At 49.0% G+C, this 106558-nt stretch overlaps 7 protein-coding genes across 8 annotated transcripts; 2 read left to right on the top strand and 5 right to left on the bottom strand.

Annotated features, from left to right (window-relative positions):
• Nucleotides 1–6823: 6823 nt before the first annotated feature.
• MICOS13 (mitochondrial contact site and cristae organizing system subunit 13) lies at nt 6824–10350 on the bottom strand (the record flags this gene model as incomplete). Its single annotated transcript, XM_082011003.1, has 4 exons — nt 6824–6921; nt 7991–8042; nt 8910–9066; nt 10322–10350. 4 exons carry the CDS (start codon nt 10348–10350, stop codon nt 6824–6826), a joined length of 336 nt encoding a protein of 111 aa, XP_081867129.1.
• A 2717-nt stretch (nt 10351–13067) lies between these two features.
• HSD11B1L (hydroxysteroid 11-beta dehydrogenase 1 like) lies at nt 13068–21465 on the top strand (the record flags this gene model as incomplete). Its single annotated transcript, XM_082011002.1, has 7 exons — nt 13068–13152; nt 14397–14527; nt 17031–17142; nt 18754–18845; nt 19904–19997; nt 20813–20978; nt 21279–21465. 7 exons carry the CDS (start codon nt 13068–13070, stop codon nt 21463–21465), a joined length of 867 nt encoding a protein of 288 aa, XP_081867128.1.
• A 5388-nt stretch (nt 21466–26853) lies between these two features.
• CELF5 (CUGBP Elav-like family member 5) lies at nt 26854–65785 on the bottom strand (the record flags this gene model as incomplete). Of its 2 annotated transcripts, XM_082010827.1 has the most annotated exons (12): nt 26854–26981; nt 27095–27238; nt 28305–28388; nt 28476–28538; nt 28759–28905; nt 29577–29721; nt 34945–35091; nt 36062–36141; nt 36734–36862; nt 44422–44473; nt 58046–58128; nt 65512–65785. In XM_082010827.1, the coding sequence occupies 12 exons, from the start codon at nt 65783–65785 to the stop codon at nt 26854–26856; spliced, it is 1476 nt and encodes a 491-aa protein (XP_081866953.1). The 2 variants fall into 2 exon arrangements, with proteins under 2 accessions (XP_081866953.1, XP_081866954.1); XM_082010828.1 differs by lacking the exon at nt 26854–26981 and having other exon boundaries at nt 27181–27197; nt 28759–28827.
• Nucleotides 65786–71745: 5960 nt separating this feature from the next.
• Nucleotides 71746–74588, bottom strand: LOC309413640 (activated RNA polymerase II transcriptional coactivator p15-like; the record flags this gene model as incomplete). Its single annotated transcript, XM_082010829.1, has 4 exons — nt 71746–71903; nt 73778–73886; nt 74131–74247; nt 74523–74588. The coding sequence occupies 4 exons, from the start codon at nt 74586–74588 to the stop codon at nt 71824–71826; spliced, it is 372 nt and encodes a 123-aa protein (XP_081866955.1). The 3' UTR covers nt 71746–71823.
• A 5789-nt stretch (nt 74589–80377) lies between these two features.
• On the bottom strand, nt 80378–90486 carry NCLN (nicalin; the record flags this gene model as incomplete). Its single annotated transcript, XM_082010953.1, has 15 exons — nt 80378–80437; nt 82433–82511; nt 82598–82651; nt 83289–83452; nt 83567–83605; nt 83701–83788; nt 84004–84182; nt 84615–84754; nt 84927–85015; nt 85448–85551; nt 85813–85893; nt 86126–86220; nt 86859–87003; nt 87204–87394; nt 90306–90486. The coding sequence occupies 15 exons, from the start codon at nt 90484–90486 to the stop codon at nt 80378–80380; spliced, it is 1689 nt and encodes a 562-aa protein (XP_081867079.1).
• Nucleotides 90487–93620: 3134 nt separating this feature from the next.
• Nucleotides 93621–94847, bottom strand: S1PR4 (sphingosine-1-phosphate receptor 4; the record flags this gene model as incomplete). Its single annotated transcript, XM_082011137.1, has 1 exon — nt 93621–94847. One exon carries the CDS (start codon nt 94845–94847, stop codon nt 93621–93623), a length of 1227 nt encoding a protein of 408 aa, XP_081867263.1.
• Nucleotides 94848–100723: 5876 nt separating this feature from the next.
• LOC309413740 (mast cell protease 1A-like) lies at nt 100724–104440 on the top strand (the record flags this gene model as incomplete). Its single annotated transcript, XM_082010939.1, is given in 7 exon segments — nt 100724–100772; nt 102932–103071; nt 103246–103389; nt 103703–103888; nt 103892–103937; nt 103940–103953; nt 104306–104440. Coding segments are annotated over 7 exon segments (714 nt in total).
• Nucleotides 104441–106558: the final 2118 nt, after the last annotated feature.

Below are 106558 nucleotides of genomic sequence, written 5' to 3'. Positions count from 1 at the left end.
AAGCATCTGGCACACGCATGACAGAAAGAACAGAAGGAAGGGGGCCTACTAGATAAAGGCCTAAAAGTAAAACAAGACTTGTCCATGGGTTTGTAGGGAAGAGCTCGCAACAAAGAGGGAAACAAATGATTTATCATCCCGTAAGAGAGAATACTGACCAAATTCCCAAGCCAACATGTGATGTTGTGCCCATACAGCTGTGGAAATCCTATGGCACTGGAACTGATGGAGGCAAAATGCTACTGCATTGGGCTGTAAGATTACTAGGAGCTAATCCCCCTTCCTCTTTTCCCCTGCGCCTGTCTCTCCCTCTGCCCACTCACTAGTAAAGCAAGCACTACATGGAATGCAGTTTCATGTCATGAGACTGGGAGCTGATCACAGTCCTCCAACTCCCACCCCAACACTACTGCTGTTGGTAACCTTTACTATGTTAGTCTTGCTATTTGCATTGTACCCTGAGATTCTGAGGTACTTGCCAATCCTGCCAGTCCTATCTATCCTACCTAACCCAGACAAAAGTCGAACCGTATCATTCAGCAGTATAGCCACAGCTGGAAAAGAATGTGGGGGTTTTTTTGTCCACTACAATTTTTTTTTTTTTCCCTTATATGTCCACTACAAAACAGGTGAGCCTGGATCGTTCTGCCATGGCTCCATAACAAATCATTCTTTTGAAGGATTTAACAGCACCGAGGATGGTACATACCATGTGGAGTCCACTAGAGAATTCAATAGCAAAGACAATTCTCCAGATTACATTTTTCTTCCACCATGAAAGCGACATAGGTAAGTCTCTGGTTCTTTGACAAGGTGTTGAAATGATTGACTGAAAGAAAACAGTACTTTGACCTGAAGGAACACTTGTTTATCTCTTACAATTCAATAGTGCTGTTTTATACATTGACATCAAGCAACTGTAACTTTGAAAGCTTTAACTAGGACTCTTGTCATTGTTTATTACAATGTAGTTTTATCTTGGGGGAATTTGGCAACAGGGTAATGAAGTGAAATGACCAAAAGATGTGCACAAAGCAGTGGCAGAGCTATGATGGAAGCCAGCAACCTTGCCTTGCATTTTATTCTCTGTCAGAATCTGGAAGTAGAATCTAGAGGACCCAATTCCCTGCTGCTACTGCCCAAAGTATAAGCCTTATACCCTCTTCTGTCTTATGCAGCCAAATCCTGCTATGTCCCTTTGTGACAAATTAAGCCTAGAGACTTTGAGGCTGTCCTGTGCTCCAGAAACAGGAGGTTGTTCTCTGACTGAACCTTAAAATGATTAATCTTAGAATAACAAATTTCAGACTGGGGACCAAGGAAAAAGTCCACTAGAAGCACTGCAAACAAGAGGATCTAGGGTTGAAACGCAGTTAAAAACCTATGCTGGGCTTTGAGGTTAGAGTCACAGGCCACAAGCAACGTTTGTACCTGATGCTTAAGTCACTGGGTCAGGCTGCCTGAGAAATGCTTCGTTCAGTTGCTTTTTCTCAAAAACTGTTCCCTGGGGGCTGCAGCTCCCTCCCAGCAACATCCATTCAAAAAGAACCCGCTAGCTTTTCAGATACTAATCACTGTAACTGTTCTGTGTAATACCTAATTAATTTGTGTTGAAAATAGTTCCAGTTGGTGCCATGCTGCAGGCACGACTGTTTTCAAACCTTAGGGAGAACTCTGCCAAAAGAAGGTAAACTGGGCCTCTGAGAACACTAACTGGTTAAGTTCAAGAAATGCTTTGCACCAGCTCCCAAGGCCAAGTATCCTTTCTGCAGCATGGGGAAACAAATCTGCTTAAATGGGGTTACTAAAAGCTGCTTGCACTTCTTCCCCCCCCCCCTTTTTTTTTCCTTTTTTCTCCCCATGTGCAGCCAGGGGGTTACTAAAAGCTGCTTGCACTTCTTCCCCCCCCCCCTTTTTTTTTCCTTTTTTCTCCCCATGTGCAGCCAGGGCTTGAAAAGATAGCAGTAAGTTTGGAGGTGGGATGGGAGCATCCCATAATCCTGCTTAGTGCCACAATGCTGGCAGATGTAAACCTTTTATCCTTCCGCAGGACAGGTCCGCTAGTGACAGCCATAGTACTTGATAACTGGTGACAGAAAAAGGCAGCCGTGAAAGTCATTATTACGAAACTTCTATGATGCAAAAAGCTAAAAACTGGAAAGGAGGACTGGACATCTATGCAAAAATAGAGTATACACAAAATGCACTGGGGAGTTTTTAGACCTACCCACTAATGCCAACTTTCTTTGTGAGGAAGATACTCCAGAACTGTTTGGTGCAGTGGCACCCCACCACTCTGGCAGTATCCAGTATCACCATGTTCAGAAAGAGAAAAGCTACTGTGTGAGCTGAACAAAAGAAAACACTTTTTTACTGCAAGGGCCATCAAATGCTAGTATAAATCATCCAGACAGGTTGTGGAGTCTGCATCCTTTGAGATGTTCAGAACCTGGCTGGACATGGTCCTGGGCAACCTGGTCTAGCTGATCTTGCTCGAGCATGAACGTTGAACTAGATTATCTTGAGAGGTCCCTTCCAAGCTCAATGAGTCTGTGAGCTGCAGCACAGGTACTATTTTAACAAGTCAACTTCTACACTGCTACTTTGTCTGCTCAGCAAAGAAATCTGATTAGCACCCTGTCTTACCTCCAGTTATTTCTACAGGTCACAAACTAGACTTGGCAAAACATTTGACTTAAATCCAGCAATTGTATGAAAGGATCAGTCCCTTATTGAATATACACATTGTCATTGAGATGTAATAAGAGGAGAATAGATGGACTGGGGCAGATGAAAAAGTTCTTCCCAGCTGGTATTCTTTCTCTTTTAGAGGCAGGTGTGTAAAGAAAACTATGTTGGAACAGGGTGCATGTAGAGCAATCGTTCATCAGGTCATAAACTCCCTGTGTTTGGCACTCCAAGGTTTACTGAGGTGTACCTTCCATCTGGACCATTAGCTTTAAAGGCTGCTGATGGACCCATCCTCCAGGAATTAACTTAAGCGTTTTTTAAAGCTATTTATACCTTAGCCAAATCCTCTGAAATCTCTTGGCAGTAAGTTTCATCATATAATTACCTGTTTAAGAAAGGAAAAAACCCCTGCAAATCTGTCTTCCTTCTTGTGTTTTAAATCTGCTTCCTAATCTGAGTCAGCACTCATTCTGCTCTCCCTGCCTACCCCTGCCTATTTCCTGTCCTGTAGCTGCATCTGCGCTCATTCTGTAACTAGCACAGACTAGAACAATGCGACTGTGTGCACATCAGTGTGGGAGAAATGCCAGCTCTGCTGCCAGCAGCCAGGACAATCTCTGTCCCGAGTTTTGAAAGCACGAGCAGCAGCTCTGGGACAGAGACCCAAGAGCTAAGAGGTTACAAGCTGTGTATTTACAACCCATCTGATATACACACGCATGCTTCCTGTGAAGAAGAAACAGACTCATACTGATGCTAATACCATGTCATAATGAGTTCTGCAACCTCATGCCACAATCCCACTGCACAGGTTTAATTACAGAATAAATCTGTAACTCCATCTTAGGCCATATGCCTTGGCTGTGACTGAAAACTGACCTTGGGAGAGTCTTCATCAACATTAACATTAAAATATGCACAGTCCACAAATGGGAGCATGTTGCAAGCTAGCAAAATGTTTCATGCAGATACACTTTGCTCAGTGACTCACCCTGTGCTTGTATAATTGTCCTAGGCCATGCACGCACATATGCCAGCCCATCCCTCTTTCTACTGGCATGTTACTACAATGCTGTACAGTTCCTGCAGAAAACAGCTTTCTCCTGCAGAGGTAAGATGGCCTACTGTGAAGTTTCACATCTGCCAGCACGTGGATGAAGATGGACCCGGAGCAAGAGTAAGCAACTTCATTTTAGATCTCATTGAGTTGGAAGACACTGCCAGTTTGCAGGTGAGCATCAGTGAAGGATTTTGCTTCTCCACCTCACACTAGCTTCTAAAGTGCCAGTAGGAAGGAGAGACTAAAGTGTGGTGAAGGTGCTGAGATTCACAACTTCTTGTTCAGCTGCCGCTGAACTTCACGAGTTTGGCAAACTATCTGGCTATTGGTATAATTCCTCTTGCTTAAACTTTATCTTAGGTTCAGGAAAAAATGTATTAGATATCTAATCACCCAGACAGGTTCCATCGTCAGCAGGTACATACAAAGGGCAGCTCCAAATGCCTATGACAAAGTACGCACCAATTGAAAGGGATTTGCAGACACGTACCTTCAAGACCCAGTAGGTCCAAGCTATGCAACTCCTAGACATCCTCTGGAGTCCAGCCTGCAGAGAATTGGCCTTTAATGTGTCTTTTTCTTTTTTTTTTTTTTTTTTTTTTGGTCCTCCAGACATGCTGGTGGATTGTGCTTCTGACAATCCTCACTTCGGCAGCAATTGGTACTGACTTCCTTTTTGCAAGAATGCTTTCATAGCAGCAAAGGCAAGAGACAACTGCAGATAACTGATTAGCTGCTTCTGTTTTGTGCCTTTTCATGTCCTGGACATAGCTGGAGAGGTTAAGAAGTAACATGCGCTAACAGCATATGTAGCTTATGGCCTGTTCCTAGGGAAACCAAACCAAACCAAACAGCTCACAATGCAGAGAAGGCCAGCTGCGGTGTTGTAGGAGCTGCGGAAATTGCTTCCCAGCTACTTTGTTAATGCTTTGAGGGTGAGCAGGACACATGACAGGACTGAACGCATGTATCAAAAGCATTTTGGAATGAATTACTGTAGATATCCTGCTAATGAGCTACTTTACTTTGACTTCTAAACCTGCTGTGTTACATCCTTGTCCTCCATCCCGAGAAATACCACTGTGATAAAACACCTCTTCAGCTTTTATAGTAAACCTCATCCATGTGCCCACTCATATTTCCACCGGGAAAACAAGACGTTAGTACCTAACCCATCATGATATGGACATACATTTTTCTCACATAAAAAAAAAAAAAGTCCTCAGAAAACTGATGGCAGGAGCAAGTTCCCAGGAATCCACTTTCTGCCCAGGTCTTAATTTAACTGTATGTTGCACACTGCTGTTCTACCAAAAAAGTGTTGACTGCCTCTTCTACAGATGTCTACCACCAGCGAACAATTTTCTCGCTGCTAACTCTGGTTCTTCTCCATATGTCTCCAATACATGGTTACATGTTCACGATGGTCCCTGCCAGAGTGAAATTTACTCCATTGCTTGCGTTGACTTGATAGCTAGTTGCTACTTCCAGCATCTTCTGGACCTACTTATATTTTGGCAGGGAACTGAGAAGTGCACTGTCATCTTTGCTCCTCCTCTTCACAGGAGCTATCGGTCTCCTGTGGGAAGAAGAGGCGGAGAGCAAGAGAATATTTGTGCTTTCTGGGAACCTCCCATCCCGTCTCCTGTTTTGTACTGCTTCTCATCAGCAAACAAGGCTTCTGGTTAAAAAAAAAAAAAAATCACATTTCTGTTTTTATTCATGCAAAAACTAGGAGAAAGTCTGGTAGGAAAACATAGCTTGAAGTCTCTAAGCATTCAAAAAATAAGGAAATTAAAAAATGTCCATGCAGATTGCAAAGTTATTCAGTGGCCAGCTCTGAGTTTAGCTTATGTTCATGTACTTGTTCATAGCTCAGCCACAGAATAGCACTGCTCCTTTGCAAAGAACTTGCAACACACATAGTTGCAGTCAATGGGCTCTGTTCCTGAGGTACCTCTGCCTAATCCTTCATGGGGGCACTAGGTTTAGATGAAGTAGGAAATCCCTCAGTCTCACTCTCCCTTCCATGGGGACTCTGCTGTGACTGGAGATCCTTCCCATTTCCATTTTCTCTCTCGCTTAGTTGCCAAAAAGCTTTACACACAGAGGTGCCAGTTTCCTAGAAGTACTTCCAGCCCTACTTTACAGGCATTTAAAGAAGCTAGCAGACAGAATACTTTAAGTCAAGAGACAAACTGAACCCACTTAGTTTTAGCCAACAGCTGGTAAAATTTAAAACCTAAACCCTTGCCTCCAAATAACCTATGCTGTGGAGCTGGGAATTCAGATACAGGTGTGAATTTAACAGTGCTACTGGTCATTGACTATGCACCCAAGGGCGTATTTGGATCAGCTGCTGGAAAAGTTACAGTTAAACAGTACTGTCATTTTGCCGTTCAAGCTCATGTACTAGGAACACTGGCAATGCCCATAGGCCAAACAGATCGGGGCGGGGGGGTGTTAAAAGTTTCCTATGACTTCCTAGAGTTTTGCATCACAGACTTATAACCTCCCTTCTATTACACAGTCATCAACAAGTATTGCAACTAGCACTGGCTACTCCCAACTGTGTGACAAGTCACAGACCACTGGGAAGCTGCTTTCACATCAAGAATGTGCTCTTTGTCTGAGAGGCACTCCTTCCTCAGCTACCTTGAAGACAAGTGCTTTGTCTTCAAATGACACCTTTTACTGTTACCTTGGCTTTTTTTTTTTAACTCTTGTTGGCTTGTTTTGAATTAGATGGCATTCACCTTTAAGATTAATTCAGCTTTAGAATAATCTGTTTAGTTAGCAAGCTTGACAGCTTTAGAACAGGGGCTATACCTCAGCATATGGCCATCACTTCATTACAACTGATCCATGATCTCTGCTGAAGCCTTTGATTACCGGTAAGACAGAAAGCAATTATTGCAGTCTGCATGCTAAAACCAACCCAAATACAAATGGAAGTTCCAAAGTCTTTTATTGTAGCCCTTGCATGGCTGAGCTGCCCTCTAGAGGGATGCACTATGCATCACCCCAAAGACAACATAGGATGGAGAGAATCATGAACCCTGGAGAATGTGTTCATTTGACAAGATCCTTCACATACTTCCAGCCTTCCACAGTGTATTCGCAGGCCCTGGTGGGAGCTACAGACAAGGCAGACATAACTGTCTGCACCCCTGCAAGGAAAGCAGAGAAGAATTATCCCAATCATCATCATCATGCAAGCCAAATTTCCTAATGTTATTCTAGCACTGTAGGTCTCTCTAAACACAGAGAGAAAAATCTCTCTCTATCTCAGAAGCTTTCAAACACACTGAGGTCTGAATGATCCGTGGATCAATCACAGCTTTATTGTCTCAGTAGCATTTGTGACACAGAGAAATTCCAACTTCAGGACCAGTATAAGGGATAAACAATTGCAAGACTGAAAGAAAGAACTGAGCCAAGTTCCATTTTATTTCTGGCCTTGCTACAGACTCCATGGGTGATGTTGGACATGTCACGACACTTGCAGACCATGTTTCCCCACAATTACATGAAGACTTTTTGCTACACCATAAAAAATATAAATTAACTTACTAGGTATTTATAACATGCTTTGGCCTTCAAAGATCTCTAAATCTCTAGCAATAATGGGAATACTCATCCCTCTGGAAAAGTCAGAGGCCGAGTTCAGACATACTACCATCTGAAGAGTTTACACACTCCTCAATCTTTACCCAAAGGTTCACCTTGCTTAAGAATAAGTCATCATTTATTTTTATGCTCTAGTTTCTCTGACTGCTACCAGTGCTCATGAACTCACTGGTGCATAAACTCTAACTATTTGTTATGGGGGCCACAGGCCTCCTCAAACACTTCACTGAAACATTCAGTCTTAGATTCTAGGACAGCGTAGGCATGCCTATCTTGGGGCACAGGTGGGCAGCAAGCTTTGTAGGTAAAAGAAACATCAGCTCCTCTGGTTAGAAAAGGCAGGCACGTTTATGGGCACTCATGCTCCTACTTACTTCACAGCTGGAACAAGAAATTAAGTCCAGAGTCACTCAGTGTGCTACTGGTAAAACCTGGAGCACAATACGCTTCCTTAGTCCCAGTCCCAATGCTCCTTCCACCAGACTGTAACATCTATCATCTCCTTTTCTGACATTCAGTTTAGGAGGACAGTATTGAAACAAGACTGCTGTAAGTTACATCACTCTTGGCCCCTTGCTCCTTTCTCAGTTTGTTGAGAAGTTATTTTACCTTTATTCCAGTAATCAGAGGGGGAAAAGTCAAATTTTGGAGCGGGTGGGAGCTAGAAAGAGAAAGACAAAATATCAGCACTTGAGGGGTTTCACTTATAACAGGATTCACACCACCTTGGAGAAGCCTCTTGACCTCAGATCTCAAAGATACTTAAGTGCCTACTCTCCCTAAGTCTCAAAAGGCATCAGACATGAGGCTTAAAGTCTGAACTTTGTTCTTCCCCCCAGTATAAAGTAGGGGCAGAAGGCAGTACTTATCTTTTGGGTGCTCCTGAAAAATCATCTCCATGGCTGTCTCCTTACAGTTATCTATTAGTTTAGAATAGTCTCTAATATGAAAAATGCTTTTCACAGAATCACAGAATCACTAGGTTGGAAAGGACCTTTAAGATCATCAAGTCCAACCATTAATCCAGCGCCACCATGTCCCCTAAACTTTCAGCAAAGGCTTCTGTCGTTCTGAGGATTTTAAAAACTAAGAATTACTCAAAGAGAAGGGCCTCTTCAGGCAATTTAAATTCAACCTGACAAACTGTTAGCAGCTTGAGATATTAGGCGGAGAATATTTTCATTAATTTTTTAAAAGCATGTAGGATCCTTCAAAAGAAACTTAGGAATACCAGTACATAGTGAAATACCTCACAGAGCATGCTTGCAATCTCCTCCTTGACCCTGCATAGGCTAGTTACCCCGTCTCCTTTGGAATAACATCTGTGAGCAATGTCTCTCCCCTAAATTAAAGATTTTATCCTCCTTCCATTTCAATCCTCTTCAAAATATTATCACTGTGAAATCCAGTTCCAACAGCAAAACTCCTGCCAGCGTCACTGGAACCAGAATATCACCCCAATGCTTTCTCCTCCTCAGTCAGAGGATGTGTTTGTTTTGCTGACTGTGTTCATCTGCACAATCTTTACCTCCCAGCCTATGTAATTTGTCCACTCTTGGATAGCTGGAGGCAGCGCTGCTTGAGCTTTTTTGAGGGCTTCAGCACCTTGTGTACCACTGCCCAGCAGTCCCTGATCATATGCCACGTATACAGCAGCTCCAGCCAGGCTTCCTTTGATGACAAACCTGAAAAAAATCAAAAGCAGCAACAGTTCAGTTCACATTATGACTATCAATGCATCTCTCTCGGTAGGTTGTGACCATCAGGGGGAGGGTATTGATAAAGAAATCTGAGGATCACAAATACTCTACTGCACTGTCTTATTACAGACAACCAGCAGCAGAAAAATACCTAGCTACCTTTCCTTTCTTCCTAGGCCAGCTATTCCCTGTCAGCCCCTTGAAAACATAACCATTCGTGTTTTATCAGTGACAGTTTTCAAGAAAAAATGAGAAAGTGTCCAACACCTCAGAGTATGTGCCACTTTTTGAAGTCTGAGAATCACTGGCATATACCTTTGATAAAAGGAACTAAAGGATTTTGCAGTGGGTAAGACATCCATGTTAATGATGTGGCTCTTGCTGTCTTGTTAATAAGTAATCTGATTAATTTGACAGACACCAATATCTTCTTAAGCTCATTACGGTCCAGTTAACACCTGGCCATGCCTGTTCCTGCGTTGCCTAGGCTTTTAGACTTTCCTGGTAGACTGCATGGTGTACAAACACTAATTTTACAGCTGTAGTGGCAACCTGCAAAATGGAAGACAGAAAGAGAACTATTTGACCTTATTTACTTTTTCATTATAGGTGAGATATCTGGGGAGAGTGACTTTTTCAAATTCACAAGGCAGAGTTGTTTCCCGTTTTTAAAAAAAAAACAAGCCACAAAGCTATCATACACCTAAAAAAAAAAAAAACAACCACCAACCAAACAAAAACTTGCCAGATAGCAGTACTGCAGCAGTAGAACGTGACAGATACAGCCGTAGAGAGGCAAGACCGAATCAATATTTAAATCCACATATTCACAACTATTTTGGGGAAAAGGGACTTATCTGTTAAAGATTACTACTCCCTCCCAAAAGCACCTTCCACATCTCCCTTCGAATGGGCTGTATGTCCAGATGTGAAAGTGTTCCCTCAGCAAACAAGTGCCCTTGGGCGTCATTCCCTGGTTTTATTTTACGCTTTCATGCTTTCTACGAGATAACCGCCAGACCCCTGACAGGCATCTGGAGACGTACAAAGAAGCTGCCAGATGGAGGCCAAGCCTGGCACGGGGGCAGACGAGGTCAAGGGCGCAGCGCCGCAAGGCCAGGCGCCGGCAGGCCAGCAGGGCCGGCCGGGGCCCTGGAAACAGGCCGGCCCGGGAAGACTCGGAGGAGACCCTCGGCGCGGGGACGCGGTGAGCCGCGGGGGCGCGGGCGCAGGGACTCACTTGACAGCGGGTAAAAGCCGGGCGGCCATGACTGCGGCAGGGGCAGCGCGCTTGGCCGCGCGCCGCAGGGATCTTCGGGAGCCGGTCACATGGCCAGGGGAGCGCGGCGGCTCCGACCGCCCCGCCTCCTGCTTTGGGCGGAGCGGAGAGCACGGGAAGGCTCGGCCGCCTCGGCGGTTGCTGTGGCAGCCCGGCCGGTGCCACGGAGGTCGCGCGGCGGCTCAAGGAGGCGCCGCCGCCCCCCCGCCCTGCCGCGGTGGGTTGGGGCCAGCCGCGCGCACGGGTAGGTCGGGCCCCGAGAGCGGGGGCCGGGGCGGACGAACGAGCGAGGGGGACGCGCAGGGCCGTCCCGCAGCCCGCGCTCAGCGCCTCCGCGTGCCTCTCCGTGGTGAGCCCTCTGCGATGAGGTCTGCTCTCGAGTCCTGCGGGCACATCTCCCCGCCTTGTGTGGTGATGTCCCTCCTGTCACCAGTGCTTCGTGCTATCGTAACATGCCGGTAGACGGTACCTTGCTGCTCTTCGCATCTCGACGGAAGCTCGGCCAGGGCCTCAGCCCCACGGCTCGTGACACGGCTCCATCCTATCGACTCTCTCTGCTGCTGCGTTTCTGTGTTGTGCAGTCGGAAGTGCCGGTTATCCTGAGGTACGGCTTTTTGCGGTTAATGTTATCGGCTATGAGTTTAGTAATTCTTTAATGAATTAAACGTTCTGAAGATTAGACATGAGGGGTTTTTTTCCCCTGTAGACTAGGGAGAACTCGTGTTGTATAGAGGTTGACTCTGAGTTCAGAGCGCTGTGGGAATTGCCAGTGAAAGATCTCTTTCTTAAAATCAGATGTATTCTCTTTGTCTCTTTCTTTTTCCTTTGTCTCTCTTTATCTTTTTTTTTTTTTTTTTAAATCAGCACTCCTAACCTTTTAGTCACTGTACACGCTTACATAAAATTTGGCCAAAACAAAGCCAGCTCTTGCTCTGGGTGCCTGTCATGTTTGGAAACCATCACAATTCTGATTGCGAGCATCTGTTTCTCACTTTTGTTCTTAATTCTAAGAAAATCTAGATAGGTTCAAAACAGAATGTATTTGTTGTTTTATCTACCTTTAAGCAAACAATAGATGGTTTGAACTGCTGATATTCACCTGACCTGGATCCCTTGTTCGTATTAGGGGAGTAGAATTAGATGCAATGAATAAAAATAGAAAATACCTGTTGTGTTGTCAAATCACATTATGCTTTTAACTTAAAACCCTTGACTTGCAAATCTGCCTGCCAACTTCTCAACTTGAAGAATATATACTATCCTGTCTCAGAACCTTCCAGCTCTGAAGTTCATACTCGTTCCCATTTTTTTCCTTTTATCTTCTCCAGGCCCCAATCCTGCAAAGACTTCTGTCCCTGATCATCTCTGTAGCCTGGGTAAGACTGTTAATTAAATTATCTCACTAAGTATTATCCATATCCTGATATGCTGCCCTCCCCCCCTGCAAAAGCTAGTGTTAAACATCTTTGCAGAACTGTGCAAGTTGGCAAAGTGAATTTTGCAGAAAACAGCTTCTAGAACCGCAAAAGTTCTTTTTTAATTCCTCCTATATTCACTGTATCTAACTGCTTCTGGCTACTAAAGAATTTGTGAAGACAAAAAACTCAGAAAATACAGAGAAATAGTTCTGGCTAATGATGCTTGGCTTGATAACAATGTTTAGTGTCAGTAAGTTTTGATACTGACTTAAGTTTTGAATTTTCCTTTTCCAGGACAAATCCTAAAGAAGGAGAAGTACAGAAATAAATCTCTCACCTTTCTCCCTGCCGCGTACACCATTTAAGATATGGCAGGCATGTATAATTCCCAAAGCATGGAAAAGCACATCTAAATGTAATCTGTCAGCGTGATTTCATATCTGTTTTAAATTTTTGTCAACAGCTGCAGATAATATACTCGTTTGGAAAAGAGATAATCATTTAATTAATTTTGCTTTTCAGATTTTATGTCTTTTTACATCAAATATATCTGTGAGAATCTGAAACAGAATGCAGCAATACAAAATGCAGAGGGCTTTTACTGTAAAATTGGAATTTCAAGTCATGGTTTAAATGAGGAATTGGTGCTGACTCCACAAGTTTCTGTGGAGTGCTCCATTAGGGACAGACATTTAAAAAAAATTCCCCCAGTCCATTTAAGACAGACTCAGTGCCAGACTGGCTGTCCTGGAGCAAATGAAAAGCTGAGAAAACAGTAGTTAAGCAAGGCAGGAAGATAGATTAGATGATTTATTGAGCTTTCTCCAGCTCTCTTTGGATCCCTTCCTCATACAAGAGCAGGGTTTATTGTCTTCAGGCCTGCAGCTTCACGTTTTTCATCCTGCCAGGGTTACTCCCTCTGAACAGGGAGTTGCAGTGCTTGGTACAGCCAAGCCCTAACGTTTGTTGGGCAAATGCAAACCATTTGCAGGACGGTGGTAATCCCTGCCTTCAGCAGGGTAACGGCAACTTCTTTGCAGCTTCTTATCAAGGTGTTGACTGTCCATGTCCTCCCTATCTTTCTTGAAAAGGTGACTTTGGCTTCCAGTGGAGACACTTCTGAGGTGGAGTCTCAGTTCTACACAGCACCTCTTTTATATGCAGGACAGAAAAGGACTTTACATGCCTCTTGCAGGTTGGCTTCCAGCATCAGAGGAAGGAGATTACAGTATTTTGGCTGGAGTGCTCAGCTTCAAGACTTCACTTCGTTCTTCACAACTTGGAGGAATATGAAGCCAGTAGGAAAAGTGCTTTGTGCTACAGGGATCGTAGCTGGATTCCTAGCTTTCTTCTGGAAAGACCCTTTTAACCCAGGTAGGCTCACCAGGGTGGTCATTCCAAACTGGAATATAAGTCACATAAGAGGAGAGGTTGAATTTCCAAACTCTGACTGCTGGTCTCATTCCTGCCCATAGTCCTACCAGAGTTGGTAGGACCAAAGCAATGCTTCATCCCCAGAAACAGAGAGAAGCTTGAAACAAAGAGGAAGACAAAATGGTCTAACAGCACTTACAAGGGATCCTGCTGTCTACGTGGGGAAAAATGATACGTACTTTGCCACTGCCTTTCTCTTTTTTTTGTTTTGATTGCAAACTCCTTGGGGTCAAGAACCATCCCTATAGATGTGCAGTGTCCAGCACAAGAGGGCTGACATGTCTTCAAACTGATGGTAAAGAATAAATGATATGCAGAAGGCAGGAGGTGCAGAGCCTGGTTTATATTGTACAGCTTTTTATAATGTGAAAACCAACTTCATCCTTGAAAGATACTGGTCTAGGGATGCAGGCAAAAGGCACGTTACACAGCTAGCTTGCATAACCATATAATTATTCCCTGGCAGTCATAGCCTAGGCATAATGTCCACAACACACAGTAATAAAACAACGCACCTCTTGGGCAGTTGGGCCTGGGAGTTGTTCCACAGCAACTGAGCCATGCTGGTTGCATGCTTTTATCCAGTATCCAGTTCCAATTCCATGGAAGAATGCTGAGCTGGGGAGGAGGGATGGGAATGGTGAAGCAAGGCGTGGCTGTTTGGTTTCTAGCATGCCAGTGAAGTGGGTCAGACTGAGCTTCCTGCTCCATGACTAAGTATGAACCTGGGTATTGTCAGGGTGGAGGAGGGAACTGGTGGTTACATGTTAGTGGAACATGGGCCAAGCTGACTGCCATGTGCTGGAGCTTGCTGAGCTAGCCAAGCTTTCCTGGGACCCAGGCCAAAACAGATCAATATGGCTGGATACTTGATATGAGGTGGCTGATGACTAATCTTTTTGTTGTAGGCACCTGTCAGAAGGGAAAAATAACTAATTCTTGAGAGAGTAGGTGATTTTTTGATTATTTTCAGTCTAACAAGAATTGGAAGGTATTGTTAATCTGGCTTCATCAGGTCAGTCCTGCCTCTTCTAGTTTTGGAACAGCATCAAGACTTTTGAGCATTTACACACGCCTTTCTACTTCAGAGCTCTGCCAATAGTTAAGGCCATTTCCTCTTATTTCCTCAATTCCTGCTTAATTCACTTAATTCTATATCTTTTATTCTCTTTCCCATAAATAAGAGAGCTTGTCTGGTGCCCGTGTTCTCCTGACTGGAGCCAGTGCTGGGATTGGAGAGCAGATGGCATATCATTATGCCAGATTTGGTGCTGAAATTGTTTTGACTGCTAGGAGGGAAGCTGTGCTGCAGAAGGTAAGAACTTCCTTGTATGAGGGAAGACATAGAAGATTTGGACTTTTATCCAAACAACAACAACAAATTAGTTGTCAGCATGATAAATTTTCCTTCGGAACTGTTGAGCAAAACCAGCTTAGTTATTTCTAAATTCTTCCCACTTGCGTAGAAAGATGGAACATGCCCGTGACATGTTTTGAGCCTGATTTGCTGGCAGAGTCACAGAATCACAGAATGGTAGGGGTTGGAAGGGACCTCTGAAGATCACCTGGTCCAACCCCCCTGCCAAGGCAGAATCACCTAGGGCAGGTTGCACAGGAACACGTCCAGATGGGTTTTGAAGGTCTCCAGAGAAGGAGCCTCCACAACCTCTCTGGGAAGCCTGTTCCAGGGCTCCGTCACCCTCACAGTAAAGAAGTTTTTCCTCATGTTGAGGCAGAACTTCCTGTGCTGCAGTTTGTGCCGATGGCCCCTCGACCTGTCACTGGGCACTGCTGAAAAGAGACTGGCTCCATCCTCCTGACAGCCACCCTTCAGATATTTATAGACATTTATAAGGTCCCCTCTCAGCCTTCTCTTCTCCAGATTAAACAGCCCCAGGTCTCTCAACCTTTCCTCATATGAGAGATGTTCCAGTCCCTTAATCATCCTCGTAGCGCTCCATTGGACTCTCTCCAAAAGTTCCCCGTCTCTCTTGAACTGGGGAGCCCAGAACTGGACGCAATACTCCAGGTGAGGCCTCACCAGCGTAGAGTAGAATGGGAGGATAACCTCTGTCGACCTGCTGGTCACACTCTTCTTAATGCACGCCAGGATACCATTGGCCCTCTTGGCCACCAGGGCACATTGCTGTCCCATGGATAACTTCTTGTCTACCAGGACTCCAGGGTCCTTCTCCGTGGAGCTGCTTTCCAGCAGGTCAGCCCCCAACCTGTACTGGTGCATGGGGTTGTTCCTCCCCAGGTGCAGAACTCTACACTTGTCCTTGTTAAATTTCATGAGGTTCCCCCCGCCCAACTCTCCAGTCTGTCCAGATCCCGTTGAACAGCAGCACAGCCTTCTGGTGTATCAGCTACTCCTCCCAGTTTTGTATCATCAGCAAACTTGCTGAGGGTACATTCCAACCCTTCATCTAGGTCATTGATGAAGATGTTGAACAAAACCGGACCCAGTACTGATCCCTGCGGAACACCATTAACTACAGGCCTCCAAGTGGACTCTGCGCCGCTGACCACAACCCTTTGAGCTCTGTTGCTTAGCCAGTTCTCGATCCATCTCACAGTCCACTTATCCAACCCATACTTCCTGTTACGGGAGGCAGTGTCAAAAGCCTTACTGAAGTCAAGGTAAACCACATCCACTGCCTTCCCTTCATCTACCCAGGTAGTCACTCCATCATCCCTGTGCAATTCTTTGCTGTAACTGATCTCCTGGATGGGCTGCTTTGTGTTGCCATACACCAGTGCCTGCTACAGTATGCCCTGTTTTTCCTACCGGAAGGCAGTAACACTACATGCTGGGGAGGTGTAACCCAGAAGGTTACAGGAGGATGGATATACACTGCCTGAACATTTACATGAGGAAAAGGTATGAAGCTGCATCAGGGGAAGTTCAGATCAGACGTTAGGGAGAAGTGGTTACAGTACCAAGCCTGTCAGAGTTCAAGGAGCATCCAGATGATGCTTTTGGTCGTACGGTTTAGTTTTAGGTAGTCCTGCAAGGAGCAGGAAGTTGGACTCTATGATCCTTATGGGTCCCTTCCAACTTAAGTTATTCTGTGATTCTATGAACTACAATTCCTGTGCAATATTGTGCAGCTTTTCAGAGTCCAAACAGTTCTACTTGTAGCTGGTTTGTTAAAGACTCAAACCTTTTTGTAGGTTAAATAATTTTTTATTGGCTCAAATAGATGAGGCTCCTTTATCTGTAGTTTATAAAATGGGACAATATTTAGAGAAGGTATCTCTTAAACTGTGGGGATAGGTGACTGGCAAGGAAAGTTCTTCACTGTGAAATGGCACAAAAGAAGAGTTGGGGACAGTGAGCATAAGAATAGTTCCTAATGCCTGGAAGGTGTTATTTCAGCAAATAGCTAAACTGCGTATCGTTACTGGGCACCTTCACATACTCAACATAGCAAAGGAACTATGAAAGATGACTACTGCCTTGCCAGGTATTTTGGAACAAAAAGAATTTAATGTAAAGCATAACCCTTATTCCAGAAGAGTTCTCCTGAAGAAGACTGGTTTTTTTGGGTGAATCTTGATCCTTTTCCAGGGTAGATTGAATCTGCGTCCTGCTAAGAGTTACCTCTATTTCTCTGGTTAAACAAAGTCTGGATGCAAAATAAGCAATCCATGGGCTCAATAGCGGTAGATTTGCAATTAAAGTGCATCTCTGTCCAGAACTGACTCTCACTGATAGTGGTACGGGGAAAAAACCAGTGCCTTACAGTGCCCTTATTTCTATTCTTTTCCCCCCACTCCATATTGTTTAATCTTTGGGTGTGTTCTTTTTCGAGGTGGTGGAGAAATGCCTGACACTTGGAGCAAAGAAAATATTTTATATCCCTGCAGATATGTCTTCCCCTTCTGAGCCTGAAAAGGTGGTTCAGTTTGCTGTCCAAAAGCTGGGTAAGCAGAAGGAAAATGGCAGAATCTGAGGAGAGAGAACAAACTTTGCTTCTCACTCCAGTTTATATCATGTTTCTTTTTTCAAGAAAGGTTTAGATCACACCTGGCCTGGTCACCCTTCAGGGATTATGGTTCTCAAGCTATGTCATACTTCATACTGGCATGCAAGTTTTATGCAACTGATCAGAGATAAGCCTGATGGCACAGATCTTATCTTGTCTCCTTTCTGATAACCCTGGAGTTGAAAGATACAGGTTTCTGTAATTTACCTGAGTACAGAAGGCTGTGAAAGGAGAGGTATCTTTGACTTTTCAGATTTTTGCTGCTTGCCTGGTCAGAAGCAGGTGAGCTGAGCAAGGAGGAGGGATTCTGATTCTGATCTCAATTCTGTCTTCATCTTGGGCATTTCTTTGGCTTTCAGGTATATAGACAATTCTCATTCCAGTAGGAGCTTCCTGCTACAGTTTTCCCGTGTTCACTGAGAGGGATGTTTAGAATGGGAGGGTGTGGGGGTTGTAAATACCAATCTGGATGTGGCCATCTTTTTAGCTGCCTTTCATGGGGAGGGTATGTCTTTTGCTAGAGGAGAAAAGTATGCAGAAAGTACTTGCTTGCAGTACTTCACTAAAACCGCACTCCACAGCAACAGTTGCAGTACCTCACCTATCGCAGAGTAACATGTGCACATGCATTTGCCAGATGTGAGCGGCTACCAGCTGCACGCATTCAACCCTGAACATAGTGCCTTGTGTTGAGAGAGACAGAAACTGGGGGGTCTGAAAGCAGTAACCTGCCCTGTATAGAAGGGGAAGGTGGTCTTATTTAACCAGAACTGATTCACACTACTCCCACTCATTCTTTAGTACTCACAAGCAACAAGATGTGTATGACTGAGTACCTTGGCCAAGCTTACTTGTGGTGATACAAAGGACGAGGGATGCCCACTATTGAGTCCCCATTGTGTCTTCTGGGTTCTTGGTTGGTGACCATGTGCTGCTTTTTGATTGTCTTTTGTGCCCTGTAGAGTTCAGTGATTATGATCTTTTGCCTCTCCTTCTTGTCTCATTGGGGTCAGATTGTCATTAGGCAGAATTTTCTGTTATACTCACTATCCTTTTGTGCATTATTTGAGTGTCTTAATTACTTCACTATACTCTTGGTTTTCCTGATGTGGCTGTCTTAAGAAACTGTGTGTAAGTAAGTGTGCTGTGATCTGGACGACCTGCCAGTCCAGCAGCCATCGATTCATACTTTTCTTTCAAGCCTTCTGCTGTTTCTGCAGATGTTTTTGCATATATACATTCGCATACCAATCGTAATTTTTCTGTTACAAATTTGTATACTTATAACTTGGAAAATAGAAACCACCAGAACTAAGTTCGAAGTCTGCATTGCCCTGAAACATCATTTTGGAGAGCTGCAGGCGAAGAACAGCTTTTCTTCCAATTCTACCCTTGAGCTGCTCCCAGATGAACATATTTCATGTATCTTAACGGTAAAGCACTTTCTAGCCTTCTGAGGGAGAGGCTGGTTGGTTCAGCCCTCCTGAGTTCCTTGGTGATTGGTTAGGGTCTGGCTCCTTTGTTTGACTACTTTTTCTCCTATCCACAGGGGGACTGGATTACCTGGTGTTGAACCACATTGGTGTGACCCGTTTCCAGATGTGGGCTGGAGATGTGGAGTATACCCGCTGGCTCATGCAGGTGAGGTTTCCCAGCAGGAAGAGCTCACCTGGAACTGGGTGAGTCTGGCTTCTCCTGGGACAGCTTTGGGAAGCTCAAAGGCAAATTCAAGTCTAAGGCAATGGTTGAGAACAAACCTTTTATTTATTTCATTCATTTTATTTCATTCGTGTTTCAAGTCAAATGGTTTGAAGGCTTTGTTATTGGACAGGTATTTTGCTCAGTTGTTGTATATGTGTGCAGAGGAATGTCTAGGAAGAACTTCTCTCCTTCCTTCTGTCCTTCTTATCTGCCGTTAGGCCAGAACTATTGGGGATTGATGGGAAGTTACAGGCAGTTGTTGAACTTAATGTATCGTTTAGGAAGGCCAATATAATCTATAGCAAGTGCATATGTCATTGCAGAACACAATAAGTTTGTATGAAATAGTGTTTGCCATTTGAATCTCTGCTCACAGATTCAGAGTTTTCTTATAGAATCACCGTGGTACCAGGTTTTTGGACCATGGACATGAAGAGCTGTTTTCTTGATTCAGTCTTCTTAGGTCAGGTGGGTCATATTAGTTCCATTTCATGTTGGAAGGAGCCTGTTTGATGGAGAGTAGGGAGCTTGGGATCACAGGTAAGAAATTTCTTACAAGTTAGAGGGCAGTCAAGCTTAGAAGAAATGCTGAATATTATGCTTCATTGTAGTCTGAGCTCAGTCAAGAGGAACTTAAAAGGGGAGCAAATTGAGACACTACTGGTGTCCTTGTTGTTGGATAGGGATTGCAGAGTAAAGAATGGCATATAGAGAAATCAGCGACAGCTAATTGTCTCTTGTCAGGAAATCTGTATGTTAAAGCCCAGGAAGAACTTTTGCTCTGGCTCTTCTCCATTGCTTTTTCTGGAATCTGAAAGACTCATGGATGCAATGTTTGTACCCATCCTCACACAGCTGACTCTTTTTGCTTGATGTTTGAAAAAGCAAATCCAAGCCTTGTTCCTTTCCATTTCTGACCACTGTATTGGCTTTCTGGCTCATGCTGCCCTACCCTCCAAATCCTCTTGCTTCTTCCATGTCTACTTTTATCATTCCAGGTGAATTTCTTCAGCTATGTGGCACTTGCAACAGCAGCTCTTCCCACTCTGGAGAAGAATAAAGGCACTCTTGTGGTTGTTTCTTCTCTCATAGGTTAGTGTCATTAACTGGCATAACTGCTGGCCTTGTGGAAACAATGGTTCCCAGCACATCATGTTTGTGTCTTTCAACCCCTCAACACATTTTCAAGCTGTGCATTTTATAGCAGCAAGCAGGATGTTGGCTGGCTGGCCACCTTCTTTTCTGGAAGACCTTCTCTGTGTTGTATCATTTTGCATTCCCTTGGAACTTCGCTCTTCACTCACCACGTGCGCAGAGCTGCGGTTTGGCTCCTGTCCCTCACAGCCAGGCCCATCTCTCCTGCATTTCTGACCATCCTGCCACTCTAAGGCCTTCTGGCTTTGGCCAGCCTGAATAGCAGGCTGCTGAGTAGCTGCACCTACTGTATGGGATGAAAAGGCAGGAGAAGGTCTTCAGTCTGTGCTCAAGGAAGCTGCATCACCATACACAAGTTCAGACTACAGCTCATCCATGCCTTGGTGTGGTGTCAGGGAAGTGTCATGGCCGGATGCACCAGCATGTGACCCAGGCCATGTGTGTTTGCATGGGGTGCAGGTAGACCATGACACTGGACTTTTTAGCCCAGCATGTGACCTGGTTACTGTGTAAGTTAAACAAAATTTCCTCCCTTTATCCACATATGTGGAGGCTCTTGTGCTGGGATGTGCTCACACAAAGTGGTGTCATTTTGTGTGTGTGACTAGAAATAGAGGGAGACTCACCTGAACAGAACATGGGTTGATGCAGGATGGCAAAGCCTCTGTCTTTGCCCAGATTCCCTCTCCATAGCACCATCCTCCTTACAGCTGCTTTCCTGGCATTTTCCATTCTCTCTTTTTCCTTTCCAGGGAAAATACCCACTCCCTTCACCACTTCTTATTCTGCCACCAAGTTTGCACTGGATGGATTCTTCAGCTCGCTGCGCCATGAACTTATTATGCAGAAGAGAAACGTCTCTATCACACTGTGCATCCTGGGCCTGATTGATACTGATGCAGCATTAGAGAATATCAGGTGTGTATTTAGAGGCGGATGTAGGGGTCTGGGAGGGAGTGTGTCTGCAGGAACATGTCTCTTCTTGAAAACATGCAAAAAATGCACAACAACTGTGTTTAAAATGCTGTACACATCTGTTTGGATGTGCAAGAAAACTAATGGGAGGAGTGCATCTGCTTGGGTACATCATGGGGGTTGTGCATGCCCATCTCAGCATGGAACATGAGCATGCAGAACTCTGTGGTAGTCAGTCTGCACAGTTAAAACCACACCAAAGATTGACTGGCTTTGAGTGATCCTCTGAATGTTTCCTTCTAGGGGCAAAGTGCACCTAACTGCTTCTCCTGCTCCTGAAGCTGCGCTGGCCATCATCTGGGGGGGTGCCTTGCGGATGCAGGAGGCTTTCTATCCATGGTGGCTGCAGTACACATGCTGCCTCTGGGTTTTGTTCCCCTATAACCGGGACCAGGTTTTACAGAGTTACTATAACTATAGCAGTCCTTAAGGGATACTCAGTCTCCTCTCCCATGCTACATCCCTTCTAATCACATGCCCCCCGTGCCACTAAGCATCCCATTCAACTATTGGTGTCAAGCAGGAGCAGGGCAGCAGTGGTGGCAAAGTAACCTTAGCTCTTTTCGTAAGACTTTTCTTGGGCTCCCTCTCATCTGCTTCAGCCACAGTTGAGATATTTCTACTTGTTAGTCAGAGATCGTTCCCACTGTCAGCTCTGTCTTAGCCCTCCACCCATCTCCCCTCCTTCAGCCTCACCTGTCTGCTTTTACTGCCTCCAGTCTTGTCTCGGCTCCAGCTATAATCTCTGTCTGTACAGGATGTCCTGTAATTCCTGGGACATCCTTCTCCACTGCTTCATTGTTTTGTGGATTCTGTGAACCTTCTTGCTTCCTGTAAATAGAATTCTAATCTCTATTTTAATTAAACTATTTTTTTTACGTGTTGGTATTGCATGTGGATTGCTTGCTCTGTGAAGAAAGGCTGGTGACCTGGCTGCTGTGAGCACAGGCCTGTTGGTAGACTTTTGCTGACTGCATGGGACCTGTTAAATCAGCTTTTCCTTGCTTTAAATGCCAAGATGGGTTGACGATTCCTGCACTGAACAGGAGAAAGAATGTTGAGGGAATTCTTCCCTAACACATTATTCCTATGGATATGTGTCATGGCTTTTAAGTTCTAGCACCTAAGAAAAAGGAGTCTCTGCTTGAATTCTCCTGGGCTGGGGATGGAAAAAAGATCCTATGTATGTGGGCTCCTTGGTGTCTGAGAGAATGGTTATTTAGTGTTGCTCCTGCCCACAATGCATGAATCCTGAAGGAATTTTAAGTAGCTTTGAAAGCTGAACATTTTGTAGAACCTGGTTAACAGGTTTGCAATTTATTGGAACAGCCAGCTATTGCTTAAAAAACAGGCTTGTCTAGGGAACATAGAACTAAAATGGAGTGTGCAGAGCCTTGCCAATCACAATCTTTCTTCAATCATAGCTGGTCTTCTCCAAGAAGAGAAAAGCAGCACGTTGAGGGGTACATTCTAGCTGGTGAGAGGCAGCTTCCTGTGAAAGGGCCACTGCATGCCCCTCTCCTTCTTTGCTCTGTTGACAGCTTGGTGCTAGACTAAGTAAGTGCACTCTTGTTCTGAGCTAAATATAAAAACTGGTGTGCCTGCAAGAGATGTCACTGCAGCTTGAGTTCTTTTTCGTGTTACTGGGAATGGTATGTGCCACTTCCAGTCACAAGTATATTTTATTCACATCACAGAAACAGGCACCAGCTGAGTGTTCTCCTTCCTCTCTCCTTGTCATTGACTGGATTTTGACGTAACAAAGCTTTCTACAGAGCTGTGTGGAAGTAAGAACTCACTGCAGTTCACAAACTCTGGAGTCTGAACTCACACCTTTTAAAACACACAACTGCATGTTTCTCATCACAGTTTGCTATATACACCTTGGCTCAGTCGTTGCTGCAGGGGCAAGGAGGCATCAACAATTGAGGTACTCCTATATTTCATTCTCTGCTCATATTCTGCTTTTCTCCACACCATTAAATAGGGGTTTCAAAGCAGAAGAAAGTCCCAGGGAAACTGGTGCTTTTATAGAAGGGGTTAGAAGACTGAACCATGGGCATGGCCAAACGCAGTTGGTTCTCTACCAACCTCAAGCATGTTCCTCACCTTCAGGGCAGAGATGAGGAGTCTGTGCATTTGCTTTCCCTTTTCCTGGTTCTGTGCATCACACCAGATGGGCTGGGCTCTGGCATCAAGGTGCTGTTGAGAGAACCAGTTTTGTTCTCTCAGGTGTGAGCAGGAGTTCTTAAAAGATGTCTGGTATCTGCACGCAAGAGCTGTGACTGGTTTGTGTTTAGCTCTGCTGGAGCTTGGCTGCTGAACTCATTCGTTGCAACTGTGCTAATACAGCAAACGTGCCTTTTGGGGATCATACGCTGAAGACTGGAATAAAAATCCAGGCAGCTGCCTTAGAGACACAGGGACACTGCATGGTGTTCAGAGTAAAGCACAGTTGTTTTCTATAGGGCTCAGGCTTTGTCATCCATCCCCTGGTGAAATGCTTTTTAACTGACTGCACAGATGATTTGCTGAATGGAAACAGACTTACCTCAGGCCTTTGTTGATAGACTTCAAGTGTAACTATTCTCTAAAAGCAGGTGCAACTAATACAGTAAGTAAGTAAAACCCCAGCTACTTAGCAAGTAAAACTTTTATTAAATAAATTTAAGATTTTTTTTTTTATCAGGAATTTGACATTGACAAAGCTTGTATCACACCTGTAACATTTTACAGTCACATCAGTAATTGTGATGGAAGAAACTGTAAATGCTGGTTTTAAACCAGCTTGACTTAGAATTTCCAAAGTCCTTTTTTTCCCATTTTGCATTTGTTGGCCTTTTTTTTCTTTGTTTGTTTGTTCAAAATTAGATTAAGTTCAAACTTCATGAAATTACTTGTAGCAGAAATAAAGTACATCATTATACAAATCACATACATAATAGATGTTAAGTATAAAAATGGTATTTACAATAAGTAAACATGGACTATAGAAACACACGGACTCGCACAGCTTCATCCATCTCTCTCAAACTCTCAGCATCAGATACAGAAGGGTGGTTGAGGAGATGGGAAGGTACTTAAAAGAACTGTGCCACAAACATCTGAACAAAGGGAAACTGGAGAAGGATGGGAATTGGCCAAGGTTCTCTGAAGTTCCCGTATCTCGCTTCAGTATCAATGGCATCAACCTTTCTCCACTGTTCATGTTTGAACGCAGACACACACACACACATGAATGCTCTTGGTACCTTATCAAACTCTGGAATATTGAAACTAATCATTCAGAAGGTTTGTGGGGTTGGTTGGTTTGTTATAATTTCCTTTCCTTATTTTGGTAGAAACAGAGATGGGAGATGCCTTATCAGTATGACATCTCCCCCACCCCCAGGGGATCTTTGTTAAATCAAGCTCTGAACTATGTTCTGTGCTTATAGGTATGTGTATGTAGCTGTTATCTATATATGCTGCATGATGTATAATCTGTCCCTTCGAGGGGGTGGTGGGGAAAAAACAGAATGATAACCCTCTTTCATCATAGATTCTTTGTGTCTGCTTGTGAAAGCTTTGCAGAGGGTGTAAGAGGTGAGTCCTCTTGCTAAATTCATATGGAGAAAATGTCCCATTTTGTCTGGGAATCAGAACTGCCCATTAACCAGCATTAGGTTAATTCTGACATGGGGAGGCAATCTGTAGCCCCTTGAAGGCTTCTGTCACTCTGTCTTGGAGATTGCATCTGCTCACACTGTCTCATCTTCTCTTGCCTTGATCAAGAAAATGTTGTTACTGTGGAGAGCTATGAAACACAGATCTGTGCGACGTGTGGGGAGGCAGTACAGTTCCTGTAGGTAGAGAGACTGGTTTCCTGTGCTTTCAGCCTAATTCAGGGGTGCTCAGGATAGGCTTTGGCACCAAATTCCAGGAGCTTTGTCTGCAGAAGCCTTTGGAAAGGTAAGACTGAGAGCTCTTGAGATCCTTAACCAGGCTGGTGCTAAGGTCGCTGGACGAGTGACTCGAGCTGAGCAGCTGGCTGTGCCCTAATCCTGGAGGTATGTAGTTCTCTTTCTCCTTGCTTCTTGCTAATGTTCAGTAGAGAGATGTACTCTCTCTCTCCCTCTCTCTTGCTCTCTGTCCATCCAAACATCCTCTCAAAATGTTCAGGCCTATCTGCAGTGCTTGCTGAGAAGACACTGTTGCAAAGGTAAACCCTTAACTTCCAATCCCTCTTGCAAGGAGTCAGTCTCTGAATGGAAAAGTTTGGTCCTGTGAGCCACTTTAAAAAAAAATAGAGACTGTATATATATATATATATATATATTTTTTTTTTAATATTTATCTATGAAAGGGATGGGACATGGGGCAGGAGGGAGGGAGGGACAGAGCTAAGTTTCCATACATCACTGCAGTAACCTAGAGACACACCAGTGTGTTTTCTTGGTCCATATACACCAGGCATACCCCAAAAGGAAGAGCTTCAGGTCCCCAGGGGCTGCTGGTTCTCTGGTCCCTTTGCTATGCACCACATTAGCAGCAAATACAAGAGTCCATCATGGCAAGAATCTTCTTGCTGGGCAGATACTGAGCCTTCTCTTTAATTGCATGTTTTGGGGAAGAGGGCAGAAGGAGGATGGGGTGGGTAGGTGGGGAGAAGAGGAAGGAAAGGGGTGGTGTCAAAAGAGTTGATAAATTTACTGGCCTCTCTGTAAATCAACCTGAAGCAGAAATTCTTCCTCTGGACTTTCCCTTCACCTGAACAGAAAGGGAGGAGGGAGGGAATTGGGAGATTAGGAGGACATCTATGCAAACCTTTGAGTTGCTGTTGCTTAAATGTGGAGGAAGATGACCCCAATTAGAAGGGACCAAGATCAGCCCTCCCTTGCTCCCAGCCTGTTGGCTGGTAGGAGCTAGCCCTTTGACAGGCAGCTCTTCTGTGGCCCTTCACAGTCTCACCTTTTCTCTGCTTTTCTGTGATCCTTGTGAATCATGGGATTGTCCCTTCTTACTCTGGAAAGCATTCTCTGTAGACTAATTTCAGGGCATGTGTAACAATTGAAAGCAAAACTACTGGGTTTTAAAACCTTTTTAGGAAGATGAATGCTTTTTGGGAGCAGTCAGAAAGGAGACCAAGCCTTGCTTAGACCACAGGCAGGTAATCTGAACCCATCTGCTTGTCAGGGCCCTGAGTGTGCTAATGGGCCTTAATGGCCTTGACCAGCCTCACCTGTGGCCTCTGTCCACACTGTCTGCTCATGGGCCCAGGAGTCTCATTACAGCTCAGGCCTGCACCTTCAGTCCTTGTCTATATTGCAAAAGTGCCAGTCTCCACCTGTCCATGGACCTGTCCTGTCCACGGATCTTACTATCTGGACTCCAACCCTTGGATTGTCTTCCCATCTTGATGTCAGATCTGTTTATTATTCTCATTATAGACCTGCCTGGCAATCACTGGTCTATGTCTGACCCCGTTTACCTTCACCAGACCTGATCCTGATCTTGACCTGTGGATTGATTCTCTTGCTTGGCCTTGGGCCTGCCTCATTGCCACAAACTTGTCTGATGATCTAGACTCTTGGTTGAACCTGGCCATCATCTCCAGGCCTGCCTTGGTCGCCTTGCTCAGGTGCTGGGCCTGGGCCCTGGCAGTCGAGGCCTCTGCCCTGCTAGATGTGTTACTGCATTCAGCTCCTGGCTTCCCACCCTGCAGGGAGCAGCCAGACCTTGCTGCCCCCTGACACTGGCCAGCACTGCGTAGAAACTGTGCTGTGATGGTGCCAGCTTTACCTGTGCTGCAGAAGTGACTCCTGCTTGCTCACTGCTGTCAGTAGGGATGGTTGGCATCCTTGGGTCGTTTTAACTGGACCTTCAAGCGTTTCATGCCAATCTGGAAGCCATTCATGGCCTGGATAGCAGTCTGTGCACTGGACGGGTTGTCAAAGCTTACAAAACCTGAAGGACAGGACACAGCCATGGATAATTACGGCACTGTTGATGCCATGCCCAATGCATGAGTGTCCTCATGATCCATCATGCTTCCCTTGCCTGCTGGTGTCAGCACTCACCAAAACACTTGCTCTGGTTGGTGGCACGATCCATGAACACCTTGGAGGAAATGATATTGCCAAAGGGCAGGAACATCTGCATCAACTCATTGTCTCCAAACTCCTGAGGGAGATGGTAGATGAAGAGATTGCAGCCTTCAGGACCTGCAGACATGGAGGCAATGGGGAGAGACAAAACAGAGAGCCCCCAAAGAGAAATGGGCTCAACTCAGAGCACAGCACTGGAGGAGAACCCCAGTACTACCTCCTCTGTCTTGACCTCCTCTTGCTTGTCTCTTGCAGTCACTGGTCCTCAAAGGGTTCTGAGGGCTCTCTAAGAGCAGCTGGGAGGCAATATGCAGAGCTGGAGTTTCTGGAGAGCAGACTTACTTTCACAGTTTGCCCAGTTCCCATATGGGGTGCTGGACACAATAACTTTGTGAGTGTCTGGGTGCCGTTTTGCTGGAAGGAAATTAGCTGAGGTGACAGCTCCTTGTTCATAGCTCTCCCAGTCCCAAGAGAGCAACAAACACTGCTATATGAAAGCTGCTGCTCTAGCATTCCCTCCCCACAGCTATGCAGTGGTTGCCTTGAGCCCATAAGCCACAGCCCCAATTGGAAATCTGCTGGATTGCCACACATCTGATTTATGGGCTGACCTGGTCCTTGCCCACTCCTTCACATGGTCCCTGTGAGCCTGATGAGCACAAGGAGCTGCTCCCTTTCTGACACCTGCTGTATGAAGCAGGAGCAGACAGAGAATGCCTTTGTCTCCTAATTCTGTCCAGGCCAGTTTTGAAATAATCTGAAAAACAAACTCATGAGGCTAGGAAGGGCGAAGTGAGAGGAGAATGCATTGGAGAGGCTGGTTTGACTGGTACCAGTGTGGTTCTGGCATCAGTAAAGATGGGGAGGAAGCGCTCTTTGCCTCTGTAGGGAAGGTCCTGACTCCATACCCTTTGGTGTCAAAGCTTGGTGTTCTAGTGCTTGCTGTCCCCTTTGTACTTGGCAGCATTGGGCCAGGAATAAGCAGCAAGTTTGCATGACAAACATCCTCTGAACCCTTCCAGTCCACTCATGGTTGGTTTCATAACCCAGATCCAATATTAAAGATTAGAGTGGACAAAGATTAGTGCTGTCTCCTCTCCATTGGTTCTGTGGTGCAGAAGACGAGCTACACAAATCCCCCTGCCCTGCTGGACACACACATTCCCACCCTGATCCTCCTCACCTTCTCGTTGCTGCTGCTGCAGGATGGGAGGTGGCTGAGGGATACTCTGAGCAATGGGGGTGATGGTGGTGGTTGGATACACAGCTGTATTCCAAGGAGACAGAACAAACTGTTTACCTGAGGATCTGGTCAGCTATGCAAGGGCCTGAGGGAGACAAGGGAAGCTTGTACCTGCATACTGCTGAACTCCTGTGAAGGCTGGGTGCAAAGTCTCTGCTACTGAAGGGCTCTGGGCTGCAGAGAAGAACACAAATCAGAAGCACAAGAAAGGGAATCACTCATGTGTTCTCTCCGTCTCTCTCACCCCAACCCCCATCCCCCTGCCAAGTGAGTCTCAGTGCCTGGCCCATAGGGAGCTAGAAGAAGTTTTCTGTGTAGGGAATCCAGAAAAGAGGAGCTAATTGCAGTTCCTGAGGCCTCTGGATGTTGAGGGTTTTTTTCCTGTTCTCCGTACCGGAGTATGGTGCAAGGCCATTGGTATAAACTGTTTCCAAGGTTGGATGTCCATTTGGGAATGGTACCACTCCAGTGAATCCATTTGAAATGGGTGCCACCAGTCCCGGCATGGCTGCTGTTCCCAGGAGAGGCGGTGAATGTAGCCCTGTAGAGAAAGAAGAGAGGACATCCTATGAGAGCCAACGTCCTGCAAAGCCCATGCTCCCTCCGTCCATCTGCCTGGCCAGACTGCTGCGTATGAAGCTATTATCTCTTCTAGTTGGCACATGGAGGTGACAGACTAGTGCTGGAGCCTTCACAAAATTAGAGGCAGCACTAGTGAGAAGAGTGTGCGCAGCTTAGTTAGTCCTGGCTGCTGTCAGAGCTTTGGGATGGAACATTTTTAATCCAGGTTTGTACAGCACCTAGCATGACAAAGCCCTGTTCTTGACACGCATTCAAACCCAATACGCATTATTACTCATATTATTACTGTGGGATTATGATAATGAATAACAGCTGTAGAGTCAGGTGCAATCCTGGGAACCTGGCCCTTCCTTATCAAAGGGAAAAACTGCATCAGAAAGGAACAGCTGTAGGGCAAGAGAATGTGTGTTGAACATGTGAGGGTGTCAGGGAGGTTGCAGAAATCTGCGCTCAATTAGGGACTGCTGTTTCTCAGAGGCTGCAGTGTTAGAAGAGTGGCCTAATCCAGATGCTGAGCCTGGAGGGATGTGGGAACTGTTTTACCTGTACAAGCACCATGCTGAGTGCTGAGGCAGGAGTTTCCTTGGTAGTGAAGGACTTGCTGCGTCCTGGCCCACACCAGGCCCTCACCTGATGTTGGTGCAATAGGAGTGGCTGGCAGCCCGTTGAGACTGACGGCACCGATCTGTTGGATGTGGCAAGGGGAAAAGGCGACGCCTGGGCTCAGGTAGCTGCCGTGCGAGGTGGAGAGAACCGTCGTCTGCTGCTGCATCAGCTGCAAGGCAGGACCGTGCAGTCAGGGCCCCATGGTGCCCAGGGCTTTGTGCCACTTAGGGCCTCGCCACCGCCCAGGGGTCTCAACTCCACTCAGGGCCACGTACGGCTTAGTGGCTCGCTCCGCTCGTCCCAGGCCTCGCGCTGCTGGGTGCCTCCCGCCATCAGGGCTCCACTGCTCGGAGCTCGGAGAGGCTGTGCAGGCCAGCTCGGCCTCCGCCTTCCGCCACTGCTGCCGATGGCCGGGGACAGACCGGAGCTGCGGCCTCGCCATCTCCCCCAGCCGCCAGTGGGGGTCGCCGGGCTCCCGCTGCCTGCTCCGGCGCTCCCCGCGACTCAGCGGGACCTGCTGGGGCGGGTGTCGTCGTTGCCGTCCTCTGAAGCCCCGCACCCGTCCCGGCTGACGGTCCCCGCGCCCGGGGACCTCGAGGTGGGCCTGGAGCTCCCTGCGGCCACGTACTCACGCAGGGGCTGCACCTACTGACGCGGGTCGGCGGCCTGGGCCAGGCCATGTGTGGAAGCCCCCCCATAGCTGGGCACAGCTTCCTGCCCTACAGCCGGGGGGACACAGCTAGGCGGGCAGACTCTGCAAAGCCAGGGCCATAGCCAGGCAGCCCTCCACCCACCCTCGCCCTCTCTGCATGCCAGCAGCCCGGAGGGCTCTTCGCTCAGCTACGCACCAGGCCATCGCGATGGGCCCTTCCTGCTCAGAGAGCTCCTGCAGCACCCTCTCACCACAGGCCCTGCTGCTGCCTCAGGCACAGCACACAATCTCCCACCAGCCACAGCCCCTTCTCTGAGCACTGCCACTTCCCCTGGGACACTGCCAGATATTAAATAACACAGCTTTGCCTCGAGGAATGGGGTCCAGATCCCTCTCCTTTTGCCCAGCCTCAACGAGGATGCCCTGCTGCTGAGACATGCAGAGCTCATTATGGTACGTGCACCCTGCCGTACAAACAGGTGTCCAGCCAGGCCCGGCTCTTACGGCACGCTCTACCATCTGAGGTCTGCCCCATGATCCACTGAGCTCAGTCTTGCCTCTGGCAGTGGCCTGCGCCCTGGGGTTGGGAGACGACAGCTCCTTGTGGTCCCATAACGCACCTGACTAGGCAAAAATGCACAATGCAAAAAGCGGGGGTGAAAGGGTGGGGAGGGTAAGACACAAGGTTGGGAGGAAGGTTAGGAGGAAGAAGAAAACAATCCTTCTGGTCCTATCTGGGTATCAGTTGCTGCTCTGGAGCTTAAGATTAAATCAGACTGCACTCAAGAGTGCAATGGCAACAAAGACTTAGTTCTGGATGCAAAATTTACTAGCCCTTTTTATAAGCCTTGCTTTTGCCATCAAGCAAAGAAGAGCAGGGGAGACGCTGGCACAGCTGTTTGGAAACTGTACAACTCCACAGGAGGAGCTGGGGGGGCGTGGAACACGGCAAAAACTACATGGCACAAATCCTCCTTACAGCAACTACAACCGTGTCCCACTATATGCTTTGCAACATACACACCACTCAAGCAACCTGCCTCATCCACAAATGTCTGAGTCAGTAAGCCAGTGTGGCCAGGTCTCAGCTGGAGAATCTGGTGGCTAGCTAAACCTTCTCTTGGATTCTTCCACAGAGAAGCTGATTATTGCTGTTGCGTAAAAAGAACAGGAATTGCCTAATTTCATGGCATTGCTGTCTCCATAAGCTGGCACAAAAGCGAAGCAGCTGGGGTGGAACTGACCCTGCAGGGCAGTGCTGGGATCGGGGAGAGCCCTTTTTGGGGCAGAGGCGGGACACCCCCAGGCACACCACAGAGCAGAGTCTCTGCAGGCAGGCAGGACTGACTGACAGCAAAGGGGTTCACTACTGCTTGACTCCAGAAAGCAAGTGCTCGTCTGTTTGCCGCCGCACTGTCTTTGGAGTGATTCCCCTGAAGCAGGACTCATTCACGTTACCGGGAGCCACTCACCCTGAGCCAGGATTACAGCAAAATGTGGTCTTCCTGAGAGCACAAAACTCTGCTGAGGAAGGTGTCCTTATGGCAGGCAGTCTGCACATATTCCTAGTCCTAACTTCACACTGTCCCCATTTAAGGATGCAGGAACCAATGCATTTCTTATTCACTAGATGAATATCGATTTCCTTTTTTCTCATTAATGCCTGTTCTGTGCCAGGCTCTGGCTGGAACAAGACTTGCATCCGACTGCACACAGGTACCAAACTAGCATTCTGAAATTGTTTTCATTACTTAAATAAAATTTCCATAATGAACCATAAGAGCAGAAAGAAAAGGGGGGTGTGTGAATGAACAATGTTTTGCGTTTAGAACTAACTGATCTATGAAATACAAGAAATATGCAAGCATTATAAGCAGTTAGTAAATTGCACTGGCTGCTTTTTTTGAGACTTCAGGCCTCCTTCATATTGATAGATTATTAATTTTTCAGCTTCCAGTCAGTTCCCTGATTCCACCTGAACTAATCACTGAATTCAACTTCTTGAATAAACTGAAATGAAGGAAATACTGACTTTTCACTTGCAGAAGGGGCACCTGGTTTTAGCACTGAAATAAACTGCTTCCAGACGCTTAGCCAGTCATATTTCCTAGATAAGGATGAGAATTTTTCTTAGAAACTGTATCAGCTAACATGTACTGCTTGACTATTTTTAATATCTTATTTTGTGTATTGGAATAGATCATAATAACTTTAGACCTAACATAGTTTGTGATTATTTCATGTTTAATTTGAGATAGTTTTTAAAGGAAAATGCCAATTAATATAGATTTAAACTATTCAACTGAAGAAAACAAAAAAAAAAAAACCCCAAAACAAACAACCCAGGCTCCAAACTTCCTCTTCCTAGGCCAAAGACTTGAGGGACTGCTTCGGCTTGGCAAGACAGCAAATCCCCTGGGGACAGGGAGAGAAAGTTGTTGGTGTATTAAATGGTGAATGTAAGACCCAATGCCTGTGATGCACCAGTTCACCCCAGCAGCACTTGCTCCTCTTAGTCTGATTCAACCACATACACAATTGTTAGCTGCATCTCCTGAGTCTGTGAGTAACCTTGGGTGCAGCATCTGCTACTCCAAGCCCTGCAACATGCAAGCATGAACTATGTTGGAGTTCCCTTGAGGCCTGGCTTACCAGAGGTCCTAGCTTCCAAGAGCTGCCCATGGCAGGACATTTGGAGGTGGTGTAAGGAGATTCAGCAAGGAAATCACTCCCTTCTGTCCCCACTTCCAGAGATATTAGATGGCATTTCAAAGGGTTGATACGCTCTCCCTCTGACACTGTATGCATATACAAACCAGCTAGGATCTCTCCTGTGGGAGAAGGGAGACCAAAGACTGGGATGACACAACAGAAGAAACAATCAGGTGTGAGGTCAGTGCCTCAGAAAGAAGGAGAGAGAACCAAAACCAGTGGAAAGTAAGGGAAAAGGAGGAAAAAACCTGAAAGAATGGGAGACAGGCTGAGTCTTGAATCAAGGGGAAAGCCAAAATAAAGTCACAGAGCAGGAAGGCCAGTGAAGAATCGGAGACAAAGCAACAAATTTACAGACACAACTGAGGAAAAAGAAGATGCAGATAAGCAAGGAGCACAGCCTAGGCCTGACTGACTTCTTGTCATCAGCAGGAGTTTCTGAAGGATCCTTAAAGACTGAGTCTAAAAGTTCTTGCTGCTCTCCTTCCTTACACATCCTGGACCATAAGCTAATAGTACTTTCTGCCATCATAACCTCACTGTGTGGTCCATTCCTGCCTCCTTCACCGTCATACTGTGCCTAAGTTAGCGCCATCTCTGTGACAGCAGAAGATACACCAGAATCATCATCTCATAGCTGAGCTAAGCTACAACCTTAGACATCAGGTATAGCTGGCTTGTGGATTACAGGTCTGCATAGAAAAGACTGGTCCTGGCAAGAGATACTGGTGTCTGGTCAGAAAGGGTTCTCCCCTCTAAACCATTCTTCTGCTGGAAGCCTTGGTGCTTGGAATGGTATAGCTGTTCTCAGCCTCATTACACAAGAAGAATCAAATAATCCATGCTAGACAAATTCTATGTTTTGTTCCCAAAATTCCCCAATGCTATGGAGCCTCGTATATAATTGCCTCTTTTCTTTTGCTACTCCATGCTCTTGCCACACATTTAAATGGCATTTGGCAGTTTCTGGGGATTCTTTGAGAGGAAATCGCCAACAATTGAGAAACAGTTCCTTCTCTGTCACATAGATAGAAGGGAGACACACCAAGTAGCCACTGAAGCCAGAGGTGAAACAGGTGTCCACGTGTATGAGAAGAACAAGTTTATTTGCACTCTCCCCATGGAAAAGTACTTTCAGTAACAGTATCTACTTTTGAATTCTTTGTTTGACATGAGCATCTCTCATGCCTTAGCAATTTCTGAGCTTCCTTCCATGGGCTTTTTACTTAGTAGCAGAGACCTGAAAGTGACAGTCACCAAGAAGAACCAAAAGATGGTCCACCACAGCTGACCAGGGACTTGTTGAGTTCGGGACTTACCTCAAACATCAATGGCAATCACCACCATTACTCCAAGGCAATGAGGTTCTCTCACTAAGATCCAAAGCACAGCCAGTCTTACCAGAGAAGGTCAGACTGCTGAAACAACTCTGACTCTCTGCTACCGCTGCTCCCTCTCCAGCGTCCTGCAAACCCCACAGTCACACTAGTCAAGAGAGAAAACCCTGGGAGCCAAGGATAGCACTCGGGGAATTAGGGCCCTCCTGAGAATTTCAGCAGAGAAATAAACACATGAAGCTGGGTCCAGGGCTCTCATGGTGCTACAAAAAGAGAGAGACACACACATTTGTGACATAGACCCAGAGGAAGAGTTCACAAGCTGGCAGACTGCCATGTCTGGCAGACATCATCCAGGAATTACAGCTCTGAGCTGTCCTCAAAACAAGGCAGAAAGACACTGGGTCATGCTTGACCTGTTCCCAGACACCTCCGCCAGTCTACACCACATCAGAGAAATCCAGCCTCACTTTGAGAAGGTTCCAGCTCTCTCCTGTCACCCCTTCCCAGAGAGAAATGCACAAAGACTAGGCTGCTGAATGGGGAAACTGAAGCCACAAACAACTCCCAGGTGCCGGGAAGCTTTCACGCTTTTGTACAGAGACCTGTTTGCAGTCTCCCAGCCCAGGTACGGTACTGCCCCATCGCCAAGAGGGCAGCATTTCCCCGCACACACACGCGTGATACTCACAGCCTGCGCATAGGCGCTGTATGGGCTGAACGGCAAGGTGAGAGATGGAGTGAATATCCCCAGCTGCCCCACCATTTGCTGCATACGACGGAGGGTCCTCTCCTTATCTGTGTCAGCAAACTTCACCACTAGACTGGAGGAGGCGCCCTAGGCACAGAGAGAGGAGACAGAAGAGGAGGCGGGGGAGAAGAGGCCGTGGGACAGCCAGAGAGTCAGCAGTCAGGCAGGGCAGAACAGGCAGCAGAGACGAGTGGGAAGAGGAGCAGAAGAGCAAATATTGGCATGAAAGTGCTCGGGAGCTGCCTGAAATCAGGGCTGTGGCCTTCCCCATCCCTCCCTCCCTCCCTTACCTCTCCCGCCCTTCCCCTCACACCCTGGGCCTTGCACAGCTGCACAAGAGGGTACACACACCCCTGTCTGTGTTCACCAGGTGATGGTGCAGCCAGGAACACCCAGGACACTGTCAGCCGCAAACACCATCTTTCCACCACCATGAGCTTGGCTGGACAGGCAAAGCAGTTCCTGGCAGCTGGAAATGCCCCTGCTGCAGCAATGCACTGTCCTGCCCACAGGGTGCCCCAATCCAGGTTAGAGATTGTAAGAGATGGGATCACAGCTGCAGCTCCACTTGCACAAGAAGGCACAGCTGCAGCTCCACAACCCCACACAATGCACAGTGTCCCCATCTACACCTAGCCTCCCCAGAGGCCTCCTCTACTGCCTAAATAAAAGAAGATGCAGAGACTCAGACCCTGGAGTCCTGACTGCTCACATTGCTGAATTGTTAGCTTGCACCCTGCCCAGTTTTGAACTACTCCAGGTAGCTGTCTCCAAGACAAATTCATGGCCTGCTTCTTGGGTCTCTTTTATTTAGCCTTTATAGCTATAAGTGCTGTCACTACCAGTCTGGACAGATATAGATACAGACACCAGCCCAGAAGACAGGAGGGTTCCCAAAGACAAAATGTGCACACACACACCCCCCACCCCCCACAACCACACAAGCTGGAAACTGCAGTTGAACCTGTCATGGTTTTGGACAGTGAGGGGAGATCTGTGCAACAAGGTGATGAGAAAAGGATTAGGGAAAGGGTAGGTACCCTGGCCTTATACTCACGGGCATTGTCTGGCTGCCATGGAGTGCGTGGATTGCTGCCTGAGCCTCTGTGTGAGATGAGAACTTTACAAAAGCACAGCCTGGAAAGGGACAGAAAGAGCACAGGAGATTGCAGTGACAGAACTGCTGTGAAAGTGCCCCTTACATCATCATGCAAGAGACAGTATCTGAACTTCAGGCAGGGCAAAGAAAAGCCACCCCAAGAAAGCAGGGAACAAAAAGGATGATTCATCCCAAGTCCTCTATCCTGGAAAAAAAAGGAAGGGTCTTAAATTGTTACTTCAATGATAGACTCTATAGATGATGTCACCATCTCCACCCTTGCCCCTGCTTACCTCTTCCCCAAATTCTCTATGCACTCCTAACTGTGGTTACAAACATTTCAATTTGCGGACCCAGACTGTGCCAACAGGCTCACCAGTGATCTTGATAACTCAGATACTCATTGTGCTCTGCTTCCCCTCCTTTCACCGAGGTCTCTGCCCATCTTCCCTGATCTTCCTTGCAGCAGACAACTCTTCCTAAGCTCCCTATGCCTGGCTGTGATATGGGTTCCCATAAAGATGGGGTGGGGAATAAGTGCCCCAGTGGAAAGGAGGCACAGGTGGTGAGGCAGGTGAGCGCTACCTAAAGAGCAGGGAGAAAGGGCACAACACGCAGAGGGGTTCACACCTTTGCTGTTACCATCAGGTCCACGGAGCACTGTACATTCATCAATGACCCCAAATGGTTCAAAGAGCCGGAGCACGTCATCCTCAGACTGCTGCTTATTTAACATGCCCACAAAGAGCTTCCTGTCCCCTAGGGGTAAACACAGAAACATCAACCTTCTATGAGGCTTACACTCCAAAGCAGGAGGATAGGACACTTAAGGACAAAAGAGCCTAGTGTTGAAAACATGCCTGGCATGGAAATGATTTGCTGTTGGCTGAAATGCTTCCAGGGGTGAGTACGCAGGGTGCTCCCAAGCTCCTCACACCTGCAAAGGTTTCTGTGGCTTCCCTTGTCCTACCCTTCCCAAAGGAAAATAAAAGATTAATAATTTCCTTCTCTTCAGTAGCCCTTTCCTTTGAATGATCCAACACAAATGGTAATAAGAAAAACTGCCTGGGCAATTATACCTTTCTTGAACAATACGCGAGTCCAAGAGGTACCTTAGGAATACAGCAGACCGACCCAGGCAGGCTGAATAAATTCCAGGCCCCTTGGCTTGTGTTTCCTTTTCCTTCTCTCCAGCACCACTGTTTCCACAGCTGCTACGTAAACAAGCATCTTAGCTTCAGTTTGCCCTTCCCTACACCAGTCTCACCAGTATGTCTACCCAGCTGTCCTCCAAGGCCTGGAATAAACCCTGGCACCCTGGGTCCCTATTTGCCTCACCACACGATCTGCCAAATGCAAGACAGTTGGATGAGGGCCAACAAACAGCTCCATGGTCCCCACTCTTCCCTCTCCAAGGGCATTTTGTACCCATGTCACACTGGCAGGGGCTGTAAGGCTGGCCAACACATCCAGGGCTCTGAGCTCAGGGTCCTTCTGAATTCCTCCATCAGAAGGGAGAAGTGAGGATTATGGTTTTGTTAGGATGGCCAAGTGACCCCTATCAGTACACACAGGGGCCCATCACACAGCCTGATGTCATCCAGTCAAGCACAAACACAGCAGTGATTGGGGCAGCATCCTTCGCAGATTGCTGTGAACCGCTATTAAAATAGCACAACATTAAAATCCCAGTCTAAATGCCAGCCCAATCTCCATATTTGCAAGGACATAGTTGTGCCAACTACAGACTTAACCCCCCCCGCCCAGCCCCAAACATGCACCGGGAAACATGACCCATAGGAGCGAATGTGTCAGGATATGGCTTGGGAGGAGCAGCGAGAGAGGATTCCTTATTGCTTGCGACAGGATCAGAGGGGCTGGCTTCAAACAAAACCAATGTAATGTGACGCACGTCAGCGAAAATAGCAAGGAAGCTGCTATCTGTTTGAGAGTGCAGTGACCTGAAAAACAGCAGGTCTTGGAGCTACAGCAGCAGAGCAGGCTGCAGGGGTGGTGGTGTGTTATGTATGGTAGGAATGGATGACACATTTACACATTCACACTGCCGGCAAAGCCGCCCCGCAGCCCCTTCCTTGCTCCCCTTGGCTCAGAGAATGGTTCGCACGCAGGTGAGTAAGCAGGCTGCCTCCCCCTGGCTGCTCAGCCACATACAGACACGCTTGGGAACGCATGCAGGAAGTATCTACATGTGCCATTGGTCCCTTGCAGAAAAGCAAATGCACGCATACAACGTTAACGGACAAGCTCATGCATGCGCAGGAACATGCTTCCACATTGACCAAGCCCCAGCAGGGGTGTTCAGAAACAAACTTCCTCAGTGAGCAAGAAGGACGTGCAGCCAGATGCGGTCTTCCACCACGCAGTCACCACAGGGAGCCACTTTGCATAGCTGCACAACCCCACAGTTCCCAAGCACACACTCATGCAGGCACGGCTCTCCACTGGGCACTAGATGTACATGCAACACAGATGCCACTTTGATCCACCACACATAAAAGGTTGAAAGTGCTGCATCTAAGGCTCCTACCCAGTCCCAAAGAGAGACTCCTGATTCATATCACTAGAAGTGGCTGAAATATATGGCCTTGTGTATTTTTTAAAGGCCAAATTTCCCAGCTTCCCATTTTCATGATTCCCTGGATAACTAAACCTGTGGGAATTTCACCCCCTTCCATTTCCCTTGCGATTCTTTCTACATTTCTTCCTGCGCCTGCATGACAATGGTTGTATTTTGGATACACTATTTCAGCTGATCGATGCCATCCAAAATTTAGCGCTCCGGCAATGCCCAGTAATCCCCAGCAAAGGCCCAGGAGCTACTAAGCCAGGTGCTGTACAGCTGCCTTAGCAGTAAGACAGCATCCACCCCCACCCAAGGGCCAGCTCAGAAATGCTGGTGGGCAAACCAGCTAAAAGATAGCACAGAGAGGTGGTGAAAAATCTGACTGAGAGTGGAAAAAAAAAGGAACTGGTCAGGAACACATTTACTGGGAGATGGATAGGAGAATGGAAACTAAAGGAGCAGTAGCTCTGTGGTCCCATTAACATCACCTGGTGCCGTATGTGATCCCCATTTGGCTATGGGAGGGGACACGAGCTCTGCAGTGTTCCCCCTTCCTCTACCCTGACTCTATATTGCACCTGCAGCCAGGCCTTATTTCAGGTATGTGGACCATGCTACGGCCTTTGGATTGCAAACACGGCAAGAGTTCCTCAAAAAACACATCAACAAAGAGGAGAAACACACTGGAAAATATTTGTACCGACTTTAGATGCTGTAAAATAATCCTCTGTTCTTTGAACTAACAAGCAAATAATTGCAGACTAAGACTTAACAGCCAGAAATGCACTTGATGGTCTTGCCTTGCTCTTTAGGGATCCCAGCAGGCTGTCTGGCTGTTTGGGGAGGTGGCAGGTGTGGTGTCAAGACAACTGGGAAAGTCAAGTCATATTAGAAATTAAAAAAGCTGGAACTCTAGGCGGGGGCAAGATACAGCTACACGGACGTAATGTTACTTTTGTAACATTGGCCTTTTGCTTCTGGACCTGATTTTGTGTAAAGTGAGCTTTTTGCGGAAGAATAGCAGGTAACCAGTGGAGAGTCAGGTAACTGGTTCCAGTTTTGGCTGATGACTAATTCAGTGCAAAGACTGATGGTTACCACAGCCACCCAAAGCTTAAGTCTCCACCAAGCAACAGTCTAACGGATGCAAGAGGGCACAACTTTGCAATGGAGGCACTGAATGAAAAGGAACCTTGTCAACTTGCAATCAAATCAACATTAAACTATGAGTTACCACTTGTTTCTTCCTTCAGAGGGCCTTCAGATTTCCTGGATAATTCTTCTGGTTTCATCCTCATACCATTTCTGTTGGATCAAAAGCGTTTCTCTTTACCCTGCACTTTGGGAGAGGTCCACTGAAACAGCGGATGCCAGTCTCCGTTCTTGCAGTTTTACTGCACGTCTTTTGTTGTCTGACAGGGCTCGCTAACGGAACATTTTGGAAATCCTGTGTTTATGTGGGAATCTCAGCTTTTCTTTTTTGAATTTGAAAGAAAAAAAATGCCAGCCCTCCTGGCTATGCAGAACAGGTTAAAACCATGATATGTTAGGGTCTCAAGCCATAAAGGCAAATATAAAGAAACACACCTACTGGTTTTGAACCTTTTCTGAATGCCCAGAACGGCAGTATTAGAAGTCACCGACAACATAAGGAAAAGATTTTTTCACAGTTATTTTCATTTCATACAGCATTCCCAAGACTGCGTGTAGCAAAAGGATCCATCCAGGCTTGCTCCCTTAGGATGCCTCTTCACAGCAACTGGGGAGCTGTGAAAGGGCTCCTCTGCTGCCGACCTCTCTCCCTCTCCACGTGCTGGAGCCCAACCCATGATCTGGTGCTCTCACTTCGGGCAGCTTCCAGACAGGGCCGCTCCCCTACCAATAACCACGCCGCCTCATCCCTCCACAGCCGGGCCAAAACCCCACAGGCCCTTTCACCTGACGTCAGCTGCCACCACTCTTAAAGCAGTCAGTCCCAAACCAGCCGGCCTCCTCAAGCCACTGCTGTGGGTCACTGGCTCCTTCGGCTCCCCAGCGGGACTCCTGCAGCACGGGAAGATCTTCTCTCCCCCACTTGTAACAGCACACCCTCTTCCCGCCATTTTTCCTTCACTGTCTCTCCAGCTTTTGTTTCTCACCCTCTGACTGGCAATTTCCCATGCTGGCCAGCAACCAGGAGAATTGTCTCTGGTCTCTGACTCTTGAGTTCCCATGGAAACATGCTCTGGGCACAGTCACCCACCCAGGCAGCAGGAAAAGGGCCCCTGCAGAGCACGTTGCTGATGAAGATACCACAGGAACAGCCAAGGGGTAAGGCTGAATGCTTCAGCCATGAGACAGAGAGGGGAGCACACAAGCACTGGACACTGCTCCTCTTTAAACCCTTTAAATTCTTTAAATTTAGGTCATCCGGCCAGCAGCTGTCAGCAGCAAGGATCAGGGAGAGGGAGGAAGCCCACTCAAGCAGTTGCCTGAGGATGGGATGTAGCAAATCTCCCTGGGTATGCAGAGAGCTTCCTTGTCTCTAAGGCAGCGCTACTGGGCTTGGGCAAGCTGTCCCGTCACATCAGTGCAGCAGAGTGTTCCAGGTCTCGCAAGAAGCACAGACCAGCTCCTCTGCCCCCTCACTCCATCTCCTCCTGGCACTCCCAGGCTCACATCAGGGATGTGAGGGAAAGGAGGAAAGAGCTGCCAAAGCCTACGCCAGAATCACAGGTCCCCCTCTGAACTAACGCAGGCAGCATCTTTTTACTAGTGAATTCCTTCTGCAGGGTGCAGTAACACTGAGCATCCAGACACCACCATACAGCCCCTGCAGGGCTTGGCCAAAACTGCCCCTCTGGCACAAAAATCAGCATCTCTTAGACCGGGAGAAAAATTCTGGTGCTCTAACTTCATGCACTTAATTCAGGGTGCTTAATTTGAGAGATGTCAGTCCCTGGAGAGGATAAAAGAGATTCCCTTCAAGGATAATGGAGAGCAGAGCCTCACTGATGCATGCAGCTGTTCCCTTGATAAATTCCAAGTCCAAGCAGTTCTGCCCTGACCCAAATCTTTCTTTTACCTCCTGCCAGTGTGGGGCTATTACTATAAGGAATGGCTCTTCCCACATCTGCAAACTTGCTCATCCACTTCTCTGACAAGTGGAGCACCATGACAGAAACCTTTGGAAACATCAACCTTACTCAGACAAATACAGGGTGCTGCCCTGATGCTGCTTCTGCCTCAGGAAAATTTCCCATTTGCCATGGATCCTGCAGGAGCTACTCATTTTTGAGCCCTGCAATGAAGCTGGAATGAAGCTAGGCACATGGGCTGGAGGGAGGCAGGTGTTCAGACTCCAAAGGCTGCTTTTCTCTATGACCTTCTCCATGAGAAGCAGAGCTGATGCCATGATGTTTGCAGTCATTGGAGATTGTGGCACTTTTCTTAGTGCTTAAAAATTTCAGAGTCCAGTGCCTTGACCAAAAGCTTGCCTCCAAATCAGCATCCTGTTTTTGAACCTGTTGGCCTGCTTCAGCTCTATTTGACAGAGGAGCTGAGGCATCAGAGATGTTAAGTCCCAACACATTGTGCGATGCTAAGTGGCTGTGTATGGAAGAGAGTCCCTAGTAGTGCCCCACCAGCAAAAGAAAGACTGCAGAAATTACCTCAGCCTAGTATCAGACACCAGAGATTCCAGAGTTGCACTCATCAGAGAGACACAAGCTGTTAAGAAAACAAAACTGCAGTGGTCGGTCTGTTCACAGCCTGAATTGTCTGTATGTCTTATGGTTTTTACCGCTGTTGTGTGAGGGCTTAATGCAGGGGTCAGTTGTGCATGGGTGGTACCTGTGAAGGTAAATGTGCGTTTGCCTATGAATGTGTGTGTCAAGTGGCCACATACATATATTTGCAAAGCAGTTGCACACATGAGGCAATCCATCTGTAGGTGCATCTGCCTGTGTCTCTGTGTTGGCCATGAGGGCTGCTATGCAGCCATGAAAGTGCATGGGGTCTGCCAGTGTACATGTAACGGTTTTGTGATGTTGAGTTATTGGTATGACTGGCAAAGGCTTTCCTAGTCTCCTGTGTTTTTTTTTTTTAATAAAGACTCATTAGAAATAACCTCAGATACAATTACACGATTTCTGAATTAATTAAGAGATTTGGGGTGCAAATTTTTAAAGTCAGCGTGGTCGGGGAAGGATTGACCACCTAATGGTTGTAGCTAGAGGCAATACGAGGTGTCAGTGAGCAGTCAGCTTCCTCTATCCCCACTGCAGGCACCTCTACAGGACAGCTCATCCACTCCTAATATCAGTGTCAAGAGTGACAGAGTGAATCACCCTGAAGGCACTGGTCTCTTTCTACTGTCTACAGGATGGACAAGGACCTTAAACTCAATCCTGAACCAAGGGGCTGAAGTAAGGTGAGATGAATCCAGTCCTATGTGTTTTAGGCATGCTAGTTTCTTGGGAGGCTTAGGCCATGGTTCTTTTCAAAACGAGCAGGTCTATAGGTGGCCTGTCTGGGATTCTCAGTATAGCCCAAGGGAATAAAAATGCCCAGACTTCAGGAAAAGTCAGGTGTCTTATACCTCAAGTAAAAAATGAAAAGTCACAGATTCTATTTGGAAAAATGATCTGACTTAAACAGATAAACTTTTTTTTTAAAGGAGAATCACACAACCATAAATACAAAACATTATAAAATGTATCTCATGTTCCTGCCAGTGCAATAATTGAACGTCACTACAAACCGCTTGAAAGTGACCCCTTAACATTTTAAACAAAAGCCTTCCAAATCTAAACACAGCATGCAGGATACAGCAAACAGTCTCACACAAATTCTCCCCTCCCCACTACTAAACTGCTTTCAGTGGCAGCACCAACAACACAAGTCATGGAGAGGCAGATGCAAGAATGGAGAGAAGAGGAAAATATATGCATCGGTAAGACAAGGAAAAGCAGCAAAATGAGTTCATAAATTTTGAAAGGGCTGGAGTTACAAGCCTTCTCCACCTGGAGGAGGCATCTGAGCTGCTGTGAGCTTGCCGCTAAATTAACAGAGATTCTGTTCCCAATCTTCCAGCTCTGAACTACTCAGTATATGCTGCTCTAACCAAGCTGGTCCCCTGCAGGCTGATAGCACCTCCATCCCACGCCTAAACTCACGTTCCTTTCCCTTCAGACACTATTTCCCCATCACATGCTATTTTCTACAACAGCACTGGGGCCCTGACAGAGTGATGGGCACTGATGCAGAATTGAAAGCGAAGAGGCAGAGGAGTGAGCTGCAGACAGAAGAATCAGCTGCAGAGCAGCAAGCTGAACAACCTGAAAAGCCAGTGCTGCTGCAGGGCTGATCAGGTGTAAGAATGAAGAAACTGCTTCCCAACTGCTTACGCCCTCCAGGACCCCTGGTGCTATACACCAAAGTGCATGCCTGCTTCAGGGACAGGCACTGTCAGGCTGATAGTACCCTCAATGGTCTGGGAAAGAGAGTGGAGTGGGCAGTCACATTATTGCCCTTAGGACTTGGGGTGCTCTCAGCTGCCTGCTGTGCCAAACTGAAGGCTCCCCATTAAAGCCTATCCCTAGATTCTCCTCCTGCCCTGCTAAATCCCTGCCACACACAAACATCCCTTCCTACAGACCACGGGGAGAGGAAGGCCAAGTCAGAACCCTGTCTCTTTGTTTGGTCCCCTTCACAAGCACAAAGCCCCCAAAGGAGAAACAGGAGAGATGACAACTACCTCCACGGCTCTCGCTGTCTGCAGGTTTCACTTGGATCGGGCGCGCCATCTGCAATGAAAGAGAAATGCAGAGGGTTAGAGCTTGGCCCATCTGCCTGGCACACGGTGCTGATGGCAGTGGCACCAGGGTGCCCCTTTCTGCCTGCTGTGCAGAGTAGGAGAGTGGCAGAAGGGAATCAAGACATCATAGTGGCAACCAGAACCCTTAGAGAAGGGACCACATGGATTTCAGACTTCTCAAAAGGAAACCTTATGCTTTTCCCTGATCAGCTGCTTTCCTGCAGGGAAGGCAAGGCATTTTCAGCTCTCTTGGAAATGCCCACCACATATAAACCTCTGCCTCCTCAGACATAGCAAGTGGCAAAGAAAGGACTCCAAGGAAGCAACTCATCACCATGAGACTTGAGCCTGAACAGTGGTCAGGGTGGCCTAAGGTGAGACTATGCCTGCAAGCTCTTCCTGTGTCTGCCCTGATTCAGCACAGGCATGGTCACCTCACCTAACTGAACCACTTACTTTCCTTGCAGGAAGGAGGAAAGACTGCCTCTGAACCTGGCTAGGAGCAGTACAGCAAGCAGGCATGTTATGTTTCCCCTTCCCCAGCTCTCAAGTGGTCAGAGCTCTGTGCACCAGAGTGGCTCTAAAGGACACTGCTGCTCTCCAGGAACATCTCATGTCCACAAGGGAAATGGCTCAGGTTGAAAGGGACAAAATTCTTGCTTTGTTGTGGAGAAGAGTTGTTTACCTCTCTTGCATCCATTAGGGTCATCAGCAATAATCCAACCACAAGCAACAAGCCGGAGGGGTAGCTTAGCTCACATGATATGGGGACTCTCCAGGTAAAACAGAAGAGCACTTCTACCCAGGAACAGCTGCATGAAGTAACCCACAGCTTTTAACTGTCTGATTTGCAAAGCAGGGCAAAACTCTCATCTGCTGGAAGGTATGTGTGTATTATGCCGCCCAGAAAGGCAACTGACAAGCTGTAGCCTCCTTCCCAGGCTGGCAGGATCCAACTGAACCAGACTCTCCTCCAAGGAATGGTGTACAAGGCAGATTTCCACATTCATAGCACATCTCACTCCACGTCTCTCGGTATCATTCATAGAGGCTGACAGTGACTTGAATCAGTGACACTCACAACAAGAAACAATGAGAATATCGCAGGTAAGACCTGCACACAAGTTGCAGGTCCAGGGATAGTCTGCCCCCTCTCTTAGGAAACACCCTCCGGAAAAACAGCAACAACAACAAAACAGAAAAAATGAAATCAAGCCATAAAAGTCACCAACTGAAACGTGCTTAGAAGCCAGCATGCAAAATGTGGTCTGCTGTCAGTCTCCAAGTGGTGGCTGAGCCAGCCGGGCCAGAAAGCAGAGGTAGAGCCCACATTCACAACAGCTGGAGGAAACCCGTGAAGTAACTTTGCAGTTCACAGGACAGAGATGCCAACCAGAAGGTGACAGGCTGCTGTGGCATGGCACACCACTGCTGAAGCCTGGCCACTGGGCACAGGAGAGCTCTTGTGGCAGCTGGGGGCTGTGAGCTGACTTCCATTGACTGGTGGATCTCAGGCAGGATGAGCAGAACCTGGGACCAGCCCCAGATGACACCATCCCTGCCTCAAGGAGCGATATGGGGCTGCTTGGCAGAGCCAGAGACTGGCTGGCAGCTCCCTAAAGGAAGGCCAAGCCGCTGCCATGCTGCACCCTGGTAGGCAGCAGTGCCAACTCCAACTTCATCTCCATCTCCTAGGACTTGCTGTGTCATTTGGGGGAGAGTGAAAGGCCGAAGGTCCCTTTCCCACTCTCGATCAGCTGCGTGGATTTGCACAGCTCCTAACATCCCATTGTGCCGCCACATGGTCCCAGCATGTGCAGCACTGGCACTAGCCAGCCTCTGGGCTGCTGCTCCTCCCAGGAGCATGCCAGGACCAGGCATCTGTTTCAGCCCGTGAGCTGAGTGGGATGTGGGGCAGCGGTTCAAAAGGATGCAGTCAGACATTGCTCCAGAAAGCCTTCAGATTTCCTCGCTGAGAGGCAGTGGCTCCTATCAAGGGTCACAGCCTCTGGCAATATGCCTGTGCAAGCCAAGGCTGGGGGTGTTTCAGCAGCTGGCTGGGTGGGAGAGGGCAGGCAGCCCAGATGTGTGCTCGGAAGAGAGGGCTCGGTGCGGAGCCAAGAGGGGCAGCTGGCCACCTCACTCCCCACTGCTCCCACAGCACTGAGAAATAGCTTTGTTTCTACCCAGAATGCAAAACCAGGATTAAGCTAAACAGATGGGGAGATGGAGGGACAGACTCAGATCTCAGCTTCTATGAGAAGCAAATCCATTTGGGGGAAGGGAGGGAGGAAGGGATGCCGTGGAAGCCAAGAGCATCACACCCCTACGTGAGCACAGACCCACACTGGGATGCTGGGGCTGAGGGTTGGGGCAAGAAGTCGGAAAGGACAGGGGGACGTGAGGGAGGGGGTTAAGTACCTGAACACATCTCCCTGTTCCCTCCCCCAACAAGGCTGTCACTCCAGCTCCCAGCACCTAGGGTGAAGAAGGTGTTGTCATGGAAACAGCTATTCACCACATGGAACCTGACATTTGTGGTTGCCATGGAAACCAGCTCTTGGGGGCATTCCCTCTGCTTTGCACAAAAGAGACATTTTGATATGATCTATGGGGAGGGGGCCCCCTCTACCCATCTGTCCACCCCTTTCCTTCCCCCCATCCCAGGGATTACTACAGAGCCAAGGGTGCACTGCAAGGCCTGTCCCTGAGACGGTGAGCCATGGCTGCCCTACTGAACCTGCCTGCCCTGCAGGAGTGCACCCCACAGGGTCACACACCCACAGCAGGACAGCATGCTCACAGCAGGGCCACGGCACGATGCCTGCAAGACAGCACTGGCGGTAGAGGTGCCAGCACAGTGGTGCGGGTTAGCACTGGTGCAAATCTGGAAGCAGTGTCTGGCTGCGGCGACAAGAGGAAGCAGGGCTGCCTAGGGTGAAATCAAGCATGTGGGCTGCTCTGCAACTCACAGCTGTGGCCACAGCTTCCCTCTTGCCTACCTGACACAGCACCTCGGTAAGGCACAGGAAGACTCACCCTCTGCCAATGTCAAACCAAGCCCTCGGTCAAGGGCTGCCCATTTCCAGAGGCCTCGCCAGCTCCAGTGACCCACCGAACTGAGGTCTGCTCTCTCTGGGCTGGTCTTCATCTGCTCTGGAAGATGTAGGTAAAGAGGAGAAAACAAGATACAAGAAATTTCTGCAGATGCTGAGGCTTGGACAAGACCAGCAGAATTCTCTGCCTGCTGCTTCCCGAAATGGAAGGTCTCCCAACTGAGGCAGAGGCAGGCCTGGTCCTCCTTGCAGAGAACTGGACGCCCAGAGGCTTCCACATCAGGGAAGCACCACCTTAATCCTTTTAAGTCCCATGTTGCCATTAAAGATGAACAAAATATCAAAGGCATCTCAAGCAGAGGTGTGAGCCTACAAATGCAAAGAGAGTCCACAGTTGCTTTAACTCAACAACATAGGTCACAAGGCCTTGAGAAGTGTCCCTGTGGGGTCCTAAACAATGTATACAGGTCTCAGCCAAAAAGCTCTGTCCCCTACAGGAACTCAACACACAGAAAGGACAGTCAAGCTCTACCCCTTCCATCTGAGGAAGAACGAGAGTAACCGGACAGCAGGGAGGACATGCTTCTGGCTTGCACAGCAAACTCTGGAAGTACAAATTCTTTTGGTCTCCGGTCATCATCTCAAGCTGCACAGCAATCAGAGAACACAAGTGACTCTAAGAAAGTTGTATTTGTACATGCCCAGCTGGGCCCAGAATCCAAGAGAGTCAGGATGTGCCTGCCTTAAATTCCAAGTGCCAAGTAGATGCCCATGCACAGACATGCATGCCTTTACCACACAAGAACACAAAGGTGTGAACACACATGTCATATGAAGAACCTGAGCAAATGATTTATGAGCCTGTGCATGCCTCACTAACTGACTTTATTTTCCTCATTAAATTATTCAGCTGAGCGTTATTATTATTCATTTCTGAAGAATATCACATTAACATTTAGCACATGCTGTCAGGCCACCACAGGCCAAATGTCTCCCACCCCAAGTCCCTCACACCGACACTTCATGGTCCTTCCTACCCACTGCTATTGACAGACTAAAAGCGGTCAGCTCCATGACCCACTGGACACAGGAAACCTGGAGCCACATGTAGCAATGGACACCAGAAGCGCAGCACATGGGGCAAACCTCCCACTGCCCCCCTTCAGCTTCTCCCTCACATTTGCCCTCCTGGCTGGATGTGCACATTCCCATTTCAAACACAGACATGCTTATCCTACACAGCCCACTGCTCTCGCAGATGATGCTTCTCTGTCTGCATCGCTTTCCTTCTCAGAAGTACAGAGCCTTTGTTATCTTTCTTTCTTTGAGGTTACTGGTGGGAAGCAACTGGCCAGCCTCATAGAGGCATGAAGCTCTACTGATCACCGGAGCATTACATGCTACAAAGCACAGCATCCACATTTCCGGCATAGCCCTCGGGGAGCAGTGAGGAGATACCCAGTGGTAAAAGGGTCATGGCAGTCCAGAGGAGCCTAGATGTTTCTAGAGAAGAGGCTGAGGTGAGAGGCCTTGCTGGTGACTGTCTAGACTACATCCCACCCCATTCCCAGCATCTGGTCAGCATAGAGAAATGGGGAGCCGTGCTCTGTTCAGGCTTCCTCCCTGCTTTCAAGGAAATGCTCCTCCACCCTTGTAGCACTCTTGGGATTAAGAATCTAAGGAAAATTCTCGGCCCTGCTGAAGTCACAGGAAGCTCTGCTATTGGTTTCACCAAGGCTAAAATACACCATTTCTCTCACCAGGCCCCCCAAAAAACCCTTCTGGAGGTGAACTAGCTCCCCAAATTTACACCAATGCCCAGCATGAGCTGTCATCTCAGCAGTCTGGTAGCCATGTTCTCCAAGGAGGAGCACTGATCCCTCGTTCTCGCTTCCTCAGCTTTCAAACTGCACAAGCAGATAGAGGGAGAAAGCCCCCTGGGACAGCAGGGCAAGCCTCTCTATTAATTAGGAATAAGTGATGTAAAATAGCCCCTCGGGTGCAATGTAGGGGAACCTGATCGTGTTAAATGGGTCAGAGGCAGAGAGCATGAAACACACAAAGCAGGCTGGCTCCCCTGGGACATCAGGAACCAAAAGGCATCCAAGGCCATTGGCAGAATTAGGTCCTGGGCTCTTAGGCTTTGCAAATTGTGGGCTAGTCCTCTTCTGGCCAGTTAAAAATGGCCTGTCTAAACGATCACAACCACTTCTAGCTGTGCAGAGCACAGAAACCTGAACGCCGACTTGCTCATTTGGATTCTGTTTCTGGTCAGGAATGCAAGCAGTGATGGATTGGTGCCAGTTTCAGTGCTCAAGGCTCCTGCTTGCATCTTTCCACTGACATCTCAGTGTACCTCGGTCCTACCCAGAAGGACTATCCTTCCTTGACAAAGGGGAATTGTCTCACACAGGAACATGAGCAACATTAGCACCAAGCACCATTCCAGCACAGCTGTAAAGGCTGCTTATGAATGCACCCCATCCACTCACATTATGAAGGGGACAAGTATAATTATGAGTACTGTGTTCTAGGTAGAAGAATCAAGGCATGTGACAATGAAGGTCATGCAGGAATTCTGCAGCAGAAGCAGGATGCAAAGTCCAGAGTCCAAACCACACAGCTCCTGCCTGCATGGCTAAGGCCACCTCTTTTAGCATGAGCAAGGAAGGTTGTTGGAGGACTTCACCCAACTGCTTTGTGCCACCAAGAAGAGGACTCGTAAACTCCAACTCTTCTCACAAGTTTCTTTGGGAGGTATTTTCCATACCCCCAGCACAGAGGGCAAATCAGGCAGGGCAGAGAAGTTATCACCCATTCCCCATCGAAGCTGAGTGCATGCAGGAATTGGCAAGCAGACATCCAAGCAGCGTGCAGGCCACAACACACACGGACAGGCTGCTTTGCCTCTTGGATTCTCTGCTGCACTGTGTTCCTTCTCCCTTAACACAGTCAGACACCCTTGTCCCCACTGTAGATAGTGCTGCTCTGGGAGGAAGGCAGGCAACTTATTGCCATGATTCAGAAAGCCTTTGGCTCTCCCTGGTTACCTCTGTGGTGACAGCACCATTACTGGGTATTAACATCAGACAACCAGCAGGGAGGCCAGCCCAACATAACAATTACAGCCCCTATCACGTATGTGGCTGGCAGACATATTTAAGTGTGGTGTCTCAGGACTCCATGGTCAGTCTGTCCTCATGGGGCTCCTTCCTTGATGTTTCAGTGCACTGCAGGGCACTGCATCAAGGAGGACATTAGGTGATCTTCCCTGTTGCCCTGATCTCTTCTTGTCACTTGTGATTAGTGCCACTGAAAGTCCAAGGAGCTTTTAGGTGAGAAGAGGAAAGTGCCAGCTTTCTCAAATCCTTTTCTATAGGTGCTAGGACAAAAAGTTTCCCCCAGAGGCAACAGGAAGAAAAATCCTGGGACAAATTCAGGAGAGTACCCTTCTGGTTTCAAGGAGGCTTTTCAGCAGTACAAGGAGTAGGATTTGGCCCCAAACTTCCTCCTGCTCCTCCCCACTCTTGCAAGACAGGGCTGAAGGAACTGAAAACTCCAAAAGCTCCTCTAGCAAGTTCATCAAGACCACCAGAAAGCCATGGGCCTGAGGAGTCAGGCACAGCTTGGTGCTCAGGCCCACAGCCCTGCGTGAGCTGCAACATCTTGCTTCAGAAGAGACAGGGTCTTGCCATCCATGGCTTGCCAAGGAGGCCCTAATCACAGGAGCCACCCCCAGCTCAAAGTAAGGTAGAAAGCGCTTAGCAGCCTACAGAAAGCAGGAATAAGATGCTATGAGCTGGGTCACCAGGCTACTCTGAGCGAGTGCAAGGAAGCTGCACACAGGAAAGCTGGGAGCACTGCCACACTCACCTGGCTTTGATCTTTCTGTCAGGCTGTTTGGAGAAGACATCCAAGACCCATCTTTGCCTGTGCTCACTGGTGCACCACTGACCCTGCTTCACGGGACACCTGGTCCAGTGAATATGCTCAGGTGCTTCCCTGTGCACAAGTGGGAGCCTCCAAGGACCTCAGCAAACTGGCAAAGGGCAGAGCAAGGGGCACAGGAAGCCTGAGCTGACAGACACAGCCAGGACTGCAGAGAGTTGCACAGGCCTCTCGTAGATCTGCCGGAAGGTTCCCACGCCACGGTCGGTCTCTGCCTGACAGCTGGGGATATTGGCAGTTCCTCAATGCAGCCATGTCCCCACCTCTTCCCCGCCATGGTAGGTTAATTATGGTGGCTGGGGAAAGAGGTTTCTGCTAACTTAACAGGCTTTGGTGGCTGTGGACAGGGCAAAGCAGGCGGCAGCAGGGACCCGACGCTCCAGCTGCTGCACACAGACCCGTTCCCGTGGCAACCGTTAACAGTCCAAGCAATGCAAAACCTCCTGCAATAGCAACATACCCATGGTAAAACCCACCGAAAACGAGCCCAAGTCCCGGTGCTACTGTAAGAACCCCCTGAGCCATCCCTTCTCTGGACTGAACAACAAACGCTATGGCTGATATGAGATAAATTATTTCACTTCGGGTATCCTCACAGGCTGGAGGAGAGGCCCAGAGCGATCGTGGGATCTCCTTGGAGATATTCGAAACTCAGATAGAGAAGGTCCTCCGCGATCTGATGTAGAAAACCCTGCTTTGAGCGGGGTTTCACCAGAGGCCCCAGAGGTTTCTTCCAACAGAAATTATTCTGTTATTCTATATCCATATTCACAAACACTTGTGTGCATGCACACATACCAAATGACCCTGGGGAGATGGGAATGCAGAGTCACGCTCAGCAGTGTGGGTGCCTTTGCAAAGACGAAGGTCTGTGTGGGTTGATGCGCAGGCGCACGTGTGTGTTCATGAGCGCAGGTGAGCTCACCAGGAAACACGCCGGCTCTGGGGGACAAAAGGCTAAGCTCTGTGCTACAAGGAGATGCAAGTGCCCGGCTGTGCACAGGGCAGCAATTTCTAGGGAGCAGGGGAGGCCCCTTGTGCACAGGACAGGGCCTGCGTGTGTGCGCTTAGTCAGCATGTGGGAATAGGTGCTGATCTTTAATTTCATTATCCTTCCCATTCCACAGGCAGCAGGAGCCACTGTTTGCCTTGGCAGCTTGCTCTGCCCCTGCCTCTTCAGGGTACGTACTTCATCGGGCTGCTGCCTTGCCTCATTGCTAGTTCTCAGACCCTTATGCCAAACCCCCACCAGCGTATGCATTTGCAATTCTCTCTTGGAGTGAACAGGCACTTCTGTTGCTCCTTGCCCAGGGGCTGCTTTAGCCCAGTAGCTGGTGCTGCCATTTCAGTGAAACAGCCTTGGCATGCTCTCTGTATTGCTACCTACTGATAATGTTGCATGGCGCTCAAGAGTTTGCTGATATTGTCCAACAAACCTGCAGGATGGACACAGGAAAAATGTCTCCATGCTGCCCTGCCCAAAGATTCAAACTGCAGAGGCCACCTCAAACATTAACAGCTGTACTCCAGCTTCAGCTCCCAGGCAAACATTCAGGCTCCCTACTCCACTCCTCACCACGTCTGCCAGCTTTGCCAGCTGCAATATCCTGTAGTGTTCACATGAAGAAACTTTCAGAAATACTGGTCCAGGCTGGCTTCACACCAGCACTTGTACAGAAAAGAGGGGAGAATAAGATGCTTTGACGTCTCTACCAAAACCCCTCCAGTCACTTGTGTTCCCTTATATCATCACGGGCTGTGGATCCTGACAGATGACCCATGGTGAGCCCTTGCTTCTGGCAGCACAGGAGACAGCCTGCCCACAGGAATGCCCTCTGCTCAAGCTCTGCTGGGTCTCTGCATTAATCCTTGTGCCCAACCATCTAAGTTAGTGTTGCTGCATCTCAACCTCTAGTATGTTCCCAGAGTCTCTCTTTGCTCTAATGCTGCTGCTGTCTGTAATTTTCCATTCCCGTGTCCCTGCGTTCCCATGCCCTCACTGCATCCATGAGTTCTCCCCCTGATGTAGCCACATTTCAGTACCCTCATCACTGCTCTTAAACTGCCCATATTCCCAGCTTGGATCAATACCAATTTCTGCCACTTACTTGCCTACCTTTCAGCAAGCCCTTCTTTGTTCTGCATAGAAATAAAACTGTAACTGTACCTTGCCAGAAGAATTACTTTTTTAAACCTCCCCCCCTCCACTTCCTCCCTCTATTCTTCTTCCTCGTCTTCTTCAGGAGCAATTTTATGTAATTTGCAACCGTCTGGCTGCAAATGAAAAGAGACATAAAGTGTTTCTGCGAAATATTGAAAAGCTGGCTGCTTTTCCCTCAAATTTCACTTAGCAAGAGGCTTTAACATGGTGTGTGATCACTGCATGTCATTAATAACCTCTCCAATTCCTTTCAGAACTCAGCAGAGTGAAGGCACAATCACGAATCAAAGGCATGGGTTATTGAGATATAGTATCGTTTCCCTGAGCCAGGGAGGTGTGTGCCAGGGAGTGGGGAGAAGGTGGAACACTGCACTGCTAGGTTGGCTGGCAGCTGGAGAGGACGCTAGATTTAGGAAGAAGCATAAGGGCCTGACTCCCTCCCTATACTTTTCAGATCCAAAGATTTTTGCCTCTGTTCGGCCTCCATGGGTTATGTGTCTTCTTGCCCCAAGCCCTGTGGAATCAGGCCACAAGGGCAGCTGGTTTCTACTTTGTTCCTCAGGCAGATCTGTCTCCATCTCTGTCAAGTCTTTGGAGCCCGTCAAGCTGCTTTACTGAGACAGAGTCAGACTTAACGGTGCAGTTCGCCAGCCTGTCCTCGGGGCGCAAAACTGGGGAACACAAAACAGGATCTTTGCACATGCAGGACGCAGAAAACGTGGCAAAGGGCAGGGAGCAGAAGTGTCAGGCTGGCTGGGAGGTACTGCTGGGCAGAGAACTGGCCACGATGCTGGCGCTGTCTATATGCTGCACAGCACGAGCCACTGTCAAGCAAGGTGTGATGTGCTGTCACACGCAGCGATCAGAGTGACGGGCAAACCTGTCCTGCCACATGCCAGCCCTTCGGCTGTGCTGAGGTTCACAGGTTGCGGTCCACATCTGAGGGCCCACACCACAGTGTGTGAAAACAGGCTCCCTGCCCACACAGCCACAAGGCAGGGCATTCCTCCTGCTTACCACAGCTGACAGCAAGGGCACAGACATTTGGCATCCTTTTAAACTCCTTAGCAAGCCTTGGTGATCAGACACTTCTGCTAACTGATCGACGATGCACTTCACTGTTCTAGGAAGCTCCATCCTTCCTTCCCCAAAGGAAGGTTCACACATTTGTTAGTTCCAGACCGCACTGATAGCAATTCACCAGCTCTGAAGGCAACACAGGTGTTTTAGATAACACAATACACAGCTGACAGTCATCTTGCTTTACACCCTGAGCACGCTAGTCCTTACAAAAGGGGGTAAAAGTCTACCCTCAGAAATCCGTCTACCCTCAGAAAAAGATCCTAAGCCTTACTGTCAAAAAATAAGCTTTTTTTGAGTTTAAATTCCATTTAGCTACCATACATCCAACAGCCCTCAATTTAAAAATAAACAGGAATTTTGATCTCCCAAAAGAACTTGCCAGAAATGCCACAAAAGCAAGCAGAGACCATGGGGATTCCTATTGACTTATGTGGAAAACCTCAATATAGATACAAAACCTCAGGAAAGCTCCATTGCAGGTATAGTCCTGCAGGAACAATGTGGCAGCATTCTTAGACGGGCTGACATCGCCAGCTTCAGACCTGGAGGGCCTAACCAATACCTCTTGTGGGCACAGGCCTACCGAGTGACAGACTTGGAAGAGAACCCAGAAGTCATGCCTGATCACAGCCTAAGGACCTATCAGAAACTGTATCAAAGGAATTCCATAACGCTGCCCATACCAAATCCCCACTATAGGTTAATAAAGCTATTTGTGTCTATTCAGGTTTGTGAATTGTTGAGACCAACCACTGGTCTCTGCACTGAGTCCAACACAGGAAGGTACGTGGGTACTTGTGGCATCTCTGGTTGCTCTGCAGTACAATGGCAAGTGCAGGGTTACCAACAAGATCCTTTCTATGCCAGTTTGACCCCTTTCCTGTCTCTAAACATGCTGGTGCTTGGTCATGCCTTCAGATGACACTGATGTCATACACTCTTAAACTTTCTTCCTGCAATTGCTATGTGCAATAAAGAGAGAGTAAATGGGTAAAATGAACAAGAAAACACTTGTTTACCAGACTACAGCCCATTTACTGAAATCCCGGCAGCGTGGTCCAGTACATTCTGTTCTCTGTCCTATGCTAGGGTCCTCACTATATTTCTGGTGAGAGACTTTCTGACACAGAATTCATCAGAAGATGATCTAGATGTGAACGTACAGAGACAAAATTTCACAGCCTTGTTCCTAAAATAGGGAAACAATCAGTTACCTAGCACTCCTGCCTGTGACTCATTTCCAGAGTCTTCTCTGTGATCAGTTGGGTCAGAGGCATGGATGGTACTATATAGACACAAGAGAACCAGACTAAAACAGGGCTGAAAGCTACCTCAGGTCATGCAGCCCATGTCCACGCCAAGACTAACTCTATGCACATCAGGATGGAGGTCTGTTCCATTCTGGTAGTAGCCATCTCTAAATGACCACTAAAATGAACAAAGAGAGAGAATCATGCCTTCTTGGTCATTGAGGGACTTCCCAAAAGAGAAACTAAATGTGATGAAGTATTGCCAGCCTGAAAATAGCTCATCTTCATCTTAATCCTGAAGCTTAGTTACACCACACTGCTCATGAACTGTCTCCAGACAAACATGTTGGAAAGTACTCAGCTAGGACAGACTTCTTACTGTTCCCAAGCAGTTTCTTACACCTCCCTTAACATAAAAAGCTTCTAGATCACCACATCATAGATAAATTGATGCTTTAAATACTACTCCATGCTGCGCTCCATAACCACTGAGAGAACAAACAGTAGAGAACACAGTGAAACATGCAACAAATTCCCAATGTAGAACTGCAACAAAACCGAGATTGCCTTGAATCTACCAAGCCTCACACGAATCACCTTTCAGAGTCCCTCTACAGGTACTAGGCAGAGACATGCCTGTCTTCTCCATTGTCTGACAGCACTGGACCATGACTCATCACAACTGCTCCTCCATCCTTCAACTTATTCTTATAGACTGTGTCAATTCCACCCTGGACCAACACAGAAGAGTACGTTGCTTTAGTCTGAAAGGCTGACCTTCTCCCTCACACAAAATTAACTCAAACATTATTTGAGCGCCTGGTTATCTGCACACTTCCCCCTTCCTGCCCTGAGATAACCTGAAACAGTAAAGATTCTTTTAAGTGGTAATTAAGTTACATGCATTTTCCAGTCCTCAAATGCCAGCACAGGCCCATGCAAAAGGGGAGGTAACATGTAAACAAATATGGAAAAGGATGTGTCCACGTGGAAGTCTTGAGGGGAGCTGGGAGAGGTAAGGGAAGCTATTTAGACCTGTGTGAGTTAAAGAGGAAATGTTATGGTTAAGAATTCCTAACCTTCTCCAGAGACCCCCGGTTTACGTTAATTATTCTGTAGCCTTGAGCACTCAGGGCCTCCTGTGAGCTTCTGCCTATAAGTACCCAACTCCTCTGCCTACTCACCTCCAGGTGAATCCTTCCAATGTACTTATCAACCCCCTCAGCACAGCAAGGGAACTGCGCAAAGCTCCCAAACCGCACCAAAATGGGAATGGCAACAATTCAGAACTCCTTTCAGCCCACCAGCAGGTCCCAGGGAGGCAGAGGACTTCCCTGCAAGGAGGTACCTGTTCCACGGTGCCTGGTCTCCTGCAGTCCCTACTGCACTTTGCGGCCAGCACCAGCTGTCGAGTGAGCAGGACCCAGAACAGACCACAGCTAGTTCAGCCGTCTTGGTCTCATCTATATAACCCACTTCTCTTCCAAACAACGGGATGTGGCAAGCGTCTTTTTTCTTCTGAGATACTGATCCAACTCAGCCACTGCACTAGAAGGCATTTTGGGCCCTGCACAGAGCTACCCAACAAATTGTCCAGGCACGTTGCAGTGCAACAGCAGACTAGGAGTGGATGCACCAGGAAGTTCTGCACACCTGGAGGAAAAGGGTCTGGTACCTTTGTCTTGTCTGCTGCCAGCTTCCCGGCATGCCCACTGGCTAGGCTGGGCCCACGCACTTCACCCCAAAGCCCACAGCTCCCTAGTGACAGGCACAGAGAGCTGAAGATGCCACATCACACCGCAGAGACCAAAGCACAGCACAGAAATAGGCTTGGCTGGAGTTACGTGGGGCAGCCTTGGCAAGGTGGAGAAAAGAACAGCAGCTCTGTGAAAAGCAGTGCTGTGCTTTGGCTCCCACACCCCTGTTCCAACCCCCAAACCACACCTCTCTTTCACCAGCAAGAAAACTAACCTAAGACGCTTCTCACCCTCATTCCCTCCTCTGACAATCCCTCATTTGCCTGCCCGTGGCATGAGCTGCAGGCACAATTCACCAGGACTTACCCCTGGCAAAGTCTTCTGTTCATGCAATGCTGTCTGGGCTTTGATGGCAGAGTCTCTGGCACAGTATGTGAGGAACGCACAACCTGCAGCAGATACAGCAAGTGTCAAGTTAGACATGCAATTGCAGATGCACATGGACACAACATTCCTCTTTGGTAACAGCAGGTGACCGAAGTACAAGAACCACAGATGCTGGCCTGTTGCAGCAGACCTCTGTCCCAGCATTTCTGCTCAGGTACGGAGGAAGTGCCCAGGACAGCCCTTTTGCAAGACATAACTTTTTTTTTTTTCTTTTTTTTTCTTTTTTTTTTTTGGGGGGGGGGGGGCGGGGCAGCCAGGGCTTGTTAATTAAACGTGCAAGTGTTACATAATTTGGATGTGTCAAAGACTCCAGGGAAAAAGACAAAGAAACAACATGAAAGGACTTGCAGACCCCATGCAATGTCTGTTGAAGTCATGGAAAAGGGTCGCAGGGAATCAACTATGTTTGAAACAGATGTTGAACAAGGTGAGAAACGACAGGAGAGCAAAACGGAAGCTAACGTTGCCTGCAGGAGAAACGGCCCAAAACACAAGAATCAGAGGACGCGCAAGGACCAGTATGGTTATTGATACAAAAAAAACCCCACCAAAAACAAGGAAAGCGGAAAAGCAGCTGGGATTTTAGGCTCACATGAAAGCACCATGATCCGGATTCACAGAATCATGGAAAGCTACAGAAGGAGAAGCCTGGCTTTCTGTGCCATACAATGTGCACAGACACATACAAATGTACAGCAAGGGAAATACAGAGAACAGCAAAGGATAACGCATTCTGCAAGGGCCAACTTAAAAAGCAAGATGAAAAGCACAGGGAAAAGGCCAGATCCTGACATTCTTAGTCAAGATTTGACTCAACATCTTGGCCTAACACTGGAGCCAAGGGAAGAAGGGAGGAATCGTAGCACCTCCAGGAAGAAGAGGGATCATCTTTGGGTGTTCTGACGCTAAGAATAATCAAATGAAACTAAGCAAAGGAAAAACTTGGCTGGTTATCAAGAAACATTTCCTAGCAGAGAGATATTTATTAGACTGTGGAATGATCTCCCCAGGGAAGCTCCCCAGTCTGGAGCTCCATCACTTGCGTTGTTTCACATGAGGATGGGTAAAGTACCGGAGAATAGACTCAAACGCTAGAATGCATCTGACACCCCCACTCACTCCCCTCCTATTTGCAGTAGCATTTCACATCCTAAGCAAAGGTAGAATGTGTCCCTTCAGCTTGTTGCTAAATGTCCACGTCTACATCGTTGGGCTGGGGCTGCAGATTCATTGTTATGGCCCAGGTACAGGCCTGTTCTTTTGCCCCCACCTTCTTGTGCCTGGCTCCGGGTACTCCCAAGCAGGTGGATTCGGGACCGGGGCTGTCTGTATCTCTCCCCTCTGCCCCAGAGGGACTCCATGGTACACAACACTTCTGGGCCATGTGGAAGCCAGCTATTCAGGACAATCCCAACCCATGGCAAAAAGATTATGCTGTTCTTTCATCCCAGCTCCAGTAAGTTGCTCCAGCTAAGCAAATCGCATCTGTCCTCACAGCTACAGCACACAAGTATTAGGTATCTCTAATGGGTAATTAAAGTTCCTTATTGCCCCGGTTTTGAACAGAGAATGCTGCACCAAGACCAGACGTGGGATCACTGGATAATTTAACAAATGCAGTGAGGCCAGGAAGCATGCAGGTAGCCCTCACTTCTCATGGCAAGGGCAGTTAGCTCTATCATGCAGGAGAATAACCCCTTTGCTTGTGGTCTCCCCTTGCAGACTGCTATGATATCAAGCATCAGGAAAAGCCTCAAAAGTACCTGTATAACCACACAGCCCAAACCTTTTCCCTGACAGATTTGGATGCCTGGTCAGCAAAGTCCCAAACGCAGATGCTTGCCTGATCCTACCTGCTGCTCCAGCCTGCTACTTTGCAAGTCACACAAGGTGCATTCTAAGATAATCAGGGTCAGGTTTAGCACACAAAACTCTAAAGTCAGGAATTGGGAATAAGCAATTTATTCCACCGAGACCTTCAATGCATTGATACTATGTCCACATGCAATGAAGACACCATCCTTGCCTCAGGAGAATTAGCCGCCAAACGTAAGAAAACTAAGGATAGGAGAAGCATAAGTCTACATGAAGCTACCTGCTGAGTTAAGCACTCAAACCCAGTCCCAGAGTCCCAGCTCTAGTGCTCAGGAACATCAAAGCTGAGGTAATGCACACTGGCAGGCTCAAAAACCTCAGCCCAGAGGAGGACAAGGATAAAATGAGGATTGGACAAAGGTGCACCATTTAGTGTGGATAAAGGAGAGATGCTCCTCACACAGGGCTAGAGAGTTATTTTGCAAGGTACTGTCATCATGCCAGATCAGGGATTCGTAAAGCCCAGAAACACCTACATCCAGCAGCACCAATCCAAAAAAGTGCTCCAGATCCCCTCCCTAGAGCCCTCTGGTCCTTCTCTTCCCTACAGCAAAGGCAGCCCAAAATACTGTTCATCTTTTAGCTGCTTGGGTATCTGTACCAAGAGGTAGCAGCCTCTGGAGACAGAGGCATCCTGCAGCTATGGAGCCTGAAGATGCCTCACTCAAACCTCCTGCTTCACTCCCGGAGCAATCTTTGCTGCTGCTCTGCTTTCCAAGGATGTGGGTATTTGCTCAGAGCCAGCTTGTGCTCTCTCCCTTCACTCAAGCATGAAACAGCACTTGGGCAGCCTCTAAAAACAGGCTGTGTCTGAGCTGGACTGGGACAAGCAACCCTGCGGGCATAGGACAGCCCTGCCCGCTGCTCCGTCCCCGAGCTCTCCATGTCTCAGCTTTCAGGACGTTCACCTCATTCATTTCATCTCATTCTTGCTTCCCAAATGGCAGAAATCTGGGAGGCTGTACTGTCTGTAGAAAGGAGGGAGCTAAAGAGGTCAGCTACGTCCTTTGGGAAATATGGTTACTGTCCCCCACAGACAGATGTTTTGGAGGGACGATGCAGGAGTCAATTCTGTTCTTTTTGTGAAGTCCTGATCAGAAATACAGAAAGGTTTTTTGCAGAAACACTATACTCTAAGCCTAATTGTGTAAACAAACAGGGGGGAACAACCTTCCTTCCTGAAGCGACATTATCTCTTGCAAACTAACTCTTCAGCTACTTCTTAGGATGCAGCAAGTAAGTGAAGCACCACGCATTTTCCACAGCCTCCCCTTGTCTCCTGCCTTCGCTCAGGTGCCTGAAGCTTACAGAAGTACCACATTTTTTCAGGTAGGAAGGGTTTCCATGCTGTGACAGGACCCTGCTTACCACGTGTTTCATGGGTTCCTCAGGCTCCTAAAACGTTGAGCCCAACAGTCACCCAGGGATCCACTCAACAGTGAGATGTCCACAGAGGCGCAAAGGAGCCCATCACTCTCACTAGGTTTTTTCACTTCCACATTTCCTGCTTTATTTAACAGCAAACTCATGTCAACAGGCTTATGCCCCTTTGGGCACTTCTAACACCAAGTCAGTTACGCCTGCTGAGATATGGGATGTGGTGTTACAAAGTGCTCAGGGTGTTAAGAAGTGCCAGCCTTGAAGGTCCCAGACATCTGGCCAACCAGGTGGTGTTGATGATCCCAGCATAACAGCACCCAGAGCACTGTCTATAAAATAAGCCATTACAAGTCCTAAATGGGGAAACTTGGATGGGAGCTGCTGCTGGACAATGAGACCTGTGATGCCTGGTGGCCAGGGACACCTCCACCACCATCTGCTTCCTCCAAGGAGACAGAGTGACTCATCTTCTTTTATATGATTTTGGAGTCTAGATTATGATTGTTATATTGATACAGCAAACCATGTATTAAGGTCTGACTCGATCTGCAGGGGGTCCAGGTGTTTAGAAATCTTAAGTTGTATTATAAATTCTGTATTATGCTACTTATAGATTGTACTATAGTGATTCTACTTGTAGAAATCTCGTGCCATTCTAATCATAAATTTTGTGATATACTAATCATAAAATTCTGTTAAGAAATAAAGCTTTAAGTGTAACTATGACTTAGTGTCATCATCACTCTGCCAAGCATCCCTACAAGAACCTGTATGTCCCCTTAATGTTGGGTGACACCACTGTACCTCCAACAGGTTCCAGGAGGGTTTCCAGCTCCCTGTAAACAGAACCCAGCCTAGTTCCACTTGCAAGAGACTGCGGGGGGGGGGGGGGGGAAATTAAAAAAAAATTCTGTGCCTGATCTTCCCTACAAACCACACATTGACTCTGGGATTTACAGTCCCTTCAGATCCTAAACATTACTCCAGACATCAGCAGTCTAAAGCCTTGAGCAAGAAAAGGCTGTCAGTTTGCAGAAGAGAGGGGTCTCTAGATTCAGCTTAGCATTAGAAATCGCATCAAATACTTCAGCAGGGGCAGCACGGAGTCAGCGGGGAGCTTATCTACAAGCCTCCAGAGGCTGAGTCAAAACTCTGCTGCCAGTGAGGCATGTTAGGCTGAGGCTGTTACTGCCTCCTCGCCCTTTGGAAATGGCACCCATCTGCCCACAGACTGTACGCTTCTCCACACGCCCTGCAGGACGGCTGCTCCTGTCCCTGCCGTTCCCCTGCAGTTCAGTCTAGTATCCCACATTCCAGAATCTCTCCACTTTCCCTACCACAGGCACTGCTAGGAAACCCGTTCAGGAGAGCATAGTTGACACTCGTGGAGGAACTGCCTTCTGACGAATCCTGGAACACAAGGCCAAAAATTTCCACTTGATTCTCCTTGCTCAACCTCCTCTGACCCCTTCCAAAAGCCTGTGCAAATGCCTCCCTGCTCTTCCCAGGAAAATATTAGCTTTAAGACAAACACTGCCATTATCATGCAAATGTATCTGTGATTAACATAAATAGAAAAACTGCCTAATTAATAATATTAGGAGGCTGGAACAGTATCAACTACCAGTAGTTAGGTTGCTGAGACATGAATAGTCAGTCACTAACAAAATTTCATAACAGTGCTCATGTTTCTAGCAGGCCTGTAAGATCCTCCTCTGCCGCCAGTGAATTCATCAGTTCTCAGCACCTGTACAGGACAGGCCTCTTGGGCTCTCAGACTCTGCAGCCCAATTCTCACCCACCCGCCCCTGGCAGGCCTTTTCTACCATTCCTTCCTTCCTCCCTGAGGGCAGAGCCAGCGGCTCAGCTCATGTCATGTGGCAAGGGATTGCAAAAGGAGCTGCTGGGCTTTATCAGCAGGGCTGGCTTCTCACACAACTGCTTCTCCCCATCTAGGGACAAAGCAGATGGAAGCTGCATGTGACCTGTCAGTTGGATCTCACTGCAGATCAGGGAACAGAGGGAGAGAAAACCGAATCTGCTCTTACAACCGCCCCAGAAAGATTATGACTTCTGTGTGTGAAGCCCTGGCCAGCTCCTGTGACAGGTCTTCAGGTCGCTGCAGCTTCTGGGTCAGGGCCGGCACCCTCCAGGACTGCTGATGCCAACAGGGACAGCAGCTCCTCACCAGGTTGACTTTCTTGCATGGAGCCTAAGCCAATGCAGCCAGACCTGATAAAATGGGAGGGGAAGGCTAGGGTCAGGTTTGGCTGGATTATGGGTCTAATTTCTTCGCTGCACTCTAAATCTCCCCATATCTTTGTTGAGGAATGACTTCTTTGGAGAGGCTTATTGCCTATTCCCAAAGCAGGCTGAGGGTCTACATGTAAATCCATGCCACCAGGAAAGGAATCCCAACCTTTCACTTTGTACAAAACAGGGCTGGGGGGGCAGGCCCAGAGGAAACTGAAGATGTGTGGAAATGACTGTACAATAGCTACTGGAAGAACCTTACACATCTCAACAGCCTTTTCTGGACAGAACAGAGCACCAACAACCCCTGACCAACACCTGTATCCACTCAAAAATGTCAAAACCAAAGGGATATATTTATTTTGCTGCAGGAATCCTGCATTTAGTAGCAAGTTAATGTCACACAGATCTGGCTAATACCAGTGCTGCCCCCTCTAATTTCCGTATCTAAGTGGCAGATCCCTAGAATCTGCCTCCTGCCTGGAACCTGACCTCAGAACACGCAGTCTATATTTAATATGTCAACTGAAATGAAATGTGTAATTGCCTCTTGCCTCGGGACCATTCTCCTCCTCACTGGGTTTGAAACCTGGCAACTCACTATCAGATGGTAGCAGGTTTGGACTCAGTCCTTTGCACGCACAGACCACAAGCACACGGCACTTTTGTTCTGAAATCCCAACCACACATACTTCAGCTAAATTCAAGCCAGTCCAGCTCCCACAGGCTTCAATGAGGAAGTGTCTTCCTTTGCTGCTGGGGTTAGATTTGGCCTTTTGTTTAAAAATAAACTTTGTTTTCTGTTGTCCCCTTCCCTCTCTGTTTAGTCTGGGACAGTTTGAGTTGCCACAGCACCCACAGTTTTTCTTACCTTTGCTCCTAAATCCGAAACCAGAGGCATCAGGACTGAATGCCACTCACACTCCCTCCAGCACGCACCAACACAGGACGCCACAAGAAATCGTTTTAGGGCACAGAGGCCCAGGCTGAGCACTGACAGCTTTCAAGATAACTTGCTGTAGGGTTCCCTGCACACTTGCTCTACATGTGCCACAATGCTGCTGTGCTCGGTCTCCCAGATTTTACTGCAAACGGGCTTTGTGAATTCCCATTCATGGCTGGCTCTGTGGTCATCACAAGATCCCAAACACCTGCTGGGGGTGGGCTAGAATCGCTGCACAGAAGGGAGCTGACATCCTGAATGAGACAGCTTTTCAAAACACAGCTTTGAAATACAACAGTAAGTGCAGCTAAACAAGCCTCCTCAAACTTTTTAGCATCCACTAAGTGAAGAAAGCCCCCTCATCTATCCCAATCTGTCATCAAGCAGGCCCCTCATTTATCCCAAACGCCACTGGCAACAGCAGATTTGTGGACAGCATTCTTTACTACATGGATTTTAAAACGGTGGTGCCGTACTCCTGCCTGGGAGGAGGTCTGAGACCAGAGGGAGGACGGCTGGCCGCTCACCGAGGGCTCCCGCCTCAGCCCTAGCTGCCGCGACCTGCAGCAGCCTCAGCCCGCCCCACGCTGCACACCGGCGCCTTTGTCACAGCACCCCACGCACCGGCGCCAGGAACCGGGCTACCAGCGGGGTGCCGGGACCGGGGCATGGGGGCTGCGCGGGCACGGCCGGGCTCCGCGGGGCTCCGGCGCGGAGACGCCGAACCCCACCCGGGCCACGCCGCCGACCCCCGCCCGTAGGCGCCGGGGATGCAGACTCTTTCCCGGGGGCGAGCCCCCGCCAGGAAGGCAGAGGCAGCACGTCGCGGTGGGTCATGCGTGGACCGACCTGAGGGCGGGCGGGGGACAGTGGGACCCGCCGCCCTTTGTGCGCGCCCCGGGGAGCGGGCCGGGCCGTGCGGGGCCGAGCTCACCCTTGTGCATGCCGGTGTAGCGGTCCTTGAGCACGGTGAGCTCGTAGATCTTGCCGAACTGCTCGAAGAGCGGTTTGAGGTCCTTCTCTTCCAGGTTGCGCGGGATCTGCCCCACGAAGAGCTTGATGGCATCTAGGTCCTTCATGCTGTCGGGCTGCGCGGGGGGCTCCGCGCCGCCGCTGCTGCTCATGGGGGAGGCTCGGCGCGGCGGCTGCGGCGCTGTCGGGAGCGGCGGCGGCTGCCTCCTCGCCTCGCCCTCGGTGAGTCTGGCCATAGCCCGCGCCCGGCGCGGCTGCGGGCGGGCGGACGGGGGAGGCAGCGCGGCTGGGAACGGCCCCGCCGCCAGCGCCGCCGCGGCGCCACAAAGAGCCGCTCCGCAGCGCCCCCTGCAGCCCCGCGGGCGGCGGCGCTGGGCCAAGGCGGGGCGCCAGGGAGGGGCGGGGTGTCCCACGACAGGGGCGCGGGGCCGGGGGGGGGCCCTAAAAGAGCGGCACAGGGCCGGGGCGGACGCCCAAGAGAGCGCCCCCTCGGCGAGGAGCGCCACGAGGGCGCTTGCAGCCGTGGTCGGGGAGGCAAGGCCGCTTTGACTGCATCCTGAAGGCTGAGGTCGGAGACACAACGCCTGCTTTTCTCAGGCAAGAGGAGGCGTATTTTTAGGGCCTAAGTCCCAAAAACAGCGGGACCCTCAGAGCACGGGGGAGAGCTCTAAGCACCCACGAACAGGCTCTGTGTGCTCAGCAGGGGTGGGAGGTATTATTTGTAGGACCTGATACGTATCTCAGAAGGACAAATTGTCATCAGCTGTCAGGAAATTAGGAATCAGAGCTTCTTCCAAAATAAAAGCTTGCTCTTGTACTGCTAACAAAAGACAAGGCAGGCTGTGCCCTTCCACATCCATATCACAAATTAGCGTTTGGCCCCTTTTTCTCAGTGTCTCAGCACCAGGGTCTGGAGGAAAGAAAATTTTCTGCTTTAAATAATTTCTTACCACAGCCCTCCCCCAAAGTAAAGAAACTGCAACAGGGAGAGCAGTGAGCACAGCCGCAAGCACCCATCCTCAAGGGGGCTTAGCTGTGATGGGAAGCAATACATGGCCCAGGTCTACAACCCTGACCACATCTCTCTGCCCGAGGCCCTTGTGGGCAAAGCCCCCTTTCTTTTGAGAAGCTCAGCTGCTTCCTAACTATGGTTTGGCAGAGGTGTTTCCAGCTGTGTCCCTTTCAGACTATGCTAGGTGGTCAGAAGCTGGTCACGGATTCACATTGAAGCAGACAGTATTGCTATCAGGGTCAGATCTGACTCCTCACACAAGGATGACAATTGTTCTCCCACCAGCTTCTCCAGTTCTGACAGATGACATGAGGTAGCAGGGGATGTCAGTGCTCTGAGCAGCAGAGTCCAGGTGACCCAGGCTGTCCCACCTCTCTGCTCCACCTCTGTTATGCCAGGGTGCTGCTGAGGCACAGCACACCCAAAGTTTACGCTCCACAAGGAGCAGCTAACCTCAGCAGCGCAGCTGCAGGGATACAGCCCAACCCAGCTCTGCCGCCCACAGCCACACACTGCCTGCATATCCCACAGGGCATTTCCTCCGCAGCATGCACAGTTCTTGTCATCACGCTATACATTTTAGCCTGTCATCCTGCCCCAGTGTCCCTGAAGATGAATGGACTTCTGCACCCTCGTGTTGGGAGGAGGAAGGGGTATGTTTGCTGGATTGTTTGCAGACATAGCTTTGGTAGAGCCAGGTGCTCACCTCTGATGAGCATGCCAGGCCTGAGGCTTTATAAAAGACTATGGTACAGGCACAGCTCCGCCCTTCCCCGTGCTTAGTCTCTCCGCTAGGAGCTTTCTGCCATCTCCCACTACTCTCGCTGGGTGCTACAGATAGACAGAGGCAGTAAGCAGAGGAGGGGACCCTGCTATCCAACACACATACCCAGTGCAACAACAGCTCCATGCTCCCACATAGCAGCCCAATACAGCAGACTGCCCTCTTGCCTGCTCCCCAAGTCCCATCCTCCTTCCTGCCCTCTCCTCACAATGCCTCACATACTAGCTCACAGAGCTCACCTCCCAGAGCACTGGCTCAGATACTACCCAGATCGGTTATGCTTGATTTTACCCAGGAAGGTAGAGGGCTGACTCCAGGCCCCTGCAACAGGAGAGACTTGCAGCAGGTTTCAGTGCTGCTATTGGTACAGTAAAGATTAGGAAAAATGGGGTGGCTTATCAGGGGAAGAAGGGTCCCAATTCTAGGGAGCAGAGGGAGGAACCGAGAGTACTGTTCACAGTTCATTTATGAGCACCCACCTGGCTCCCAGGCTAAAGTCATGGCAAGAATGACAGATGCCCCTGCAGAACCAGAGGTACATGCTGGCCATCAGTAGGAAAGCACTGTGTATTCATTCCTCTTCTCTCATGCTCAGCAGAGAATCTCAATCCTTCTCAAAGCTACAGTTCTGTACCCTTCTTTCTCCAGACCTGGCTATCATCCCCACCTGTGCATGGAGCTGCCAGAACACCTATTCAGGGCCAGCAGGAATTTGCATCCAGGCTTTTCACGGAAATGGACTCAAAGGCCCTCAGCTTTTTGCAGCCTTGCCTGAACCCAGGAGCCATTGCAAGATGTCTCAAGACTCTTGCTGTAGAGCTGCCTTGCGTTTGAGAGTGGTACCACTCCTAAAATTCACCCTAAAAACAAACGAACTCCCCACACTGGTCAAACTTCCTGTTTACATGTCTTGCAGAGACTGCCAGGGTTCTGCCATCTATTCAGAAGCCACAGATGCATAGGGAAGCCTATGACAAGTTAAGCTGTTCTCATTTTTAACAGTTGCAAACAGATAAGGGAATCTTAAAAACAACAGACCTTTATTACAACAGCAGCAAACCTCACCTTGGATGAATCACAGCTAAGCAAGTAGTATTTTCAAGAACCTTTCCATGCATAGCCTGCTTTTTCATGTCGGCTGCTGCAGCACAAGTTGCTCTAGGCTTATGTTACAGCTCAAGGAACCCAGTGCCTCAGTTAGAAAATGTCTATTTACAGGGAAGGATATATCCAGTAACTTTTGGATTCCATGAATGGACATATTATAATCACCCCAACTGCAGTAGAGAAAAACAGACATGAAATACTGCTGGTGAATGAAAAAAGAGAACAGCTGTAGATCGGCACCTGGAAAGAGTTTACAGAGTCAGAGAATTATATACCACAGTAACAGGATTAAGGGATAGATAAAAGACAGTCATAGCACTAAGAGAATGAAAAAGGGAAGTGACAGGTCACCTTTGCAGATGAAAAAGAAACATGTTGCATCTGTCACTGAGGAGGCTGCAAGGGAGCTAGAAGGGGCACAGCAGAGCACAGATGCGTGATTCCCAGAAGATAAAGGAACAGATTCTGCCTAAATCTGAGATGCTGCTTCAAAAAAAGAACTGTTAAAAGAAAAACACATAGTGTGCCCAGGATGTTTCCCTCTGTCAGAAATACATTTGCTAGTGGGGGGGGGGGGGGGGGGAAGTGTTCTCTTTAAACACATCTATACTTTCCTGGCTTCTTGTGGCATATGAGTGTTTGGATTTAGACAGGGGCAACTTAAAGATAAAAGGTGAAGAGGTCCAGTCCAGTGGCTCAAATTCGAGAAGGGCTCAAACAAAGGACACAAGAACAGCAAGATACACTTTGCATTAGGAGTGCCTGCCCTTTCCTTCCAGCTCCTAAAGGCATCGAGGAATGGAGAAAATACAAGCTGGAGCTCTGAATTTCCACATCACCTAGGAGACAGCACTTGAGGCAGGAAAACTTCACAGCAGCCCAGAAAAAAAGAGGGGAGGAGGGGAATCTTTCAAGGATCCTTCAAAACAATCTGCCTTCCCTTACCTATTTGCCCCCCAGGCAGAAAAACCAAAGGACTAGTTAAGACAGTCCTGGCAGAAAATATTCAAGCAACAATACAGTACCTCAAGAAGATAAAAGTTCATTCCTGTAATGTGATTGTTTCTGGTCTGGAGCAAAAGGTTCTGCAGAGAAAACTGCTCCAAAACAGACAGATTAACAGTTTAAGAGAAAAACACCCTCTCTTGTGTAAAAGAGTACAACTCGCTATGAGCTTTCATCCTCTCTTGTTTACAAGACTTTGCTGTTTACCTTTCATAGGGTATCTGTTATCCCAACTGATTTAAGGTGTTTTTTTAAAATATTTTAACTTTGCAACAAACCAAAAATTAACTAAGTTTTAAGGCTTGTGGATTTTATGACCGGAAGTTGTCTATAACAGTGGGCAGATTGGAAATGAACATCAAAAGATTCCAGACATCTTTCTGATCACAAGCAGCTGTTCTTCGTGTATTTCATCGGTTGTTTACAAACTGTTTCTTCCAACACTTGAAAGTGAGCAAGTCAGAAAACAATGGAACATAGACTTCCTTTCCCAATTAAGGGAACACCACTCGTCAGCTCTAGAACCACACGATATTCAATTGAGCCGATCAAGTTCAGTTTGGACCTGTTTTTAAATCGGCCAAGATACTAAGCTCTGCTGATTTGATGGGGCATCTCCCTCTACCCCCCAAACACTCCTGGAGTGTGCATCATGCACAGAGATGGTTGTTTCTGTCACAAGCTTTAATCTAGGTACCACAGGGCTGGGACAAAATAAAAGGACTGAGCACCCCTAGCAACTTGGGTTCATACCTACACCATCTGCTTCTCTTGCATCTCTGTGTTTTTTCTAAGTTCTTTATCTTCCCATTACCTTTAGTCTTTAAACAGTGTATTAAGACATTATTTTATAAATAATCCATGGGAATAAGTTTACAGCATGAGCAACCTGCCTTTGGGACACAGTCTAGTACCCTCATGATCTCTTACTTGAGAGAAAAATGTGACACTTGAATAGAGAATAACTGAACACAGGATTAGACAAGAATGCCTCAGTCATCAAGTCTACCCATCTCCACCCCTGCTCCAAGCAGCTATAGCACAGAGTCCTTCAAAATTTTTTTAAGAGACAGTTTTATGAAGAAAGATTTTTGAAGCTCCTGCTATCCCTAGTGAAAGGTTAAACCAGCAGTTACAAATTCAGCATTTAGGAAAGCCTAGTTTCAATTCACTGCTCCACCCCGTATCTTCCACACAACCCTGAGCTGTTACAGCTCCAGCACCTCTACAGAGCAAGGGCCTTAGTACCTCCTACTTCACCAAGGTGTTGCAAGTGTCAGATATATTTAAGAGCATGAAGCATTCAGATACTATGGAAACCAGGGCAAGAGAAAAACCAAAAATAGATGGAAGACGCAAGCTGTTGAAAAGTCTGGAAAAGTGGTTGTGTTGCTGCAGCTGATCCCAGAATGGGACCCATTTAGAGCTCAAGCATAAAATATCCTCTCTCCACTCGTTCTGTAGTTTGTCATTTTTCTCTGCCACAGGGAAAGGAGTATTCTTTTTCCTCCTTAGACCTTTAATTTCTCCTCTATTTAATAGCCCTCCTAATTACCAGTTCCTTTGAATCATTCACATTCTAGCTCGCTCTTCCCATGACCTGGCGTAGACCGCTGACTACTTCTGTATAACAGGATTATTGGGAACATATCATGACAATAAACACTAAAGACCATTCTCCTTCTGAAAGGGAAATCCAACAGCAACCTACAAAGAAGGATGCCCGAAACAAAGAATCGAGGTGCCAGTCTGTGAAGCACTATGCCTCTCCTTTTTATAATGAAAACACATTTACGGTGCGTATTCACCCTCTACAGACAAAACAGTTGCTAAAGTATAATAATTCCTTTCTTCACTAACAAAAACCCAAAAAACAACCAACCCAACCAAAAAACCACCAAACAACCCTCACCAATGCAGAAAGTACTTGAAATAGCCAGAATGACATGTGGAGGAAACACAGAGGATGCCAACGTGAGGTATACAAACCATCTTACTCAACAGTCAACCAAGTGGAAGACAGTAACAGATGTAGAGCAGTTAAAGCACTCCACAAGGTAGACTGAAGCCATCTACCCCTGGAAAGCCAGGTCAGGGTCACATCCCTCACCAGCACAGACCTGAAGTCTGCTTGAGACCAGAGGTGCTGAAGTCTCACTTCACAGCACTGGCTCTAGTTCCAGGTGCTCATTAGAAGATATCTCTTGAAAACAGAAGAGTCTCTGGTCTTTACAGCATGGCCATCACCTCAGTGAGGAAAGCCCAGCAAGGTGAGGGTAAGGCTTCAGATGAGAATCCTTGGCTTTACAGTTGTCAGTGCACTTAAGGGAAAGTAAGCAGGTTGAAGGTGTCCAAGATTCTTCACCTTATAATTTATTTACTGCACCATCGATCTCAGGAATTATATCCTTCAGCTGGTTCCACTGTTCTGCAGACAGGGCAATCCCTAGAAACAGCAGAAGGAGAGGTTTCAGAGGAAGCAAGGGGTAAGCATCAAGTAGCACACCAGAGTGGCTCCTTCAGACTAGCTAGAGAAGGGAAAGTTTGAATCGGAAGCAGAGACACAGACCAGAAACAGAAGCAGACTTCTAAGCATGGCAGTTGTGCCAGCACTTCAGCATCCATATCAAGAAGTACTCAATGCCATCTACCATATGAAAATATATGCCCAAATTGCCTTTCAAGAGTCCCACAGTCCCTTACAACTGATTTCCAAGTAACAATTCTTACCCACATGAGCTGGCAAGAAATTCTGAGAACCTTACTCCACATAGCAGTTAGGACACCATCCTTTCAACCACCCAAAGGAAATAATGACAGCTCTAGCTCTATTTAAAAAAAACTGATGCTAACAAGAAATCACTAATGTGACTTAAACACTAGAGAAGAACTGGCTTCTTTTTAGATCCAGCAGAGGCAAAGTCTTCATGTCCTGTCCCTCTCCCTTACAAAACAAACACGGTGATGGAATTGCTGTGTGGGTTCCAACCAGATGTTGTCAACTTGTTCCTTTTGGCTTTGTTAAGAATCACATTAAAGAACCAGAGCCCAAGCTTTATTAAATTCTCTAGATAAAGATCGGGGGCCAAGAACTCTTGAGAAAAACAGCAGAGGCAGTATTTAAATTAAATTCTTCATAAGCTCTGTTTTAACTGACAGATATTCTGTCTTACATTGTGGGTGTGCTTTTTCCAGCCTGAAAGGAGTCCACAACACTCCTTTCCCTCTCTGCCCTCAATGGCACAGAAAAGCTTGAGAGCTTTGCTTCCCATTTTCATTACAGGGTACACAGTTCCCTTTAAGTGAGTAATTTATACCTGTAACTTCTCTGAAGGAAATTAATTTCTGGAAGGAAAACCACGCTTAGTGATTATGAAGTAAACCAAGCTGAAACAAATTTGTCTGCCCTGACATAAAAATCTACAGCAAGGACCAAAAGGTTCCTCAAGAAACCCCACATTAACTGAATCTTTGCTGGGCACAACACACAGGACAGGTGAAAAGAGTCTAGGGCCTGTGAACTACAAAGCAAGCGGGTAAGTCACTGTCAAAGTTCCAAAGCGGAAGACCTAAGTTGAGTGTTGACTCATCAGTTGAAGAGGTCTGGAGAAAAATGTGTCTTCCCTTCCTCAGATGCCTTTACTACCATCACCTACTCAGGTGTGCCACTGTATCACATCATCAGATACCTTGTCAAAAGAATAAGGAACAGCTAACACAGCAGCATTGGAATGTCTTGGTAGGGATCCAGAAGGGTCTTAACCCTCCTGCCCCCATCTACATAGGGAAGGATGGATTTACTTCTGGGAGGCTCTCCCTGCCAAGCACAGCTCCACCATTACAGATTACAGGCATACACACAAAATGCCACCATTTTGCCCTAGGCATCATCAGTACCAAAACACAAGTTTGTCAGCTAGCAGTAAGACACAAGGCAGCAACATCAGAGCCAGTGCTTTCAGCCTACTCTCCTCCACCTTGCAGCTCTGCCCCTGCCAACCATCAGAGAAAGGACTGGTGACCAAAGATGGAACCAGAATCCTTCACAGCAGCTTCCTGCACAGCTTCTCAGAGGTCCTGCCAAGCTCCAGATCTCACAAGAGGCTCACAATCACTCATTCTTTGTGCTTTTCTTCAGTTGTTGCCACCCCGACTGAAAAAGTGCAAAACCCTCCCGTGTGGTTTGCTCAGCTCCCCAGTGTGGCACGCACTGGTGGGCCTACCACCCAGGGAGACCGGCTGAGCCGGAGCTGGAGAGCCAGAGGCCGGGGCGGGGCGGCCGGGGCGGCCCCGTCTGCCACCTAGCGAACGCGGTTGTACCTTTCCTCCCCGGTTTCGTGCCGCCCTCCTTGTCAACGTAGAACTCCCTGATGTCCACGAGGGCCTTCCCCTTGAAGCAGGACACTCTGACATAACGCATCTTCCCAATCTGCGGCGACACAGAGCCGGCGTTAAACTCACCCTTGCAACAAGCTGCTCCTAAGTCCATAGGGCCTGTTGGGTCACTCAACATGCCAGAGGACTAGTGAAGGAACAGCAGGCACCCCAGGCAGTCAGCTCAGCTACATAAATGCTCTGCTACAAGTAGAGCAGAGACCTGCATGAAGAGAAGGAGCAAGATATGCTCCTAGAGCAGATCCCTGCCCTCCATACCTGGAACATGCCCTCCATACCTGGAATATGCCCTCCTCTTCACTGCCTTGTCCTGGAGGTTTTTCTGTCACCTTTGAAGGTTTGGCCTCTGTTTTCAGCCTTTTCTCTGACTTAGAAGACGTTTCTTTCTTTCTTTTCTAGAAAGAAAAATCACCAGTTTAAACAGCCTGGTCCGAGGAGCCACAGCCCTTCTCCTGGGCCGTACCTGAGCCTCCACAGCACACCAATTTCACAGTCCGCAAACAAGGCACACATGCTACTGGGTGCACTGCGACTACCAGGCGCCTCTGCTGCCAGTGCAGGGGAGAAGGGGCACCGCGGGGCCCCTGCCCTGCCTGCCGCGCGGTGCGGGCAGGAAAGGTGTGTCACCTGCCCTCAGGACCGAGGCACGGCCAGGAAGGGCTGCTGGCGGCTCTCCCTCCTCCTCCGGGCCGCTCTCCGAGCTGCTCGTCCCCGCTAGCTCCTTGGCCTTTGGCATCCTACGGGTAAAGCAGCGCATTACCGCCAGTCATCCCAGAAGCGGACGGGGAACACTAGAGCCGCCGGGCCCGTGCGAGGGGAAGAGGCGAGGCGGGACGGGGCGGGGCGGGGCTGGGCCCTACCCGGCCCGGCGCGGCGCTGCTCGTACCTGACGGGGCGCGGCGCACGCAGCAAGCAGCCGGCCCGCGGCCTTCTCGAAGAGCCAAGCCCCGCCCCCCCGCCAATCCCGCGGCTCCCTGCTCTTCCCCCAGTGTCCGCGCCCCCACCATCCGGCCAATCGCTGCGGACTTGCCCGCGTGCCCCGCCTCGTCCGCCAGGGCCGGGCCGGACCGCGCCGAGGGCGGACGCTGCCGGCGGCCCGGCCGCGCCATCCGCCGTGCGGCAGCGCCGGCTGCCTCGGTTTGGGCTTACGAGAGCGCCGTTCTCTCTGTTCCCCGGCGCCTGAACCGGGCAGGGGGCCTGGAAGCCCGCGCGGCGCCGGAGGGCAGGCAACCGCCGCCGGGCTGAGACACAGCGAGCAGGCGCCGGCCCGGCACGCCTGTGGCCCTGCTGCCGGCGGGCAGCGCAAGCGTCTTCCAGTCGCCTCGGAACCAGCCCAGCAGCGGGCTGCGCTCCCCCATCCTGTCCCACATCACTGTCACGGAACACCGGGGACACAGCAGAGAAAGGCATTGCCGGGATTTGGCAGATTCACCCAGTGGCTTCAGGGCTCCAGCAGCAAAAGGCCTGGCCTCCTTCAGACACACCCCAGGAGGGGATAAACATCCCGGCTGGGCTTTACGCCTGACTTTGTACATCCTTACAACACATGGGGGAAGGCGGGGCAGCAGGTGCTTGAAAGAAAGGTCTTACCACGCTGAACCCCTTAGCTACTCAGCCATTATGAGGCAGCAGAATGAAAGTACAACCTCTGTCTTTCCCCTTCTGGTGTGTTTAGGTCAGTTTCCCACTCTACGACTACTACTGCTGTGGTTTGTCAGCCTTGGACTGACTCATGCTCAGGGAACAGACCTCTGGAAGTGTTTGTAATTTGAATAAATAGTTTATAAGTATTCAAAGAGTCATTTGGTAATGACAGAGGCACAACAATCTACCACTAGCATACACTGTGTCCCCTTCTCAGGTAGCCAGTTTTTCACAATATTAAAGCTGCTTGCAGAGAAACTTTAATTGCTTCAAATCAGCATGAACCCTTCAAATAAATGGGAATTTGCTCACCTCAAGGTGCTGGAATCTTGCTCAGGTTCTATAAATGTTTTCTATCATACTATTTTACTTTTGACTGCACAGAAGGGATGATGTAAGCCCTTAAACACATGCATTTTCTCCCATTTTGCAGGGGGTCTATTCCTTCAAATAATGCAAGGAGACTCCATTTTTTTGAGCTGCCAGCAGCAAATAGTTCTCCAGGAAATCTCTTCATCAAACCTACTCACTCAGTTTATTTTTCCAACGGAAAAAGGGACAAACAAATAAGGAAATTAAAAATGTTAAAATACTTAAATATTATTACATTTATAGTCAGAAAAAATAGGTAAACCAACTGCACTGAATTTTCTATTAGCTTTTAAATATTCACCTCAATATACATTTGTTCTTTAGGACACACAAGAGATAAATAATTGAGTTAACATTGCTAGATAAATCAACTCTTTTTCCTGAGCTGCAAATATTCCAGATTATAACCTTGAAGTTGCTATCCAATAACTACAAATGGAAACTAAACAGATCAAAGTGAGCAAGCAGGAGCCCACACTTGAGTACCCAGAGGCCAAATTTACTGACACATATAGTAGCACTCCCATCATTTCAGATCAGTAAGTCAAGACTGAATGGCTCTTAAATGTAAAACCCAGCTTGGCCACAAGGCGCAGGAGAAGCTCCGTATTTTGGCTTGTGTTATGAACAACATGAGAGCACATGATTTAAAACAAACCACCCCAAAACCAAGCCCCACAACAATTTTGGGGTACCTGGGGTTTTAACCATGTAAATAGATTGTGGTGACTCCCCCAGCCACAGATAGTGGGGTACCTAGTTCCATTTTGGCTTCAGGGCCTGTCCTCTTAAGCACTGAGGATGGAGTGCATATTGCACAGTACTACTTATTTCCTAACAATGAACCTCTTATTTGGGACATCAACTGCAATAGTCCAAACTACTCACATACAATCCCCATTAGTGCCCGCGTGGGTGGGAGTGGACAGAAGAAATCAAGAGCTTCAGTGCTTAAATCCATTGGAAAACCAGATTTCTGTGAGCTGCAGACTTTGACAGCACCCGGACAACAGGTAAATTCAGACAGACAGCAAAGAAATTTGTTTTATGGCTAGAAGCATCAACTGCTATCCATTTGTGTATGTGTGGACATATGCTTTCCATGCTTCTCCCTTCCAGGCCAGGAAAACTCCTGAAAAAAATGACAGGTAAAAACAGGGGCAACAAGAATCAGCTACACAGAGCAATTCTGCAATGTTTTGAAACACTGAAGAAAAAATTGGAGAACTTTTATTTTACCAGAACAGCTGTTGGATTTCTGCCTTTGCATGTCGTGTTGGTGACAGAATTGACCAGGTATGCTGCAGTATGGATCAGCACCATTTTTCTTGTTTTTTCAAAGCCTAGCAGAATAGCAGGGTCTATTTACAAGCTTCTCTGTCAGCTTCCCAAGGGAAACAGCAATGTGGGAGCTAAGTTCAGTCCCAGGATGGGCACTCTGTTCCAGCTATGAGAAAGTTGGAATTTGACTATCTCAGATTTGAGTATATAATGTTCAAGTGCACATGCACTTTGAACAAAAGCATAAACCCTTATCTGTAGTAAGAACTACTTTCTATGGCAGCCAGCTAGAGATACACAAAACGCATCTGATCAGCTTATAGGACAAATTACCCTTGCGTGGGAGAGCGATGTACTGTCCCAACTGCCCTTCAGGTTTATGAACTCTCCTCATTTACCTCTATCCACCTTTCTTTTAGATAGCTGCCACTGGCCTCTGGCACTGCATCAGGAGTGTTAGCAGTTTATTGGTGAGACCGCAAGGAGTTAAAGTGTTTGCTTTAATGCTACAACCTTGACAGACACATAGCTGCAACCACATCAGGTTGCCTCGGTGGAAGTTTTTGACTCTTAAGTTTAAGCTTCTGATCTGGAAGACCAAAGGTTGACAGTCTCCACTGCAAGGAAGAATGCTCAGGGCCTGTTCTGTTCTCTCTTGCCCACTACTTGCAAGTTTTATGTGCATCAAATCAAGGTGCATCAGGATTGCTAATAATTTTGGGGTTTTTTTCTATTTTTCTCAGTGTAACAGAGTTTCATTAAGCCTGGTTAAGTAATCTGCTGGACTGGAGGGAATACCCCCAAGTGTAACATAGTAGAAATGTACAATGCAGCTGGAGGCCTCTGAAACTACTTCCAGATATTCAGAACCTACAAAGAAGTTCTTCAGATAGCCACTATACTGTGCATGTTCTGAACCAACACAGTCCTTCCCACAGCATGCACCTTCCCATAGCACAACACATGTAGTTTCTAAGGACAGAGCATAAAAGTCAGTGGAAAACAATCAAGGCTCATCTTCCAGCCCCTCCAGCAATTTCTGAAGTCATTATAAATTAATTTGGCAGAGGAGTGTCACAAACACTTCATGCATGCAGAAAGATGTATTTCAAATAAGCACTCAAAAGATCAGAAAAAGGCAAGATTCCCTGTAGGGCTGGTATTTCAGGAGTGCTTGGTACCATGCCACCTGCTGATATTACAGTGAGCCACTGACGTCAGCATGCTCTCCTGGAAAAGGAAAGACCCTTTAAAGAACAAGTTGCTACTCATTTAACATAGCAGAAAGCACACATCATGAGGTAAGTGTACTCCAAGGAGGAGACTACAGCGAAACAAAGACAGATGGAAATCAGTGCTTTGGTCCCTATCCAAAGGACAAGGACTGTGACTGGCCACAACAACTCCTTTTCTAACAAGTGCGCACATAGCAGCTGTGGTGCAGACAAGGATACACAGCTTGAATTTTCCTTGCATACAAAAAAGGTTACACCTTCATTCAAACCCACAAGAGCTTTTCAGCCTCTGTAAAAGATGCTATTTTAAATAGAAGTAGTAATTTAAAATAAAAAATGTGGTCACCATGGCCTGTGAAGAGACCTCATGTGCATAGAACAAACTACAGAAAGGACTCATTACTGAGTGGAAGGACAGTGGTATTCAATCAGGACATCTTCTAGAACTACAAGTAGCCTAGAACTTGTACTATCTTGACATGTTTTCCAGAAGAACTTGGGGGGAAAACAAAGTGCAACACTGCCCAGAACAGGCATTCAGTTCTCACCAGAAAGTGGTGAGAAGTACCCTTCTTACCTTGGATGGTGGAATTCAGGAAACAGTTAAACTTAAGATGATGATAATGCTTGAGCAACTGGTTACCTGGCCCTCCTGATCTTTGCATAGTACTGGCAACTATTTTGGGCAACTACATAGCTCTCTCCATCCAGAAGCATCAGCAAACTAAAAATAACACTCGCTCAAGAATAAAAGTAACAGACAGCATGTGTTCCAAGATACACTCTCTTAGGTACAGTTCTAGAAACAGCCATGTTTAAAATGACATTCATAAAAATTAATTTTTTGTTTTGTTTTTTTTAATGGCTAAGTGACCTCCCTTCATACATTCTGGGGGCAGCGCATGAAAGGACAGCAACAAGTACTTTGGGGACTTGCTCACATGTGCAGGCCAGGAACAGTGTTTCCAGAAATGACAGAGCTGAAAAATGTCAAATGAGACCCTGAGATGCAGGTGAACATGGGAAAACATGCCAAAATCCAGAACCCATCTGGATTTGAAAACTGAGGAACGCAGACTGAAGGGATTACAGACCAGAGCACAGCAGGAGCTGGGCTGCTCTTGCTATTAATATAACCAGCTCATTTAAGTACATGGAACAGCACAGAACATGATCCTGCAACAGCTGGGACTGTAGAACACTCCTTAAAACCAAGCAAGAGTTTAGCACAGAGTGGTGGCAGCTGCAAACTGTTCGAGGACAATAAACTTCAAGAGGAATCAAGTACACAGCAAAATGCATCCTCCAATAAAGACAGAAGAGAACCCGTCCTGGTAAGAACCCTAATGCAAGGAACACGTTTTAACAATCTTTCCTCATTCTGTCAGTAACAGTCAAGATTGTTTACACTGCACCTCCTAAAGGGGAATAAATTATTGCACAGTCTAAACAAAACGTAAGAAGATGCTTGCTGCAGACACAGCTTGCTCAACACACCTTCCTAAAGCTAGGTAGTGAACTTAAGGAAGAGATGCCATAAGAAAACATGCTAATAGTATGTTAATTTGCCTGCTTCAAGTCCTTGTTTGATGGGCAGAGACAACAGGTCGCTCTACTCTGTAGTTTCAGCTTCCAAATTGGCTGTATGGCACATGTGTCCATGAAGGTGCTGGACTTGGTTTTACGCTCATAGAAGCTGCTCAGAATCAGCCGTTCAGTGTTTAAACAACTTGCAGAAACTACTGAAGTCTCTGAGCCTCTCCCTCGCCAAAAAGCAAAGGAAAACATACATGGTGCAAGTCAGGGAAAGAAGGTGAAGAAAAGCACTTGAAAGATGCACAAGAGTTGAAATTTTCTTTCTGTCTTCCTCCTCCCAGTAGAGTAGCAAAGAGGAGGCAGAGGAAGAGAAACAGCAGAATTCAATGGAAGGCAGAAGGTTCCTGATGGGCTCACCGATGGCTCAGTGCTGCTGTACAGGTGATGACTTGTTGCTTCACTGCTGCTTGGTTTTAAGGGATAATCTCTGTATCATCTTGTAAAGGAGACCAAAGTGCTGGAAACAGAAGGAAAATAAGTAACCATGAGTCCTTATAAATTCTAATAAAATAACTGTGTTCTACACTGAAAGAAAATCTAGAAGGCTTAAAAGAATACTAATGTGCAAATGCAATACTTTGTTTGGATCATCTACTAGCACTCTCATCCTGAAGACAAAGCAGGACTTGGTGAATTACGAGGAATGATTACAATGAAGCCAGTTACTTAAAGTTGTACAAAAAGTGCCAGCTTACAGAAGTGTTTGTGCAGGCCTGTATCACCCCCATTGTAAAGATGCAAACCCTTAAAGATTTTAGATTTTTTGATGCAATTCTGTTCCTTCTGAACTGGAGGAGAAAGATTCAAATTTCAACACATGCATGATACTGGTCACTACAGAAACACTGCTGCTAGCAGTTTCAGGAATGTCAGAATGAACCAGGCAAACACAGAGATTCACAGTAGTTCATAATCCTTTAACTGGATCTTCTCTTTCACCATTTCACCAGCAACTTAGAAATTCACTTAATTCCTCTTTTGATTCTGCTTTGATTAATTGCATTTTGATTTGATAACAGTTACTTCAGATATTTGACAGATATAATAAGATCCAGGCTTCAAGTAATAACAAACATAATGAAGATAGCTGACAGAAATCAAAGTGTATGTTTCCCCTCCTGTTTATGCTGTTACATTGGATGTTTAAATGCTTGTTGTTTCCCCAGACAAACACTAAACACAAATAACACCAAGAGATCAAAATTTAGATTGACCTAAAGCACTTCGCTTTCATTCATTTTCTTCAGACAACCCAGCCAGGATCAGAAGGTGTCGTGGTTTAGCCTCAGCCAGCAATTAAGTACCACACAGCCACTTTCTCAATCCCCTCACCATCCCCCGCAGTGGGATGGGGGAAAGAATCAGGAAAAACTCGTGGGTTGAGATGAAAACAGTTTAATAGGACAGCAAGAGAGGAGGAAACAACAATTACAGCAATAATAATAATGATAATAATAATACTGACAAAGGAATGTACAAGAACAAGTGATGCCCTATGCAGCAATTGCTCACCACCCAGTGATCAATAGCCTGTCTCCAAGCAGCGATTCCCACCCTACAGCTAACTCCAGTTTATGTACTGGGCGTGTGGCCAGTCTGGGTGAACTGTTCCAGCTGTGCCACCTCCCAGTTTCTTGTGCGCCTCCTCACTGGCAGACCATGAGAATCTGAAAAGTCCTTGACTGAGCATAAGCACTACAACTACTTAACCACAACTAAAACTTCAGTGTGTTATCAACATTATTCTCATACCAACTCCAAAGCACAGCACTGTACCGGCTATCAGGAAGAAAAAACAACTCCATCCCAGCTGAAACCAAGGACAGAAGCCTAGCTCACAGTGACTCTCTTAACACTTAAACAAAACCAGTAAATTTAAACTGGCTGGCCAAGGCGTGAAGTATCACATTTCCAGGAGTATGGACACAGGATGTATTTATGGTTTCATTGGGGGGGGAGGGCGACCACACTCAAAAAACCCCACCACACAAAAAAAACCACCACACAAAACCACCCCAAAAAACCAAAACCAACCCAAAACCCTGAAGATGCATTTCTAAACTGCATCCCAAGTTCAGATACTCAAAGGATCTCCTAACACTCCTACCTTACTACAAGCTGCAAACCTTTAACATTACAGCAGATTTTAGCTACCTTGAGAAGTTTCAGTCTGAAGCTGTCACATAGCCAAAATAGCTTAACAAGTGAGTTATGCATGCCCTTGACCAAGAGAAGGAGCTCTGTAAAATAGTTTTGCACTAGAACGGCAAGAGATTGGCTTCAGCACAGCCAACTGATATACTCAAAGACATACATATCAAAAAGATTACTACTTTTAGAGTGGCATGGCATTATTGTTCCAGCTTTGGTGCTGGGACTCTGTGAGCATCAGTTACTGTAGCTAACGTGATTTACTGAGGAAAATAATACATCCGCCTTCTGCTTCTCTTACCTGCACTGCAACATAGGCAACACCGAGGTACGCTGCAATACAGACAGCCAGAAGCAGGTCAAAGATCGCTGGCTTGACCCTGCAATAGAGAACACATGAAATTGCTACAGCAGGTACTGCCACAGAGAGAGACAATAGCCCAACATACCCAAGGGAATTCCGTACCTGTATGCATTCATCACCTGTTTCAGCTGGTCATAGAAAACAAACTCGGGGTCCCTGTGAAAAGAAGAAATTCTTCAGGTTGTATGATACTTCTTGACATTGCAGTAAGGATAGCCCAGACCTCTGTTCCCAAGGAGTTCATCCAACCAGAGACAGGTAAGCATGACCACCTTGCATACCAGTTTTGAACTGACCTGAGTTGTCAAGTGTTTCTTTTCCTAAAATCAAAAGCCTAATAATACAATTCAGAACACATGCTGTTCAGCTGGCGCAGAAGAGGCACATGGAAGATGCCTCACTGGATTCATTAAACTGCTTCAACCCAAGCAGGTTAGACAGGATGGAAGCTGCCTTTTTGCAATTAAAGAAATCTTTTTAGGGGACCGTAGTCTTTTCCTGCATTCAGACAGAAGCAGCACCAAGAGTGGGAAGGGTGGAACCAAAACAGTGAAAAAACAAGCTCTTCAGACAGAGGGAGCTGCTGGGACTTCTTACTGTGCTGTGTGGAATGGTGAAGAGCTTTATCTGGGAGAACAGAGAGCATGAACCAAAACTGGCAGGAAAGCAGAAAAGAGCAATCACTTCCAGCTACATGCCAAGAAGCCAGAAAAGCTGCAGCTCAGAGACAAAATTAATTGGAAGGGTAAGCCAGTTTGCATGCCCAGTCTGGCTCTGTCATCTCTTTTCTTACCGTTTGTCTGCCTTTACATGATGCTGTTTGACATCCTTCAGGTAGCGACCCATATAATATTCTAAGGTGTTGAGGAAGGTGCTGTCTTTATGAATCAGCTGGGCAGCCCTGGGCTGACTGCTCAGCCAGTCCATTACTGATTCTATTTGCTCCTGCTGGATCTGCTGCAGAAAAATACCACCAAGAGGGAGTCAACCACACATATGCTGAGACCAGACCCCTCTCCCAGACTCTTGCCTCCTTTCTCCCACAGATTACAAAAATGCACTTGTGCTCACCATCTGATCCGTGAAGATCTGTAGATCTGCAGGTGCCCCCTTGCAAGGGAAAAAAAAACCCAGGCTGTTGGTGAGAGCAACCTTGGCCTGGGCAGGACAAGTCTGGCTAGCACCACATGACAGGCAACCCTTACCTTGTCTGTTAGGTTGTAGATGACCCTTGTCAAAGCCTCAGCAATGATCCTAGTATTCCTGGTTAGTGCCTTAGTGTCTATTCGTGCCCTAAAGCAAAAGAGGGGATTATGGACTTGTCAACAGGATCAGCTTCCTATAGCAACCACCCTTTTTCACTGCATCAGGCATAAGACTGAATCCAGAGCCCAACTCCTAGTGTTTTTTCACCTATCCTCTGATCATCAGAAGAGCACAAGCAGTCACGAGGCCAGTTTGTATTTACAGACTGGAATTCAACAGCAGCCATCCCTAAGGCCTCTAACCTCCTATCCATGATGCTGTTGCGCAGGCTGTCTCGGTGGCTCTCCAGATGGGAGATGGTGAATGCTGGCAAGCGTCGGATTGCAAAACGCTCATGCTCCCATGCCAGCATGTCCTCAGCCAAGTTTATCTTCTTGTGTACCATGGAAAACTTCACCTCTGGGAACTGGCTGGCAACAACCTGAGGGAAAGGACAAGCTATCCAGGGTGTCATGTCACTGCATAGCCCCATCTTGCGCTGCCCGTCCACCTAGACCCAGTTTTTCTGTGTTCCAGAAGACAAATACACTTCCACCTGTAAGGTGCAGTTACTGCCATTAAAAAGCTATTTTCGCATCAAAAAAGCTGTTTTAATGTGACTACAGAAATCAACTGGGTAGCTTTTGCTAGCAACAAGCCACACGTAAGTGCAGTAGAAAATGCAGCAGATCTAGCCTGCTTCATTTGGGACTGTGGCATGAGGATTTGTCTGCACTTAAATTCAAGTGACCATAAACAATACATGAAGCACACCCTTTCTTCACATCTTACTCCCTTCATTCCTCTCTTGGAGAGCTGCAGCTCCCCACAGTAAGTCATAAGTTCCCATCTACCTAAAATGGTTTTTCATTACCATCTCCAGTTCTCTCAGAAACGCATGTTGCAAGGTTCCCTCCTTGGGAGGCTTTGAGACATGGAGATGAAGGCTATTGCCTCGTCCTAGAGTATCAAGGCAGAGAACAAATGCTACGTTGTCCTGCAGCAGGCTGGAATCTGGAACAGAAAAATCCAAACTTTTATTACTATGTTTTATGCTGGGATTTCCATTCCAAAAAAGCAAGGCCCACACAAGGAGGTTCTCACAGGAGGGCCGACATACTCGACAACATAATTGTACTAAAAGGTCTTGCCACAGAACATGCTGGAATGCCAGCCCCTAACTCACCAGTGTGGTCCAAATTGTCTTCCAGCCACCGCTTGGTTCCTTGATAATTAAACTTGCCACCTCCAGATGCAAAGAACAGCAAGTTATACCTGCCCATCAAAGACGACAGAAAAGTGTTAGCACACTGTACTCCATGGCTACCGAACACCTTTACGCAGCCTTGGAGATGTGGTGAAATCACAACAGCTAGCACCTGACATTCAAGGCAAGCTGTCCATTAACAAACACTTCCTACATGCCACATACTAAGGTAACGGCAGGACACTGGGAGTTCCCCGTGCTTGAGGATGGAAATCTGCTTCCCACATCATTCCCTTCACTTGTGCCCAAGCTTGAGCAGAGCTACAGAAAAGAAACCAAAGGAAGGAGCATGGCCATTAACAGCAGCTGTACTCAGAGGGAAGCAAAACAGAGAAAAGGAAGTAAAAGACTGCTTGTAAAACTCTACAGGACCGGAGCAAAAGCCCTTCTTATCTGACCTCAGCTACACACATTCAACCAAGAATATGGTAGTGTCTTACCCAGCATGGGTACGTCTGTAGGTATAGAGCCGGGAAAACAGCCTGGCTAGTTCCAGTAGCACTGAAATACCACTGCCATTGGAGTCAGCACCATGTGACAGCCACTGCAGAATGAAGTGGGACAGAGACAAGGTGACAACCCTACATTTATTCTCATGTACCAGAACAGCCTTCAAGATAGCACACAACCATGCTCCACTTATAACTGCCCCATATCTTTAAGGCCAAGAAAAAAAAGCTACTAGGAAGAAAATTAACTCTATCCCAGCTGAAACCAGGACACATAGGGGCAGAGGCCACCTGAGAAAAAACAGACAGGAACACAGAGGCAGGAATGGAGAGCTGCAGAAAGAAAGAATACTCACTGGAGCCACTCCAAAAGAATCGTAGTGGGCAACTATCACAACAGTGGGCAGGTCTTCTCCACCCAGCCCCGTAAGCCTTCCCTGCAGAGGAAAGAGACGAGTGTCACTCAGCATCGCCCTCTGTGCACCTGTACAAAGACAATCTGACTTCTACATGCCTGCTGAGTTGGCAGTGGCCTCAGTTCTCAGGAGTTCAGATACTTACCTGGGTGAGACTCCCCTGACTTCCCCTATCAGTCCAAATGTCTGATGAAGACCAAATAAGAGAAGGCATCCCATCAATGTTGCCAGTCTGAATCAGTATACAACTCACCTCCACGCTTGGTATGAGCCAGTCATTGATAGCTTTGCTTTGAGCCCCGCTGGTCACCATCTGGAAGCCATTGGCAGTTGCTGTGTGCAGCAGAACTAGAACAACAACAAAAGTAGTACACCTGGGAAAATTTCATCCCTTGCTTTTTCCCTTGCTAATTCAGCTCTGGAGAAACCAGCTTTTAACCATTTAAGCCCTCTCACTTGTTGCTTGTGTTTCTGCATTGACACAGAATCCTGGTGACCATGCATTTTCATTGTGTCCTGAAATCCTAATATTTTGAGCTGGCTAAAACAAAAACTTTTCTCCAGCAGTCCTAAAGTTAATCAGGAGCAGCAAATCAGTAAGACAGTAAAGTTATTTACAGTGGAATACATGGAAGCACTGAACTGACTTGTGGTCAGGCAAAAAGCTTCAGCTTCTACCAACACACTGTAGTCACTTAACATCTTCGATGTTGTTTTTAACTTGAGTTTTGCTTTCTATCTTACTTGCAACAGTGTGAAGCTGAGAACTCACTCCATGCAACTGTATTTCCAAATACAATCAAGTAGTACTCTCTCTTATACTGTGGTTTTTTCCCATTAAATCTCAAAGCACTTTAACAAAGACGAAATAAACACAAAGGCAACAGAACACTGGTTCATGGTGCGTATGACACAGCAGACTGCTCCCAGAGATGCGATCGGGACTGTCTTCCTCTAAACCTTTCCCACCCCTTGTCAGAACTCACCTTCTGCAGCCGAGGCAGAACCCTGTGATGCAGAAGCAGCCCGTGTTTGTTCATAGATAGACAGCAGCTCTTCGTCTTCCACTGCAAAGTAGACTGGCACAATGGTTTCCATAGCAAGCATTTCCGGCTCTATCTCCATGAATTGCTGAAGATGTAAGTGAGACACAAACTTAGCATCTGCTAAACATGCAAGAGGGCAGAAAAAAATTAACCACCAAAGCAGACAGAGAAAACTAAGTTTTAAAATTAGAATATGATTTGTTGTGCATTACAACAGCAACCCAAGCCTCCAACCCTCTCAAATACATCTCCCAACAGAAGAGAAGGGGAACCTTTTTTTTTTACCCTTACAACATCCTGTGGGACAGAAGAGATAGATCGTGGCAAGATGATCACCACAGCACCAGCTGACTGGCGGAGAGCCTTCTGGTACTGCTCATACGAGAAATCCACGAGCCGCATCATGACACAGCGGCGGCTCAAGACATCCGCTTCTACAGTGCGGGCTTCTGTGTTAAGCACTGCACTCCTGGTGCCTGTGAGGAGAGAACAGCAAGAGGTTTTGTACGTGGTTTCATCACATTCCCTTTGCTTGAGCCTAGTTCCTTCTGAGCAGTCTTGGTGACAGTCTGATGAACTTCAGAGCAGCGAGGACCTGAAGAAAGCTAAGTTCATCTCCTCCTCCTTATCCAAGAAGGAACAGAGATCTGTGTTTTTCCCTTGCATCCATCAGAGCAACATCTGTGCAGCCATGTCCTGGCAGGCTCCCCTTACTCCAGCACTATGCAGCCTCACTCACCTTCCAGTCTTTCTCTGCACCACAACCCCACAGGCTACCTGTTTGCTCGCCTGCACCCAATACCTGCAGACAGCAATACATGTCGAGAAAGCCTGGACTCTTGCTATGCAGCCTACTGCATCCTCCAGCTGTAGGATCATGTCTGCAAGCAGAGGATGCAAGCTGTGCAGAACCACTTTAAAGGACACAAGGCTACCCCATGTTCACCCAAAGGGCTGTTCTAGCTCACCCACTGGGATGTGTCCATGGCTGAGAAAATTACAAATGAGCAGGCTGCTTCTAACTGCTCACTCTCTCCTCCTTTCAGTTTCAGCATATCAAACCCCACACATGAAAATGCAATCCTTTGGGAGAATAGCAGTCTGGAGGCTTGCCAGCAGCTTCAACATTTTCCAAGAGAGGACCGCAAGGACATCTTGTATAGAGACGTTCAAATCCACTTTAGAATTTGTAATGCTCCAAATCCAATTTCTTCTTCTATAATCTGGCACCTACATCGAAGGCGTCATCACACTGGGTCCCCAAGCAGCCAGGGAAGGAGCAAGGTGCTCCAGAAGGCATCTCAGCCTATGCCAGACAGAAGTATTGCTAAAGGTTAGATTTAAACCTGCCTTAACTTCACTCTAACATTAGTTTGGTCTCATCAAAGGTCAAATCACCTAAATAAGAAAAACCTGTACTTCCACTGCATAGTATCAGTGAGGGACAGAAACAGAGTTAATGCACAATCTAAATTCTCCACATAGAGCTCCTACACTGTGTAACAAACAGATATTAACAGCAGCCCTACCCCCTGATCAAAGAAAAACAATCCATAATGAGGATAACCATTCCCAAAACAATGATGTGTAAACCTATCAAAGCATGGATCCAGAGTTCTGCTCCCAGCACAACCCTCTGACATTTAAGCAGAGCAGACCCAACAGTATTTTCTGAGAGCAGAGCAAGACAAGTTGATTTTCTGCAGTTTCTCTACAGAGAACTCTTTAATCATCATTCATTTACAGTCTAAACAACTCTATTCTAAGAGTATTAGAGGAAGTCCAAGTTTGCTCTCCAATTGCTCTATGACTGATGTTGACAAAGAACTCTTCTCCCCCTTGCTAAAAAAGGCTCAGCAGCAATCTCTAGTTGATCTTTTTGGAAAAGAGTAGGAGAATCTGGAACAACAAATAGCTTTTATCCTGAAAGACTTCTGGCCTCAGAACACAAGTGGAACAGCAACATCAGCTACCCAAAGCGGCTGGAAAGGAACAAAGGAAATACACAATCCACCGAGCTCAAAGGCTCCAGAAAATGAAGCAGCATAAAAAGTTAATTGCAAGCATCTTAAAAAACAATGTGTGGCTTTTCGAGAGTTCAGAAAATATTCCAAAATATGTTGTGAGCACTTGGCTAGAGAGAACATTCAGGCAAACAAAGTCAAAGCCAGCTGAAACACATACCTCCTGCCCCCACTAAGCCTGCCAACAAAGATTTACCATCACATGAGGAAAGAGATAGCTTAATACCTCCATGAGACAGCCTACCTTGGATCTAGTGAGGTTCTCAACAACAAGATGAGATGTTCTCAAGATGTAGACACATTTTGAGAAACAAATTTCCAGAAGAATCCAGAAATAATTTCAGATATTTGGAAGCCAGCAGTAGCATCTGTAATGTTTCCAAAGACTGCAGGCATAGCTGGCATTTCATAACTTGTAACGATGTTTGATCTTATGAAGATCTGAAAGATCTAGAGACCAAGTCTCGTGGACAGTACTGAATAAATGGGGACTATAATGCCAGACTGTTAGCAGAAGTCTGAAACTTTGGCCACAAAACAGACAGCAGGAAGAGTCACTCACAGACAGAACACATGCCCTGTTCTGGAATAAAATGTCTATGGAAGACTCAGAAACAACACTTGATACTAGATTAGTGAGTACCAGGGGGCAGAGGCTAAGGGTTACACCACCTCAATGATTTGCAGAACAGGTTGTATTTCTGACTCAAAGAAAGGTGTTGCACAATCAGCAGCCTGGAAGCAACAGAACAGAGGAACTGGAGGTCAATTGTAACATAAAGGAAAAACTGTAAAAGAAAGGGCTCTTAAATGAGGAGACACTGGAGCAACAGACACTGCTAATTGCAACTAAAGAAGAGGCTGAAGAGCAAATAAGAATGAACCTGTCAATAGAGGAGTCAAGGCAAGAGAACATAACTGAGTTCACGACAAATTTCCCCAGTATGCAAGAGGGCTGCAGCTGGACCACTTGAAACAGAGGCCCACAGACAGAAGCGTGCAAGGATACAGCAGGGTCCTTGGACACCTCTAGGTGACCATGCGGGAGCTCTTGACATCCTCTCACTCTTTCTGAGACTGGGCAGTAAAACTCAGCCAGACAGGGCCCACCTACGGCCTCCCCTGGGTCTGGGCCCGGGTCCGGCTGCAGCCTCCCAGAGCCCTCCGAGCTCTCCTGCAGCATGCCCTGGGCTGGGTTCGCCCTCCCCGGACCGCCTGCAGCTTCGTGGCCTACCCTGGGGCTCTTACCAGGGCCCCATCGGCCCTGAAGGGGGCCGCTGCCGGGATTCGCCCTCCCGGAGGCCCAAGGCCTGACGCAGGCCGGTGGCCGAACCGCGCCCGGCCGGCCCGTGCCGTCTCTCACCGTAGGGCTGCCCACCCAGCTCGTACTGCTGCATGCGGTAGACCGTGAACTCGTGGGCGGCCTCGGCGGCGGGAGGAGGGCCCAGGAGCAGGAGCACGGCGGGCACGAAGAGCAGAAAGCTGAGCGGCAAGCATGAGGCCTTCAGCACCGACTCCAACACCTCACCGGCCTCCTCCAGCATCGCCGCAGTCCCGACCCTGCCGCTGCGGCCTGCTTCGCCGGCACGCACGACGCGGTACGCACCGCCCGTGTGCTGCCGGGAGCTGTAGTTCAGGCGCCGCCGCAAGGAGTGCTGGGAGCTGTAGTCGCGGCAGCCCGTGTAGCGGCGTTGCCGCCCTGCCTGGCCTGCAGGGGGCACTCCGCTTCGCAGAGGCGACGCAGGCGCCCTCGCCGCGGGCGGTAGCTCCTTCCCCAGAGGTCCGTCGCGCGGCTTGCTGCGCCGGGCGCGCAGGGCTCTCCGCGCCGACCGTAGCGCGCTGGCCGCCCGCGGCAGTGGGGACTGGGAACCGAACCGGCGGAGCCATGTCAGGCGTCGCCGAACAGCGGCGGTGAAAGTGCGCGGTGCCGGCGCGTGTGCGGGGCACGGCGCAGCACCTCCCTGGGCCACCCCGGGAACGGAACGCAACAGAGGCCTCCCACCACCCCGGGGAGCGGAGTGATCCCGCTGCCCCGGGAACGGGCCGGGGGGCCCCAGCTGTCCCGGGCCTACGGGGAATGTGTTCATGCTCCTGCACGCACGCTGGGACACGCGGGGGGCAGTCGGCGGGGCCCTGCGCCAAGCAGCGAGCTGGGTCCTAGCCGAGGGCAACAGGCAGCCTGGCCCTGCCCCAGCTCGAAGCTCTGTCCCACACCCGCCGCTTCGCTGCCTCCCTCGGCGGTATCAGACCTCCTGCTCCCCTCACCTGCGGGACCAGCCACCGGGTACCTGACCTGCAGGAAGATAAAATCATAGCAAATCAAACAGGGCTTTCTTATCATCTAGATTTATTGAAAACAAATGGTCTGGAAGCTCAGCACCTCCTGCTGAGGGGCCAGGCCAGCAGGTTTTGTCAGGAGCTTCTCCTTCGCAGTGCTTGGGTGGCTTTGGCCTCCTTGCATGGTGAGCGAAGGCATTTGGGTGCTGCTCTGATTTTTTACTTGGTTAGGGAATAGAAGAGCAGGAATCTGAGGTGCAAGCTGGCAGTGCCTTCTGGGCCCCACTGCATCTATCAGACACAGGTAGGAATGGGGCTATTTTGGAGCCAGCCGTTTTCTGTAGCGCAGACCAGTCCTCGCAGTACCAGGGATGAAGCCTGGCCCCAATGAACTTCCGCAACCTGCAGGCCTGGCATGTTGGTGGTGTTGTGCCCCCCACACCCCTTGCCCTGTGCTGGTGGGCATTCTGCATGTTCTGTTGGCTCCTTGGGAGCTGCTAGTGCCGCTCGACCCCTGTCACAGCCCCAGCCCTGCTATCTCTGCTGCAAAGGTCTGCAAGCCCTGCAAAAGCCTCTGCTGGCCCCAGCCAGCCTTGCCCTGGTAGGAGTTCCCCCCACCAACCTCATGCAGCACAGCTATCTGCCTGCCCACAGAAATGTCTGCTTCTGCTGCCAGTTGGCCTCTGTCCATGCACAGCTTGGCAGCCTCTTAAGCTTCCTGCCAGTGAAGTTGTAGCAACTTGGGATCTCTCCTGCCAGTTCAGAGATACCAGCCAGCAAACTGACAGGGTCAGAGGCCACAGCCAGGCAGTCACTGGCCTGCAAGCTCAGTGGAGAGAAGATACGGCATTCAGAGAGGCCAGGGTGGCAGTGCTTAGCCCTGGGGCAGTAGGGAGAATCCGTATGTGACTGCTGTGAGCCTGGGCTCCTGGGGTCCGTAGGTACCTTCTCTGCTGTGGATGCTGCCCTGTTTACAGGAGATGGGGACCCTCAGAACGTTTCCCTGGCAGGGCATGGGTGACCCCCTTCTTCAAATGTGGTAGTGGTTAGAGCAAACATGATAGGATCAGACCCCTCCACTCCTTTTCCCCAGCTGTGCTGAACTTCAGAAGGACTTGGGGCAGGCTCCACCCCACTCTTGCTGGGTGATGACTTCTGTTCCAGGCTGTTGAAGTGATTCTTGCAAATCCGTTCTGTTGTAAACACTGTTTTCAAAAAGGTTTATGGAAGGATGCAGCCTTTTTGGCCCAAAAAGGAAGAGGAAACAATTCCTGCTGCTTCTGTTCAGGTGTGAGCCAAACCCCACCGGAGACAACAGAATGCAAAGCCATCTAGAAGCTGCTGCTCAACCTTCCACTGCCCACCACAGTGGGCACCTGCCCCTGTGTGGGGACCTTCAAACTTGGCAGATTTGCCAGAGCATGATCCACCTCTCTGGGAGGCCACAGCACTGCAAACCCTCTGCTGTACAGGCATATGTTACCTGAGAGGTTCAGCCAGGTGGGAGCAGGTAGCTCTGCCATGCAGGATGGCACCAGACTCCCCAGACACTGTGGGTACTGCCCGTGGTGGTGCCAGGACTGTCACTGCAGGTGTAGTCCTGTGCCCAGAGGCACAGCAGGGCTCTTACTGCTTGCTGCCAGGCTGTTAAGCACTGTCACAGCAGTTGTCCAGACAGCGCCCAGCCTCTTCATTGCGGTGAGGGATTGGGCTGTTGCTGTAGCCCTCTGCCATCCTGTGGCTGGTTTGTGCTCTACTACAGGTGTGCACTTGGTTCCTGGCCAGGGGCCTCTGAGCTGCCATACAGCTGCACACACTTGCACTTGCAAACCCAGTCATTCTTGACTCCCTGGCAAGACATCAAGCCTGCATCCTTTCCAGCAGCTGTGCCCATCACAGCAGTTCCAGAAGGCTGTAAACTGCAGGAGAAGACTCAGGTATCACCTCCAGCCCTGCATGACATGCAGTGGCAGCACTGCCAGCCCAGCCTGATCCCAAGGAGTTGGGGGTCAGTCTGGTTGGGGATACCCACCCTATTCCTCACTGTGCCCTGGGGCAAAATACCTTCATCTGGGCAGGTGCAGCATCTATACTCATGCACACACAGAGCAGGGTCCACTTATAACCTAGGCACAGCAGTTGTCTCAGCAGAGCATCTATCCCAAAATGTGCCCATATCCTTCCCTCCCATCCTAGGAGCAATGCCTGTCTCTATGCTGCACTGACACTGAAGCAACATCCCAGTCTGAAGGGGCTGGAAAGCCTGGCCACAGTTAACAACTGGGGTGGGACTGTACCTGGTCAGCCTGAGCTGCATGTAGGCTACAGTTCTGCCAGACCAGGACCAGCAGCATGAGGCCCTGGTGGGCTGTCTGGCATCTCTTGCTTTCCCCATGGCCTCTCAGAGGCTGGGGAGATTGCTCATCATGCTGGAGTTGCTGGTGAGAGGTGCTCTGGGCCGGGTGTTCAGTGCTACAGAGCTGCGGAAGCTTTCCCGGTAGCGCAGGGAGCTCTCTGTGGATGAGCCAGAGTTGATGTCTGTGATGACCAAGCAGTTTCCAGGCTTGCAAAGCCCAACCCTGACACAGCAGCAGCACAGCAGGCTTCCCACAGCACGGCGCACTTCCACACTCCGGAGGGAGTAAATGATGGGGTTAACACCTGAGTTAAGCATGGCGAGAGCCAAGGTCCAGTCCAGGCTGTGGAGGTGTGTGCAGGTCTGGGTCTCACAGAAGACGTCAAAGAGCAAGAGGACGAAGAGAGGGCTCCAGCAGATAATGAAGGCACCCAGGATCATCAGCACAGTCTTGAGCAAGCGCAGGGACCGCTTGCGGCTGTGCCGAGAACTGGTTTGCTTAGAACTGGCCTGGACCAGCTGGAAGATGGAGATGTAGAGGCCGATGATCCCCAGAAGGATGATGCTGAACATGACTACAGAGAAAAGGATGTAGTTCTTGGAGTAGAGAGGCAGAAGGATAGAGCAGGCATTGAAGTTGCACAGACAGTTCCAGCCCAGCAGTGGAAGCAGTCCAATGATAAAGGCCAGCAGCCAGCAGGCAATGATCAGGCTGCGTAAGCGCAGGGTCTTGCTGGCTTCATTCTCAGCAATTGGCCTTACCATGGCACTGTAGCGCTCGATGGCAGTCACAAGCAAACTGAAGGTGGAGGCAGCCAATGCGATGAAAAGGATGCCTTCCCGCAGGAACCAGAGCTGAGGTGAAAGCTGGAAGGTCTTCTTGCCCGAGAGGCAGAGATTAGAAAGGTAGGCAATCCCTGCAAGCAGGTCACTCACAGTGATGCTGGCAATGCAGGAGTAGACCCAGCGGCGGGCTCGCAGACACCGCAGGATGGCCATCAGCACAAGCAGGTTCTCCAGGATGATGATGCAGCTGATGATGGCAAAGGTTGTGCGGATGAGACCCATACCCTCATCCCCAGATTGCCGGTTGGTCAGCTTTCCTGTGAAGTTGTAGTGCTGCAGGATGATGTTTACGTTCCTCATGGCAGCCAGCTGCAGGCAAGAACTTTTCCTGTCGAGCAGATCAAGTCTGAGCTCAGGATATTGAGCAGAGCCCAGTGGAAGGGGAAAGGAGTGATTCACCAGCCAGCTCAGCTCTGGACCATCCATCTTCTGAGCCTAGGTCAGCAGTCAAGGGATGCACAGTGGAGCAAGGGTTGAGGTGGGGTTTGGAGCTGAGCAGACCCTCTGTTTGAGGGCTGGAGACAGCTGTGAGACTCTGCCACACGACTGTCTCTGAGCCCAGCAGCCCTACGCAGCGTGGAGATGAGAGTTAGAGCCCTGTCTGCCAGCCCCACGGCACTGAAAGAGCAAAGGGAGAGGAGGGTGAGGTGTTTTGTAAGTCCAAACATGAGCATGGGCTTCCTGTTGTTTTAATAAAGTTTCCTGTTGTGAGGTAGAATATTGACATAGTTTCTAACATCTGTCATAATTTCTCAGTAAGGGTCTGGCTATTCTCACCTTTGCTGTGGTTGTAAAGGTGGGACACGAATGAAATAATGTCAGGCCCTTCTTTGAGTCAGGGGAGGCTGGGTTGAGTGGGATAACAACTGCCACCTTGACGAGTAAGGTCTGTAGAGCTGAACAAAGCCAAGTGCTAGCGAGAGCACCCAGACAGCCTGAGACACGAAGTGCTTTGCCTTTTGTGGTGTTAAATTCACCCTTGAGCCTGGCAGAGAGCAACTGCTTCTTCACCAACTGCCCTGTGCACCACCCATGCCCAGATAATCCCTCTCAAGGAGGGAGCTCCGTGCTCTCACCCCTCTGGGCTCCTCTGTGGGCCCAGCTCCTGCCAGTCTCTCAGGACACACCATCCCAGTCCTGCCCCATCAGTGCAGCGAGCCCAGGCACCCGTGCGCGTGAAGCGATGGCTCAGCTCCACCCGGTTCAAAGGAAGCCATGTCAAAGCCCTGCATGTGCCCTGACACTGCACCCTCCACCTTCAGCTCTCCAAGCACAGGCCAGAGGTGGGCCAGGCTCTTCCCGTTGTCTAGGTCACAGACAGGGGAACAGGCGCAAAGCTGCTGCCTCTTGCCTGGTATCGCAGACTGGCATCGCAGGAGGCGCAAGGGGCTGCACTGGGACCAGACGCAGGAGTCCCGAGATGACTGTAGTGCTAATGTCTATGATTGACCTATTCCCTGCATCTGCAAAACTTCACTGGAGAGAAAGTCTTGCAATGTGCTACTCCCAACCGCGGCTGCTGAATTTGCCGTATGACTCACCTGTCATGACTGGCCCGAGGCTCTTGCTGCCTGAGAGAGGTGCAGCAGCTAGCAGTGCTCTCCAGCTGCCTGTCTGAGGCCCAGCACGGCGTAGGTAATGGGGAGGGCTCCTTGTGCGAAGTAAGACAGACTTCTACCTACCAAAGTGGAAAAAGGGAAGTTACAACATCAACCACATTTCTGTGCAGGGTGGACCCCACCCAAAACAGCTGCAAAGAGGCATAGAGAAAAGAAAGACAGAGGACCTTTTAACTCAGGATCACAGCAGAAGCCGTGTCCTGCTTTCTGCTTTCACCTGTGTTCTCGCTCCAGACTGGCACAAAGCCATGGAGAGGTCCCCAAGTTGGGAGCAGAGTGGTGATTTCTTCCATCAGCATGGCAAGCAGGGAGTTGTCCTGGGACTCCAGCCACTGCATGATGTCCAGAGAGATCCCAACCTGGATTGCTGCGTGGACAAGCGGAAGATGCAAAGGAGGTTCCTGCTGCAGGAAGTCATGTGCCAGAAAGAGTGGTTCACATCAAAAGCTGAGGGCTCCATCCTCCACATTCACCCTTTCATCTGGTGTTTTGGGTTTTTCTATCAGCAGCATGGAAAGAAACTCATGCTGATAAAGTCAGCAGATGACCCCAAGATTGAAGGAGCGGAAATGAGCAGGAAGGCTGGGCCATGAGTGCAGCGCAATCCAGAGGAGCGCAAGGTTGCACATTCAGCACAAAAAGCACACTCCCAAACAGGCTGGGCAGATGTTCTCAGCACAGCACTGGAACAAAAAGGGTCAATGTGATTCTTGCACATCACCCGTGTTTCATCATTCTTACTTTAGGCTGAGCCTCCAGCTAATGTGTCTGCTCAGGATGCTGGGACATCCCTAAAAGATTAGAGGATGAAGAAACTTGCCTTGTCAGGGCCCCTAAATAGCTTCTCAAATAGCTGGCAGCCTGTGAGCAGTCTCAGGAAAGAGGTATCTGACAGGAATGACCTCTTTGTCAGGGACATCTGCGGAGAGTGTGGGGCAGGTGAGAGGCAAATGCTTTTGATGGCAGTAGGGCTTGAGGCAGATAAGCAGCTGGGACAGCTCAACACACCCATGGGGTGCCACATCCTCTGGACCAGAAAAATATTGTAGGCGCTTCCTAATGCCCCTTCCACAAGCACATCAGCTGCTACCTAAAAGGCAGGGCTGATTATTTTGTCAAAAGCTGTTCCAGTGAGACAAAACCTTGTTCCTTGCCCTGTCCCAGCACCTGGCTTGTTTGGCCTTTCCCTAGCAGATGGGACAGGTACCTGTGAGGCACACTGCAGTGTCACAGCATGTCACGAGGGGGACTGGCTCTGGGAAGCTGCCTGAGCTGTGTCCCTTGCTGCTGCTGCCCTGCCAGCACCCCCTCACTTCTGCCCCCCAACATCCTGCCGAGCTCGCTGCTTCGTGGCAAGTCACCACGCACCTCAACACTGGTCCCACCCCACGGCAAGGCAGGGCACAGCCCCATAGCCTGGGGGCCTGGGAGGACTTGGGTCCCCTGCACTCCAGGCAATCAGCTCAGCAGAGCAGGGCCTCACTGGCTGGCACAAATCCAGCCTCACATGCCCCTCAGAGCTGCTGCTGCCAGACCCAAGGCAGGGAGTCCCCAGCTCCATGGCTGGGGCAAACGAGGCTCCCCTTCAGCTGGGCATCTGCACAAGGGGGAGTTCCTGTTGTTCTGCAGCGGCTCCCCATTGCTATCTGCACAGACGCAGCCTGAGCTTTATCTTGGTACTTCTCCTTTGCTGCCATCTCAGTTCAAATCTTCTTTCTCTGAAACGAAGGTGGGCGGGGAAGGGAGACCCCGTCCCGCAACGTTTCCCATCACTTTCCTTCGGATCAAGACCACAATGTACTTGAAACTACCTGGTAGCTGCTGAGTGCTGGGCTTGGAAGGAGCCAGGGAGGTACGGGTGCCAGCTGCAGCCCCTTGAACCCTCTGCCAGAGCTGTGGCCATCGCAGGTGTTCACGGGTGCTGAGCGGCGGCAGCTTAGCAGGAGAACCCCTGGAGCCCTACGCAGCCTCCTGCTACCGAGGCCAACAGGAAGGCAAAAGCACCTTGGCCCCGGAGGGAAGAGTTCGTCTGCAGACAGGGATGCCCAGAGAAGAGCAGGGCAGGAGCAGCCTGGAGCCTGGCTCCCGGGGCTTGTGGCCAGTGGCAAGCCCAGTCACTCCTACCCTGAGACTGCTTGCTCCCAGGAGGGTGTCCGGCTCCAGATTGTGGGGGGCCATGAGCAGCCACAGGGGAAAGACAGCAAGCTACAAATGCAAGATGAAATATCAGTGATTTCTGTTGAGGTTTTCCTGCTGTGCTGCTGCACAGTCCTGATTAAAACTTGTATTTTCAGCCATTCTGATTAAAAAAATCCCTGGGTGAAGCTCTGTGGAGAGCTCTGCCTGGTGGGCCTAGCCAGGCAACCCTCAGGCTGGGTTATGTACAGCTGGCATCCCCAATCTCTGTCCCGCAAGGCTCCCTCCCCACCTCCCCACCCACCCATTGTGTCCCCGCTCTGTGGCCCCAGCACAGCCCAGTATCAGCCAAGGCATCCATTTGCCCGCAAGTGTTTTTCTGCTCCAGGAAGGGTGGAGTTGTGCTGGTTCGAAAATGACTGATCACTGCTGGCAGTTTGTTGGTTGCATTTGCTAGCTTTCGTCTCTTCTACTGTGCAGCAGCAGGCGGTCATCTTTCCAGCGGCACATCCCAGTCCCCAGCGTGGCAGGATGCTTTTTGGCCACAAAGGAGCTGGAGAGCGCCAGCAAGGCTGCTCTGACCAGGGCTGACACCAAACCCTGGAGACCTGGCCCTTCACAGTACTCAAAGAATTGTCCCAGACACAGTTGTTGTGGAAGTCATCCCAATAAAACACATCACCAGTGGGCCAGCCCGGACCCTGTCTTCCATGGTGTCACACCTTTCCCTCCTTTGCGACAGGTTTGAGATTGCACTGATCTGCAGTGAAAGGCACAGAGCATTTCCAGTGCTCAGTGCCTGTAGGATGGGAGCTTTGGAGGTGCTGATCACTCCGCATCCCTCCAGAGTGAGTATGCCACAAACGCAGACTCCTGAGCCTTGCTGCTGCTTTGCAGTGTGGCATTTCATGCAGCTCCTTGACAGCCACTGGCAATTGCCAGAGAAGCAATCCCTGCCTGGGGCTGGATTCTGGCCTGGGTAGCACAGAGGGGCTAGAGAAGCTGGACCAGCTCAGTGCCTGGTGTCCAAATGCCATGCCTAGCACCGGCTCTCCTACCATGCCTGGGGCAAGCTCAGCTTTCCCCTAGTGTCTTCTGCCCCGTAGCCATGTCTACAGTGAGCACATTCCCAGCAGGGAGAGAGCTGCATGGTGCTCCTGCCACCCCCACTCAGTGAGGCATGGCCAGCCATGGTCAGCGTGGCGCGACCAAGGCCATGAGGCTGCTCCAGAGACCTGGCTGGAGCCTCTGACCTAGGGTCCCCTGTGCAGGGCCCGTAAAATCCGTCACATAAGCTCACCGACGCTGCCTTGCACCACCTGGTTCAGTGCCAGACTCGTCACGGGCTCAGAGCCGAGAGCGGTTTCTTCCCACGTTCATGTGGAGGTGGCAGGGAGGAACCCGTCCTCGCCCAGGAAACGGGCCGGGGAGGGCTCAGCGTGAACAGCAAGGGTGATGCCTGCGCAAGGGGGGCTGGCCGGGGTGTCGTTCCAAGCACCACGCAGAGGAAACGGGGCTGGTTTGAAAGCCAAGGTGAGCGCTGTGGCGGAAGGACGCGCGGCAGCCTCCCTGCGGTTAGCGCTGCCCGGCTGGGGCAGGGCGACGCCTTTACTGGCAGCAGCGCTGGTGCCGCTGCGCTGTGTCTGGAGAGCGTAAATTTATTCCGAGATCTGCTGCTTCCCATCCTGTGCGCTCCCTCCACCTGCTGCTTCCCCTCCCTGCTTGCTACGCATAAGAACACTAAGAACGCTAAGCTGTCTGGGGCAGAGAACTGCTGTCTTGTGTCTGCTGTCTGCAGCACAGCCTGGCCCTGCTACCGCTGGCCCCCGGTCAGGGCTGGACCCACAGTTACCCACAGGCTGTTACAGAGCAGTACGTGAACTCGAATGGCCCTGGGCCTCTGAGCTCAGCGCTTTCAGCTGGGCACCACTGGGATCGAGGAGAAAACAAGACCTTTGCACAAGGTTACTGCAGGATAGAGACCCGTGGAGAGAGCTGCTGTTCGCAGAGGGAAACTGGGGATGAGAGTGCAGTGGGAGCCGTGTATCTGGGAGTAAGGTTTTAATCAGACAAAAGCCCTGAGGACTAGCACGCAGGACAGCCATGGTCCCAGACCTCGCTGCCCACATTAGTACAGCGCTACCACAAGCCCGGTGGCTCTTCTGATGTGCTGGAGACTGCTCTGGGCACTAAGAGAGGGATATATGTTTACACCTACACACATGCTCTGATTTTATTTTCAGGAACTGTTTCAGGGGTTTTCCATTCCCATATGGCAGCTCTCCCCCAAATCTCCTCCTCCCAGCGATGCAGACTAGCTGGCAGATCAGCCCCGCTGCCTCCCTGGTGACCTCCTGGGACACTTGCCCTGTCAGCTTGCCCGTGCACCCCCAGCACGGGTACCCTGCTGTCAGCTTGCCCAGAGTCCCCAGCTTCAAGCCCTGGCTGGGAACAAGGACGGGCCCGAGCAGGCAGAGGGAAAGGGCGAGGAGAGAAGAGTCGTGCCTCTGACCTGTGAGCAGGGTGCTGCAGGGCATCTTATCCAAGATGGCAAAATCCACCCAGCACCGGCTCACCGCGCACACTGCAGGCAAAGGCAACGACAGCACCTGAGCCCTGTGCTTGTGCCCAGCAGCGCTGCCCACACAGGACGCGCCTGCCACGAAGCAGCACCCTTGCTGTGTGCCAAAGGGGTTTTTATGGCAGGTCTTCCTCCTGATCCATTCTCCTTTGCTGGGAGCCTTGGAGCTGTACGTGCTTTTTAACCTGAAATCGCATTCAGCAGGAAGCAAAGCTGGTATCATGTCTTGGGCAGGCACAGCTGAGTTTAAGCCACTCCTCACAGACCTACATTAGGACTGGTAACCAGAGACTGCTCCAGAGACGGTGATTTAGGATTAAAGCAAGCCTCATTTTCTTCCAGTAGTGTGCAGGCCCCTGAGCAGTGTTGGCAGCAAGTGTCCCAGGGAATGGGCACACAGACAGGGTCTTTGGGTAGAAAAATCTCCCATAGCAGGACCAAGGATGGGGAGCGAGGGGGAGCATTGAAGTCTCAGCACAATAATTCTTCTATTGCCTTTTGCCGTTGTGTTTTTTCATCAGTTCCTGGCTGCAGTTACAAGCCCAAATTAGCTTATTTAAACCAGGTGCCTGCAAAGAAACTGTAGTGACCTCAGCTAGAGCTTCTGGGAGGATTCCTGTCCAGGTGAACCAGGTCGGAAGTACTCCAGGGATTAAAAGGAGGCATTACCCCATATCTCCCCGCGGCACCCTGCACCCTCCCCTGTGGCCTCTCTGCTATGGCTGCCCCCAGCCCCTTGGATGTTCTTGCACTGGAGCAGACTCAAGAGTTGTTGAAAGTCCCTGAGCATGGAAGAGATGTTCTTCCAGTAAGCAACGTTCAGTCTCTCCTAAGCAGAGCAGACACCTCACAGAGCATTAACCCTCGCAGATTTACGCTTTGCTGTGGGCACACAACTGCCCACAAGCCCCAGGGAGCAAGAAATGCAGCAGACTGGGACAACGTGGCAGTGAGGAAAGTTGAGGTAGATAAGGGGTAGGAAGTGCAGGCAGGAAGGACAACTTTAAACAACACAGGACTGCGCGGTGCCACTCCCTCTGAGGCTGCAGCATGGGAGTCAGGCAGCTCTTCATACAAAGGACGGTCTCAGCTGCCATCACAGGACACATCTTGGGAACTGGAGGCCCAAAGATGAGAAGGGAAGTGCAGGCAGCCGCCAGCTAAGGCAGTGTGAGAGCCAGGAACGGGACGAACACAGGTGTCCTCAGCACCAGGTCTTTGCCCTTGACACAGAGATTTGGTCACCTTTTTGAAAGAGGGTCAGCTGGGACAGCCCAGTGGTGGTTTCTGTTCAGGACCACAAGGCCAGGAAGGCCCAAGTGCAGCAGGATTGGTGCTTGGTTTATCGTTTAACCAAATCACACTTTGCTAGGGGCAGGTTGCAGCCTGGTTTGCAGGCATTTCAGGGAAGGGAGAGAGCAGAGAATCCAGAGCAGGGTGGATGAAGGCTTCCCCGGTCCCATTTGAAGAGATGTGCCAGTGGCCAGACCAGCTGCAGAGGGGAAACCATAGATGGGAAACAGCATCTGCAGTCATTGCACTTGCCAACAAAGCACGAGATGACCTGACCACCCCCAGGCCCAAGCGGCATGAACTACTGAAGGTACAGTACGAGACAGCCTGATCGCCAGAGCTCAAAGACACCATGCTCTAAAGCAGGTGGACATGATTGGTCCTGCAGCCAAGCTGTGGGAGAAATGCTAAATCATGCATGGAAAATACCCTAGGACACCTCTTCTCAGCACCCCTGAGGCGCTGGGGCTGTGGCATACCACACTCCCTGTGCCCTGGCCTTTCTGTCCCGCTCTATCGCTCATCGGTCACAGCCTCGGGGCATGCCGGGGCAGATAGACCTGCAGGGGTGCTGCACTGCTCTGATTAGCGCAATCAGCCATCACACACGGTTTCCTGGCTGCTGGGTACAGCTGGCCCCAGGCTATAAAACCAGCCTCTGGGCACTAGGAGACTCAGACTTCCACACAACTTGGAAGGAGTGTCCAGCTGTGGGAAGAGACGTGCCAGCTCCAGCCACTGCTGGCCGTGCTGCTCTCGCTTTCCTGCCCATGGGCCAATGCCAGTAAGCTGGGGTGCCGCAAGCTGCTGCGGGTGCGGCTGCTGGTATGGGCTCTGACCTCAGCAGCCACCAGCTCACCCTGCTGTGGGATGGCTTGCAGGTGCTCTACAGGGTCAGGCTGTGGGGGGCCATGAGGCTCAGCCCCACTCCCACCCTTACATGGCATACCTGAAGGTAGGGATGCTAGCCTGCGGAGGCTTGCTGGTGGCCCCTGACTGGGTGATGACAGCTGCGCACTGCGTGGGGTGAGTACTTCATACAGGGGATTTACCCCCTTCTTCCTCCCCTAACCTGTGAGGTCCATCACTGGAGTAATTTTGCAGCAGGTACCTCTTCCTCCTGTGCTGAGTAGCTCCCTCCAACTGCCTGAATATGGGGAGGGATGCGGGTGAGACCCAAGTTGTTTTCTCTCTTCTCTCTTCTGCTGCCACAGCCATCCTGGGGGCTCACAACATCCACGAACCAGAAACAACTCAGCAGATCCTGGGAGTTCTCAGATACCACCAGCACCCTGCGTACAATCCCAACACTGTGTCTAATGACATCATGCTGCGCAAGACAAGGCAGTCCTGCAGCAGGCAGTGGGTCGGAGGGTAGACTGGGGCTGTGGGTCTAGCAGGGTTGGGCAGAGGACATTCTTGTTGTTAGTTCCTTCTGCAAACCATCAGCTGCTTCTGCCCATGAGTGCGGGAGGCAGGCAGGAATGGGAGGGACCTGGAGGGAACCATGGGCAGGGCTTGGAGTGGCATGCCCTATTTGCAGCAGCTTACCAGAGCTTGCGGTGCTGTATGTCCTGCTAGACCTCCCCTACCTCAGGTGTCCTTCAGCTGTTCTGTTCATAGCCTTCTCCAAAAACCTTGCTTTCTCCCAGCTGACAGCAAAGGCCACTCTCAATGACTACGTCAAGACCATTCCACTGCCCAAGACCAGCAGCGACCTCCCCACGGGCACCAAGTGCAGCATAGCCAGGTGGGGCCTGATCAATGATGACCAGGCAACCAACAAACTCTTTGAAACCAAAGTCTCCATCCACAGCCACGGGAAATGCATCCGCTTCTAGCCACATCTCAGCACTGGCACGGTTTGTGCTGGCAGCTTCCACAAGCTCAGGACTCCAGCCAGGTATGGGCTGCCAACAGGCTGGGGGCTTGGCTGCAGGGAAGGTGGGTTCTGTGGTAGCAGGGGCTGCTGCTGGCACGGACTGGTTCCCAGGAGAGGTGTCGAGCATTTGATTCGTAGCTCCCATGTGGTCTGGCTCTCTGGATGTCCCGACACCACAGTCTATGCAGAGTCCCAGGGGCAGAGCCCTGGCTCACCGGCTCCGGACAGCTGGTGGGCACGTGGGGCAGCAGCGGAGCCACAGACCTGGAGCAGAGACCGGCCCTGCTAGCAGCGCCTGGGCAGAGAGGGACTGAGGTGGAACCTGCTCCCCCCGGGAAGAGGCCTCTCAAACCAGTCTCTCACCTGCCCTCAGGGAGATTCTGGTGGGCCCCTGGTGTGCAATAAGGTGGCACAAGGCATCGTTTCCTTCGGGTGTGACACCCCGCCTGGGGTCTACACCCGCATCTCCAACTACCTGCCCGGGATCACAAAAGCGCTGAAGAAGTAGCAGCAGTGGCACTTGCTCCGGCATTGGTGGGGCCCTAGAGACTGCACTGGTTTCCCTCCTGCTCCTGCTGAAGGCTTGACGCACTCCTCTCTCCTTGGGAACCCGGGTGACCTGGTCGGTGCACTCAGGGGTCCCTTTCTTTCTGTTCTGAGGCTGCTGGCTGTCCCATTCCCTGCCCATCTCAGGCAGTCAGTTCAGGGCCAGGTTAAGTCACCCTGACAGAAACAGGGATCATCCCAGAAGGCACCAGAAAGAGGCTGTGCTACAACAGACCCCATTCCCTTCAGAGATAACCCTATTCCTGCTTGAACCTTGCTGCATTTAAAACACCCACAGTAAACTCAAGAGCTGCATTTCCCAGCGTATGTCTTCTCCTTTCTCATACCTTGCCCCTGGGAGAAGGGAAGGAAGGTCTAGCTGGTCAAAGTGAGAGGTCAGCCTGTTGGGACAGAGGCAGCTGTAGCCCTGCATCCACTGAATTGCTGGCCGACTTGCAGGACAGGAGCTACAGTCACCCTTCCTGGCATCATGGGGCCGAGTGCATTGCAGGAAGAGAAACTGCCCAGGTAGAAATGAGCTGGGAAGGGTGATGTGCACACACGCCTTCCACCAACCTCAGTAACATCACCACCTGCCTGGGAGCAGCTGGCAGCCAGGATGTGCTGTGTTCAGCAGGTACTGGGGGTCAAAAGTTGCCATTCCCCGCAAAGTAATGACTCTCTCCTCTGCAGGGACCTTGTGCCTGGGTGATATTGCACCCTAGGACATTGGGCAGCCAAGACATCAGGCTGGGTCACCAGGGAAACCAGGCTAATCTTTTCAGCTGTCTTAGCTGTAAGAAGCTCCAGCAGGTGAAGGGAGCTGTTTCTGCTCCCCCTTGGGCATAGAAGAGGTGGCAGCTGAGACCCTTTAGGATGGGGCTTTAGGATCCCATAGAGGAGACATACTCAAAGTCCCAGCTGTGGCACACCAGTGCTTTCAGTCTTTGCCTCTGTCATTCTCCAAGCAGCCACAGTCTTCCATCTCCTGAAAAGCAACATGATGTCCTGGGTAGAGACATGGATATGGTTGGACTTGATGATCTTGAAGGTCCTTTCCAACCTTAGTGATCCTGTGATATAGTCTCTGGAAGGATTGCACTGAAAGGGTTGGTAAAGGACCTGTGTTCACAAAAGCACCTTTCCCTCCATGCCAACTATTGTGGGAGAGCCCAACTCCTTCCCTGGAGAAGGCAAGGGCAAGTCCTCGCTGGGAGCTGTCTGCTTTGGAGCTTGTTGACATCCTTCTGTCCCTCCCAGGATGGCAAGCCCAGCCCTAGCAGTACAGCACAAGCAGAGACTATCCTAGTAGTAGCACAAAACAAAAAGGGCTTACAGCTCTCCCCCAGACAGGTCATGTTGAGAGGCAAGCTGCTTCTCCCCACCAAGGATGCTCTAGCACCATTTTCAGAGAGCCCTGCACTAGAGTCCGAATACCTTGCACCAGCCATGGCCTGCACCGGGTGTAAAGCAACCCGCCTAAATTCTGAGCCCTAGTCTCCTTCATTCCAGATAGTTTCTGATGGTGTCTCTCATACACAGATAGGAGAGTGCTAGACACTTTCCTGGAGGAGATGACAAGGGGCAGACACAGTGCATTGGTAAATATCTGAGCTGCAGAACTCTCTGGCGCAGGATGACAGATGTCTGTGCAAGTTCAAGAGGAGACCAGACTGGTTTGCTGTGGGGAAACCCAGTGGGGAATTTTAAACATACAGAAACTATGCAATTCAAGGGAACGCGATGCTCGCCCTGTTCTCATAGTCTTTCCTAAGTTCCCAGTTGCCACCTCCGGCAGAGGGAGGAGATGGCCTGCAGTCCAGCCCTGGATGTCTGCTCTTATGTTCTTCCTGTTCTTGCCTGGAATGAAGGGAAATGACGTTGCCTTTGCCTTCAGCACCCATGCCACCCTGGGGAAACTGAGAAGGGTCCATGGTTTGAGCTTCTGCTAACAGCTGCTATCAGCTAGGAAATCTGCAAGTGAAAAGGCTGCAACTGCTTATCTGTGTAGTACAAATCTTTGTCACGGCAGGGTTTTCCTTGAAGCTCCAGCGGCTGCAGTCTTTGCACGAGAATGGCA

The sequence above is a fragment of the Phaethon aethereus genome (genome assembly GCF_964289735.1).
Source record: "Phaethon aethereus genome assembly, chromosome: 26".
Taxonomy (NCBI): Eukaryota; Metazoa; Chordata; class Aves; order Phaethontiformes; family Phaethontidae; genus Phaethon; species Phaethon aethereus.
This window is presented reverse-complemented; position numbering and strand designations above follow the sequence as displayed.